At 48.6% G+C, this 131,920-nt stretch overlaps 17 protein-coding genes across 30 annotated transcripts in view; 10 read left to right on the top strand and 7 right to left on the bottom strand.

Moving 5' to 3' along the window:
• The window catches only part of Tgm1 (transglutaminase 1), a 13,361-nt gene extending 3,766 nt beyond the window's left edge, over positions 1-9,595 (top strand). Inside the window, exons 7-15 of the mRNA XM_055616390.1 lie at positions 1-119; positions 486-624; positions 752-855; positions 3,219-3,307; positions 3,764-3,917; positions 4,022-4,303; positions 4,655-4,815; positions 5,138-5,274; positions 8,962-9,595. The exon at positions 1-119 is cut by the window's left edge and continues 56 nt beyond it. Coding sequence (XP_055472365.1) covers positions 1-119; positions 486-624; positions 752-855; positions 3,219-3,307; positions 3,764-3,917; positions 4,022-4,303; positions 4,655-4,815; positions 5,138-5,274; positions 8,962-9,187 — 1,411 coding nt within the window. The 3' untranslated portion in view covers positions 9,188-9,595. The remainder of the gene's footprint in view (positions 120-485; positions 625-751; positions 856-3,218; positions 3,308-3,763; positions 3,918-4,021; positions 4,304-4,654; positions 4,816-5,137; positions 5,275-8,961) is intronic.
• Positions 9,596-17,683: 8,088 nt separating this feature from the next.
• Tinf2 (TERF1 interacting nuclear factor 2) lies at positions 17,684-23,431 on the top strand. 6 transcript variants are annotated; one of them, XM_055616313.1, is made up of 10 exons: positions 17,684-18,092; positions 18,209-18,307; positions 18,419-18,517; positions 18,602-18,709; positions 18,796-18,892; positions 19,037-19,478; positions 19,564-19,628; positions 19,947-20,038; positions 20,728-20,802; positions 23,230-23,431. In XM_055616313.1, exons 1-10 carry the CDS (start codon positions 17,901-17,903, stop codon positions 23,248-23,250), a joined length of 1,290 nt encoding a protein of 429 aa, XP_055472288.1. In that variant the 5' UTR covers positions 17,684-17,900; the 3' UTR covers positions 23,251-23,431. The 6 variants fall into 6 exon arrangements, with proteins under 6 accessions (XP_055472288.1, XP_055472279.1, XP_055472320.1 ...); XM_055616304.1 differs by lacking the exon at positions 23,230-23,431 and adding an exon at positions 21,487-21,649; XM_055616345.1 differs by lacking the exon at positions 20,728-20,802.
• Gmpr2 (guanosine monophosphate reductase 2) lies at positions 20,832-27,380 on the bottom strand. Of its 2 annotated transcripts, none has more exons than XM_055616378.1 (10): positions 27,228-27,380; positions 26,762-26,857; positions 26,513-26,632; positions 24,034-24,117; positions 23,710-23,883; positions 22,779-22,860; positions 22,589-22,695; positions 22,378-22,420; positions 21,584-21,737; positions 20,832-21,380 (listed from the first exon to the last, which is right to left on the bottom strand). In XM_055616378.1, the coding sequence occupies exons 2-10, from the start codon at positions 26,846-26,848 to the stop codon at positions 21,191-21,193; spliced, it is 1,041 nt and encodes a 346-aa protein (XP_055472353.1). In that variant the 5' UTR covers positions 26,849-26,857; positions 27,228-27,380; the 3' UTR covers positions 20,832-21,190. The 2 variants fall into 2 exon arrangements, with proteins under 2 accessions (XP_055472353.1, XP_055472343.1); XM_055616368.1 differs by having other exon boundaries at positions 21,584-21,743; positions 27,228-27,379.
• Positions 27,381-27,517: 137 nt separating this feature from the next.
• On the top strand, positions 27,518-35,019 carry Nedd8 (NEDD8 ubiquitin like modifier). 2 transcript variants are annotated; one of them, XM_055616290.1, is made up of 4 exons: positions 27,518-27,813; positions 33,504-33,551; positions 33,702-33,784; positions 34,658-35,019. In XM_055616290.1, the coding sequence occupies exons 1-4, from the start codon at positions 27,796-27,798 to the stop codon at positions 34,752-34,754; spliced, it is 246 nt and encodes an 81-aa protein (XP_055472265.1). In that variant the 5' UTR covers positions 27,518-27,795; the 3' UTR covers positions 34,755-35,019. The 2 variants fall into 2 exon arrangements, with proteins under 2 accessions (XP_055472265.1, XP_055472258.1); XM_055616283.1 differs by lacking the exon at positions 27,518-27,813 and adding an exon at positions 29,394-29,435.
• Positions 35,020-37,123: 2,104 nt separating this feature from the next.
• Positions 37,124-38,954, top strand: Mdp1 (magnesium dependent phosphatase 1). The gene is given in 7 exon segments (XM_055616274.1): positions 37,124-37,233; positions 37,341-37,401; positions 37,472-37,582; positions 38,331-38,347; positions 38,350-38,428; positions 38,518-38,603; positions 38,754-38,954. Coding segments are annotated over 7 exon segments (483 nt in total). The 5' UTR covers positions 37,124-37,196; the 3' UTR covers positions 38,846-38,954.
• Positions 38,955-39,990: 1,036 nt separating this feature from the next.
• On the top strand, positions 39,991-40,884 carry LOC129683552 (ferritin light chain-like). The gene has a single exon (XM_055616263.1). The coding sequence runs from the start codon at positions 40,188-40,190 to the stop codon at positions 40,710-40,712; it is 525 nt and encodes a 174-aa protein (XP_055472238.1). The 5' UTR covers positions 39,991-40,187; the 3' UTR covers positions 40,713-40,884.
• A 2,041-nt stretch (positions 40,885-42,925) lies between these two features.
• On the top strand, positions 42,926-44,866 carry Chmp4a (charged multivesicular body protein 4A). The gene is given in 5 exon segments (XM_055617493.1): positions 42,926-42,950; positions 43,033-43,201; positions 44,473-44,587; positions 44,724-44,793; positions 44,796-44,866. Coding segments are annotated over 5 exon segments (450 nt in total).
• A 2,043-nt stretch (positions 44,867-46,909) lies between these two features.
• Positions 46,910-49,546, bottom strand: Tssk4 (testis specific serine kinase 4). Its single transcript, XM_055616256.1, has 4 exons — positions 48,879-49,546; positions 48,327-48,541; positions 47,585-47,978; positions 46,910-47,178 (listed from the first exon to the last, which is right to left on the bottom strand). The coding sequence occupies exons 1-4, from the start codon at positions 49,101-49,103 to the stop codon at positions 46,996-46,998; spliced, it is 1,017 nt and encodes a 338-aa protein (XP_055472231.1). The 5' UTR covers positions 49,104-49,546; the 3' UTR covers positions 46,910-46,995.
• A 6,423-nt stretch (positions 49,547-55,969) lies between these two features.
• Positions 55,970-66,378, top strand: Tm9sf1 (transmembrane 9 superfamily member 1). Of its 3 annotated transcripts, none has more exons than XM_055616245.1 (6): positions 55,970-56,050; positions 56,713-57,074; positions 58,058-58,679; positions 58,923-59,108; positions 64,277-64,550; positions 65,712-66,378. In XM_055616245.1, the coding sequence occupies exons 2-6, from the start codon at positions 56,730-56,732 to the stop codon at positions 66,103-66,105; spliced, it is 1,821 nt and encodes a 606-aa protein (XP_055472220.1). In that variant the 5' UTR covers positions 55,970-56,050; positions 56,713-56,729; the 3' UTR covers positions 66,106-66,378. The 3 variants fall into 3 exon arrangements, with proteins under 3 accessions (XP_055472220.1, XP_055472213.1, XP_055472205.1); XM_055616238.1 differs by lacking the exon at positions 55,970-56,050 and adding an exon at positions 56,271-56,481; XM_055616230.1 differs by lacking the exon at positions 55,970-56,050 and adding an exon at positions 56,272-56,539.
• Positions 66,379-66,564: 186 nt separating this feature from the next.
• Ipo4 (importin 4) lies at positions 66,565-76,348 on the top strand. Its single transcript, XM_055616222.1, has 30 exons — positions 66,565-66,799; positions 66,879-66,965; positions 67,109-67,188; positions 67,275-67,316; positions 67,738-67,867; positions 67,970-68,149; positions 68,370-68,435; positions 68,533-68,634; positions 68,721-68,804; positions 69,011-69,175; positions 69,967-70,020; positions 70,179-70,288; positions 71,019-71,127; positions 71,298-71,427; positions 71,619-71,732; positions 71,831-71,944; positions 72,148-72,268; positions 72,432-72,543; positions 72,655-72,782; positions 73,061-73,138; positions 73,215-73,272; positions 73,361-73,466; positions 73,547-73,740; positions 73,895-73,948; positions 74,300-74,425; positions 74,528-74,736; positions 74,855-74,987; positions 75,072-75,176; positions 75,835-75,904; positions 76,024-76,348. Exons 1-30 carry the CDS (start codon positions 66,731-66,733, stop codon positions 76,152-76,154), a joined length of 3,261 nt encoding a protein of 1,086 aa, XP_055472197.1. The 5' UTR covers positions 66,565-66,730; the 3' UTR covers positions 76,155-76,348.
• Positions 76,349-76,644: 296 nt separating this feature from the next.
• On the bottom strand, positions 76,645-84,135 carry Rec8 (REC8 meiotic recombination protein). The gene is made up of 19 exons (XM_055616214.1): positions 83,765-84,135; positions 83,613-83,681; positions 83,386-83,528; positions 83,231-83,306; positions 82,858-82,978; positions 81,089-81,164; positions 79,855-79,934; positions 79,567-79,702; positions 79,406-79,478; positions 79,231-79,322; positions 78,892-78,941; positions 78,414-78,554; positions 78,049-78,115; positions 77,824-77,966; positions 77,651-77,699; positions 77,233-77,299; positions 77,035-77,154; positions 76,857-76,963; positions 76,645-76,765 (listed from the first exon to the last, which is right to left on the bottom strand). Exons 1-19 carry the CDS (start codon positions 83,818-83,820, stop codon positions 76,680-76,682), a joined length of 1,752 nt encoding a protein of 583 aa, XP_055472189.1. The 5' UTR covers positions 83,821-84,135; the 3' UTR covers positions 76,645-76,679.
• An 8,592-nt stretch (positions 84,136-92,727) lies between these two features.
• Positions 92,728-98,412, bottom strand: Irf9 (interferon regulatory factor 9). 4 transcript variants are annotated; one of them, XM_055616190.1, is made up of 9 exons: positions 97,935-98,412; positions 97,023-97,200; positions 96,533-96,716; positions 96,254-96,327; positions 95,954-96,101; positions 95,790-95,864; positions 94,732-95,073; positions 93,689-93,804; positions 92,728-93,563 (listed from the first exon to the last, which is right to left on the bottom strand). In XM_055616190.1, the coding sequence occupies exons 2-9, from the start codon at positions 97,197-97,199 to the stop codon at positions 93,453-93,455; spliced, it is 1,227 nt and encodes a 408-aa protein (XP_055472165.1). In that variant the 5' UTR covers position 97,200; positions 97,935-98,412; the 3' UTR covers positions 92,728-93,452. The 4 variants fall into 4 exon arrangements, with proteins under 4 accessions (XP_055472165.1, XP_055472187.1, XP_055472181.1 ...); XM_055616212.1 differs by having other exon boundaries at positions 95,790-95,861; XM_055616206.1 differs by having other exon boundaries at positions 97,887-97,936.
• A 73-nt stretch (positions 98,413-98,485) lies between these two features.
• Rnf31 (ring finger protein 31) lies at positions 98,486-110,617 on the bottom strand. The gene is made up of 21 exons (XM_055616178.1): positions 110,276-110,617; positions 110,032-110,178; positions 109,729-109,884; positions 109,466-109,525; positions 109,301-109,370; positions 108,164-108,341; positions 107,308-107,686; positions 106,825-107,115; positions 106,376-106,624; positions 106,095-106,280; positions 105,775-105,981; positions 103,340-103,513; positions 103,161-103,259; positions 102,980-103,069; positions 100,947-101,061; positions 100,722-100,840; positions 100,389-100,502; positions 100,183-100,240; positions 99,427-99,523; positions 98,725-98,893; positions 98,486-98,623 (listed from the first exon to the last, which is right to left on the bottom strand). Exons 1-21 carry the CDS (start codon positions 110,462-110,464, stop codon positions 98,570-98,572), a joined length of 3,201 nt encoding a protein of 1,066 aa, XP_055472153.1. The 5' UTR covers positions 110,465-110,617; the 3' UTR covers positions 98,486-98,569.
• A 154-nt stretch (positions 110,618-110,771) lies between these two features.
• On the top strand, positions 110,772-114,760 carry Psme2 (proteasome activator subunit 2). The gene is made up of 11 exons (XM_055616213.1): positions 110,772-111,479; positions 111,785-111,817; positions 112,222-112,284; positions 112,486-112,572; positions 112,672-112,702; positions 112,782-112,879; positions 113,697-113,765; positions 113,908-113,975; positions 114,130-114,184; positions 114,463-114,549; positions 114,638-114,760. The coding sequence occupies exons 1-11, from the start codon at positions 111,432-111,434 to the stop codon at positions 114,716-114,718; spliced, it is 720 nt and encodes a 239-aa protein (XP_055472188.1). The 5' UTR covers positions 110,772-111,431; the 3' UTR covers positions 114,719-114,760.
• Positions 114,761-116,643: 1,883 nt separating this feature from the next.
• Emc9 (ER membrane protein complex subunit 9) lies at positions 116,644-120,661 on the top strand. The gene is made up of 5 exons (XM_055616167.1): positions 116,644-117,057; positions 117,217-117,293; positions 119,908-119,977; positions 120,061-120,155; positions 120,437-120,661. The coding sequence occupies exons 1-5, from the start codon at positions 116,860-116,862 to the stop codon at positions 120,615-120,617; spliced, it is 621 nt and encodes a 206-aa protein (XP_055472142.1). The 5' UTR covers positions 116,644-116,859; the 3' UTR covers positions 120,618-120,661.
• Psme1 (proteasome activator subunit 1) lies at positions 120,652-123,911 on the bottom strand. Of its 2 annotated transcripts, none has more exons than XM_055616152.1 (12): positions 123,893-123,911; positions 123,291-123,364; positions 122,510-122,542; positions 122,328-122,390; positions 122,126-122,236; positions 122,008-122,053; positions 121,788-121,885; positions 121,517-121,585; positions 121,375-121,442; positions 121,212-121,266; positions 121,052-121,138; positions 120,652-120,877 (listed from the first exon to the last, which is right to left on the bottom strand). In XM_055616152.1, exons 2-12 carry the CDS (start codon positions 123,327-123,329, stop codon positions 120,797-120,799), a joined length of 750 nt encoding a protein of 249 aa, XP_055472127.1. In that variant the 5' UTR covers positions 123,330-123,364; positions 123,893-123,911; the 3' UTR covers positions 120,652-120,796. The 2 variants fall into 2 exon arrangements, with proteins under 2 accessions (XP_055472127.1, XP_055472120.1); XM_055616145.1 differs by lacking the exon at positions 123,893-123,911 and adding an exon at positions 123,666-123,716.
• Positions 123,912-125,896: 1,985 nt separating this feature from the next.
• Positions 125,897-127,116, bottom strand: Fitm1 (fat storage inducing transmembrane protein 1). Its single transcript, XM_055618013.1, has 2 exons — positions 126,851-127,116; positions 125,897-126,509 (listed from the first exon to the last, which is right to left on the bottom strand). The coding sequence occupies exons 1-2, from the start codon at positions 127,114-127,116 to the stop codon at positions 125,897-125,899; spliced, it is 879 nt and encodes a 292-aa protein (XP_055473988.1).
• Positions 127,117-131,920: the final 4,804 nt, after the last annotated feature.

Below are 131,920 nucleotides of genomic sequence, written 5' to 3'. Positions count from 1 at the left end.
TCGAGGCACCAACCCCTCAGCGTGGGTGGGCAGCGTGGAGATCCTGCTTAGCTACCTCCGAACCGGCTACTCCGTCCCCTACGGCCAGTGTTGGGTCTTTGCTGGTGTGACTACCACAGGTAGTAGAGGGAAGAGGTCAAGAAGAGCCTGGTCTCTAAGGAGGGAAGGGTTCTGTTTATGCCCAGCCCAGCTGTGGCTACAGGAGAGGTGCCACTAAGGGTGGATGATAGAATGGCCTTAATTATCATTAATTAGTGTTAACAACTGAGAGAGGCCTAAGGGAGAGAAAGAAGAGGCCAGAGTCAGGGCCTGGGCCAAGCAGGTAGCTTTGCAAACTGCTTTGCAGCCCAAAGGCCACCTGGGTTCCCTGACCCTAACTCTAGTGAGCCCTCCAAGCTTGGCAAACTCAGCTGCCCTTTTCTTCCTGCTGATGCCACACCTGCAGCCAACCTCTGCCCCAGCCCTTAACCCTGGCTCCTCCACAGTGCTACGATGTCTGGGCCTCGCTACCCGAACTGTTACCAACTTCAACTCTGCACACGACACAGACACATCCCTTACAATGGACATCTACTTTGACGAGAACATGAAGCCACTTGAGCATCTGAACCATGATTCTGTTTGGTGAGCACAGGGCGAGGGGTGGCCTGCCACGTGCCCTAAGTATCAGAGGTGTGCCTGCTGAGGCGTGGTATTGATGGGAGACCGGGAGGACCTGAATGGGAACCCCAGGCCCTCCATGCTCCTCCAGGAACTTCCATGTGTGGAACGACTGTTGGATGAAAAGGCCAGATCTGCCCTCAGGCTTTGATGGGTGGCAAGTTGTGGACGCCACACCTCAGGAGACCAGCAGTGGTAAGGCAGGCCTTGCCCGGACCCTATTGGGAACATCTCCAACTCCAGAGTGTTAGCCCAAGACTTGGCTGGAGAGCCAAACCCTTTATCCCTGTAGGTCTTCACACGGACTTATCACCTGAACTACCGTGCAGGGGTTAGCTTATTTTCCTCTCTTCAGCTACTTGACTTAATTTTATTATTTTATAATTTATAATGATTGTTCTACTGAGATGGTTCAAAAGTCAAGAGAGATTCAAGTATATTCAGTGAGCGATTTTCTTCCGATGATGAGCTTATTATTCTTACTTGCCTGTTTTTTTGTTTTTTTTGTTTTGTTTTGTTTTGTGTTCTGTTTAGTTTGGTTTGGTTTTTTGAGACAGTGTTTCTCTGTGTGGCCCTGGCTGTCCTGAAATCACTCTGTACACCAGACTGTCCTTGAACTCAGAGACTCACCTGCCTCTGCCTCCTCAGTGCTTTTAAACCTATCTATCCCAGGTGCAATTAATTAAAGGACATACAAAAAGTCATTTTTAGGGGACAATTCCCACCACAGACACACAAAAGAAGAAAAAATGTTATTAAGTAATGAATGAATACATGGAAGGGGAAAACAGTATAGAATTGAATAAGATAAAATGCAGAAGTTCCTTATTTTCTCTGAGATGTTTTTTTAAAGTAAATTTCTATTTTTGGGGGGTTCCTACTCCAAAATCCGACCATCAGAATTTCCAACAATAGGATCTGGTGGTATGTATCTGTTTCTTCCCAGTCCTGGCTTTGAACCTGGGGCCTTCAGCATGCTCAATATCCATTTTCTAATCTCTGCTGCAAAAGTACCCCTGGTGAGTTTTCAGGTCACCATGTCTGGGACCCATTCCATGCCAATTGGTAAATAGTGGCTCGTGGGGGTAGAATGACTTTGTCTGCATCGCCAGCAGAATGAGTCCTCGATCCCTTCCTTTTCATTCCCCCGTTCACTGCACTCATGCACAGTGTAGAGAAACCTGGCCTGGGACAGGTTTGAAGAAAACAGCTCTGTAACCCTGCCCTCAGACATGACCTAGGGTGACATGAGCTGGGGGCTGCTTGTCACTTCTCTGCACGCATGTACAGGTACAGAGAAGTGAGACCTGCTGTCTTCCCTGCCCTCACACACCTTCTCCCCCTGTGGCTCAGGGGCTACCTCCAGGCAACATGGCCTGGACAGCTGCTTCCTTCTCCCCTCCACCTTCCTAGAATCAGATGGCCTTGGCCCAACTTATGTTCTTCTGGCTATTTCCCAGACACCTCCCTGTCAATCCATCTATGTAAAAGGTGTCCTGGGTTGCATAACCAGCAACGCTTGCATGTGCTAGGAGACTTGAACTCTGGTCCGACTCTAAGAAGTAATGGGGGTAGGTGTCAGGCAGGGGCTCCAGACTCGATTTCTAGGGCCTGAGTCTACCACTCTTACTTTTTAAATGAGTGACATTAGTAAGAAAGTACCTTACACTTTTGTGTGTTATATTCTTGAATAGAATGGTGTGTGTGTGTGTGTGTGTGTGTGTGTGTGTGTGTGTGTGTGTACTACGATGTGGTATAGTTGGGAGAATTAAATGGACAATGTTTATCAAAAAGGACTAGAAGTGCTGGGCAATGGTGGCTCACACCTTTAATCCCAGCATTCAGGAGGCAGAGGCAGGCAGATCTCTGCGAGTTCGAGGCCACCGTGATCTACAGAGTTAGTTCCATGACAGCCAGGGCTGCACAGAGAAACCCTGTCTTGAAAAAGAAAAAAGAAAAAAAGTTCTAGTGGTATAGTATGCCTACAACATTACAGCTGCTCAGTAAGTAGGAGCCTTTTCTAGCTGTCTTATAAGATCCTGGCATCCACCCCCCTGGCCGAGCCTGTTTCCCCATCGGTAAAAGGAGGCCAGAGCATTAGGTGTTGAGATTCTTTCCTGTTGGATAGGCCACACTTCCTGTTTACACTTTCTGTCCCAGCTAGCCCACTTCAGCCAGCCCTCCTGGGAATAAGGACCCACCACCCTTCTCACTTCCCAATAAAGAGATCAGAGCGTGCTGCAAAGCTGAGGTATTTCTGCAATAGTGATGGTGGCACCAGTGCTCTCAGCCAGCCAGAACCATTATGGGCCCTGGACTGACTGTGAGGAAAGATTAGGGGAGGGTGTCCTGTCCTCTGAGAATCGTGCCCAGTGCAGCCAGCCAGCGCTGAGAATGTACTGACAACCTGGCTGTGGAGCCAGGCTGTCCACAGGCCCCTCCTACTCCCGCCATGCCTTCTGGGTGGGTGCTGTGGGAGCCTTGTGTGGCCTCTGACCAGAGTCCAAGGTCAAGCCCCCCTTGACCGCCTTAGGCACATCACCTGACTCACTTCCTAGGTATCTTCTGCTGTGGCCCCTGCTCTGTGGAGTCCATCAAGAATGGCTTAGTCTACATGAAGTATGACACGCCCTTCATTTTTGCTGAGGTGAGGGCTGGGCTCCAGGTGCCTCCTTCAGCAAACAGTCTGTGGTGTCCAGAGTCAGTCCTGAGTCCTCTGGTCCTGACTTCACCGCTCACTGATTAGCTGTGTAACCTTGGGCAAGTCACTCATTCTAGAGTCTTAGTTTCCTCAACTGTAAAAAGGAGATAATAATGGCTGCCTTGCTTCCTGTACTCAGGATCAAAAGGGATAATGGATATGGGGCTGCTTCATAAGTTGTAAAGCAAGCGAATAAGCATAAAGGATTACTGTTATTAATGCTGAAATGGGCTACAAGGGGCCTCCTAGACAAGCTTCTTCCGCACTCGGTGACTACGGCTGGCTCACTGTGGAAACTCTCCCAGTTGGGCCCTGCCTACAGCCCCTGAGGTCCGGGGAAGGAAGGGCAGTCAAGCCTATCCTCCCGGTATGTTCAACCCTGCTCTTCTTTGCTCACCACAGGTGAATAGTGATAAAGTATACTGGCAGCGACAGGATGATGGCAGCTTCAAGATTGTGTATGTGGAGGAAAAAGCCATTGGCACACTCATTGTAACGAAGGCAATCGGCTCCACCATGAGAGAGGACATCACCCACACCTACAAGCACCCAGAAGGTAACATTCTCCCAGTTCAGCCGGCCCCAGGCTGGGGAGTTCCCGCAGAGAGCATTTGCCTACCCCAGCCGGAGCTCAGATTCACCTTTGACCTCTACCCTCAGGCTCAGAAGCCGAGCGGAAGGCTGTGGAAAGGGCTGCTGCCCATGGCAGCAAACCTAACGTGTATGCCACCCGGGACTCTGCTGAGGATGTGGCCATGCAGGTGGAGGCACAGGACGCTGTGATGGGACAGGATCTGGCAGTCTCCGTGGTGCTGACCAATCGCGGCAGTAGCCGACGCACTGTGAAACTGCACCTCTACCTCTCTGTCACCTTCTACACTGGTGTCACTGGGCCTACCTTCAAGGAGACCAAGAAGGAAGTGACACTAGCCCCTGGAGCCTGTAAGTGTTCCTATCCCAGTCTTGCCCCAAGATGGTACTCCCTCCCCCTAGATGGTGCTCCCTCTCACCTCTGCCCTTAAATAGTGCCCCTAGGTGGTACTCCCTCTCTAGCCAAGTCCCTAGGTGGTGCTCCCTCCGTTGCTCTGCTCTGCCCTCCTCAGCCCGGCCCTCCTCAGATGGTGCTCCCTCCCTAGCCCTGCCCTTAGCTGGTGCTCTCTCCCCAGCCCTGCCCCTGAGTGTTCAAGCACCATGGCTCAGGAGGCCATGGAGGCCCTACAGCATTGGGGAACACTTCTGGGGAGGCCATATCTGAGGAAGAAGGCCTTTGATTGCCATGCATTTTCTTCCTAGCGAACTCCGTGACCATGCCTGTGGCCTACAAGGAATACAAGCCCCACCTTGTGGACCAGGGAGCAATGCTGCTCAACGTCTCAGGCCACGTCAAGGAGAGTGGGCAGGTACTAGCTAAGCAGCACACCTTCCGTCTGCGCACCCCCGACCTCTCTCTCACGGTGAGTACAGCTTCCTGGGACTCAAGGGGTGGATAGGGGGCAGGGAGCTGAGGCTAAGGAAAATCATGGGCGAGGGAAGAGCACTAAGCCTGAAACAAGTTAACCCTGGTGAGCCTTCTAGAAGGCCCAATTCTGTGGCAGCCACAAATTGTAGAATGGATAGAAGTTTCCTCCCTGGTCTTTGAGGTGGCTTCTCAGAGGGACAGAAATGTGGGACCTGGCCAGCTTTTGAGTCTAACACATTTCTTCCTTGGGTACAAAGTAGAGGCCCTGCATGTCTGGCCAGGGTCTCTGATGAGGGATGGGTCTCTGTTTCCCTCAGTTACTGGGAGGAGCAGTAGTCGGCCAGGAATGTGAAGTACAGATCGTGTTCAAGAATCCCCTGCCCGTCACCCTCACCAACGTCGTCTTCCGGCTCGAAGGTTCTGGGTTACAGAGGCCCAAGGTCCTCAATGTTGGGTGAGTCTGACTTCTCTAACTCTGCTGCCACCACCTCTTTTACCCAGGCTTCCCCAAGCCTCAGTTTTACTTTTCGTTTTGATCAGAACCCCACAGAGCAGTCTGGGGCCAGCTGGCAGTCTCGGGTAACTCAGGCCAGGTCAGCCCAGCCAGGGCTCAAGGCCTGCTGAGAGCCTCAAGTTGCACTGTGTCCCTGCCCTGCCTCACCTTTTAATTAGGGCACTGAAACTCGAATGGAAATCATTAGTAGCCTATCCCTGACATTTGCCAAATATAGACGTGTTGATCATGCACTTTCAGGAATAGTATCTCACTTGGAGATCATACAGGCCCTTTAAAGTACATTAGAGATTATCACATAATTAAAAGGAGAGCTACAGAACTCTAAAGACTTAGGTTGCAGCCCCTGGCCCCCTGCTCCTGCCTGGGGCTCCTTGGCCTGCTGCCAAGGCTAACCTTCGTGGGCTCACTTGTGCGGTGGAGATAACAAAGCCCCTGGGTTGTTTATTCCAGCCTGCGGTATAGTCAGTCAGTCTCCACTACTAGCCAGCTTTAAACTGTTGCCATCGTCACCCTCACCTTGGGAATGGGACAGCTAGTGGCCTCATCTCACCGCTCATCAGGGCAAGCCTTTCCTGCTCTGGAAAAGCACGGAGGGAAAGAGCAGGCAGAGGACCTTTTAAACCAGCTCTCTTGTGACGGGAGTGGGTGTCCTTTTCTAAGAAGGGGCTGTGAGAGGGCTGGGGTAGAGGACCCTAGCCTACCTTTCCGCTCGTATCTTCTGTTGGTAGCCACTATTGTTATCAGGCCAAAGATGAATTTACTGTCTTGTTCTTTGGCCTAGCTTGTGGCATGGGGGCTGTGATATCACAACGCAGCACAAAATATACCCTATGAGGAAGGGTGTCTCTAGCAGCTCAGATGACAGGGTGGAAGACGGGCCCTGGGACATCACTCAGCTGCATTCACACCACAGTGGAAGGCGTCCTCTGTCTTAGGCTCCCTAGAGGCACACACCCTTGCCAGGCTCACAGCTCTTGGGCTGCTCCCACTAGAAAGACAATAGCCCATCCCTGACATTTGCCAAATACAGAAGTGTTGACCATGCTCACTGCCAGGAAGAGCTGGCCTCTTTCTTGAGTGCATGGCTTGCGTAGTCTCTGTCCTGCCCCCATCGTCTCACTTGGGAGCTCCGGTACAAGAACTGGACAATGCCAGATCTGGCTTGCCTCCCTTGAACATTCGGCTGCTTCTTGGTTGCTATGGTTTTGGACCTGAGTCTCCAGGACAGTCGGTAGCCTCAACGGGACATATCAGATTCCAGGATGGGTGTTACTTTGCCTCTCATTTACACATCAAAGGCTGTGGTATGGAACCCAATTATGCCACAAGGTGTGCCACCCCAGCCTGGTGACTGGCCACTTAATAAACATTCCAGGACTCACTTCTCAGGTTGACTGTGTCACCGGGGAGGCTGCAAGCTCTTCTTGGGAATCTCCCCTAGGACCGGAATCTCGCTCTGTAAATCTTTAGTGGCCTGTATCTCTTCTTGAAAGGTGGGTTCAACTTTGGAGAAAAGGCTGAAGCCATTTAGAGTTAAGGTTAATCACCAAGGAAAGCAAATAACAAATAAATGTCTGTGTCATTTAGAAATTCTGCATGCCACAAAGGAGACATAGGTGTATGTACCTGCTTATGAGGGATAGAGAGGGATGGAGCAGGAGAGGGAAAGCAGGAGGAGGAAAGCAAGATCTGAGATACCTACTGCCAAGGACAGTTTCATTACCAACCAGCACTTAAAGTTCATCCCAGCTTTAGCAGCTGACTTGCTCTCAGCTTAAACTCAGAAACAGAGGTGTGACGAGGGCCTCACTAGGGCTATAAAAATGAGTCCAGGGAAGATTTTGACATTTCTACCTGGAAGCTAGATAGCAGGGTTTCGGGGAAGGGGGGGGGGGGAATGGAACTAATGTCAGTGGTTGTAATATAAAGGTTAACTTCCGAACTATTACATCTCAATTACAGTGGGCTTTTGAAGGCTATTGTAAGGCTAAGCAACTTTTAACCTTCCATCTATAGATGGAAACCATCTGACCCATGTCATTGCACTTTGCACACATTTCGGGCTTATGAACCAAAAAGTGAGGACCAAAGAAATAAGCTGTCTTAAGGCACACAGCTAACTAGTAGACCACTGGTCCAGGGAAACCTCAGAAGCAGCCTCCAAGCTGAGTGCTTTGCCCCAAGGAATGCTGTCTCATTCCCTTGGCAGACTACTGCGTAGGGCCTAGTGCCAAAAAGGAGCCCCAAGACAAGCTTGGGTTGGATTGGGGTCAGAAGTACAGCTTCCGACAACCGGGGGATGGAGATATTCCAACAGGCATGAATAGACTCCACATAAATGTAACCATGTATACTTAAAATGCAGTGTATCGGGTGGGATGTTAAGTCCCTGTAATTATAGTACTTGAGGCAGAGACTTGATAGTTGAAAAATCCAAGGCCAGGCTCAGCCACATAGTAAATCTGAGACTAGTCTGGGCTACATGAGACCCTCCCTAATAAGTAAAAGAGTAAAGTTTGTAGGCAGAAGGAAGAGCCCAGAAAAAGGAAAGATTCATCTTCTTGGGAACAGGAGGTACTCAGGGGGCCCTTGCTGAGTCAGTGGTGTGAGCTAGGACTTGGAGAAAAAGTAGGGATGAAGTTGGCAGAGCTAGGAGCTCAGGGCAGGCATGGTCAACACTGCAGAGCTTGATGGAAGTGAGTGTGAGCAAGGAGGGATCCTCGGTGGGGCTGGTCCCCGGGAAGAATGGTGGGGGTGAGGCAGCTGTGCCGGGGTGGGAGCTGAGTCAGAGTGAGCCTGTATGTCAGGTTAGGGAGTTGACTTCTCTTTCAGTAAGTGCCAGGGATGCCCAGCCCCTGAGGGATTTAGTTCACTTCCCAGTCATGAGCAGGCTAGGGGAAAGGTGAGATGGCCAGTGAGTCCGGGGAAACCCTGATTCCCAGAGGTGGTCCGGGAATAGATTTTCAGAGCTCACGGAGGAAAAAAAGGCACGGGTGTTTGTGTCACACACAGAGATACGAGAACACGTGTCATTTTTAGAATGCCAGTTGTCCATGCTTGAGACAACCTTTTTATTGTTTTTTTTTTTTTTTTTTTTTTTTTTTCTTATGTCGTTCCCCTTTTTTTTTTTTTTTTTTTTTTTTTTTTTTTCTGGATGACATCCCACTGTCAATTCAGTATGTGAAGCTGTCCCTTCTCTGTGGAGGACAAGCGTGGCAGATTTCTTTAGCTTGCTCTTCTGGCATTTGAGATCCCTGTTGGGCCTTCAGGTCTTGCTCTAGAATGCTGTGGGGCACTTCAGAGCAGGGGCAGGGGGAAGGAAAGCAGGTGAGAATGCTGTCTGTGGAGGCAGCAGTCTCTCTCCAGGTGCGAGCAGGAAGGGAGGAGGCTAGGTGTTGGGGAGATTTTTAGCGCAGGCAGCTGGGTGTGGAGGTGCCATGGGTTTGTGTGGAGGTGGCCTGGGGTGGAGGCTCTGCCTCAGTTGTGGGTGTAGATTCCAGCTGAACCCAGAAATGCCTGGATGACTCCACCTTCCGTGCTTCCTTCCTGGCCACTCCAAATCTGTCTTTGCTCTTGACTTTAACCCTTAGTTACTCAAGGCTCACGATACTGTCTCCTCTACAGGGACATCGGGGGTAATGAGACAGTCACGTTACGCCAGACATTTGTGCCTGTGCGACCAGGCCCCCGCCAGCTCATTGCCAGCTTGGACAGCCCACAGCTCTCCCAAGTACATGGTGTCATCCAAGTGGACGTGGCCCCAGCCTCTGGAGGCGGGGGTTTCTCAGATGCTGGAGGTGACAGTGGCTCCGGGGAGAACATACCTATGGCCTATCGAGGTGGAGCTTAGTCCTGCACCAGGAGCAGTGGGACTGGAGTCAGATGAACAAGGACATTGCCCCAGGATGGGGGCCCATCAAAAAGTAGCTCCCCAGGCTCAGGCAGGAAGGCTGGGGCCCCTGGGGAGGCAATCGGTCTTCACCTGTGCTGGTAATAAACTGTTTGGTTTTTTGTTTTTTTTTAAATGAAGATGCTGTTTAGTATACTGTCAACCTAGGCCAAGAGGTACAGAGTCACACTGTGCTGGAGATTTATATGGCATATCTTAAGGCCCTGGTTCTGAGAACTGTGGCTGGAAGGTAACAGTGCCATCTCAGCCACACTCGAGATAAAGCTTGCTCAGTTTCATGGCCTCCACACCTAGTCCTAACCGTATTTTCAAACAGTCTTGTCGAAATTGGGCCTGATAGCACAGGCTTGTGATACCAGTTCCTTGGGAATTAGGAGGATCTAAAGTTTAAACCTGAGTTACACAGTGGCTTCAAGGTCAGCCTGGCTAACTTAGGGAAACCCTGTCTTAAAATCAAAAGTAAAAAGGACACTGGGACTACAGCTCAAGGATACAGGCTCAGCATTTGCCTTGTATAGTTAAGGACCTGGCCTAAGGGCTTTGTGCTAGAAAAAAAAATTATCTTGAAGAATTTTTATAGAAGAAATTATGTTCAGTGTTTGAAGTCAGCAGACATAATAGGACCAGCAAGGTAAGTCTATAGATAGAGATGCTGTTACCAAGACTGACAACCTAAATTTAATCTCCAGGACCCACCCAGTAGAAGAGGGAGCCAGTTATGGGTCCCACAAGTGGCCCTCTGACCTCCACATAGGCACTGTGGCAGCATTCAGCAGGTTAAGGCAGGAGAATCATGAGGCTGAGGCCAGCCTGGGCTACACAGCAAGAACCTACCTCAAAACAAGCAAGAAGCCAGGCATGATGCCACACTCTCAATCCCAGTGTGCAAGGCAGAGGAAGGTGGATTTCTGAATTTGAGGCCAGCCTAGTCTACATAGCAAGTTGCAGAGCAGGTAAAGATATATAACAGATCCCTGTTTCAAAAACAAAACAAAAAGGAAAGAGAAGAAGCAGAAGAAGAAGAGGAGGAGGAGGAGGAGGAGGAGGAGGAGGAGGAGGAGGAGGAGGAGGAGGAGGAAGAAGAAGAAGAAGAAGAAGAAGAAGAAGAAGAAGAAGAAGAAGAAGAAGAAGAAGAAGAAGAAGAAAACAAGGTGATAGTTTTGCTTCCAAGCCACTTCCAGGTTCTCCTGAATCTCTGGCTGCAGCCTTCTCTCTGCTCAACCACGGGGTTCTAGATAAGTGACTCAGGGATCCTCAAAAGTGCTTTCTTATCCAGCTATGCCTTCCTGCACAATGTTAGTCATTCTCATGGTTTTAAGGACCACTAGCTCTCAGCTTGCTTCTTTACAACCTTCCTATACCTCTACCAGATGTCTGATGGACATGGAGTGTAATGTGACCAAAATTAAACTCCTAGCTCCCTCCTTCATAGTCCCCTGCAGCCACTCCTATCTTGGTAGATCTTGCACTCAAAATCTTTTTTTTTTTTTTTAAGATTTATTTATTTATTTTATGTATGGGTGCTCTATCTGCATGTATACCTGCACACCAGAAGAGGGCATTAGATTCCGATATGCATGGTTGTGAGCCACCATGTGGTTGACTGGGAATTGAACTCAGGACCTGTAGAAGAACAGACAGTGCTCTTAAGCACTGAGCCATCTCTCTAGCCTGCACTTGAACTCTTGAAGTTACCCTTGATTCTTTCCATTCTCCTGCATCCCACAAGCAGTTTGCGGGTAAATCTGATCTCTCTTTCTTTACACATGTACGCTCTGAAGCTGATTGTTCCCACTGCCTCTGCAGCTACCATCCACCAGAGATTCCTTCAGAGATTCTTTCCCTGGATCACTGCATTGAGCTTCCTGGTTATTCTCCCCACTTGCCCTTTCTTTGCTCATTGCTCACCCACCACCAGAACATGAATGATCACGCCAACCCTCCACTCCAAACCTAGCTTCCCTCAAAGCCTGGCTCTTATGACCTGTGACTTTAGCCAGCATCTTCTCCTCTACCACATGGAGAAGGCCAGGTCCTTGTCTGGCCTTCACCCTTTGGCTGTGCTTCTGTTTCAGGGACTCTGTGTGACTTCATCCTCTACTGGAGACGCCTTCCCCAAACACCTCAATGGCTTCCTCCTTCACCCCTTTTTAGTCTTGCCTGATCCACATTGGTGGGGCCCTCCTTCCCACTCCATTTAAAAAGTACATCTATGCTTCTTAGCTCCTTTTGTGCTTTTTCTCTGTAGCTCACAATATATATCCGATTCTCTGTATAACTGGCTTGGTCTCAGATTCTCTTTTCACAATCCCCCCTTCATAGTCCAAGCCTCAAACTTGCAATCCTCCTGACCCAGTCCCCCAAGTGCTGTTTAAAAGCTCACACATGTGGCTCAAATGCTGTTATCTTTTTCTTTTAGATTTATGTATGCGTGTGTTTTCTGCATGTGTGTGTACGCACCATGTATGCGTCTGGTACCCGTGGAGGTCAGAAGAGGTTGTCATATGCTCTAGAGCTATGAACCACCACGTGGTGCTGAGAACTGAACATCTGTCCTCTGCTAAAGCAACAAGTGCTCTCAGCCACTGAGCCATCTCTCCAGCCCTCATGTGTTTTTCATAGAATGTTATGTATTCATTGGCATCAGGCTTTTCATATTCTTTCAACTTGTAAGTGATTGGGAAAAAAAGAAATAAAAAAAAATAGGACAAGACTGCCCCTTGGTATGGTGGAGGAAAACATTTATTGTAGATATGAGGGAGAACACAGCCAGAGGCAGAGCCATCTGGGAGAGTCCAGAGTGAACATGAGCTGGGCCATGCGAGGAGAAGGGTGAAGAGAAGGGAGACGCAGGAGACCACTTGACCAAAAGGCCAGGAAGGCAAATTGGTAAAAAGGGTCAATGTAGCCAAAATGGCTGAATTATATAGGGGAGAGCCACTGGAGGGAGGGCAGCCCAGCCCCTGGGCTGGAAAGTTCAGGGTAGTGGTTGGAATATGCCAGTCCTACCCTGTAACTGGTAGGGACTGAGGGTGCTGGGAGAACCTGGCTGCTAGGTCCACTTTGATATGTAAAATAGGCACCTCAGTTAGCTGTTTGCCCTGGCTTTGAGACCTAAGGGCAAGCTTACTCTAAAAGTAATTGGTGTAGCTGGGTGTGGTGGTGCAGTCCTTTAAACCCAGCGCTCCAGAAGTAGAAACAGGAGGCTAACTCAGGCAGGGCTACATAGTGATACATGGGTTTGTTTTTTGGGTTTGGTTTGGTTTTTTGAGACAGGGTTTCTCTGTGTGGCATTGGCTGTCCTTTGTAGGCAGGCTGGCCTCGAACTCACAGAGATCCGCCTGCCTCTGCCTCCCTGAGGGCTGGGGTTACAGGTGTGCACCACAGTGCCCAGCTTTTTTTTTTTTTAGCAACTAATTTTTTAAAAAGTAATAGACTCGTTTTCTGATGCTTTTTTCCAATGCTAAGTACTCTTGAAATGTTCCAAAATATCCAGAAAGGCCAGCAAGATGGTAGATAAGGCACTTACTGCCAAGCCTAATAACTGAGTTTGATCCCCAGACCCTCCTATGGTGGAAGGAGAGAACTGACACCTGCAAGTTGTCCTCTGACCTTCACGTATGTACATGACCCTCACACATACTCACAAATAGAGAATTGTAAAGAAAAATGAAAGCATTCAGATTGGATGTATGGTGGCACATGCCTGTAATCCTAACATTTGGCAGGCAGAGGCAAGCAGATTTCAAGTTTGAGGTTGCCAAGGATACATAGCAAGTTCCAGCCAAGCCTGGACAACCTAAAGACCCTATCTCAGAAGATAAACAATAAAGTATACGGGATGATGAATGGTTATGTGCATATTCTGAGATTATTTTTAGTGTATGAATGCTTTGCCTACATGTATGTACCTGTACCATGTGTGCGCATGCCTGGGGCCCTTAGAGACCAGAGAGGGCACTGGGTTCCCTGGAACTGGAGTTACAGATGGTTGTGAGCCACCCCATGTGGGTGCTGGGAACCAAACCTGGGTCCTCTGCATTCGCTGTATGACTGGGTTATTAGCAAATTCTCCTTTCCCGATCTGTGCATCATAGTCCAAGCTTTAAGTGCTTAGTCACTGAGCCATCTCTCCAGCCCCCAACTACTGAGAGGTTTTTATATGATGGACTGGAGCAACGAAGGATGACTCAGATGTGTGTGGGGCTCCTGCTACAAGCCAGGCTCTGTCCCAAGCACTGTCCCATCACTGAGCCGGCTTACCAACCTCATGAAAAGAGCTCTACACGACAAGGACTGACTAGCCACGATGGTGAAGAGATGCACAGGGCGCTAAGAAGCCTAGGGAAGTCTTACCTTCCTTGTCTGACCAAGAGGGCTACATGGAGGCAGTTTTCAAAACAGGCCAGAGGTGTACCAAAACGGTAGAGTACTTTCACGGCATGTGTGACAAAAAGCAGGGAGGAGGCAACACTAGAAGCAGAGGACAGAGGAATCACCCAGCATGTGTAAAGAGACGTGAGAACACCGTAAATTTGGAAATGCAGTGTGGTGAAGATTGGCATGCAGGCACATGATTAGTGCTGAGACAAAGACTAAGCTCGAGGACCAGGTCATTCAAAGTTCTTTTTTCCAGACTCTTCTCTGTGGTAGAACGCTGGTGCAGCATGCGTCACGAGGCCCTGGGTCCAATCTCCAGCACTGCAAAAATTATCTTGTCATATTTTTAGGGATTTTGGCTTTTATTTTTATTTTTTGTCATTTTGAGAGGGATAGCATGTCACCCTGAAGCTCAAAGTGCTGGAATTACAGACCACAGACCACCATGCTTGGCTGGCCTTTTTTTTCCAATGTAAAGAGGACCTTTTAGTTAAGTTTATGTGATCAGTTTTTCAGTTCAGCAGATTTTGATGAAACCAACATGGTAAAGAAACTGGGAGAAAAAAAAAAATGGAAGAGTGGTTGGGCCGAATGTAGAGTGTCGTCACCTCAGGGCGAAAGACAGCAAACCTGAAATAGAAGAAGCAACGGAAAAGGGTGGGCTTGCTGGCTGTAGAACTGACTGGTGATGAGTTAGATTTGAAGAGGAGGAAGACAGAGTTGAGGGCACTGGCCAGGATGTGTGGCTCACAGTGCCGTGAAGAAAGATGGCGTGCACACTGCATAGTGCCCAGGAGGGGGCGCAGATCTAACAGGGAAGACGACCTGGCTTTCAGTTCATAGTGGAAGCAACTTAGAAGTTGCTGTGGGAGCAGCTGAAGTCGCGAGTGAATGTGTATTGCTTGCATGAGCAGGACTACACCTCAGACTCATGGGAATGGCACAGCTCAAGGAACTGACACAGACCTCCCCTGGTCCAGTGTGAAAGCTGAGCACCCTCCCCTGGGATGACTGCAGAACGAGACCGCTCCCAGAGAGAGAGCTCGATGGAGATTTGCTACACTCGTCTTTTGTTCAGCTGTATACAATAAATAAGCCGGCCTTCTGGATTCATGGAAGAAACACACTGGGCTTCTGAGTTGCTGCTCTTGTTGGTGCGACTCCATCAGAGCATGCTGCCGACCAGATTCCAGCTTTTCTGAACTGGTGTCGGTGTTTCTGTCCTTTCTTCATTTCATCACTGCCTGCCCCTACCAGGTCAATCCCTGAGCCATACAGTGTGCAGCAAACATCTTCACAAGAGGAAAAACACTGAAGGCTGGAGACAGCTCAGTAGGTAAAGTGCTCGCCACGCAGGACTGAGGAGCTGAGTTTAATTCCTAGAGCCCACAGGAGAAAGGAGAGAACCAATTACTAAAGGTGGCTTGACCGCCACAGACTCCATGGCATGTTCACGCATGTACCCAACACAGAAGAAACATACACACACACACACACACACGCACACACACACACAAACACACCTGTAGTCAAAATGCCCAGGAGACTGAGGTGGGAAAACTGACAAATTCAAGGCCAGCCTCGACTACAAGGGGAGTTCCTGGATAACTTGAGCTACAGAGTGAGACCTTATCAAGAAAGAAAGAAAGAAAGAAAGAAAGAAAGAAAGAAAGAAAGAAAGGAAGGAAGGAAGGAAGGAAGGAAGGAAGGAAGGAAGGAAGGAAGGAAGGAAGGAAGGAAGGAAGGAAGGAAGGAAGGAAGGGAAAAGAAAAAAGAAAGAAAGAAAGAAAGAAAGAAAGAAAGAAAGAAAGAAAGAAAGAAAGAAAGAAAGCGTGTGAGTACAAGGCAAACTGCTCTCCCCAACTGGAGAGACAAGCAGGAAGACATAGAATCACAACTTCTTAGTACCAAGAGTAGGACTTCTGTGAAAACCACACCAGGACTGTGCTGGAACACGTAAAATACAAGGGACAAATAGCTGGGCGCTTCATGTAAGTAAGTCTGAGTTATAATCTCATTTATAACTGGGTCCGTTTCTAGGAGGCTCTACTTTCAGAGCTTTGCCTCCGGAAGCTTCTCCAGCAATGAAAACTAGAGGAAATTCCCCTGGGCTTCTTGGCAAGGAGAGAAGAAAAATAGCATTTTGAAATATATCCCATTCTTTCTTTTTTCTTTTTGTTTATTTATTTTTGAGGCAGGGTCTCAGGATGCAGCCTGGAACTCCCTATGTAGATCAGGAGGGCCTGCAACTCACAGAAATTTGCCTGCCTTTGCCTCTGACGTAGCGGTTCTAGAGGTATACACCATCACTCACAGCTTCTTTCTACTCTTTTGTTTTTGTTGTTTGGTTTTGGAGACGGGGCTTCTGGCTTTCCTGGAACTCCCTTTGTAGACCAGGCTGGCCTTGATCTGCCTGCTTCTGCCCCCTGAGTGCTGGAACTAAAGGTGTGTGTCATCATCTCTGGCTTTAGGCTTCATTCTACTCTTAATGAGGCCTGCTCTCCAAAGAAACTATCTCTGCGGCTGGAGTGAGATTGTTCAGCGGTTAAGAGCAATGGGGCCTTTTCCAGAACACTAGGGTTCAGTTTTCTGCACAGTGGTGTCTCAGCCATTTGTAATTCCAGTTCAGGAGATCACACACCCTCTGCTGACTTCTGCATATGCTGGGCTCACACTTAGTGCCCATACACACGTGTAAACAAAGCACTCAGACACATAAATCTTATTTTTAAAAAAGATAGATAGATAGATAGATAGATAGATAGATAGATAGATAGATAGATAAATAGATACAGAATCTACCAACTCAGGTCATTAAAAGTCCAGTTAATCCCAGCTCTAGCTCCTCCTCCCCTGTATAAGGGAAACCCACCTCTAGCCTATTCTGGCTTTCCCATGTACTAATTTTTAAAAGGAAGTTAACTTCTCAGCCCACGAATCTACAATTGTATTCAGCGGAAACTACCATCCAAAAACGAAATACTTTCTGAAACAAAAATTAAGGAAATCTGTCACTAGTAGAGCTGCCTGCAAGATGTTGGAATTCTGAGGGATGGGGGTCGGGGTGGGGGGGGGGACGACTGTCTTGCTATTAGCATAAGCTAGTCTTCTGAACTCCTAGCAATCTGCCTGCCCTCATCTCCCTCGTGCTGGGATTGAAAGGTGTGCACCACCATACCCCTGAGAAAATTCTTTAGAAAAAATGAAAAAGGCCGGGCATGATGGCCCATGCCTTTAACGGAGGCAGAGGCAGGCAGATCTTCGTGAGTTCGAGACCAGCCTGGTCTACAAAGTGAGTCCTGGACAGTCAGGGCTATTACACGGAGAAACGCTGTCTCGAAAAACCAAAAAAAAAAAAAAAAAAAAAAAAAAAGATATACGTCAGAAATTCAGATTTGCATAAAAATGACAGAAAATAATGAACAAGATCAACTACAACTTCAACATCCAATGAGGTACTTTGGTACTAGGTCTGGAAAGGTTCGGACGACTGATCTAGAGGATGGAGGCAAAGTGTGAGCCTTGGGTCTGGGAACGGAAAAATCCACCCGAAGAATGGGCAGGTTTCATGAAATGCCTGGAAGGTGGGCAAGGCAGGCAATTAGTTCAATCAACAAAGCAACAGTGTATACACAATGCGTCGGGTTCTGTCCCCTGGGATGGCTTTAAGAGGCACCAGGTATGACTGGGAGACAGACAAGTTAACAGTCAATTCACTAAAAGACTCAAAAGTAACTTGGAGAAGGAAACTTTAACTATTCTAAACACGAAACAGCAAAGACATGGCCCAGAAAAGCACAGAGCGACTGTAATCCTACCGTCCAGGGAACCCCTGGCTAACGACGTGATATTTTAAGCTGCGTTTTCCTGTTTGGGCGCCCGCGAGTCAGGGCAGGACGGCGGAGCGACAGCCGGGCCCCGTCTGGGTTTGTTCTGAAAGCGAGCGCCCTCTTCCGCTCCGCGAGAGGAACGACAGAAGACTTCCTGGAAGCGGCTGGCGGCCGGGGCGGGGAGGGCCCGCGCTCTGTCGGAAGTGACGCAGCCCGGCGTTGCGCGCAGCGGCGGCGTTTCCAGCTCAGCGCTCTGCGCGGGTTCCGTACGGGAGGGTCATCGCTTGTGAGGAGGCTTCAGAATTCCTGCGGCTCCCCGGCCGGGTCCGAGCCAGTCCGCCGACCTTCCGGTGCAGGCGGGAGAGCCGCAGCTCCGCCTGCGCGGCCGGCCGGGGAGCCGGGGCCGAGCGAAAGGGGCGCGGGGGAGAGGGCGCCCGAGGGCCATGGCCACACCTCCAAGGCTGGGGCCCGCGTCCCTGCGCTTCGCCGCTGCAGCCAGCTGGCTGGTCGTCCGCCGGCGCCGCGTGGAGCACTTCCCGAGAGTGGTAGAGTTTCTGCAGTCCTTGCGTGCTGCCGCCCCCGGCTTGGTTTGCTTCCGGCATCATGAACGCCTGTGTATGGGCCTAAAGGCCAAGGTACTGGAAAGAGTAGAATCTGAAGGGGCGGGATGCGAGGACCTGAGGAAGGCCGACTGGTTGGGACTAAGCCCGGTTGGAGAAGGGCAGGAATTCTTGAGTTCATTACCGTGCAGGTGGTGGTGGAGTTGATCCTGCAGGAGCGACCCTGGGCACAGGTCCTGAATGCCCTCAACTATCATTTCAAAGAGTGCAGACCAGTGGAACCTACAGCTGTGAGTAATCCCTCGGACAGGCCAAACTCATTAGGCGTGATGCACCCGTTACGCCTGGGTCCTGGTGATACCCGTTTCCCCTAATTTTTCTGTCTTCCATACCCTCAACAGACAAAGCAAGATAGGAAGGTTTTGGAGGCACAGAAAAATTTTTGCCTGCTTGTGCAGCAGCTGTCAGAGGACCCTGACGACTTGACCTGGAGCCTGCGGGTGAGAGGGATTGGTTTGTAGGATGTTGTGTGATTCCTGGCTTTTCTGAAACTCACCTGACCTGCTTCTCTTTGCCACATCTAGGAACTCCAACAAGACTATGGGGAACCCTTTCTGGTTGCCATGGAAAAGCTGTTCTTTGAATACTTGTGTCAGCTGGAAAGAGCACTGCCTGCCGTCAAAGCACAGGAGGTTGTGGAGAGAAAACACTTTGAGGGCAGAGCGTGGGGTGGCTTTACCGAGAATAACGACCTTCATAACTGTCACCTTGCCCACAGCTCCAGGATGCTCTAAGTTGGATTCAGCCTGGCTGTTTAATCACTTCTTCCGTTGCTTTGCGCCAGTATGGTATGGACATGGGATGGCCATTTCCAGGTAAAAGAACCATCTGAGGTAACTAGCAATTTGAAGGTGTTTAGTGTGGAGTCAGCCGATTAGAAGTTATGTGGACCTGAGACACAAAAGCTGACTGAATTAACCTGTCTCTGATTTTATAGCGCATCTCATTTTGTCTTTTAGAGAGGGGTGCTTCTGACTCAGTGAATCTGACAGAACCCATGGAACAGAGTCTTCCTCAGCAAACCAAACCACTCCCCAGTCCTCCGCCTAAAGCTAAGCTTGACTTTCACCGAGCAGCATCACAGGAGCACCCAGAACATTTACCTGGATACCGCTTTAATCTGGCCCCTCTGGGAAAGCGGAAATTCCGGTCACAGTGGACATCTGCAAAGGGAAGCCAGAAAGAGCGTCCCACGGTCATGCTGTTCCCCTTTAGGAACATGGGCTTACCAGCCCAAGACATAGCTAACCCTAAAAGCAGGGAAGAGCATGGAATGGACAAAGCAAGCTCTGCGGGTACAGAAGCAGTGTGCACTGGGAAGTCTAAAAGTCCATCTCAAACCCTGGGGAAAAGGGCGCTAGAGGACAGCCCACCTGACTCGCCTGCTGCAGAGCAAAAGGAGTAAGAATTCCTTCTCCTTGCTTAGGAACACATTCCTTGCCCACTTCCCTTCTTCACCCTTACCCTTCCCATGTTTCCACCTCAGGAACTGTGTGAGTTGCTATGTGGATCCTCTAAGACTCTCATCATGTCCTAGAGTCAAGAAACCAGGTAAGCAGGCTGTCAGAACTGGACCAGACAGCCTTTCTTTGGGACTCTTCAGGGCCTGTGTTCACCTAAAAGAGTAGGTTTAGTGTGGGGTTTTTGTTGCTGTTTTGATTCTTCTGTTTCTTCCTTTATCTTCTTATTTTGTTTTTCAACATAGTTTCTCTGTTAGCCTTGGCTGTCCTGGAACTCACTTTGTAGACCAGGCTTGCCTTGAACTCACAGAGCTTCACCTGCCTCTGCCTCCCTGGGTGCTGGGATTACAGGTGTGTCCATCTCAGCTGGCTTAAAAGACTGGTTTTAATTGTGGCTTCTCTCCTGCAGTGCAGAGCCCATTCCTATGTGGCTCTGTTATTACCATAGGGGACTTGGTTTTGGACTCTGATGAGGAAGAAAATAACCAGAAGGAAGGAAAGGTGAGTAGGAAGAGGCAGAAAGCTGACACAGGATGGGTAGAGCAAGGCAGAAATCCATGTTCAGTGTTTCCAATTATAGGAATTATGCTTTCTTCTCTATAGGAGTCTCTGAGAAACTATCAGAAGACAAAGTATGACACCTTTATCCCCATGTTTACTGACTATATCCCATAGTGCATTGCCTATTCCTTCTGTTTACATAAGCAGTTTTGGCAAATGTCTGTGCTCAGTCCATCTACCCCCACAGTTTTGCATGCAGAAATGAGAAAACCCAGACCTGAGTTGTGCATGGCGATATTGCTAAAAGCTGTGTAACTCTTGAAAATTAAAACTTTGAATTGCTACACTGTCTTGCTGGGGAGAAGGGGAAGTGAGACTGCTGTAGTCTGCGTAGGTCATTCCTCAGAGACCTGACTGGCCTCTGGCCTCTCCAGAGCTGGTTGAGGCCCTTTTCACATTTACTTCTTTGTAAAGGGTTGTTCAGATTTGTCTAGAAGGGTTATCAGGGTTGAGAGAGCCTGGAAGGGAAATTGTTCTTAATGTTACTCTAATGACATTCCTTAATGCCAGAGTATACCTTGTAAATTTTCATGCTACCAAGTTACCTTGGGCTGGCATAGGTGCTTTGGGAGAATAACATTCATTGTTCTTGATCACACTGGATCAGGGTTAATCCCATCTTTGCCCAGGAGGAGCGTCTAGATGCCAACCTGTGCAGAAATCCCAGCATCTTTTTACCATCAATAGGATCTATCTTTATTAAGGTATTTCAAATATTTAAGAACTTCTAAGTTGTTTAGGTATCTGATAATCTCATTTAATGAAGCTGATTTACATGATTTCAAAAGCCTTCTCTTCCAGATCAAGGATAGCATTTATGTATCAATCAGAATCTTTTCCTTCTAATCTTCCGGGTGCTATCCCCAGATTCCCATTTGTCGATCACATCTTCTTCCTTGCCCCTTTCCATTGAGTGCCGTTAGCATTTTGTGTGTGCAGATACAGAAGCATATGTGACTGCAGGAGCACTCAGGAGTAAGAGGATAGGAACCAAATTAAGTAACACAGCCACAGTAGCAGGGATGGGTGAGAAGCCCTTCTGGGAGGCTCCAGTGGCCAAGTTGCTAGCTCAGGAAAGTAGACCTCTTAGGTCTATCGGGAATCGCTGAAGATTGGATTCACTTGCTGGGTGACTCGGATAAAAGTAGTTCTCCGGCTTAATTCCTTCAGTTTAGCAGCCCCTACGTATGTGCATGTAGACCGGATGCCTCCTAGGATGTCACGAATAGTATGTTCCACATCCCCTTTAAAGGGAACTTCTACTGTTTTTCCCTCTGAGGCTCTTGGAAAAGAAAAGCTTTTATTAGCTACTTGTTCAGAATTCAGTCACTTTAAGCCCAATGACTCTGTCTCTCATTTATAACCCCCTCACCCTTTTTTCTCTCGAGAATGATACCCTACATTACCCAGGAGGAATGACACCATCTTCCATAGAGTCACATTCACCAAGAATACTCAGGTGCTAGCCCTCTGTTCTGTACATACCTATACTCAGCCACGCCTCCTGAATACTTCTTCATGGCCATTTCAGAACTCATTCCATAGAAGAGCTTGTATTTCTTGCCATCCCTCTCAATGAGTTCACCACCTGACTCACTGTGCCCAGCCAGCATGCCACCTAGCATCACAAAGTCAGCCCCTGCTCCTGCCGAAATTGAGAGGTTGGAAAAGGTGCATCTGGCCAAGGTACCCATATAGGCACCTTCAGAAACAACTCATATAAGTTTCATACTTATAAGCAAGTCAGCATCTTCTTGGGTCTGTTTGCATAGCTGATCCATACTTCCTTGGGGTTGCTCTGCCCTGGCCTCTGTTCCCCAGTGCGACTGACTTCCTCAAGATTTTTAAAGACCTGGAAATTCGCTGACTGGCTTCTGCTTTTCCTGTCTTCTGGTGATTTCATTTTACTCTTCCCAAGTATGACTTTGACCCAAGAGAATAATCTCCAATTTTAAGGATCATCTGGGAAACAGAAAAATGATTTGTAGTTCTGTTCCTCAGGGTGATTTTGTAGGTGGGAGGTAAGGCGCAGAAATCTGTATTACATTGTCCAGCAATCTAGGGGATATTATGGGTGGCCCTGGCTCACCCTTGGGAGAGTCAAAATCTCAGGACTTCTCTGCTAGCTTGTCCCAGGTAACACCTGAGGTTTCAGGGTCGCTGCATTATATTAGGAGTCTGGATGGCTTCCTGAGCTGCTTCTAGCCTGGCTCTAGGCCCTTAGAGTTGACTTATCTTCTCTATAGGATCCTCTTTTCATGCTCTCCCAGTCTCCTTACCAAAAGCCTTTGCCACATCCCCAGGACAGCTGCAGCCTCCATCCTATAAAGAAAGAAACTGAGAGATAGCTTGGAGTTCTCAAGACTTCTCAACTGCCCATGTCAAAATTGATAAGAACTCAAGTCCTGACCGGGACTGTACCAGAGCCACACACTGCAGAAAACACAGCTGCTAGGCAGCCTCAAACCCTCCCCAGCCCTTGAGTCTTACTGAAATTATATGGCCTTTGAGGCCATGAGCAGCGTCTGCACACTCCATCACTGCACTGAGCTGTGGGTAGCCGACTCCAGTTTTCTTGCGAGTTGTACAAACAGAGCCTGGGAAGAGAGCAACAGGAGTGAAGTGTGCTATTGATTGTTGCCACCAAAGGGTTAGATACGACCCCAAGGAACCAGCTTACCAGGACCAATTCCCACTTTGATGATGTCAGCCCCAGAGAGGATTAGCTCTTCTACCATCTCTCCTGTTACCACATTTCCTGCCTGAGACAATAATCAAAATAGAATCATTAGGGTCAGCAGTGGATAGCAGCCTTTGTGCTCTCATATAATACATGCCTTGACTATGACCTTATTACAGATAATGGGTACCTAGAGCCCCTCTATGGGACCATCCGCCAACTTCAAAGGACCTAGATTCCCAGTCATTCTTCCCCTCACCCCTACGTACATACTTCCACTTAGTGTAGAAGGTAAGGGGACTGGCCATTGTTGTCATTGAACTAGGGTTAAAACAAACAAAAAAAGGTCCAGAATGACCTTTAAGGTAGCAAGGTGTCCACAAGACATAAAGTGGCAATTGGTGAGTCAGAGAAACACTACTCAGATCTGACAGCGCCCTTTCACTACCAGGTGACTACTGCCCAGTCCTGAAGCTTTGTGCCTTCAGAAAAAATAAAAAAAAGGACAGATTGAAATGTGGGCTAAAACATCTCCCTGCCCAACTCTTCATGGACAGTGTGAACATCCCCCCTTCAGTGCTGTGAAGAAAATGAAGCCTTGTGGTTTGTCTCTAATAACCTTCTAAGCAATAAAACATGGTTTTATGTGATAATTTTTGTTGTTGTTTAAGACAGAATCTCCAGACTGGCCTTGAACTGATACAACAAAATGGAATGTCAGGAGAGAGTAGGAGACAAAAGTATCAGCAATAGCATAATGGAAACATACCTAGCAGATTGTGGTGGTGCACAAGCCTTTAATTCCAGCACTTGGGAGGCAGAGGCAGGCAGATATCTTAGTTTGAGGCCAACCTGGTCCACAGAGTAAGTTCTAGGGCAGCTAGAGATATAGAAAAACCTTGTCACAACAAAACAAAAAATAGAAACATACCATGATGGTGTGTTGGGGGAAACGCTTCCGTACATCCTTTACAAATTCAACAAAATGTTCCGAGTAGCCATTAGCCACATCCAGGCATATATATTTTATTTGGGGAATGGCTTCCAAGATTTGTTCCAGCTGCTCGAAGTCAGCAGAGCCTGTACCTGAGCTGGCAGCTAGATACTGTGGAAAAAGATCATTAGACATTGTATCAGAACATTGTATCAGAAGTGACCTAGTAAGTGGCCAAGAGGGACTAAAGGTGGGGGTTGATATCTAAGAAAAAAGGATTTCTGGAAAAGTGATCAGGGAGCAGGTTGGGCTCAGACTTACCTCTAGACAGTCAGGATTCTGGCTAGCAAACTCTTGCCACTGATGGGTGCTGTAGTGCTTATGGATGGCAGTGAAAAGGGAGAACTGGGGAGAAGAAAACCATCAAAAAGGACAAAAACTATTAGACTCTACATAAATCTTTATGCTGTCTGAGAGAGAAATGATGCATTCGAGAGAAAAGTAGTGTAAGAAAGTTGATGATTGAGCTGACTCAGCCACTCCTCATCCTGCACATCGCTGTACAGCCCTTATCCTGCATTAGGAACTTGTCCAGTATTCCTGCCGAAGCACCGTGTTCTGGGTTGGATTTAACTTACTAGCACATTCATTGCCCACAAACTAAACAGTGACAGGAACGTGCTTCTGTTACAATAAAACAGGTAGCGAACATGGAAGAACTACAAAGAGGTTACATGGAGTGTCTATGTTTAGCTCTAAGGTGATGCAGTACTAAAATCTATGTTTTTCTCTCTTCTGGTTACTTGTTGGCAGTAGGTCCAACAAGTCTAGACACACAAAGTTAAAGGCTTAAGACTAGAGGAACAACAACAAAAACAACAACAACAAAACGTAAGAAAAAAATACTATACCCACCATTCCTTGCTGGAAAAGAACAGATTTTCATGTTAGGAACATAAACATGCAAATGCAAAGATCAGTGCCCTCTATCGTAGGCAACTTCAAAAAGACAATAACTCCCAGGCCATGGTGGCACACAGGCCTTTAATCCCAGCACTAAGGAGGCAGAGACAAGCTGACCTCTTAAGTTCAAGGGCAGCCTGGCCTACAAAGCAAAGTTCCACAACAGCCAGGGCTACACAGAGAAGCCTCTCGGAAGAAAAACCAATCAATGAAATGACTTACCAGGCTTAAAAACCTCTGGCTCATGAAATTGCAAACAATATCCCAATACTCTGAGAAAGGCGTTCAGGAGACAATGCTAGTGTTTTTGTTTTCTGAACACAGACATGCAACCAAAGAGTCAATAGTTGTCAACAGCACAAATCTTGCAAGTGAGAAGAAACCCAAGGATCAGCCAGCAAAAGGAAGTTCTATGCATAAAAGCCAGTATTCTGCTTTCTCAGTAAAATTCAACTGTCAATGTATTTATAAACAAGCTCTAGATGGTCAGTGGGTCTTGGAGATATGTTGGCCTAATAAACACAGCACCCAATACATGCCAAGTCTAAGTTTGCTTGTATCTGATTTTTTTTTAAATTTATTTTTGTTTATGTGCATTGGTATTTTGCCTGCTTCACACATGTATGTCTATATGAAGGTGTCAGATCTTAGAGTTACAGTTGTGAACTGCCATGTTGGGGCTGGGAATTGAACACAGGTCGTCTGGAAGAGCATTCAATGATCTAAACCACTAGGCCATCTCTCTAGCCCTGTATCTAACTTTTTTTTTTAAATCAATTCTTGAGACTAGGCTTTATTTCCTAAAATTTGGTTTCTTTAGCACTTGTCCACAGTATTGCAATCCAATCCTCAGTAAGGTTCACATGTTACAGCATGTCTTTTAACAGACCTGCCATTCCCCAAATCTGTCTGTCAGAGAAGGCAGGTGAGGTATCTGCAGGATTCCTGGACAATTAATAAATAGCCACAGGGATAAAGTAATAAAACTCCATAATTACCAATCCCAGAGAAAGCACAACATTCCACAAAAAACAGAAAAATCAAAGTGTTTAAGGCTAACAGCCAGAAATAGAACCAATCAAGTAGGGCTACATGGGTTAACTAATAAAGTACATTATGTTCTCAAAAGCGCCAAGGCAACTATCTACCTTCTCAGCTACATGCATAGAGGCAAGTAATATTACTGGCAGGAACAGTGTCTTCCATTTTCAAAAGGAACAACCTGTATTTAAGGAAAAAAATTCCATTTGAGGTAGCTTGCAGAAATTCCCAGGAATCTAGGACTTAAAGAAGGGAAAATTAAAAGAATCATAGGCATACAAGAAAACTAATATACCCCTTTATGCTATTTCAGGTAGGAAAATGTAAATACTCAAAACAGTATTTAGTTCCCGAACTAAACGATGAGTGCTTAATGTTCAAAATGACTGACTCAAAAGATGCATGTGATTGGGTTGACCTGAGTGGGCTCTGAGAGAATTTGGTAAGGTATATAACTTATGGGATGGAAGCTATAAATCAGAAAGTGAAAATCTAATTTAGAATGTTACTAAGCCAGAGGTAGTGGCACAAGCCTGTAATCCCAGCACTTGTGGAGTCCAGCCTGGCCTACAAAACAAGTCCAGGACAGCCAAGGCTACACAGAAAAGCCGTGTCCCCGAAAAAAGAAAAAAAAGAATATAATTCAGATGTATCTTTGAACTGATCAAAGGGTCCTCGGTAATGGAAAAAAGAGAAAACCCAACGTTCTGTTAATTGCCAGAGAATGGGAGTCTAGATGCAAAGCCTCTGCAGCCAATTGGGAGAACATTTGGTAGGGGCATCAAGTTGGTCTCACCTTACAGAGAACCTTAGCCATTTCAAAAGTGCCCACTGTATCCATGTTGGCAGCGATGATGGGGATGCCACTGTACGTCTGCTTTGAGTTCCGGAATGAAAAGGACCTTGTGAGATCTACCTGTAAGCATTAACAGGATATTAAGTATTTCATCCGTCCAGAAAGTCTTACCACATTAGAAACGGGCAACTTTCTTAGTCCTGCTTCATTAGTAGTTTGAGGTCAAAAAAAGCAAGGAAGCTGGCTCACCTCGCTTCGAGACTTAAGGGTGCTGCGTTTGGGCCTCAACAGGACATCCTTGAAGTCTAGTTTCACGTCATTGTCAATATGAGGCATAATGCAGGGCTGGAGTTGGATAAAAAAATTGAAAGGTTATAAAACTGGGAAGTAAGACTATCTGAACCAAGTCCACTGTGGGCCTTACTGTCTTGATGACCTAGGACACGGGCCACCTATCACGCTTAAATTTCGTAGTGAGGTTAGGGTGTGGTCCTTGAAGTCTCGCTGGGGCCATTCAGTGTCTGGATTACCCTAATACATCAATCCCAGGTATGATTATTAGGAAGAACTGGGAAGAGATTATGATCTCTAAAGGGGCTTTCCTTAACCGTCAAGTCTTCCTTTTCCCTCCCCCGAAAAGGGCAATTTAGAATAAGAAGCTGACTAAGGGAGGAGAAAAGAGATTTCAACCCGCTTCCGGCATAGGGGTACTCACTTCCTGTTGCTTTGATTCAGGTGGCAGTTGACCAAAGATTCTTTTGCTTAGCAACTAGCCGCGTGCAGCCTCGATGAGCCTTCAGGGCACCACCAACAAGTTCCGCTAATTGCAAGTCCGACTACCCAAGAAATTCCAGCTTCGGGCGCTGTGCAAGGCCTTCTGGGTAACAGAGTCCACACACTGAGGTTGCCGTTGGGTGCGAGCGGCAGGAGGACTACATCTCCTAAGATGCAAAGGGCGGAGCTGCCTCCTGGCATGATGGGAAAAGTAGTTTCTTCTACTCCAGCTCGCCGCTAACCCCAGCTCTCTGGGTACGCGCGAGGCCTCAGGGCGTCGTCTGTGCTGTTCCTAAGCCGGCTTGCTTTTTCTCTACAACGCCACTGACACGAAACACGAGGGCATTCCCTAGCCTTTCGGGAACGGAGTTGGAAAGAAGAGAGGGTGGATCCGGAGAGTGACCCGGAAGCAGAAGTGTCCCTCGCCGTGGCGTGCTGGGAAGTGGCAGCGGCGACCACAGCGGGAGAATCAGCACTCTAGCCGCCTGCAGCCCCAACCTGGGAAGAAGATGCTAATTAAAGTGAAGGTGGGAGCGTTTCCAGGCTTGCCAAGACTCAGTAGTGCTGGGTCGGCCGCTGCAACTTAGGGGAGAGGCGGGTAGGGAAACCTTGCCTTTCCTGAACTTAAGAGGGCTGACACCCTCGGGCCCCTGCGCGAGGCGTGATGGGAACTAGAGGGACCCCGGGAGGCTTGGAGCGGTAGAGGCCTGTCCTGCCTGAAGATCTCGGGTGTTTGCCTTCCCTACTTCCCTGCCAGGTCTGTGCTGTGACATAGAAGGAGGCTGCGTGTGTCCTGGTCTCACTGTATTCGCGCCCTTGCAGTCATAAAAAAAAGGCCTGGCAGCGGCTTGGCTCCTCATCCCAGAAAAAGCTTTGTCCCCCATTCTTCATGCCTAGGTTGCATACTTCCCCCAAACCCTAACAAGGGCTGCCTCCAAAGCACAGCACGGAAGGATTAGTCTGGGGAAAGTAAGGGCCACTCAGCAGCTAGACTACGAGCTTTTGCTGGTGGTTGCCAAGGTTAGCACCTCACCCATCGTTCAGTAGCGAAGCTAGGAGTGACCACTTGGCACTTTCCTGTCAGAGCTGGACATTAAAAACCAGCCTCACTTCTTTGGTACTCTGTCTCCTTCAACTCCCTTAGTTCTTCATCAGTTTTAAACCCTCATCCGTCCTTTCTGCTGTTTTTATCGTTGTACGTTTAGACAGAGACGCAAATCTGACAATTCAACTTTTAATAGCTGTGTAAGTCTGTCTTCAGTTACTGTATATGTCAGGTGTTGTTAACCTTGTCTTCTCCAGTCCTTCCAGAAAACTATTTTAATTAAGAGTTGAAGCCAGCAGGTTGATTACAGTTTTTCAAACATTGGTAATCTATGAGTTAATACTAGGTCTTTGAGTCTTAAACATCGTTTTATTTATTCATTGTTTTTAGTGTATACAGTAATAGGTCTCATTGAGAGTTTTTTTTTAATGCATGTGTATCCTTGTGTTTTGCTAATACCCTTCATCATTTTCCTCTTTTATCTCCCACAAATGGCCTCTTTTCTCCTCCCAAATAGTCCCCCCCGCCTTCTGCAACCAGTTCAATAATAAAAATATTAGTGATGGGTGATATCTGAAGTTCCAGTGCTCAGGAGGCCGGGGCTGGAGGGGCTGAAGGGTGAGGCCAGTCTGGGCTACATCTAGAGACCCTGGCTCGAACAAGCAAAAACTAGGAAGGAAGGAAAAGAAAGGAGGGGAGTGGGGGGAAGCACGGATCTGAGGTAGACTGCTTTCCAGGCATATGTGAAATCTCCATTTGATTCTCAACACCACAAAATACAGAAATTAATAGCTTAAAAATTTTAAATGTCAGTATCTATGCTTATGTTCTGCAGGATGAAAGAGGGTGGGTGTACTGGTGGGTAAAGGTATTGTTTTGTGATGGTTTTCATTTTATGTGTATGTTACTAGTTCATCTCTTTTGGGGAGAGGAGACCTTTATTTTATCTATATAGGTGTTTTATTTACATGTATGTTGGTGTATTATGTGTGTTTAGTGCACCATGAAGCCAGAAGAGGGTGTTGGATCCCCTGGAACTACAGTTTCAAATGATTGTGAAACATGTGATTGTTGGGAATGGAACCTGAGTTCTTTGCAAGAGCAGTAAGTGCTCTTAACTTTCTTCAGCCCCATTACATATTTTCTAATGTGGCTACCTGTTAAAATTTTGAGACATGCAAGGTGTTTTTTGTTTTGTTTTGTTTTGTTTTGTTTTGTTTTGAGACGGGTTTGTGTGTGTGTGTGTGTGTGTGTGTAGCCTTGGCTGTCCTGGACTTGCTTTGTAGACCAGGCTGGTCTTGAACTCACATCCGATCCACCTGCCTCTGCCTCCTTGAGTGCTGGGATTAGCACACCGGGCCAAATTTTCAGCTTCTAATAGTGGTCTTTTAAAATTGCTTTTCAGCTGCTTCTCTATATTGCTGATTTCTTGCCTATCTTTCTCTACTACTTTCTCCTTCACAATTTATTCCTTTCTGGTTTTGTTTTGTTTGAAATAGGGTAGAGATGGGGCTGGTGTGGTGACTCAGCAGTTAAGAGCACTATCTGATCTTCCACTGGTCCTGAGTTTAATTCCCAGCAACCACATTGTGGATCATGACCACAATAAAAAGGGGATCTGGTGCCATCTTCTGGCGTGCAGGTGCACATGCAGACAGAACAGTCACATTAGGAAAGAAAGAAGGGTAGGACATTGTGGGGTTTTGTTTTCATTTGTTTTTGGTCTTTTGAGACAAGATTTCTCTCTGTAGCCTTGATTGTCCTGAACTCGCTTTGTAGACAGAGATCTGCCTGCCTCTGTCTCCCTGAGTGCTGGGATCACAGGCATGCACCATCATGCCCAGCCAGGTAGGGCATTGTGTATGCTAGCTACCACCCAGACCATTTCTGCACGAAAATCTCTGACACTAAAATAAAATGCGTTGTCTTCTATCATAAGTTATTTTTTCATTATCTTGATCAAATGTTAATCATGTTAGTCTGCCAGGTATCTGAAACACAATTCTTGAGTCAATTCTTTTTTTATAGGCCCATATAGGTCCTTATTTTTTGTATGAAAGCAATTTCTGCTTTACTTTCTTGCCCATTCCCATCTGGGGTTTTATTAACTTTCTCTGTGATACCTGCAAGTTTTCATACAATCATGCTTCCTCTAATGCAGCGGTTCTCAACCGTCCTAAGGCTGTGACCCTTTAATACAGTCCCTCAGGTTTTCTGACCCCAACCATACAATTGCTTTTGTTGCTAATTCATAACTGTAATTTTGTTACTGTTATGAATCAATGTTGATATCTGTGTCTTAGGTATATATATGGGTCTTAGGTGCTCATATCTATAATGACAGTCCTGAGGAAGGGGGAATGTGCATCCCACATTTTTAATACAAGAGTCTTTTTTGTGGACAAGTGTTTTCTTTTTTTTCTTTCTTTCTTTCTTTCTTTCTTTCTTTCTTTCTTTCTTTCTTTTTTTTGTTTGTTTTTGTTTTTTGAGACAGGGTTTCTGTGTAGTCTTGGCTGTCCTGGACCCACTTTGTAGACCAGGCTGGCCTCAGACTCACAGAGATCCACCTGCCTCTGCCTCCTGAGTACTGGAATTCCAGGCAAAGAGCTGTCAAACTGTCAGATTGTGTTTCAGGGAGCCTGTTACTTTACCTCCCATCCTGTAGTAGCTGACCTTTCTAGTTGCCTTGATTATATAGTGAGACCTTTTCTCAAAACACCAACAAACAAGCCAGGCGAGGAGACACACGCCTGTAATCCTAGCACTCTGGGAGGCAGAGGTAAGCAGATCTCTGTTAAGTTCTACAAATTGAATCTAGGACAACCAAGGCTACATAAATAAATCTTGCCTCGAAAAACAAAACAAAACAAAAAGGCAAGATACCATCTCAGACTAACCCTGACCTGTGTACCTAAGGATGATCTTGAACTTTTTATCTTCCTGTGTCTATCCGCCAAGGGCTGAGATTACAGGTCTGCACTGTTGTACCAAGCTTATCCAGTTTCTTATCAAACCCAGGCTGTCATGCATGATAGGCAATCACTCTACTGGCTGAGCTACATCTCCAGCCTTAGTGTTGTGCTTTTGAGATAGGATCTTGCTATGTGTCCTAGCAAGACAGCAAGACTGGCCTCAGTATCCAGGAATGCTGGGATAATAGATGTGTGCCACTATACCCAGCTGGGAAATCTAGTGGTGGGAGAGTCTGGAGTTAAAAGTAGTGATTGCCCTTTCAAAAGACCTAGCTTCTGATTCTCAGCACTCACATGACAGCTCATAATCATTCATGATGGTTCCAGGGGACCTGATGCCCTCTTCTGGCCTCCACAGGCACTGTATGCATGTGGCGCACAGACACACATGCAGGTAAAACATCTATACACATAAAATAAAAATAAAGGTTTAAAAAATAAATCAGTGGTAGTAGAACGCACCTCTATTTCTAATACTTGGAAAGTAGAGACAGGAGGATCTCAAGTTTGAGGCTGGCCTGAGCTACATTGTGAATCTGAGGTTAGCCTGAGTAAAAAAGGTGGTTATTGGTGTTAAAAGTGTTAATGACATTCACTGCAATAGATAAAGGCATTATAGAGAAGAAATTTAAAAATTACGTTTATGTGTTGTGTGTCTGTGAGTGTATTTGTATCAGTATGTGGAGGTCAGAAGACAACTTGTGGGAACTGGTCTTGTCTCTTACTATGTGGAACCCATGGATTGAACTTAGGTCACTGGGTGTGGTGACAAGTGCCTCCACTCATTGAGACATCTTGCTGGGAAATCGTATTAAAAGTCCTTGAAATTTGAAGGGATAAAGGAGGGTATTAAGGAAAATTGAAGCAAAAAACACCCCTGAACTAGGCCAATGTGGCTTTTGTGGTCAGGGTCACTGCTAGTTCTTCAGCTGTTTCTGCAAGGGCAGGTACAGGAGCCGTCAGGGTCACCTGTACCTGTTGTCCCCTTAGCTAGGGGGCATTTAAGTAAGAGCATTACACATCTGAGGTCAGCCGGAGACATGTGGTGAGCTCCAGGCCAGTGTGGGCTGCCTAGTCAAAGCAAACAAAAGAGCCAGGCTGGATGAGAGATTATATTGTATGAAACACAAGTGTCTAGTTTGTACACAAATATATTTTGTTATCTGGCTTTAGCCTGTGGAAATCAAGCAATTTGAGCTGTAGTTTAAGATTTAGACAGAATTTTGGAACACATAGGAAAGAATATAATATTGAACTCTAGCATTAAAAAACAAATAAAAAACCTAGCTGGCAGTGATTTCTTGCGTCCTTGCGAATTCTTTGCATTATCTAAGTGATTTCTGTCCTGAAATAAAGTTCTTACCTGAAGGACAGCTTTACTTAGATCACTTGTCGTGGCTGTCTCATCTGAAGCCCTGATAATCTTGCTGATTTTGAGAGGGGGTGAAGATCAGAAGATGACTTGCAGCTTTAAGGGAATCAAATGGTTCACAGAATCCTACATTCCCTGATGTCACTGCTATGGTGCAAGCTTTCTGATTCAAGGTAGTTTTGCTGATAATATACATCTCTCAAAAGAGAGAATCCTGAAGACCAAGATAAGATGTACTTAGATGTCTTGCCAGGTCGTGTTGGTAGGATGTACCCCTTTAATCTTAACACTCTCGAGGCAAAGGCAGGCAAATCTCTGAGTTCAAGGCCAGCCTGGTCTACAGAGTAGTTCTGGGGCAGCCAGGGCCATACAGAGAAACCCTGTCTTGAAAAGCCAAAAAAAAATAATAAAAAGAATAAGATGTCTTTTATATTGTTAAAAAAAAAAAAAAAAACCACCATGATAAAAAGAAAGCTTTTAATTTGGGACTTACAGTCTCAGAGGGTGTCCATGACTATGATGGCAGGGAGCATGGCAACAGGCAGGCAGGCATGGTGCTGGAACAGAAGCTAAAAGCTCAAGTCTCAATCCACAAGCATGAGGCCAAAAGAGAGCTGACTGGGAATGGCTTGGGCTTTTGAAACCTCAAAGCTCCTCTCAACCCCCAGTGACACACCTCCTTCAACAAGGCCACACCTCCTAATCCTTCCCAGACAGTTCCACCAACTATGGACCAAGTATTCAAACATGGCCTATTCTCATTCAGTCCACCGCAGAAGACAAGTTGATTTTGAGCTGCGGGATTTATGAAATCTTTGTCTGTTTTAGACGCTGACTGGAAAGGAGATTGAGATTGACATTGAACCCACAGACAAGGTGATGTATGCTTAGCATGTTTAACCTCCCTTCTTTGTTTCTTTGCTTGTGCTTATGACCTTGGGGCCTTTGTTCTCATGTTGTCTACACAGCCCTTGTTGTTAATATTTCTATAATTCTAAGCAGCCTCTGACCACTTGTTCTCCAAAGGTGGAGCGAATCAAGGAGCGTGTGGAAGAGAAAGAGGGAATTCCCCCACAACAGCAGCGGCTCATCTACAGTGGCAAACAGATGTGAGAGTTGGGATGGAAAGGGGGCTTAGCAGTCTTGTGTGAGGATGAATAAAGGGAAAGGCGACAAGGCTAGAGGGCCATCAGGCCTGCCACTACTTCAGGATGTCCCTGCCTTTAGGTCTAAAGCCAATATTGAAACAAATGTGTAGAATATATGCTTTATTAATATATTTGTAAAATTATGTTCAGTTATGTATATGTTTATAGATGTATGCACTTGAGTATATAAACATACTTGAGTGCAGGTGCTCTCAGAATTCAGGGCTGTCAGGTCCCCTTGGAGATTGTGAGCACCCTGAAGTGGGTGGGTACCAGGATCTGAACTCAGTCCTCTGCAAGAGCGATTTGAGCTTTAACTACCAAGCTATCTTTTCAGCTCTCTTTATTGATATCTTTTTATTTATTAATTAATTAATTTTTGAGACAGGGTTTCTCTGTGTAGCCCTGGCTGTCCTGGACTCGGTTTGTAGACCAGTCTGGCCTCGAACTCACAGAGATCCATCTGCCTCTGCCTCCCTGAGTGCTGGGATTATAGTCATCACCACTGTGTCCAGCTCTTTATTAATAGTTTATTGTAAGGTCTAATGATGGGTCTGATAACTTTTTTTCATCGTTATTGTTCTTTTTAAATTTTCAAGATACCTGCAAGCAGTCATAATGTAATGTAAAGATACGTAATTTCAATTGTGTAAGTTACCATACTGTTAACACTGTGGGTCTTTTTGTCTTTGTTCAAAATCAAATCCTAATTACAGTTAGAGGTTAGTAAAAGTAAAGTGTATTTTTCTTATCCAATTTCCCAAAGAGATCCACAAAATACTGGTTACAGATGAGTGTTGTAGATGGTATTTTTAATGCTTTTTTCCTCTGTAGGAATGATGAGAAGACGGCAGCTGATTACAAGATTCTAGGTGGTTCCGTCCTCCACCTGGTGTTGGCTCTTAGAGGAGGCGGTGGTCTCGGGCAATGATGAACCTTGGTTCCATTTTACATCCTCTCCCTGTCGCTCATAATGAAGCATCACGTATCCTCTCACTCTCTGGGACACCAGAACTACTGCCCCCTCCCTCGGATGCCCAATCTTGTGTGTCTACTGGTGGGAGAATGTGAGGCCCCCAGAGTGCAGTGTTCCTGGCCCAAATGGCCCTTGCTGGCTGTTGGGTTTTAGTTTGCAGTCCTGTGTGCTTCCCTCTCTTATGGCTGTGCCCTTGGTTGTCAATAAAATATTTCCTGGCCTTCTGGAATCTTTCTTTTTGCTACAAAGTACTGAGATTAAAATGGACACAGTGATAACCAGTAGAAATAGGACGGTGGAAGGGTGCTGCTTTTAGGGGCAGTCTCCAACTTTGTAGCTGGCCTAGAACATGCTTTGCAGACTGGCCTCAAAACTCACAAGGATCCACTTGTGAGTTTGTCTGCCCTAAGAGTGCTGGGGTCAAAGGCATGTGCCATCAGCCTGGATGATTCTTTATTTTGAAACAGGTTTTTGATAGGTATCCCAGGCTTGCTTTGAACTCTTGTTTGTTCTGAGACAAGAGTCTATATGTAGCACTGGCTGTCCTGAAACTCAATAAACCAGGCTGGTCTTGAACTCACAGAGATCTGTTTACCTCTGCCTCCTAAGTGTTGGGATTAAGTAGAGGGCCACCACACCCAGTGTGCTTTCAACTTTTGATCTTCATGCCTTAGCCTCCCTAGTGAGTGGGATTACAGACATGCCCCACCACTTGGCTCCAGCATAGCTTTTCAGTTGAAAAACATTTTACCCATTATCCCAAATGATCCTGGATGGGGATGTTGTCGTGTCTCGTGTATAGATGAACACACTGAGCCCAGAGGAAGTATTCAAAGTTGTAAATGTCAGTTTAGCCTGCTTTTGCACTCCACCTGAGAAACAAGCTCAGATAGTGTTTGGTCCTCATAACTAGAAGGATCATTAGCTAGGAAAGCCTACTCAGTGTTGTACTGCAGTCAGCTCTTACAAGCTCAGGAGTGCCAAGTTACTAGAGTGATGTTTTTCTGTGCTGTGTATTCAAATTCTGATTTGTGTGCCAGCAGCAGAGATCTGACTTGAGTATTGTCATTATGAAGCATCTCCTGTTTTAGTAATCTGTAAACATTGTTCTCCATCACCTTCTGATTGGTTAAAGAGCTGGACAGCCAATAGCTGGGCAGGAGAGAAAAAGGAGAGACTTCTGAACCTGGTGGGAGGCTTTCAGGTGGGTATGAGAGGAAAGTCAGCCATCAGGACATAGATGAAGGAGGTGCCTGGATGGAGGCTAAGATGGGAGGTGACAGGCCACATGGCTGGGAAGTAGGCCAGGCCAGTATTATCAGGTTAGAGTAGCTGAGTATCTGCCCAGCTATTAATAAGTATTAATAAGTAAAAACCTGAAGCGTTTAATAAGTATAAAGGTCTCCATGTCATTATTCAGAGCAAGGGCAGGCATAGAAAAACCATGCTTTTACATCAAGTGTTGTCACTTGCTGACTCCATGTTAAGTGGCTGTGTTGGTAACTTGAAATCAGCCATGGTAGCTAGGTGTGGTGGCTCAGTCCTGTAATTCCAGCACTGGAAACTGAGGCATGAGAATCAAGAATCCAGAGCAGTGTAAGCTAGGTGTATGGTGAGTTCAAGGCTATCCTTGCCTACACGGTGAGACCCTGTCTTGAGGAAGGAAGAAGGGGGAAAACAAACCCGCAGTTGTCTCTGGCAAGAATAGTTTCAGAGGCTGGCAAACACCACAAATTCCTTCCTACAAACTCACACATCTGCGAGCATGCTGTTGCCGAGTGTCGTGTAAACCAAGGGAAGAAATTCTCTTCCAGCGCAGCCCTGCTGGACCTTCACGCTGGCTTGGAGAAAGTCTCAGAGACCTTACAAACGCCCCCAACTCCCTTTAAGAGAGTAGATTTTCATTGTCGGTGCTGATCTCAATTCCTAGGTACAGTAACAGCCCCCCCCCCCCCCCAGGCCTCCTGTGTAGCTGTGGTTAAGGCACACGTGTCAGTGGTGCACACACTACATCCTTTGCTTTCACTGTCGTTGAAGGCTAGTTTTTATACTATCAAGACGCTGATGTGAAGACAAGATGAGCGCAGAGTAATAAACTGATAAGATGAGGTCTCAATTCCAAGGTAGAGGTGCGGCCAGAAAGCTTCCGCGGTTTCTGTAGCGGAGAGTGCTGAGTTGGGGGCTGCAGGAAGGGAAAGCCCGCGGCAGTGCCTGGAGAAAGGTGCGGTCGCCCGCAGCGGTAAGTCTTCCCGCAGAGCCTCCGAAGGCGCCCTTCCGCGGGCTGCGGAGGCGACGCTCTAGTCTCTGCTGCCGGTTCTCTGTGGCCCGCCCGCCGCCTGCTTGGCCACCATAGAGTTGGGGTTCGCTCAGCGCCAAGTTTGGGTTTGCGGGTGGACCATGACGCGGTTGCCAAAGCTAGTGGTCCTTGATCTGGGTGAGGAACGGCTGGGAGAATTTAGTAAGGCGCTTCCCTCTTCCGCTCCCCGCGGTAGTTAAGTGTCTGGGCGCCAGGTTGACCCTTCTCCCTCCTTCCTCTCGCAGATTACACGCTCTGGCCTTTCTGGGTTGATACACACGTAGACCCCCCATTCCACAAGAACAGGTGAGCCAATAGGGAGGTGTGTAGCCAGGGAGGACCTCGCGGGAGCTGAGCGTTATGTCACCCTCTCCAGGGATGGAACTATACGAGATAGGCGGGGCAAGAACATCCTACTGTACCCGGAGGTACCCCAGGTCTTGGAAAGATTGCAGAGCCTTGGAGTGCCAGTTGCCGCTGCTTCACGGTAAGAAAAGTGACAGACTGTCCTGCGACTCGTCACTAACATAAGGAAATTGCATGTACCAAAAGTCAGGTGCAAGTGTACAAATATTTTCATGGCTTCTCTCTCTCTTTTCCTCCTCCTTTCTTCCTAATCTTCCTATTCGTTCTTTCTTCCTCCTTCTTCTCCTCCTTCTCCTTTGTTGTTGTTATTGTTTTCCTGACAGGGTTTCTCTGTGCGGTCCTGGGTGTCCTGGAACTTGCTCTGTAGATCAGGCTGGCCTCAAACTCACAGAATCTTCCCGCCTCTGCCTCAAGTGCTGGGATTAAAGGCGTGCCACTGCCCGGCTTTCGTTGTTTTTCTCTTCTTTTTTTAAAGATTTATTTACTTTATTTACATATATGAGTGCTTTATCTGCATGTCACGTGCAGGCCAGAAGAGGGCATTAGATTCCAGTATAGATAGTTGTGAGGCACCATGTGGTTGCCAGGAATTGAACGCAGGACCTCTGGAAGAGCACACAGTGCTCTTAACCTCTGAGCCATCTCTCAGCCCTTTGTTGCTTTTTTATCATTTGCTTTCTAGCTTTCTGTACTTTTAAATTATTAAACATTGGCTCAGTGCCAGGGATGTCAGAATTTCTAGTATTGAATAACAGTGAGCCAATTTGTCCCCTTAACTCCTTGTACCTAACTTTGCTCACAACTCTGGCACTCATGTAGCTTTCTTTCTTATTCATTTTTTTTTATTATTATTATTATTCGTTTATTAGGACAGGCGAGATAGAAGGGAGCTGGAGCTCTTTGACCTTGTCAAGTACTTTGCTTATCGGGAAATCTATCCAGGCAGCAAAGTCACACACTTTGAGAGGTAGGCAGACAGCTAAGCGTGGGGGCAGGAGGAGTCCCAAAGAGGAGGTCAGCGTGGCAGCTGGCTTGCCCCTGCCCTTTCTTTCACAGGTTGCACCACATGACTGGATTCCCTTTCTCTCAGATGGTCTTCTTTGATGATGAGAAGCGGAACATCATCGATATTGGCAGACTTGGTACTGAGTCACCCCTGGGGGCGGGGGGTTGAGGAGAAAGGGTTCTTAGAAGGATGTCGGGAAACAAGTGTGGGATGGATAGTGTTTGGCAGATGAGAGTACTAGTAAGTCTTGAAAGCTTGGTAAAATGTGACTGCTTTTCTCTTCCAGGCGTTACCTGCATTCACACCAAGAACGGAATGAATCTTCAAGTGTTAACTCAAGGATTAGAGAAATTTGCAAAGACCCAAGTTGGACCCTGAGGTCTGACCCTGTGAATAAGCCTCTTCTGAGGTATAAAACTGAGAAGTCAAGAAAGCCTTGTCAGGTGCATTTGTAATTTATTCAAGTGCCCATGTGTGACAGTCAAAGTTTTACCCACAGTGTGTGTTGTTTTCACTTTTCTAACGTGTAAACTGGGGTTGCCTGCCCTAAAGTACCCTGGCCAGAGTGTAGGAGATTAGATTGCATCAGGTATCAGGTCGTACACTCACGTTGGGACCCATCCCGAGTCCTCTTCCAACTGCTTCTTCACATAATGGGGAGCTCTGAGGCTGTACGTTTTCTTCTAGGGAATAAAAGCTAATACCATTTGGGAGTTAAGTTGGGGCCAGCCATTTTGGAAGTAGGGAGTAATGCAGCCACTTTAAGAGGAGTGAGCCAACCCAACAGCCTGGTTCTGTGCCACCCTGGTTTGAACTGTGCCTGTTGATGATGTCACGGCTATGCCCTGGAGGGATTGGCCAAGGCCTGTCTCAGACTTATGATGAAGTTGGGCAATCACAGGGGCGGAGGTGGGAGAAGTGAAGCTGTCAAGAATGGGCTCTTTTGGAAGGATGAAATTACAGACACTGGGCTACTGGGACATGCTGGCCAGAAGGGAATGGGAACACCATGGCACGGGGCTGGAAGCCCAGTCCTCCACCAAGCCCAGCAACTCTCTGGTGCCAGGCGGCCAACTTTCTCCAGCTTCCTGCCTTGAACTGGAATGAGTGGGGATGTGAATGGAAGACGTGGTCACTGTTAGCTCCTGGGCACGGCTTACGGGGATTGGTTTCCAGTCTTTTCTAAAATATTGTAGCTTACTTGGTATGAATAAAAGAGGTCTAAAATGAAGAAGCAGGATGATCTTGTTTAAGCTCATATCTGGTGATATGGGTTGTCTAGAAAAGTCATTGCCAGTATAGTATGGCAACTAAGTGATGGAGATGATCCTAAAAAACCAAGACAGCATAGAAATAGGCGCTGGACACCATGTTCAAAAGGCTGTTTGCCAGGTGTAGCATTGAGGTAACTCTGGGAAGGAGCCTTCAAGAAACAAGCAGGAAAAACAAAGCAAACAAGCAGGAGAACAGTAATTTCACTCTTCTGGCCGTTTGTGGGATGTGGGGTATATAAAAAGGACAGGATGGGCCTTGGAGGTCCCGTGGATCTGCGTCTTGCTTCAACAGTGATTGGACGGAGCAGACCCGGGGACTCCCCTGAGCTTCCAGCTGCCCTCCCCCTGTCTCTGCAGCCGCAGCCTCCGGGACCATCTCCTCGCCGCCCTCGGCCCCCAGGATCAGCCAGCGCCGTCTCGCGCTCAGCTCCGTACCGCGATCAGCCATGACCTCCCAGGTTCGTCAGAATTACTCCACCGAGGTGGAAGCTGCCGTGAACCGCCTGGTCAACTTGCACTTGCGGGCGTCCTACACCTACCTCTCTCTGGGCTACTATTTTGATCGGGATGACGTGGCCCTGGAGGGCGTGAGCCACTTCTTCCGAGAACTGGCTGAGGAGAAGTGCGAGGGCGCCGAGCGGCTCAAGTTGCAGAACGATCGCGGGGGCCGCGCACTCTTCCAGGATGTGCAGAAGCCATCTCAAGATGAGTGGGGGAAAACCCAGGAGGCCATGGAAGCTGCCTTGGCCCTGGAGAAGAACTTGAACCAGGCCCTCCTGGATCTTCATTCCTTGGGTTCTGCCCGCACAGACCCTCATCTCTGTGACTTCTTGGAAAATCACTTCCTGAATGAGGAGGTGAAGCTCATCAAGAAGATGGGGGACCACCTGACCAACATTCGCAGGCTGGCTGGGCCACAGCCTTCTCCGGGCGAGTATCTCTTTGAGCGCCTCACTCTGAAGCACGACTAGGAGGCAGCCTCACCTTCCAAGGGGCTCCTCCTCTGCTCTGCACCAGCCAGCCCTAGGGACCTCCCTGAGTAAACCTCTCACGCCACTAGGCAGCTTTGTAACCGCCCTGAAGCCCCTCTCAAGTCTTGGACCAAGCAAAAATAAAGCTTTTTAAGACAGCAAAATAAATAAAGGACAGGATGTAGAAGAATTGATGGAGCGGTAAACAGATCATGAAGGATCTTGCATATTCCAGAAGCATTTTTGGATTTTTGCCTGTCACCAATTAAGAGAATATAGAAGGGTTTTAAGCAGGCAGAAGCCACCAGGTTTTTTTGTTCTGTTTTCGAGACAGGGTTTCTCTGTGTAGCTTTGGCTGTCCAGGACTCTCTTGGTAGATCAGGCTGGCCTGGAACTCAAAGAGATCTGCCTGCCTCTGCCTCTCTGCCTCTCCTCTGCCTTTCTGCCTGCCTCTCTGCCTCTGCCTCCCAGAGTGCTGGGATTACAGGCATGTGCCACCACACCTGGCTACCACCAGGCTTTTATTTGCAAAGGTTATCATTCAAATATAAAAGATAGAGGAAGAAATTGAAGTCACATTGTTTCCCCTGCACCCCAGTCCCTTAAACTTCCTTTAGTTTGATCATGTAGAGCAGGACCTTTGACATCTCCTAAAAGAGCAAGTGGGACAATGGTCATCAACTGTGACTTGAAATGAAGCATAGAAGAGAAAAAGAACATGGCCTTTTGAGTTTGCTTGCTTTTGTATGTTTGGTTTTGTTTTCTAAAGAGTCTTACTATATATAGTTTTGGCTGACCTCAACTCACATTCAGGCTGGCCTCAGACTTGCAACTATCCTCCTGCAGCAGCCTTCCAAGTGCTGGGTTATAGGTATGTGCCTCCATGCCCAGCACAATGTTTGACTACTCTTAATCTACTGAGCCTACTAGTTATGACTTCAGACAGAAACATTTACATCTTTGTGCTTATTCTTACATCTGTCGAGTGACACCAATACATTCATTGTAGACAATCATTTAGAGAGGAGCAGTGACAGAAATACCTAGCATATACTGTGTACTCAGTGATTGGTGACTAATACTTTTGAAAGGGTCAGACTAACTTTGTAACCTGTATGTCTTCTAAAGCCTATAGTTTTGAGTTTTAGGTCCAAGTTAAGCTAAAGCCTCTTAGTACCTTTCCAGAGAATGGAGGAATGTGACCCTATCTGTTCGAACAGATATAAAAAAAATGAGCAAGCAAGCAATGACCTTCATTCAGCAAAAAGAACGACCAGACCCTTGTCTTCAAGATAGTGTTTCTTAGCAACCAACCCAGACGGCCTCAATCCTTCTTCTGAGTAGCCCCTGACCTCCAGCCAAATCTTCAAGGATGAGCTAACCACCCCACCTTCAATTGCAGCTGCATCCACACTTGGCAGGACTGGCCAAGCTTGAGCACCTAAGACTAACCAATAATCTTACTTTATAGCTTCCTCATCCAATCCTGAATTGCCAAGACTGCAACCTCAAAATTTCCGTGCCTTGTCTTTTAAAAACCCAAGGCCTTTGTCTCCCGGGGCCACTCTTTGCTGACCGGCAGGGGTGACCCCATTGTGCAATGGTTAAAATAAACCTCTTGCGATTTTGCATCCATGAGATCTGGTCTCCTGAGTTCTCTTCATCCTTTCTGAAAATTTAGGCTCATGGTGGGCCTAACACTTTTCTTCCACACAATATGAGTTTGTTTCCTTGGACTCTTTTGTGTGCTTTTTTGAGACGGGTTTTCTCTGCAGTCCTGGCCATTCTGGAACTCTCTCTGTAGACCAGTTTGACCTCAAACTCAGAGAGAGAAACCTGCCTCTGCCTTCTGAGCACTGGGATTAAAGGCATGTGCCACCACTGCCCTGCTCCATTGGACTTTTGAGAGAAAAAAAAAAAATCTAACTCCTGAAGAAGGAATACAGGAACTGAAGGAGACAGAAGAGATATTTATTAAGAAATAGGAATTTCGTCAGACGGGTGTGGTGGCACACGCCTGTAATCCTAGTGCTCAGGGAGGCAGAGACAGGTGGATCTCTGTGAGTTCCAGGCAATTCTGGTTTACAGAGCTAGTCCGGGGCAGCCAAGGCTATACAGAGAAACCCTGTCTCGAAAAACAAACAAGAAGGAGGAGGAAATAGGAATTTCTGGAGCAGAAGGTTCAACAAGAGCTACAAAACAGCCAAAAAAGCATGAGACCCAAGAAAAAGCATACTTGTAAGGGAAAGGGCTGCTGGGGAGGGGTCGTGGGGCAAGCAGGTGCTTCTGCCTCTGACATTTAGGGTGTGGGCTGGATTAGCCGCTCTGCAGGCTTTGCAGAGAAAGAAAGTTGGAACAGCAGCTGTACAAACCGATGGGATGTTATTCACCCTGGAGGTTCAGCCAGAGGCCATTGAGAATGTCACCCCCAATGCAGAAGTCCACTGTACCATGGGTCTTGCTCCCCAAGGCACTGGAGAGGGTGACGTGTATCAACACTTTAAAATGTTATTTACCTTTATTTTATGTGCACTGGTGTTTTGCCTGCCCATATGTCTATGTGTGTTTATGTGAGATTGTCAGATCTTTGAGTTACAGTTGTGAGCTGCCATGTGGGTGCTGGGATTTGAACCCAGGTCCTCAGGAAGAACAGTCAGTGCCCTTAACCACTTGAGCCATTTCTCCAGCCCCACTTTGAACTTACTTTTAAGATTATATACATATTCACTGTGGGCTGGGGAGGTATGTGCACATGAGTGCAGGTGCCTGCAGAGGCCAGAAGAGGGTATTGGATGCCCGGAACTAGAGTTGAGGTGGTTGTGGGTTGTCTGCTGTGAGTGCTGGGAACCACCGGGTCTGCTGCAAGACTCTTTTCTTGTTGGCTTTGTTGTTGTTTTGAGTGTGTTTTGTTTCATTTTCTGAGATAGACTGTGTAGCCCCATTTGTTCTAGAACTTCCTACATGGACCAGGCTGGCCTCAAACGGAGATCTGCCAGAGTCACTGTCTTCTGAGATTTTATGTTTGTTTTTAGATTTCTTTTTATTTATGTGTATATCTACGTATTTATGCCATGAGTGTGTGGGTATCTCCAGAAATCAGAGGAGGGTTATTGGATCCCCTGGAGTTGGAGTTAACAATATGAGCTGCCTGATGTGGGTGCTGGGAACTGAACTTGTGTCTTCTGGAAAAAGCAAGTGTTCCTAACCACTGAGCTGTCTCTCTAGCCTTTTTTTTTTTTCAAGACAGGGTTTCTCTGTGTAGCCTTGGCTGTCCTGGACTCCCTTTGTAGACCAGGCTGGCCTAGAACTCATAGAGATACACCTGCCTCTGCCTCCCGAGTGCTGGGATTAAAGGCGTGTACCACTATCACAGGCCTTCTTTGAATTTCTAAAGCTTGTATAAGTCATGCTTTTGATGATTAGAAATCTTGCTTTCTTCATGAAAGATCCTTTTGCTGGTCAGGGCATTCTAGAAAAATTCTTTGTGTGTGTGTATATGTGTGTGTGTGGCTGGAGACCAAACTCTTATATTTTTGATTGTGAGCCTAGCCTTTAATGGCTGAGCCATCTCTCCAGCCAAATTCATTCATTTTTAAGGCTTCTTTAGGGAAGGAAGTGTAAAGTCCAGTGTGAGGCCATATAATGGAAACGCTTCATCTGGGCAAGCTGAGAAAGCCGATGGTGGTGGCTAGGTGCTTGGGGGAGGGGAGACAGAAGGAAGGGTGCTGATTCCTTCCTTGGCTGTGTGTCTTGTTCTCAGTGACATTGACAAGGCGGAGGAACTGATAGCTAACATCACAGAACAACAGGAGCTGGCCCAGCAGGTCTCAGATGCCATTTCTCACCATATGGGTTTTGGAGGTGACTGGGGTGAGGTACCAGAGAATATTGGAAAAAACCATGGGCCTGCTTGGAAGGAAACTAATTTGAAAGAGAACTTCAAAAGTGGGCTCTTTGGGGACTGGGTGGTTTTTTTCTTTGTCTTGACCAATCTTGTCATCCTGTATCCAGGATGAATTGCTGCCAGATCTAGAGGAGCTGGAGCTGTTAAGTGTAGGCAACAAGGAGGAAGAAACCCCAGTCGATTGCCTACTGTACCTTATACACAGCTGCATGCAGGGCCAGATATCCAGGGCTCTTTGTTAAAGACTTGAGAGGGTGAGAGGTATGAGGAAGGTCTTATTGTTACTATCTGTGTTATCTGGCTCATCGCAAAGGATCCAGAAGCTACTGCTACAGTTGTACAGGTTGCTGGCTATATAACAGCATCTGACTGGAGGGGAGTAGGGGTTGAAACCCGGAATCCAGCCTGGGCTCCACTCAGCAAGTGAAAGGCCTGTTTTGTTTGTTTTCCTTCTGGCACCTGGGGTGCTGTGGAATGAGCGTCACCAAGCCAGAGGAGTACAACTTTAGGCTTTTCACTGGAAAGAGACAATTCAGCAGGCTGTAGGTGTCAGAGCAGGTGCCAGCAGAAGTCTGAAGGCTTTAATTCTACATTCTTTTGGGGGGGGGGGTATTCTCATCCTCAGAGCTTCCAGAAAGGATGAAGACAAAGAGTCACTAAAGCATTTGGCAGGCTGGGTGTCCTGAGGGGGTTGGGTTGTCTTTCTACTGCTGTCCTTACTTGCCAAACACTGAGAGCTGAAGGAGGATAGGATAGCATTGGGACTTTCTGCTGAGGTGGCAGTGTGACTGAGAAGGACCCATTGTTCTCCCCATTTAGTTGAGCTTTGAAGACTGAACTTGCTACAGGAGCTGCCTCTGGGCTCCCCTCTTTTTGGTAGCAGAAGACTGTTTTTGTCCCCAGTAAAACTGGATGGGTGGATCCCTAGTGTCTATATGTCTTGTCTATACTTGGCCATTCTTCCTCTTAATTCTAAGAGCCCTGTTTTAAGAAGTGAAAATAATGAGTAATGAAGTGGGGTTGAAAAAACAAATGGCGCTGGGCAGTGGTGGCACATTCCTTTAATCCCAGCACTTGAGAGGCAGAGGCAGGCCAAGTTCCAGGACAGCCAGGGCTACACAAAGAAACTGTGTGTGCTGGGGTGGGAGTGGGGGTAGGGGGTGGGGAGAACAAAAAGGAAAAAAAAAAGAAAATGGCCATATCCTGTTCTGGGCAGTTTTACCTTTCAATTTGATTTGTCACAGAGTTGCCTAGTGCTAAGGTTAAGAAATTGCCATCAATATCAGCTGTGGTGGCACATGATTTTAATCACAGCACCCAAGGAGGCAGAGGCAGGCAGATCTCTGTGAGTTCAGACCAACTAGGGTTGTACAGCAGGGTGTACCATGTCTTTGTGTGTGTGTGTGTGTGTGTGTGTGTGTGTGTGTGTGTGTGTGTGTCTGAAGAAAGAAAGAAGAGGGGGAAATTATTTATTATATATCTTATAAACATGTTGATAGTCCAAATGATGGCACATGCCTGCCATCCCAGCATTGTGGAGGCTAAGCTAGGAGGATAGTGAGTTTCAGCCTAGTCTGAGCTACAGAGTGGGTTTTAGGATACTTGAAGGAAAGGTAAGGGGGAGGAGGAGAAAGGAAAGGGGAGGAGGGGAGAGAAGAGAGATCAGATCTCAAGAAGACAATATGAGTCTTTCTTATCACTTTAGTGTAGTCATGCAATCATGCAGGGGCAAGAAGCTTTCCTTATTTAGAATTCACAGTTTACTACAAGGCTTGGCTGGAACTCTGTTACTTCAGTATCTAGGAGCTATGGTTTACATTCTTCCAGTAATGGTTAATGTTATACTGGAGGGAAAAGGTGCTAGGTACTTAGTAAAGCCTCATATCTCTATGTGGAATTGTCGGCAGGCAGCCTGTGCATCCAAAAACCAGGCTTGTCCTGTTCCCTTTGGTTTTATCTCTTTCTAGGGAAAATGTCTACCCAAGTTGGGCACATACACAGACCAGAAAGAAGCATGCCATTGCTTTGCAGTGTAAATGGGAGAGCCAGAATCAAAAGAGAACAACCAAGCCCCCTGCACCCTCCCCGACACCTTGTCCCATAGGCTGCTAGAACATTAGAGAACAAAAATGTGAAATAAGAGCCTCGAACTTAACGGATATAGTAAGGCTTCCCCCAGTCAATTTCACTAACTTTCATTAGCCTGGCTACAGGCTCTGGGCAGAAATCCACCCCTCAGGAGGGTTCTCCATTAGGACTCTCTTGAGGAAAAAAATGTCTTTGACTCTACATGATGAAACTAATTAGATTTATTTTTATATAAAAGATTTTCCCCCAGACCCTACTGCATTTCTCCTTAACTTCCTGCCTCAGCCACTTTCAGGTTGTGATTTCCAGGGATTGGTGACGATTAGCAGTGCTGGCAGGCTGGCACATGGCCTCGAGCAGCTTGATTTCTTGCGAGGGTTGCTCAGGCTGGAACTTGAGCATCCAGGGGTCTTTGAGGACATCCAGGATGGTGGCACGCTTGGTAGCTTGGCGTAGCATCTGGAAGATCAGGTTCTAGGGCAGGGGAGAGAGAGGGCTTGGCTGAGCTCGATCCCCTTTGTGCCACACAGGCAGTGAGCAGCAGGACCTAAGAAAGAAGTGGGAGAGCCCATCACAGTACTCTGGTGAAAGGGGCTGGGGCCCTGGTTTTATGCTGGAGCCCTGCAAGAAAAGAGAAGAGCTCCTTGCATAACCCCTTTTGCCCTAAAGGGATCAATGCTTTAACCTAATGATCAAGCATATTTAAGGTTTGCAGCTCAGTGGCTGACACTCTTAAGTCCTCCCCACCATTTTGACTAGAAGCTAGATAAAGATATCTCTAGCATGAGAAAAGCCTCCCGACCCCCAGGTGGAAGGCCTAAATTTGGTATTTACTTCCCCTCCCCTCCTCAAGCCTCAGCCCTCCTGGGGGAGCCAGCACCTTGCACTCCTGGGAGATGGTGAGGTTAGCTGGGAAAGTGACCTCCTTCTGGGTCTCTCTCAGCAACTTCTTGAGATTGGTGTCATCAAAGGGCAGCTTTGCAACCACTAGAGTGTAGAGGATGACGCCCATGCTCCACGTGTCAGACAGGAAAGGGTTGTAGGGCAAGCCTAGCAAGATCTCCGGGCAGGCATAAGCAAAGCTGCCACAGTAGGTCTGGCTGAGGTTTGAAGGGTAGTTCATTTGGCGGTAAGAAGGGCTACTACGCACAGTCTGATTAGAAGACACCATCTTGGCGAAGCCAAAGTCCGATATCTTCACATTCTCCCGCTTGTCCAGCAACAGGTTCTCCAACTTTAAGTCCCTACCAGCAGCAGAAAGGCTGGGGGTCAGGCTGGGGAGAGGGCTTAGTGTTAGACCTGGAGCTGAAAGGAAAGGGGCCAGAGGCTAGAGATGAGGACAGGATAAGAGGGAGGGAGATGTTTATGAGGAGTAAAGTGGAAGCAAAGCCGTGGAGTTGTGGACAGAGCCCAAAGGAGAGATGGTACCTGAGGACCACTAGTTCACCATGGTGTATAAAGTGCTCTCACACAGTGAATACAAGTGTCCTTGACCAGGTGGTTACAATATGGTGAAAAATGGACCTAGATATTGAGAGAAGTCAAGAGAAAAGGGCAGAACATGGGCAGTATGCATAAAACCCCCTTGAGGTCCCAAAGCCCAGTCCGGTGACTGTCCTCACCGGTGCACGATGCCCTTGCTGTGCAGGTAGGCGATGCCTAAGGCCATCTGGGAGAACCATTTGCCAGCAATGGGCTCAGAGCAGGCCCCATAGCGTTGGATCCATTCGAGGACATCACCGCCCTGAGCCAGCTCCAAAATGATGTATACTCGGGATGTGGTCTCAATGGCCTGATAGAAGTTGATGAGGTACTTGTGCCGTAAGACTTTCATTACCTGATCCCAAAAGAGGGAGCCATCAAACCTGGCAAACTCTGGCTGTGCTGGCCTCTCTCTACTGTCCCATTGCTGCTTACAACTTTGCAACAGGATCAGCTGGTGTCTGCGTAAATCCCATTTTGCATTTTAACTTGGGGGTGGGGTGGATAGTGGGCTGAAATGTTTGTAGATAGGAAAGAGGACATGTATCTATAGATTACAGAATTTTCCTACTTAAGACATTCAGTTCTGGTCTGGAGTTTTCTGGATCTCTCCCTTTTTATAGTTATACCTCTAAGATACCTCAAGTAGCTTATTAATAAGCCTCAGTTTCCCCTTCAGCTCCCTTTCTGACCTGTATCTCACGTGGTAGGAACTTGTTAAGATAGTCATCAGATGCCTTCTTCTTTGAGATGATCTTGACAGCCACCATAATCTTCTGCTTTGTGTAGTAAGCCTCATATACAGTTCCATAGGAGCCATGGCCAATGACCTTGCCCACCTCATAACCATACTCCTCCATGACAGAGCGATAGGCATTAGCCGATGCTGTTTCCGAGGTGGTGTCTCCCTTCCCCATGGTGCTGGGCTTGTGCAGGGGGAAGCTTTGATACTTAGAAGCCTCTGTCTACCGAGAAGCCACCTTGAGCCACTGATGGGAGGGTACCAAAGTGAAGTTTCCTAATGCTTACCTAGTCACAAAAGTCCGGGATGCTGGGCCCAGCCCTTTACGTAGAACTTGGAAGGGGAAAGAAAGGAACATTCTTTTTGTCTTGGCTGGCTGTTGTTACTTCCATGTCTTAGTTACAGAACTTCCAAGGTCCCAAGTTCCATACGCCTTTATTCACCATTGGCCACAAAGATTGAAACGAAGTGCAGTTTAGAACACATTCACTACAAAAGGCACCTCACAGTCTAGTGCACCTCCCCTGTGGTCCCTTCACTTTACTGAGTATCTACTGTGTGCTGTGTAATATGCAGAATATACTAGTGAACAAGGCAAACAGAGTGCCTGTGCTACTGGATTTTGCAGTCCAGCATGAGAAACATGTAAGATTGCATACAGGACTGCAAGGCATTGAAGCATATTCTACGAAGTGAAGTCAACCTTGACCTGCATTCTTGCTTTGCAGATCTGGAATAGTCTTGTTTTCTTCCCATCCTTTTAGTCATTCTTCCACTGGAACATCATCACTTTCCAGCTTTTATTTTTGTTTTGTTTTGACTGCAAATTAAACCTAGGGCCCTTTGTGTGCTAGGCCAGCACGCTACCATCAACCCACTTTCCCCCAGGGCCACCATCTATTTATCCCTTTGTCACATACTCAAAATTCTGTGACAAGTGTGATTTTCTCAGACCTTCACATCCTCCCTTATGAGCTCACATTCTCAAGGCTTCCGTTATCACATTTATTCTGATGGCTCTTGTCACTTCCACCCCACATACTTACGGGAGTTCAAGATCCTGCCTATATGTTCACTGAATATTATAGGAACATGTCTGAAGTGGAAGTTTCTGGTTTCTTTGGAAACTCTGTTGTGTCATGTAAATACATTTTTTTGCTGTTGTTGTTTTGGTCCCAAGTGTGGTATGTGAGGATGTTTCCCCCCTTGGAAACAGCCCCTGTGAAAAGGCACTTGTTTGTCAGCTGAAAATTACCTCACCTGAGAGGCATGGCTTTTGTGAGCTAGAAAATTTCCTTGTGTGGACTCTGAGAAGGGATAAATAGAAGCCCACAGATGATGAGACAATGTTTTTGCATTGTTATGCTTTGCAATGGTTTGGACCCTTCACACTCCAGAGAAACACTCCAGAGAATTGCTTATGGTGCTTTGGTGGAGTTTTGCCGCTTTTTTTGGACTTGAGCCATTTGGGCAGAGTCCAGCTTGAATCGTTCTGCTTCTGCTGACTTGTGTAGCGGCTGCTGCTTTGCTGTCTGACTAGACCGCTGGTATTCTGACTGAGTTAGGTAATCCTCAAAGAACCCCTCTCAGAAGGAAGTAGATAAAGCAGGTCTACATCCCCTTTCCCTACTAATCTACTTCAGGTGGTGGGGGAAGTTCGTTGGAAGGAAGGTAAAGGCATTTAAGAACTTAAAATAGGTATTTGAAAAATCTAAGCCTACACGTTTTTCTCTGCACCTCAAATTCATATCCAAAACAGAACTATTTCCTGCTTTTAGACTCCCATGTTGAAGGGTGTAGAGAGATCACTCAGCAGCTAAGAGCTCTTGCTGTACACACACAAAGACTGGAGTTCAGTCCCAGCACTGCGTAAGGTGAACACCAGAGGATTTCTGGGGTTTGCCAAATTCTGGACTACTGCAGAAATGCAAACTCCAGGTTCAGTAAGACCCTGACTCAAATAAACAGTGTAAAGAGTGATATATGACAGTGTAAAGACTGATGTTCTCCTCTGGCTTCCATACAAACCCAGGTGCACGTTCTTGTACACACAATCGCCCATACACCACAAATACTCAACAGCTCTGTGTCCACTGCTGTCCTTGTGTAGCACAACCCTCTATCAACTAACTGGTCTCCGGAAAGCCTGCTGCTCCCCTCCAGTTGAAGCCTTTGTGTGTGGACATGTGTGCCCATGCATGCAGAGGCTAAAGCAGGACACTGGGTGTCTTGTCACACTTCCTTAGGGCCTTGAGACAATCCACTTATTAACTGGAAGCTTACCATTTGGCTAGTGTGGCTGGCCAGTGAGCTCTCGGGATCCACTTACCTCTACCAACAGTTCTGGGGTTACAAGCATAAGCAGCCGTGCTTAGCCACTGGGGTTTTGAACTTAGATTTTCATGCTGGCAGAGGAGCCCATCCTACTCATTGAGCCCTCTTCCTAATCTCACAAATCTGATTTTTACTTCCACTTAAGACAGTTGAGGCTAGATACGTGGCTTCCACTTAAGACAGTTGAGGCTAGATACGTGGCTCAGTGATTAAGACTGCTGACTGCTCTGAAGCAAGGTTTGGTTCCCAGCACCTGCAGGGTGGCTCACAGGCCACTCAGTTCCAGGGGATCCAGCACCCTCTTCTGGCCTCTATGGACTCTTGTACAAATGTGGTGCTCCTAAACTCAAACAGCACATGCCTTTGGGAAGGACTTGGGAAGAAGAGACAGGAGAATCTCTGTGAGTCCAATGCCAGCCTGGTTTACAAAGAGAGTTCCAAGACAGCCAAGGCTATTACACACAGAAACTCTGTCTCAAAAAAAACAGAATAAACTCAAGCAGACACACAGATACACATATAAATCCAAAACAATTTATTGTCTACTAACTCTCAGAATCAAGTTACGATCTTTAATTCAGCCCTATGATAAACTTTGTCTCTCCAATTTTGCCTTTTGTTTTGTTCTTTTAATATGGGATCTGGGGTTTCAATAAATATCCTAGGTTTGCCTCAAAATTGAAATCCATTTTCAAATGCTGTTACAGCTATGTGCTTTCTGTTTGGTCTTGCTTTTTTTTTTTTTTTTTTTTTTTTTTTTTTTCCAGAAAGAGTATCCCTCTGTGTCCCATGCTGACCTTGAGTTTTGAGTTTCAGATCTTCCTGCCTCAGCCTCCCCAGTACCCTTCTTAAATGCCAGGGGTTGAATCTACAGCCTCTCACATGCCAAGCAAATAAAAGTCCTACTACTAAAGTTGGTATATACCAACTTTTTTCTTTTGACAGTTTCACTAAGTTGACTAGGCAGGCACCAAGCCTGCAATAAGGGGAATGTCTGGGCCTTCATAGCAGTGAGCATTACAGGCTTGTACCACCAGGTCCAGTTTCGGCCAACTTAGCAGCCACATGTTCCAGCCAAAGAGAAATACTTATCCATTTTCTTTTCCTTCCGGCAAATCCCTACTTTCCCTTCAGAACTCAGGATCTCTTGGTTTTGAAGGTCTCCTTTAGTCTTGGCTGGCCTCAAACTCATCATTATAGTGCTTTAGCCTCCCAAGTACCGGGATTATATGCACAACCACAACTGGCTGTAACTGTTCACCTTACATCACCTGCCCTATAGGCTGCACAGAGCACTCAGTGATGACAGATGTTTGAGAAGATGGGGCTGGAGAAAGCCTCATCAATAAAGTACTTGCATAAGCATCAAGCTCTGAGTTAAATTCCTAGCACCCATGTAAGAAGCTGGAGGCTACTGCACACTTAGGACTGCCGGGCTAGCAGAGCACAAGCAAGGAAACCCCTGGCCAAACAGCCTAGCCACATCAGAGAGCTCCTAGTTCCAGTGAGACAGCATGTTTGACCTTTGTGTACACTCGTGTATACACATGCATACATACATACACACTCACAGACTTTTAATCCCAGCACTTTGGAGGCATAGGCAGATGATCTCAGTGAATTCAAGGCTATCCTGGTCTATACATACTGAGCTCCAGACCACTTTGAGAGCCTGCCTCAGAACAAAACAAAGACCTCAGCTAAGAATGTGGCTGAAATGATGGAATGTATGGAGAAGCTAGAAACAAACTAGAGACTGGGAGATGGGCTGCAAGTCTCACTTGAAAGGAAGAACCAGTTTAGGGGAATGACAAAATGAGAAGGGCAGTGTCTTAGGGTTTCTATTGCTGTGATAAAATACCACAGCAACAACAAGGAAATTGGAAAGGATTTATTTTATTTTACAGCCAAGGCTATTACACACAGAAACCCTGTGTAGTTCGCAACTCAGGGCAGAAACTCAAGGGAGAAAACTAGTTTTTCCCTGCTGCAGAGGCCATGAAAGAATGCTGCCTACGAGCTTGATACCTGTGGCTTGTTCAGCTTGCTTTCTTATAGCACCCAAGACCATCAGCCTAGCACCTGCACGGCCCACAGTGAGTGGGCCCTCCCACATCAATCATGAAGCAAAGAAAATGCACCACAGGTTTGTCCACAGGCCCATCTGGTGGGAACATCTTCTCACCCTAGGCTCCTTTCTCCCAAATGACTCTAGCTTGTGTCAAGTTTACATAAAACAAGCCAGCACAGGCAGGAAGGTATGTTCACAGCTCTTTCAAGATTTTTGTTGAGCAGCTGGGCAAGGAGCCGCATACCTGCAATCCCAGCACTCGGGGAGGCAGAGGCAGGTAAATCTCTGTGAGCTTGAGGCCAGCCTGGTCTACAAAGTGAGTCTAGGACAGCCAAGGCTACACATACAGAAACCCTGCCTCAAAAAACAAACAAAAAAGATCTTGTGGAGCAAACGTGGGCATGACTGGTACATCCCTAGAATCCCAGCACTCAGGAGGCAAAGGCTTTTCCCTCCAGGTAAAGGTAAGTTTATTCTTCATGTGTGTTAAGTATCTACACATACATGTGAGGGTTCACATACATGTGGAGGTCAGAGGATGACGTTGGATGACTTCCACCTTTGTATTGATTTTCTATTGCTGTGATAAAACAAGAGACCAAGGCAACTTACAAAACAGTTTATTTGCACGTACAGTTTCCGGAGGGTCATGTCTTGAACCACAAGCAAGAAGCTGAGCAGACTCTTAAACCCTGCCCCCAGCCCCATTAGTGCCACTCTCCAACAAGAGCACACCTAAACCTCCCCAAATACTGCCACCAATTAGGAACCAAAAACTTGAGTGCCTGAGACACTGTGCAGCATTTCATTCAAACCACCACAACCTTTTGTGTGTTTTTTTGTTTGAGACAAAACCTGAACATCTTTCAAAATTACACCATAGGTAACCCTGCTGGCAGCACAGTTCCAAGTTATATTGGAACCCAGTTGTACAACTGGATTGTAGCACTAGTATGGTTAAAGAGTGCACAGAGTACAGCACAGTAAGGAGCTACCGCTGGTACTGCCCATCCACGTGCATGAACTGGCCCCGGGTAGCTAGTCTGGTAGCAAACTCTCATCAGAAATATAAGCTATACCTGTTTGTCCAAGGAACATGTTTTACACTGCCCAGCACATACAAGAACCCTGCTAAGTTCTGAAGATAAAAAGGGATAAATTAGTCTTCTTGAAAGGAATGAGATGAAGTGCTATAAACAAAAGGAAGAGGTACAGAAAAGACTTACATGAAAACTGTTATCTGCACTGTTTAGAATGGAGTTATCTAGTCAGATAAGTAGGGAATGACAGAGAGCCTACACAGGGAGAATACGAAGAACGGTGGTTCACAGTGGTTCACAGTTATAATCCTGCTGAGGCATGCGGATCACTGTAGGTCTGAGGCCAGATGAGGCTGCAGAGATCCTGTCTCAATAAAACCTCTAATTAACCAACCACAAACCTGATGCTCAGCACCTTCTCTTCCCGAGGTACTGCGTTTTCGACAATCCTTCCAGGAGCAGTTTGAAATATGGCTCCAGGGGAAGGTAGATCCACAAAAGGAGATGGGGTCTCTATACCAAGAAAATGAAGAAGGGCAAATATGCAAAGATAATCAGGAGACAAATTTAAAAAAGCTTGCTATCTGAGGGGTACTAACAGAAGCTTTGATTTCCAGCTTCCCTGGGTAGGTCATTAGCTGAAGATGACTCCAGAGCATCATAAGCTACTCCTAACTCTCCTAAACTCTCAGGCCTGCCCCATCAAGGCAAGCCGTGCACACTTGCAGTCCCAGCTTTTCACGCAGCTGAGGCAGGAATATTGCTTCAACTGGAGTTCAAGGCCAGACTGGGCCTGTCTCGAGGAGGGCAAAAAGGACACAACAAAAGAAGTTATGTCTGACTCAACCACAACTTCCTAGAATCTCACGACTTCAAGACGATGGGTGGGTCAGGAAAAGGGCAGTCGTACGAGTGGGTAAAAGAATGGCTCCTTGTGATTTCCCTCAGTACTTGCTCCCTCCCCCATAGAAAAACTCTGGTCAGCTTCCTCCAATTTGCTCCCACGTTGCCAAGTGAAAGTCATTGCTCAGAGGGAATCCTTGAGGGCAGAGCCCTTCAGAATGGCTGAGCCCGACAAAAGCGTACGTTTTCAAAGTAACCTGCAATGAATGTTAGAGAGAAACCCCAAACGTCCCACACAGACATACATGGGAACAAAACGATGGAAGCGAGTACGGCGGTGCGTACCTGTGAGCTCTGAAACTGTGACGGCGGTGACAGAAAGACCCCGAGGTCAGTAGGGATTCCAGGTTTAAAAACCAAAACCCAAATCAAAAAAACAACCTACTTCCGATTCAAAGCAGCGCTGTCCACCCGACCATCCTGCGGGGTGAAACGTCAAACTGTAGGTGCACCCCACCCAGCTCCCGCATGCCAGCTGCTCACACTGACCGGTCGGAAGGACACCTTTACCAAGGTGTTTGGGGCCTCAGGCCCCTGGCGTGGGGGCGCGGCCGTCAGCCCCGCCCCGTCCGCGTTCGGGGCACCTTTGGGCGTCAGGGACTCGGCAGCCGGGGGCGGGCCCAGCCTTCGGCCGCCCGCGCTCCCACTTCCCGGCCACCTCTCTCCAGCCTGGGGAGCGCGGCCCGGCCGCGAGCAGCACCGAGTTCCTCGGCTCAGGACAGCAGCCTCGCCGCCTTCCCGGAGCTGAGGCCCCCGTCGGCGAGGGCGGAAGTGGTAAGACTGACGTGTCCGGGCCGCGGTGCCGTTCGCCGGCGAGACCGCCTGCATGGTTCGGTGCCTCCGGGAGCGCGCTTCGTGCAGTCCGTAGCCGGGCCGCATCTCTGGCGACGCTGAGCTCTGCGGGGAGCCTTTGAGAGAGCCGAGCGTGGACGCCGGCGGCGCGGCCGCAGCCGCGGCGATCAGGCGCAGCGGCAGACAGCCCCGAGGAGCTCGGTCGTCGGGTCCTCGCCAAGCCTGCCGCTCCGGCGCCGCTCTCTGGAAGACCCGGGCAAAAGCCCAAGGGCAGCTACGGGGGCCTGTGAGGCTGCGGCTGGCGCCTCTTTGGCCAGCCGGTTCCTCGCAGTGAGGACCCCGGAGCTGCGGCGAGTGCCTCTGCCGTGCCTCTGCCGGAGCAGCGAGCCCGCCGGGCGTTGCTATAGAAACGGGTTGGCACGCGCAGCGCAGGCCCCGGGTGGGGGAGGCCTGGAGAGGCGTGAACCTCAGGTTTGGACCCCTATCGAGGACACGCTGAGTCCCGTCTTTGGGGAAGAAGTTGTGTGGCATGGGGATCGGGAGGCCAGTGGGAGGAAGTGGAGCCAGTGGGCTCTTGAGAGACCAGATCCGGGGCGTCAGGATTTGATTCCTGGTTTCTGTAACCACGGGATTCCCCCCAACAGGTTCTGCTGCCTTAAGGATGACAGTCCTAGGGCACCCTCGAAGTTGGAGCTGCCAGTGTTTGCCAATCCTGATATTGTTGCTGGGCACAGGCCATGGGCCAGGGGTGGAAGGTGTGACACACTACAAGCCCGGCGACCCTGTCATTCTATATGTCAACAAAGTGGGACCCTACCATAACCCTCAGGAAACTTACCACTACTATCAGCTTCCAGTCTGCTGCCCTGAGAAGATCCGTCACAAAAGTCTTAGTTTGGGTGAAGTACTGGATGGGGACCGAATGGCCGAATCTTTGTACGAGATCCGCTTCCGGGAGAATGTGGAGAAGAGAATTCTGTGCCACATGCAGCTCAGTTCTGCACAGGTCAGCCCTCCACAGTAGTTAGCACTTAGCGCTCCTTGCCAGGGGCTGGCAGTGCCTTGCATTTATGGTGCTTTTATGGAAATTATCTGTTTGGACGCTAACCACAACCCAGTGTACTTGCTTAGCTGTTCAAAACTCACTGTTCAAGATTACATGGATACTGAGATGCACAACTGATGGTAGAGCCCAGGGCTCCTCACTCTGTCAGAAATAGGTCCCACTTAAGACGCCTGTCGTAATTCTCTTTCCTTCAGCACACACCTTTGGCTCTTTCTTGGCTCCGTCACTTCCTAGCCTTTCCTGTTATTTTTTTTCTTCTTCAGCAAATCCTGCCACTTCTTAATCAATTCCGGTCTTTTTATATTTTGCTCCACTTATTTTCTAAGACTATCCTATCAAAGTCATACTTCCTTTTTTTTTGGATTAATCTACCAGAATCAGTCAGGGAGTTTTGTTCCCTTCTTGGCAATGTATAGAGACATTTTGTTTGTTTGGCTTGCGGTCTATTCTTGTTTTGCTTGACTGTTGAAATAAGGTCTTACTGTGCAGCCCAGGCTGACCTCAAACTCAGTATTAACCTCCAAAGTGCTGGAATAAAAGGGATGTTCTATAGCAGATCCCACCCATCCTACCTGACCAAGAGACAGGGTTTCTCTGTGTAACAACATCCCTGGCTGTCCTGGAACTTACTCTGCAGACCAGACTGTCCTCAAACTCACAGAGATCCGCCTGCCTCTGCCTCCTGAGTGCTGGCATTAAAGGCGTACACCATTACAGGGAGGCTTGGAAATATTTTTGATTGTCACTATTTAATGGTACTATTGGTGTGTAGTGTTTAGAGAGCAAGGATGCTGAATCCTGCAGTGCACAGATCAGCATCTCCCTACAATGCAGGATTATCCAGCCCTGAAGTAAGAGTACTGCTGAATTTGAGAAATACTTTTAACCCAGAGAGGCTTTGTGTAACTGCCTTGTTCTCATAGGTGGAGCAGCTGCGCCAGGCCATTGAGGAATTGTATTACTTTGAATTTGTGGTAGATGACTTGCCAATCCGTGGTTTTGTGGGCTACATGGAAGAGAGTGGCTTCCTGCCACATAGCCACAAGATAGGCCTCTGGACACACTTGGACTTCCACCTCGAGTTCCATGGGGATCGGATTATTTCTGCCAATGTGTCAGTCCGAGATGTCAAGCCCCACAGCTTGGATGGGTTACGGTCTGATGAACTCCTGGGCCTCACTCACACTTACAGTGTGCGCTGGTCTGAGACTTCTGTGGAGCAGCGGAGCGATCGGCGCCGCGGTGATGATGGTGGTTTCTTTCCCCGAACACTGGAAATCCATTGGTTGTCTATCATCAACTCCATGGTGCTTGTGTTTCTGCTGGTGGGTTTTGTGGCTGTTATTCTAATGCGTGTGCTTCGAAATGACCTGGCTCGGTACAACCTGGATGAAGAGACCAGCTCTGGAGGCTCTAGTGATGACTTTGACCAGGGTGATAATGGCTGGAAGATTATCCATACAGATGTCTTCCGCTTCCCTCCACACCGTGGTCTGCTCTGTGCTGTGCTTGGTGTGGGCGCCCAGTTCCTGGCACTTGGCACTGGTGAGGGGATACGAATTGCTCTCAAAGGGTAGCAGTGAGGGTATTAGAAAAGTTCAGTAGACTCTCTCTTCTAGTCAAGGTGAGAGAAAAGGGGATAAGTAGCTCTGGCGAGGATGTGAGTGGGTTTTCCTGTCAGTAGAACTAGGAAGATGTTACCTTCTGAGATGCTGGGTTAAAGGGGATGATCTCTCCAATGCTGAGATGTAGCCAAGACCTAACGAGCTTTCCACTGCTCCCTTGTAGGCATAATTGTCATGGCGTTGCTGGGGATGTTCAACGTGCACCGCCATGGAGCCATTAACTCAGCAGCCATCTTGTTGTATGCTCTGACCTGCTGTGTGTCTGGCTACGTGTCGAGCCACTTCTACCGGCAGATTGGAGGCGAGCGTTGGGTGTGGAACATCATTCTCACCACCAGTCTCTTCTCTGGTGAGAACGTCCCCTTTTATTGTGGGTCTGCCTAGATTTAGGAACCAACAACACATCATGGGTTCTGGAATAGGGTCACAGTACAGGGAATATGGGAGAATTTTTTAATACTTGTGTTTATGAGTGTTTTACGTGTAGGTATGTATGTGTAACACATGCATACAGTGCCTATGGAGGCCAAAAACAGATGTCTGATACCCTGGAACTGGAGTTACAGATGCTTGTGGGCAGCGGAAAGCCACCTGATGCTGTCTTTCTTTTTATTAGTATTATTCTATTTTATTTGGGGTGTTTAGGCCTCCACCTCCCTTCCACCAACCCTCCAACCTTAAGTAGGGGAGAGAAAAGGTTAGTGGGTAGAGGGCCCCAGACTCCTTTACTTCCCCCAGCTATTTAGGTCAAGGGGTTCTTTTAGGGCTTTATGCCAATCTCCGTCAACTGCAGACACAGCCAGCAGCCTCCTCCACACCGCTGCTCTCCAAAGTGTTTCTCTCCATCTGTCTGCTCCAATCCACCACACCGTCTTTGGTCTCTGGTCTCTCCAAACTGCTCCATGCCCCATGCCAACACCGAACAGGCTCTCAGAATGCCACCCCTTCTCTTTTTTGTTTTCTCTCATATTTATACTCTTGAGTCTTAGACCACGCTCCTCTCCATGTGGCACATGGAAGGCTGTCACCAGCTGGCAAAGATCATGCCCCACAAGTGACAATTAACAGGTGTGGACAAACTATAACCCAACTAAAATCCCACACTTGGGATTAAAACAAAAGCATATTTACATAACATTCAAATAAACCAAAACATATCCTCCTTATTGTTTAAAAAAAATGGCTCTTCCTCTAACATTAATAAACTATATACAATAAGAATAATTATGAGAATTATCAAGTAAGAATTACATTTACAATGTCCCATCCATTCATATTTGACATCCTTGGAAAAAGTGTTCCATTATCTATCCTGTTCTGGTGAGTCCAAAGTTCTGTACCTAAATCACTTTCTTACCAAGCTGAAAATATTTATCTAGACCTTAAAACATTCTTTTAGACCTAAAACATTGTCTTCATTCCTAAACAACTAAACTTAACTGTAGTGAGACTATGATTGTCTAGTCTTCAACCCCATCAGAGACTTTAGAAGGAAATAATATTACCTAAGTATGTAGGAAGCACAGAGCAAACAGCTTCCAGAACGATAGAAATGACAGAGACAGTTGACTGCCTGGACAGTCACCAGAGGTTTTTCGGTGCTATTGGGGCATCCAATCTTCAGCTTACTGGCCCAGAATATCTGACAGGCTTTTCTGTGACAGGAATTTTGAAGGACTGATCACTTAGTCTCTGCAAAGTAGGACAGTCAATTTTCCAGTGTCCTGCTTGTTCACAGCTTGCTCAGACAGCCTTCTATCAGCAGGTGAAGGACAGTTTTCCCCCCAGTGTCTATCTTGCCACAGTTTTTTTTTCCTTGATGCCCATCATTTTCTTTGAAATAGATTAGAGGTGCTGCCAGGAACAGATGTGTCTCCCTGTCACATCTTTTATTAAAGTATCTTTAAATGCCATGTTCTGTAGATCTCTAAAGTGTTTGAGACCATCTACTATATCTGTAGAGCAGCATTGCTTCTAGCTATTAGTATCATCTTAACCTTGAAAACATATACAAGAGACCAATTAAAGCTTATTTCTGTAATTAAACTAGTATCTAACAAGACTACAAGTAAGATTATTTATAGGTGACTAACTACTAATTTGCATCTCCAGTCATCCTGAAAAGTTTGTAATAGTTAGCTTTCATAAAACTAGAACTTTACATCATATTTTCAAGTAAGTTGTATATGTACAATACATTAAGTAAAAGTTGATCAAAAGAACCTTAAATTTCTATCAATATAAAATAATCCATACCAGTACATAATATTTGACACTAGGAGATTCAGTAATCTTCCTTTTATACTATAATCCTTTATTCCCCCCTTTTTTTCTTTTATCATTTCCTTTTTCCCTCCTTTAGAGGAGAGATAAATAAGAGAAAAAGGACAGAGGGGAGAGAGAGATCCCTGATTCCAACCTTTACCTTGTTTTCCCCCTTATCATGTCCAATTCATAATCCACAAAATGACCAGAACACTGTATCATGTTCTTAAAATTATTTCTTGCTCTCTGGGGGTAAAAAATCCCTTTGGGTACCTTTAAAAAATTAGGATATTAGCCAAGTGCTAGAAAAGCTAGCTGTGTCTTTTCCTGTCCAGTCTCTGCTTTCTGTCCAATCTCTGAGTTTTCTCTGGTCTGTGTGTTTTCTGTCCTGTCTTGGTGGGTTTTTTGTCTAGTCTCATTTGGGCTATCTCTTTTGAATCTCAACTGTTTGAAGATTCTTGAGGAAACAGTAATTAAGGTAGTCTGTGAGGCTGAATCACCTGGGCTACTTTATCTTCATTGTTATCTGGTCTTTTGCTCTGAAAATAAACAAACTTTTTTTTTAATATTTATTTATTTTATGAGTGCTCTGTCTGCATGTACACCTGCATGCCAGAGAGGACAGCAGATCACAATATAGATGGTTGTGGTGCTGGGAATTGAACTCAGGACCTCTGGAAAAGCAGCCTGTGCTCTTCACCGCTGAGCCATCTCTCCAGCCCCCAATAAACAAACTTTTAAATGTAATATTATGGGTATATTTCTGCATCAGTTGTGAGTCACGTGGGTGTTGGGAACTGAACCCAGGTTCCTCTAAGAAGAGCAAGTGCTTTTAACCACTAAGCTTTCTCTCCAGCCCCTGGGTGGGGAGGGTCATAAGAAAATCCATCAAAAAGAATCTATTTCTTTATCTTAAAAAAAAAAAAAAATTAAAGACAGGGTCTTGTCCTATGTAGCCCAGGCTGTGTTTGAATTTGAATTCATGGTCCTCTAGCTTTAGCCTCTTTGAGTACTGCAACCATAACCCATAAAAAATGTATTTCTTTCTGAATAGTTAAAAATGGCTAGACACTGTGATTATCATTCAGTATGTCCTTTCTTATTTAATCTTCACAGTAGCCATGTGACATAGGTAATATAGTCCTCATCACAAGATAAGGAAACTAAACTATAACAGGATCTCACTGTGGAGCCCATGTGAACCATTAACTCGGTTACAGTCCGGTTGCCTTAGCCTTCCGGGTTCTAGGGTTCTAGTGTACATCACTTTGCCTAGCTTCAACCATTTGTGTGTGTGCTCAAGTGCTTGCGCACATGTGCACTTGTGTGTGCAGAAACCAGAGGGCAACCTCAGATGTAACTCCTCCTCAGGCACTGTCTACCTCTTTTGAGAAAAGATCTCGCATTAACCTAGAAATTGCCCAGTAGGCAAGACTAGATTGGTTGGCTAAGAAACTCCAGCAACATCCTCTGCCCCAATGCCGAGATGACAAGTATAAGAGCCAGATGTGGTGGCACACACCTTTATCCTAGCACTCCAGAGGCAAGCGTATCTCTGTGAGTTCCAGGCCACCCTGGTCTGCATCTAGGAGTTCTAGGACAATCAGGACTACATAGACCCTGTCTCAAAAAATAAACATAAAAACATGAGCCACTTTACCTAGCTTTTTTACGTGTGGGATCTGGGGATTGAACGTAGGCCCTTACTAAGCCAAGCACTTTACCAGCCATCAGACCCTCAGACATTACGCTTTAATAACTTCGTCTGTGTGCATCTGTGTGTGCACTTGTGTGGGTGCTGTGTGCTCGTGTAGGAGGCAGAGATCAAGATCAGGTGCCTTCCTCAGTAGCTCCCCTTACTTTTTGAGGCAGAGTCTCTCACTGAAGTTGAAGCTCACTGAATGACTAGACTGGATGGCCGGCAAGCCCCTGGGATCCTCTTGTCTTGCCTTCCTTATACTGGGATCATGAGCTCTGGCCACTACATCAGACTTGTTTTTGTCTGTCTTTAATGTGGATGCTGGGGAACTAATTTGGGCCCTCATGCTTTCTGGGGGTAAAGGGCTTTACTGACTGATCCATTGACTTAACCCCCTTAAAAAGCATTCTTGAATTAATTTATCTATCTATCTATCTATCTATCTATCTATCTATCTATCTATCTGTCTGTCTGTCTATATTTTCTGAGACAGGGTTTCTCTGTGTAACAGCCCCGGCTGTCCTGGAACTCACTCTGTTGACCAGGCTGGCCTCAAACTCACAGAGATCTGCCTGTCTCTGCCTCCCCAAGTGCTGGGATTACAGGTATGTGCCACTGCGCCTGGCTTTGAATTTATTTTTCTTTATTATTACAGTTTATTCACTTTGTATCCCAGCTGTAGCCCCCTCCCTCATCTCTTCCCAGTCCCACCTTCTTACATCCCTTCCCTAGTCCACTGATAGGGGAGGTCCTCCTCCCCGACTGTTTGACCCTAGCTTATCAAGTCTCATTAGGACTGTCTGGATCCTCTTTCTCTGTGGCCTAGTAAGGCCACATCACCAGGGGGAGGTGATCAAAGAGCAGGCAACTGAGTTCATGCCAGTGACTACCCCTGCTCCCCTTACTAGGGAACCACATGGAGACTGAGCTGCCCATGTGCTACGTCTGAGAAGGGGGTCTAGGTCCTCCCCATGCATGGTCCTTGGTTGATTCATCAGTCTCTGCAGGCCCCCCCGGGCCCAGCGAATTTATTTTTTGGTACTCCTTTTATTTTGGAGGTAGGTTGATTCTAACCCTTCAAACCAGATTGCCTTTTCAATGACACTTGTAGTCTATATTCTGAACCTTGTTATTTCCAACTTGATGTATTTAATTTATATCCTATCACATTTATATTTGAAGCAATTGCTTTCTGAGTATAGGTCATTAACCCAAATGACTGTTTCATGTTAAAATTTATCAATGCTGTGGCAAGACAGGTTTTTGTAGGCAGGTGGATTTGTATCACTCTCAGACCACAATGAAGCGACTGTCTTAATTTTTTATGGCAGTGGGTGAGAGAAGATGGTGTTCAAAAAACAAAGAACAGGAAACAATAAGTTATAAAAGGGTCACAGTGAATTCAGTTAACTCTGGGATTATAGGTGGGCCCTATCTGGGAGCATAGGTGGGCCCTGTAAGTGTCAGGCTACTTCATCCCTCTCCCCTTTAGGTCCAGTCAGAGTGGGGTGTCACAGGGATGTTGCTCCTACTGCTGACCCTCCTTCCTGCAGTGCCTTTCTTCCTGACGTGGAGCGTGGTGAACTCAGTGCACTGGGCCAATGGTTCGACACAGGCTCTGCCAGCCACTACCATCCTGCTGCTTCTGACAGTGTGGCTACTGGTAGGCTTTCCTCTTACTGTCATTGGAGGCATCTTTGGGAAGAACAACGCTAGTGCCTTTGACGCACCTTGCCGCACCAAGAATATCGCACGGGAGATCCCGCCCCAACCCTGGTACAAGTCTACTGTTATCCACATGACTGTTGGTGGCTTCTTGCCTTTCAGGTATCCTCACTTCCTACCATGGCCATCACTCTCAGGGGGGTTTGGTTTGATTTGGTTTGGTTTGGTTTGGTTTTGGACACTAGAGGATTTTGTTTGCTTTGCTTTATTTATTCATTTCTTTTGAGACAGTCTCATAAGGCTGGCTTAAAATTCACTGGGCGGTAGTGGTACACACCTTTGATCCCAGCACTCAGGAGGCAGAGGCAAGCAGATCTCTGTGAGTTTGAGGCCAGCCTGGTCTACAGAGTGAGTTCCAGGACAGCCAAGGCTACACAGAGAAAAACCAAAAGGGAAAACAAACAAACAAAAAACCTTAGAATTCTCCTGCTTTGGGTGCTTGAATTACAGATGTGTGTTACCACACCTTGCCAGTGTCAGTTTTTGATTCAGCTTTTTGTTTCCCCACCTTCTCGACCTGGTAATAAACCGCAGTTCAGCAAAAGATCATCAAATGGTTCTTCCTATATCTGATCAAGATTGAGCTTCAGCTAGTTCAGATATGAGTATTTCACTGTGAAGCTCTCTTACTCAGCAAACTGAAAGAGTAATCCCTTGGGCCTGAAGATTATCAATACCTATAGAACCTGCTTTCTGTTTAATGTTTACAGGCATGTAGAGCTTAAGGCCTGCTTGTCTACTCATCCAGTTTATTATGTACTTTTTAAATAGTACCGAAGACGATAGACAGAATACAGCATCTGCTTTTTTCTCTGCTTTCTTTCTTACCCCCTTTCTGTGGTACTGCAGTACTGAGGGGCTCATGCATTCCTTGGCAAGCACTCTACTGAGCTACATCCCAGTCCTTTTTTATCTTTCATTTTGGGAAGTCTCATTAAGTTTTCCAGGCTGGCCAGGCTAAACTTGCTCTGTAGCACAGATTGGCTTTGAATTTAGCAATCCTCTGGCCTCAAACACTCCCCCCCTGCACCCCCCCACACACGCTGCCCACAAACAAACATAGTAGTATTGTGGATGTATGCCATCTGGTCTACAATCAGCTGGTCAGGGAAGATGGTCACAAAATGAGAGCAACTAGTCATAGGCAAAAGACTCCCACTGACCCTGATTTCCACGCAATACAGGAAGGTGTGGGTGAATTTGGCGCAGCATGGTGTGGCTGCGCACAGCGCTTTAATGCCGTGTTGTCTCTTCCGTTCACAGTGCCATCTCTGTGGAGCTGTACTACATCTTTGCCACAGTGTGGGGTCGAGAGCAGTACACTCTATACGGCATCCTCTTCTTCGTCTTCGCCATCCTGCTGAGTGTGGGGGCTTGCATCTCCATCGCACTCACCTACTTCCAGTTGTCTGGGGAAGACTACCGCTGGTGGTGGCGATCTGTGCTAAGTGTCGGCTCCACTGGCCTCTTCATCTTCCTGTACTCCGTTTTCTACTACGCCCGGCGGTCCAACATGTCCGGGGCCGTACAGACAGTGGAGTTCTTTGGCTACTCTTTACTGACTGGTTATGTCTTCTTCCTGATGCTGGGCACCATCTCCTTTTTTTCTTCCTTAAAGTTCATCCGTTATATCTATGTTAACCTCAAGATGGACTGAGTTCTGAGTGACAGAACTATTGCTCTCCTCATACTTTCATCATGCCCCATTGATTTTACTTGATAGCTTCTCTTCTGACTGAATTGTGTGATGGCATTGTCGCCTTCTTTCCCCCTCTGCCCCTTGGACCTCCCTTCTTTAGAGAGGACCTGGAAATTCAAATCTCTGTTATATAAGGAATATATATATTTGAACTTTTTAAGTTGCCTTACGTTTTGGTCCTAATTTTTTTCTTTTTACAATTATTAAAATAAAATTTATTAAGAAAAAGGACCCTGTAGTTGGACATTTTGGTCTGCTTATAGAACCCCGAGGCTTGCTGTCAATGCACAGTTCATTTGAAAACCGAGTCCGCTGCTGCCGCACAAATTCTGGACTCTTGGGAACTGTCGGCGCAGGGAACCCACGGCGCGGGGGCTCTGTTTCTGTGGTTTAGCTAGACGGAAGCCGAGACTGACACCAGCTTCCAGCAGGAGTTTTTCAAGGGAAGCAAGCTGAATCACCCAGGCGACTGGAGAGACAGAGTAACGCCCTTTCCGCCGGAAGTTGGTGTCCGAGTCTCCACGTGCCGTTCCTCCCCCTCCCCACCCGGCCCTGTAGCGGCGGCGGCTCCTCGGCTGCTGCCATGGAGCCTGCGGAACTGGAACAGATCCTAAAGGAGCTACTGCTGCCGGACACCGAGCGCATCCGCCGAGTATGGCCGTGCCGGACCGGGTCAGGGGAAGGGGGAGGCTGTGGGAAAGGCCCGGTTTTGACCCCCAGCCTTTCACCAGGCTACGGAGCGGCTCCAGCTCGCCCTTCGGGACCCTTCTGCCTTGCCTGCGCTCTGCGACCTGTTGGCCTCAGCGACCGACCCTCAGGTTAGTTATCTGCTTCTCCTTGCCGAAATAGTGTGCCCCTGGTCCCGCCCCAGCTCCGTCCCCTGCGGTCTTAGTCTGTTCATCTTCCCCATCTTCCCTCTGCCTACGTTTCTCACTTGGCTGGCTACCTCTTCTCACCCTAGATCCGCCAGTTTGCAGCGGTTCTGACCCGCAGAAGGCTGAGCACCCGCTGGCGACGCTTGCCACCTGAGCAACGGGAGAGGTGGGCTAGGTCTGGGATGGGAGGGGCCAGGCCTAGTCGCCTTTTTGACAGGCCCGGGTACCACGCATTTGCCACCTGTCTTCCAGCCTCAAGTCCCTGGTCCTGACAGCCCTGCAGAAAGAGACAGAGTAAGTGCGTAGCTCCCTCTCTTGGGCGTGCTGACTGATTTTGGACTGAGGTCCTCCCTGGGCCTTTGCCTTTTTCAGCCCCAGGCTAGGACTTAGGGCGCAGAGACTTCTTCAGTTCTAGAAGGTGGAGCCTGGGCAAACTAAAGCTTCTGAGAATGGGAGAAAATGATCTGCCAAACTCAAATCAGAAAACATGACCAAACCTCAACACGTCCAGTGGAGCCGAGAGCCAGCCCGCCCTACAGTACCACCCTCCTTCACCCCCCCTCCCCCCCCCGCTGTTGTTTTTCGGGGTCTGTCTTAGGAAAGACTGTGCTCACACCTGAGCGCTTCTCTTTTGGCAGCGCGTTGAGCCTGGGCCGCTGTTTGCAGGGGAGGGTAGCTAAGGGTGATTATGGATGGGGGAACCTCCTCTCCGCAGGCATTATGTGAGTGTCAGCTTGGCCCAGCTCTCAGCCACCATTTTTCGAAAGGAAGGCCTGGAAGCCTGGCCTCAGTTCATGCGCCTTCTCCAGCACAGTACTCACAGTACCCACAGCCCGGAGAAAGAGGTACTGGGCTTGCATCCTGCCAGGAAGGCGGGGCCGAGGGCCGGGGCAGACTGTGAGGCCTCTCTCCTCTCCCCCTACCCCCCACTCCCCTCACCCCGACAGGTGGGACTTCTGCTGCTGAGTGTGGTAGTATCTTCCCAGCCTGAGGCATTCCACCCCCACCAGCGGGAGCTTCTTCAGCTTCTGCTCGAGACTCTTGGTGAAGGAGGCTTTCCCGGGGTGCTCTTCTACTCCCTGCGCACTCTGACTGCCTTGGCCCCCTACCTCAGGACTGATGACGTGGTGAGACCTCACACCCTAACCCCCGTCACTGCCAGCCCTGTGGCTCTTTTCTCTGTGCCCAAGCTGCTGTAGAGTTCTATTCCGCCTTCCATTCTTGCTAACAGTTCAGGAGGTACTGTAGGTGACTGTGCCTGGCTGCTGTCAGGAAACTGCCAGTTTCCGGGGTCTGGGATTAGGCTGCATGTGCTCTAGGTGATTAAGCTCATCCTCTGTCCTCCAGCCTCTTGCACGGATGTTGGTGCCCAAAGTCATTATGGCGGTGAGGACTCTGATCCCCGTAGATGAGGTGAGGACAGGTGGGAGGGATGTCTTGGAAAGAAAATGGAGGAACATCAACCTGGTCCTGGAGAGGAAGAGTATCCTGTGGCTTTTGTATCTGTCAGGTAAAGGCTTGTGAGGCCCTGGAGGCCCTGGATGAACTGCTGGAGTCAGAGTTGCCTATCATCACTCCCCACCTCTCTGAGGTCCTCACATTCTGCCTGGAGGTCAGCCTGGGCTGGGTGCTGCCCCTGCTACTTGATTTGCTCCAAGTTTTCTTGCTTGTTCCTGATTTTTGTTAGTGTCTGTATAGGTGGCTAAGAATGTGGCCCTTGGCGATACACTTCGTGTTCGTATTCTCTGCTGCCTGACTTTCTTGGTCAAAGTCAAAAGTAAGGTAAGTACCCTCTAGGGGATGTCGTCCCATCCAGGTGTCTCCAGCCTCGGTCATATTAATAGTCTTGGCCCTTCCCAAACCCTGGCCTGGCATGCTGTCCCCACCTAGGAGACCGGGATTCTCTGGCAGGGCGCCTTGCAGTTGGCAGGATGGAATTTTTCTCATGAGCCTGTTCTGAGGAGATGCTCACAGTCCTCCTCTCTTAGGCCTTGCTGAAGAACCGCCTCCTGCCTCCCCTGCTGCATGACCTTTTCCCTATTATGGCTGCTGAGCCACCTATAGGCCAGCTGGACCCTGAAGACCAAGATTCCGATGATGATGACTTGGAGATTGGGCTGATGGGGGAAACTCCCAAGCACTTTGCTGTGCAGGTGATACATTTGTCTTATCATCACAGTGACCAAATACCTAAGAGAAATGCCTTAAGAGGAGGAAGTGTTTTCATGGCTTCAAAGATTGACATTTACTGCAGTGGGAAAGGAACAACCAGACAAAGTGGTTCAAGTCACGTCAAAAGAAGCAGAGCAGAACAGTTTACATTATAGACAGGAAGCAGAGAAGGGAAATGCAGAAAGGAGCCAGGGCAAGATCGCTCCCATGAGGAAATGATATCCCAACTAGGCCCTACTTTCTGCCTTTTGCTGCTGGTGGTGATGGCATTAATTACTAGTCTATCAAGTGATTAACTCTTTAGTTCAGAGCCTTCCTGATTTAATTTGCTCTGAAAATGCCATCACAATCTCCTAAGCGTTTCCCAGTCCAGTGAAGTTGATTATTAAAATCAACCATCACGCTGAGAGAGAGAGAGAGAGCTCGCCTTTAATCCCAGTACTTGGGAGGCAGAGGCAAGCAGGTCTCTGAGTTTGAAGCCATCCTGGTCTACAGAGCAAGTTCCAAGACAGCCAGGGCTACACAGAGAAACCCTCTCTCGAGAAACCAAACCAAACAAACAAAAAAGCCGTCACAGTTAGTTGAGATGGTAGATACCTAAAATCTCAGCTCCCCGCACTTTGGGGCCGGGGGCAGAATTGTAAGCTTCAGGCCAGTCTGAACCATCCTGTCTCCACAAACAGAAGCAGTCACTACAGGTGGGTTATGGGACAGATGTTAAGAGACTGTAGGAGGTTAGAGATGGAGTTGCAGTCTCCCTGAATTTTCTCAGGTTGTGGACATGCTGTCACTACACCTTCCTCCGGAGAAGCTCTGTCCCCATGTGGTAAGTGTGATTCTCTTGGTCTTATTAACTCTGGGTAGCTATAGTTCCCTAAAGCCAAGGATATTTGGGTACAGATAGTTGTGATAGTTGGGGCCTATTGTGAAAGCAGCAGGCAAGCTCTCGCTGGGCCTTCAGAAATGTGCCATGTCCTCCCTTAGATGCCCATGCTGGAAGAAGCCTTTCAGAGTGAGGCCCCATACCAGCGCAAAGCAGCATTCCTGGTGTTGGCTGTCCTATCTGATGGTGCTGGTGACCACATCAGGCAAAGGTACTGGACTCAGTTCCTGCCCCGGGGTGAGGTGAACCACCCCGAGGGTGCCTGTACATCTGCTGGCAGCCTAATACCCTGGCTTCAGGGTCTTACTATGTAGCCTTGGCTGGACTTGGAGCTCAGATCTGCCTGTAGCTGCCTCCCCAGTGCCTCACCATACCTGGCCCAGCTTAGTTGTTTTTTGTTGGTTTGTTTGTTTGTTTTGAGACAGGGTTTCTCTGTGTAGCCCTGGCTGTCCTGGAACTCACTCTGTAGCCTAGGCTGTCCTCAAACTCAGGCCCACGTGCCTCTGCCTCCAAAGTGCTGGGACTAAAGGTGTGTGCCACCACTGTCCGGCTTAATTGTTAAAACTATTAATTAGCCATATTAATTGCCTTCCAAAAGTGTCCTGGTTTGGAAGAGAAATGAGAGAAATGACTACCATTACATTTCCCATCATCCAGTGCCAGAGAGACTTGGTCATTTTCAGGAGGAATAAAGAGAATGATTGAGACTAGGGTTCTTTTTGTGTATTTCCCCTAGTCCCCCCAGACAAGGTTTCTCTGTGTAGCCTTGGCTGTCTCAGAACTCCCCCTATAGACCAGGCTGACCTTGAATGCAGAGAAGCACCTGGCCCTGCCTCCCAAGTGCTAGGATTAAAAGCATGCACCACCACTACCACTGGGCTGAGACTAGGGTTCTTAGGTTCTGCCCCTCAGACTTTGTTCTTCTGTCCTGCCCCATTCAGACTGCTATCCCCACTGCTGCAGATCGTGTGCAAGGGCCTGGATGACCCCTCACAGGTTGTTCGAAATGCTGCTTTGTTTGCCCTGGGGCAGTTTTCAGAGAACTTACAGGTCAGCAAAGCTAAATGCAGACGGCTACCCCATGAGAGAACCCCCACCCCACCCCAAGGCTGGGGACCCTTGTCCCTTAAACTTTCATCTCTTCAGACATTGTTGCTGCCATTGGCACTCAAGGATGTATTCAGTGAGCCTGACCAGGCTTCTGCTTGCTTCTTCCCCAGCCCCATATCAGCAGCTATTCAGAGGAGGTAATGCCATTGCTCCTTGCCTACCTGAAGTCAGTGCCTATGGGGCACACACACCACCTGGCCAAGGCCTGCTATGCCCTGGAGAACTTTGTGGAGAACCTAGGTAGTGATGGCAGTGGACAGCACAGGGGAGGAGGGGAGCAAAATCCTGGCTAAAGGAGGCACAGCATGCATCTTCCTGAATTGCTACCTGGTGGGAAAGAGGTGTGAAAGGGTCAGCCACACTGTCAAGCTAAAGGAGGTGGGTTAAAAGGTCAGAGGCCTGGGTTGATTGGTAAAGAAAGTTTCCCACAGGGCCCAAAGTGCAGCCCTACATTCCGGAGCTTATGGATTGTATGCTGCAACCTCTGAGGAACCCCAGCAAACCCCGGACCAAGGAGCTAGCCGTGAGCGCCATCGGGGCCATTGGTGAGCAAAAGGACCAAGGAGGCAAAGGTGTAACTCCACCCAGAGTCTATGTTAGGCACTGTCCACTCCCTGCCACCCGATTCTGTTCTGTCCTGCAGCCACAGCTGCCCAAGACTCCTTGCTGCCCTACTTCCCCACCATCATGGAGCATATCCGGGAATTTCTGTTGACGGGCCACGAAGACCATCAGCTTGTGCAGATCCAGAGCCTGGGTGAGTGAGACTTCTACACAGGGCTCCGTCCCAAAAAGGCCAGCGTTTACCTCATCTCTCCCAGAGCAGTTGGGTGTCTCCCTTTGATGAGAAGGTGTTCTCCCTGTTGTACCCAAGAGTAGGGTAGAATTCTGGATGCCTTCTGCTTGCTGCTCTTGTGTCTTCCTCTGCTCTCAGTGCTGGCTGAGCTCTTGCTCCCACAGAGACCCTGGGAGTGCTGGCCCGAGCTCTGGGAGAAGCCATGAAGCCCCTGGCTGAGGAATGCTGTCAGCTAGGGCTGGGGTTATGCAGCCATATAGATGACCCTGACTTGCGGCGCTGCACGTGAGTGGCCCTTCATGCTGCGCCTGCCTCTCCCACCCACCCAGCAGATTGACAGTCCCCATCCAGATACCTTTGGTTTGGGACACAGCCAAGTTTTCTGGACTCTCCCATTTTGTCTGTTTATAGCAGGCAGCATCATACAGATTCTCTCTGCCTTTATCAGGTACAGCCTGTTTGCAGCCTTATCAGGGTTAATGGGAGAGAACCTGGGACCCTACCTGTCTCAAATTACCACGCTCATGCTGTTGTCACTGCGTTCCACCGAGGGCATTGTGGTAAGCAGAGGGTTGGGTGTACTGGGCCAGTTAGGCCAGGCTAGCCCTGTGATGTGATTTATGTCCTGGACCCACCTGAGCCAAAGTTCCCAATCTGCTTTCTTCATCTAGCCCCAGTATGATGGCATCAACTCCTTCCTTCTATTTGACGATGACAGCGAAGCAGAAGAGGAGGAGGATCTCATGGATGAGGATATGGAAGAGGAAGAGGAGGAGGAAGAGGACTCTGAGATCTCGGGGTAGGAAGAGTGGTCCTAACCTTAAGAATGTCGATTCTGAGCCAGAGGGGATTGCTCACTCCTTTAGTCCCAGTGCTAGGGAGGCCAGAGGCAGTTATGGATCTCTGAATTTGAGGCCAGCCTAATTTACATAGCGAGTTCCAGGCCAGCCAGAGCTACACAGAGAAACCCTGTCTCGGAAAACAAAACAAAACTATGTAGACTTGATTCAGGACCCAGCCCCAGTGCTGGCTCTGTACCTGCTGGCACCCATCTTTCCTGCCTCCCACCGTTCCTAGGTACAGTGTGGAGAATGCCTTCTTTGATGAGAAAGAAGATACTTGCACTGCCCTGGGGGAGATCTCTTTGAACACCAGGTGAGCACCAGCCCTTCCATGGTGCTGGGAACCACACCCAGGATCTCTTTCCCCACTGCTGTGTATCTCTCCGTAGTGTGGCCTTCCTTCCATACATGGATTCTGTCTTTGATGAAGTGTTCAAACTGCTGGAGGTAAGTTAGTGAGTGGGGTCCTTAAGCTCCAGTCAGGATTGCCTTCACCTTGCACATGCCAGGCATTTGCCTGCCCTCTTGGTTCCAGTGTCCTCATCTGAATGTGCGGAAAGCAGCTCATGAAGCTCTGGGACAGTTCTGCTGTGCGCTGCATCAGGCCTGTCAGAGAAGCCCTTCAGAACCCAACAATGCTGGTGAGAAGGAGATGCTAGCAGGCTGGGAGCCCTGGGGAGTGGCAGGGCCTGACCAAGGCTCCCGCCAATTGTGTCTCCAGCTCTGCAGCGTTCCTTGGCTCGATTGCTACCGTCTTACATACAGGCTGTGAAAACAGAAAGGGAACGGCCAGTGGTGATGGCAGTGCTGGAGGCCCTGACGAAGGTGCTGTGCACCTGTGGGGCTCTTGCGCTGCAGCCACCTGGGCGCCTCAGCGAGCTCTGCGCCATGCTCAAGACTGTGCTGCAGAAGAAGGTGAGTGGGAAGGGAGTGCCATGGGAAGAGGTGTCAGGCCCAGAAGAGTGGATTGTCAGAGGAGTTAACCTGGCTCTGCCCACTCTCCTTCCACTTCCACTGCGGAAGGAGAAGGCAGGAAGGCCCACACTCAGCCAGACTACATCTTCCACAGACAGCCTGTCAGAACTCTGAGGAGGATGATGATGATGATGACGACGACGAACAGGTGAGAGCTGCAGATGAAAGGGGGCAAGACAGTCTGGGTAGTCCCACAGGGCCAGCAGTGGACAGTGCACTCAGCTTAGCCTGCAGGAGCCAGGGCTGCTAGAAGAATTTGGTAATTGCCAACATGGCGCCACCCTCATCCCAGTAAGTCAGTCAAGAGTTCAGAGGAGAATGGCATGCACTGGGACAGGACTGGGCGTGAGTGGAGGGCCTAGGCTGTAAGAAAGCCGTTGCGGACACCAGTCAGTCCTTGAAGCAAGGGCAGCCTCAGAACCTGCACCAGTGACGTAGCAGGGCTGGAGATGAAGTCATAGAGCTGTCCAGTACTCTAGCCCCTCCCCTGGCTCCACAGGCAGAGTATGATGCCATGTTACTCGAGCATGCTGGAGAGGCCATCCCTGCCCTGGCAGCTGCAGCTGGAGGACATGCCTTTGCTCCGTTCTTTGCCAATTTCTTGCCGTTGTTACTGTGTAAGACGGTGAGTGCTCTGCCCTGTAGCCTGACATTGTAGTCCACCTGTGCCTGCACCCTCCCCACCCTATCTCCATGCCAATTTGTATTCCTTCCACCTCCCCTATAGAAACAGAGCTGTACAGTGGCAGAGAAGTCCTTTGCAGTAGGAACACTGGCAGAGTCCATACAGGGTCTGGGTTCTGCCTCAGCCCAGTTTGTGTCTCGGCTATTCCCTGTGCTGTTAAATACTTCCCGGGAAGCAGACCCTGAGGTGCGGAGCAATGCTATCTTTGGGCTGGGCTTACTGGCAGAGCATGGGGGCTGCCCTGCTCAGGAGTATCCTATGCTTCCAGGAGGGAAAGGTGGGGTGGGGAGTGAGCCCAGGGATCGGGTGAGGTGCTGCTGCAGGGTGAAGTCTGCGCACGTGTGTGTGTATTCCTTAACTGTGGACCAGTCACTTCCCTAAGCTCCTGGGCCTCCTTTTGCCCCTGCTGGCAAGGGAGCGACATGATCGAGTCCGTGATAATATCTGTGGGGCGCTTGCCCGTCTGCTGATGGCCAGTCCAGCAAGAAAGGCTGAGCCCCAGGTAAAGGAAGGGGCATTGGGCCAGGGTGGAGGCCAAGGATGGTGGAGCAGACAGGACATGTGCCTGAGACATCTGTGTATCCAGGTGCTGGCTACCCTGCTACATGCCCTGCCACTGAAGGAAGACATGGAGGAGTGGATCACGATAGGTCGTCTCTTCAGCTTCCTGCACCAGAACAGCCCTGAGCAGGTAACCCTGCTACTGGAGCTCTCACGAGGCGGTTGTAGGCTCCAGTCTAACGGACAGGCAGAGGAGATGCCTTGTAACTGATGCATGGTGAATTTCAGGTGCTCTTAGACGCTATGTAAGCTATGTAAGCCCTGGCTGGCCTGGAACTCATTCTGTAGGCTGGCCTCAAACTCCCAGAGATCCGCCTCCCTCTGCCTCCCTGAGTGCTGGGATCACAGGCGTGTGCCACACCCAGCTGACACTCTTTACTCTTGTGTTTTCATCTTCTCTTGAGACAGGGTCTTCTGCACCCCTGACTGGCCCCAGCTTGTTACATAGCTAAGGATGGCCTCCTGCCGCCATCCTCTACCTCCCAAGTGTGGGCATTACAGGCATGCACTACTTTACCTAGTTTTAGCTGTGTGTGTTGGGGAGGATTTGGATGCTGGCTTTCACTTAGTCTTGAAGCTATGACTGTAATCTTTGATCATGCATCTTAACCTCTAAAAAGAGCTTGTCACCATGTTTCCTTATTCCTTCTTGAGTTCACAGTAGTGTTGGGTCTCAGCTCAAACAACCTCATAGGCTGCTGCTTCTCTCCCTGGTTTCATCCACCGACTGTAAGCCCTGGGCCCCAAGGCTGTTATTGCCGATACTGCTGTTCTGTCCTTTTCTGTAGGTTGTTGATGTGGCTCCGGAGCTCCTGCGCATCTGCAGCCTGATTCTGGCAGACAACAGGATCCCGCCAGGTGAGGGTGACAGTCATAGCTAAGGGCAAGGGGAAATGGAGGCAGCAGGGCTCAAAGAGCTTGGGGCAATATGGGTGTAGGTACTCAGTCCTTCATCTCCCTCTCTCCACTCTACCCAGACACCAAGGCGGCACTGCTGCTGCTCCTGACGTTCCTGGCCAAACAGCACACCGACAGCTTCCATGCAGCCCTGGGCTCGCTGCCTGCTGATAAAGCTCAGGAACTTCAGTCCATGATGGGCCTCACTTAGACTATAGGCCACAGCTGGGCCAGAGGGCCCAAAGAGTACCAGTCAGTCCAGGTACAGCTGCCCTTACCAAAGACTCTGTCCACTGGAAATCAACCATGCTTGCTGTCTTAACAGGGGTGTCTCTGGGGCTGGATCTGTTACAAGCAGAGCTGTGACATCATACTGTAATAAAGGCAGCTTGTTTTCTGCTTGGACACTAGCTCTGAGAGCATGAAGGCTAGAGGTATGCGTTCAGAAACAAGGTGGGCAAGGGGCTGGAGGGACACAGCGCTGAAGAGGGCATACTGTTCCTGCAGAAGACGCAAGTTTAGTTCTAGCACCCACACTGGACGGCTCAAAACTGCCTTGAACTCCAGCTCCAAAGGGTTTCATTCCCTCTTCCGGCCTTCCCAGGCCACTGCACTTCCTTGCACATTCTGGCACAGACACATACACACAAAATTTAAAATTAAAAATCTTAAAAAAAAAAAAAAAAAAAAAGACAGGCAAAGTCCAGTGATACAGGATTTGGTGTAATGAACTTGCTCAGTGGAATTTGGGTCCAGGGTGAATCAGGAGACGCCCATATGGCTTCTCTTGTTTCACAAGAAGGATCTTCTGTGTGGACAGCACTGGTCAGAAAAAAAGGCAGGTCACAGTCACTATAGTGTGCTATAGCAGCCTCTGGCCTGTCTTCCCCCTCTTTCTTGTACCCACACTCACCCAAGAGCAAATAGAAGACCCGAGAAGCCAACTTCCGGGGGCTGAGAGGGGGCACCAGGCTGTCAAAGTCAGTCTCTCTATTGGCCTGTAGCTCCAGTGCTATTGCCCTGCAGGGACAGAAGGCCATCAGCTCGGGTAACAGCCCAGTCCTACTTGTGGAGGGACTCCTCCCTGGTACCTTAGCACAGCCTCTGAAGAGAGGAGTTCAGGCACTGGGGGCATCTCCATGGGCACTTCGGGGAGTTCAGGCAGCATGGGCAGTGCAGGGGCCTCTGGCTGCCCTTCCTCCATCCAGGCCCTAGGAGACCAAAGGAGTCATGCAGTGACCACAGGCAGGACCACTATGGGTTTGAGTCTGCACCGCTTAGATACCTACCACCGTTCCTCTGGGGGGATGAGGCTAATGAGAGACTTTTCCTCTTCAGCTGCTTCTAGGGAGAGCTCTGTTGAAGGAGAGAGCTCTCAGGGAGTCTGCTTGGCTCTTAAGGAATTGGGACCTTGTAGCCAAGCTGGGGGACTCGGGGCAGGGGGTGGGGTAGTTCAGTGGTGAGACATTTGCCTGACAAGTACAAGGCCTTAGGTTCAATCCCCAGGCCTACAAAGCTCCCACCTCACAGTCTGGAGCTTAGTATAGACTTGAGCAAAGTGGAGTGGGAGCATGGAGAATCAAATCTGTGATTCCTTATTGTTCTGCAAGCTCCCTGTTAGAAGCAGCCTCAGTATCTGGGGTGCTAAGCTTCCTGAGACTAGATAGAAAAATGGTCTTCATCCTCCTGCCTTGTGTAAGCACTTACCTGAAGAGAGCATAAGGGGACCACTGGGCTCCTGGGCTTCCCTCAGAACCTGCAGGAGGGAGAGCAAGAACAGACCTAAGCACCTCAGTGTCAGGGTCTCCATCTGGTGAGGAGACAGTCTGCTAGAGCTCACCAGGGCTGAGGGGCTCACAGGGTGCCCCGGAGGTGGTTACCTCAATCTCACTCAGAGCTTCAGTCCTTCTTCTTTCCTCAGACACCTCTTCCATCTCTGGCTGTGGTCTTTGTCTGAGCATTCTTGGAGGCACCTGGGCACAGCGGGTCCATAAAGCTAGTAGTTCTGGGGATAACCAGCCAGCTGACAATGGAAAAGGTTTAATCATAAGTCCGAGGATTCCAGATTCTGAAGGTCCCCCTGCCCTGATTTCCACCATCCTTACAGAGAGTTGGAGTTTGGAAGAGCTCTGCTGGGCTTCTGGTCATCCTCTTGGGAAGCTGGATCACCGGCTGCAAGATGGTGAAAGGCCAGTGCTCCTTTATGAGAGCCATTTCTTACTGCCTCTCCTCTGCAGCACATTGTTCTCAGGGCCTGTTTCCAGGCTCATGGCCTGGCCTAAAGTGCTTGTGGCAAAAAGGGTAGATCATAACCCGGTGTTTGTGTATATGTTGGGTACGTGTATCCCACACACGTGCACCTTCTAGGAAATGGGGCCTTTTGTCAGATTCCCAGTGTTCCTCAGAGTTCAGAAGTCCAGTCAGACCTGCGTCCCTCTTCTCCCCTAGGGAGCACCTGAGCTGCACTCACATACTCCCAGCAGTGAGCCCTGGTCTGCAGTTGTTGCTCAAATTTCTCCCGGGAGATCTGAGTCTCTTTGTCCCAGAATAGTAACTGGCGACGGCGTCGGCGTCGGCGGCCAGGTGGGCTCCGAGGAGATGGGGGCCTCTTCTGAAGTAGGAGGGGAGGCAACAGTCGGGCTGAACATCTCCCCCTTTCCAGTGTACTATTTCCCAGTGCTCCCACTTTATTCAAATCTGTACTGGGCTCCAGAACAGGAGTAGGGGAGCTCTGTAGTCCTGGGAAGCCAACCCAAGGCCTGTGCATGTCAGGCCCCACACTGCCCGGTCAGCTGTCTGGGAAGGCAGCTTTGGTAAGGTGCAATTCATGGCATACAGGAAGGTACCTCCTGGAAAGTGAGGCCACACCATGAGGTCTGGAAAGGGGCATCACTGTAAGCTAGCAATGGCCCAGGGCTTAAGGATGTAGGAGGGAAGAACCTACTCACCTCTGCACTGGGTGGGGCAGGCAAGTGCAGCTCCTCAGGGGGAGTCACCTCTGTAACAATACCCATTAGACCCCTCGCTGTTTTTTGCCTTTTTTTTTTTTTTTAAAGACAAGGTCTGGGGTAACCCAAGCTGGCTTCAAAGTTCTGGCAATCCTGCCCCAAGCCCAGCTTTGGAGTGACTGAGCTACAGATATGCTCTCCACACCTGACTAGCCCCTTCACTCTTACAGTCACCAGCACAAGAAGCTATCCAGTGTCTCTCAAAAGGTGGGGGTAAAAGCTTTTGTCTCTGCAACTGTGCAAGTGTTCCCAAGGAAGCACCCAGTGATGGACACTTACCAGTGAGTAGGGCCCCAGGCTCCAGGCCTGTCAACTTCAGTACTTCAGGGGTGAAGACCTGGCTTGGAAGTGGTTCTCTTATCCCTTCAACCCTGGGCGGAAGCAGGCAGAGTAGGAAACCCTCCCCAGCAATGACCCCTTACCCCCTTACCCGGTACAGGATCCCTGCCCTTACTGTGCAGGAGCTGGAGGCGAGAGTGAGGGGACCATACCATCACCTTCCAGGGCCCGGGGTTCTTCCTTGGATTCTGGAGAGAGAGAGAGAGAATCAGAACACTCAGTAGACAGAAGTATGGGGCACTGTCCATACCCAGGTTGGCTGTGCTGGAATCTGACCATCCAGTGCTGGGGAAGCTCTCCGGCGCCGGAGGAGCCTGCCTCTCTGACGTTCCTCTAACAATATGGCATCATCTTCCTCTGCGATCAACAGGTCCAAGTCCCCTCGGCTGATCTCCGGGAGATCCTGCTCCCCCTATATAGAGAGAAAACAAGTGGATTTTTGAGGCTGAGCGCAGAGAAGCCCTGTGGGTCTAAAGGAACAGTGTGGGGAAATAGAGACAGAAGGCAGAACCACAGGGATGTGTTGGGGCCTGACTAGAACCCTGTGTTTAAGGGGAAACTCACCTCAATGCGCAGCATGCGAATGGGCTCTGCTTCCTGTAGCGTGATGACCTCAGGATACTGTACTGTGGCTAAGGTCCTGTCTGGAAGAGCAGGGGAGTCACACCAACCCTACTACTTCTTCCCAAGTTGTTGGGACAGAAACATGGACTTTGAAGACTGAGGGCCAGACACAGGCTAGTTACCAGCTAATAATTCCAAGCGCATCTCTCTTTGTTTAGCTATCTGTCTGTTTGGTTTTTTGAGACAAGGTCTCACTGTGTAGCAGGCTGGCCCTGAACTAAGATCTACCTGCCTCTGCCACTGAGATTAAAAAGGTATGTAACTATCACACTTGGAAGCCTCCAAGTTCATTTCTTTACCGTTGTGAGCCTCGCTTTCCTTATCCTTTAAATGGAAATAGTAATTCTGACCTCATTTGAACTCTTTTTGAGAATTTAATTGTGGGGCCTGAGAGATGGCTCAGAGGTTAAGAGTGCTGGCTGTGCTTCCAAAGGTCCTGAGTTCTATCCCCAGCAACCACATGGTGGCTCACAACCGTCTATAATTAGATCTGGTGCCCTCTTCTGGCCTGCAGGCACACATGCAGGCAGAATACTATATAAATAAATAATAAATCTTAAAAAAAAAAAAAAGAATTTAATAATTAATTGTTACTTATGCCCATGTCTGTGCCAGATTTCTCTGGAGGCAGACTTACACATGGTTATGAGCCACTTGGTGGATATTTGGGAGCTGAACTTGGGTCCTTTGTATAAGCAGCCAGTGCTCTTAACCACTGCACCACCTTGCCAGCCCCTGGCTTCAAACTCTTGGTATTTCTGCCTCCACCTTTTTTTGTTTTGTTTTGTCTTGGTTTTCATGGCAGGATTTTCCTGTGTAGCTTTGGATGTCTTGGCCTCACTTTGTAGACCAGGCTGGCCTCCAACTCATAATGATCCACCTGCTTCTGCCTCCCAGAGTACTGAGATCAAAGGTGTGCACCACCACGCCCGGCAACTTTTTTTTTTTTAAGTAAATGTTGAAATAGTTTCCTTAACCAGTCTAGGCTAGCTTTGAACTCTGTATATAACCCAGACAGGTGTTGAACTTGCATTTTTCCTGTCTCAGCCTCCCAAGGAAATGGGATTACAGGAGTGGGTCACTGGCCCCACTGGGCCTGGCTCTTTTTAAACGAGGTGTGTCTTCAGCCCTTGGGGATCCTGTGCCTTTCATCAGAAAGGTTCTCTCTGCTGACCTGGCTTCCCTGGCTCTTGAGGAAGTGGCTCCTTATGGACTTTCTCCGGGGTTGCAGCCTCTAAAAGGTGTCGAATCTTTGGGAAGAAATTGGGAACAAAAGATAGGTCTCAGCTTCAGTCCTCTCTGTCCTCTCTCAAACATCCAGTGCATACTGGATACTAATCTGGCAGTCTCTCTTCATATATTTTAGTCTGGAATTTTAGCTTTCTTCAGTTATTTGTTTGTTTTTGAGACAAGTCTCGCTGCATAGCCCAGGTTGGCCTAAAAAAAATTTTTTTTAAAGATTTTATTTATGTGTGTTTGCACGAATGCTTAGAGGCCAGAAGAGGGCGTTGGATGTTGGATCCCAAGAAAGAGCTGGAGTTAAGGTGGCTGGAGGCTGGTAGTGAAGTCCTGTCTTCTGCAGAGCAGGACACACTTGAAACCACTGAGCCATGACTCTAGTCCTGTCCTGCTTAAACTTTTGGCACCCCTCGTCAAGACTCTTGAGTTCTTAAATTAGCGTACATTATCACTTCCCATGTGTATGTGTGTTGTAAGTATGTGTGTGTGTGGTGTGTCTGTGTGCAAGTGTTTGTGTCTGTATGTGTGATGTGTGAGTGTGTGTATGTATGTACGTGTGTGTGTTTGCCTTCAGAACTGGGAATCTGGGGCCTTGCTTATGTTAAGCAAGTGCTCTACCAGTAGGCTACACTTTCAGCTCTAAACCAAATTTTTATGCCATTTGACATCAGTAAGTCAGAGGCCACCACCACCTAGTGTGTCTCCTGTCCCTGTCCTAACCTCACCCCAAATTTACCTTGTCAAATCGTTTTTGTTTGGTTTTGGTTTTGGCTTGTTTGTTTTTGAGACAAGGTTTCTCTGTGTAGCCTTGGCTGTCCTGGAACTTCCTCTGTAGAATAAGCTAGCCTCAAACCCACAGAGATGCACTAGCCTCTGCCTCCTGAGTGCTGGGATGAAAGGCTTACGCCACTTACCGCCTGACCATCTTGTCAGTTTGTGCAGTTTTGTGTTGTGGACAGAGATAAATAGAAAAGACTCTTGAAAAGCTGTGGTGGGGTCAAGTTTGTGTTTCCAATAGAGTCAATGATGAGGATAAAGCAGGCTCAGTAAAGTGCTCAGATTCTAAACAACGTTTGCTTTTGGCTTCAGGTGGACAATTTCGATGGGAAAGGATGGCGTCTGAGCCAAGTCTGGAAGGCTAAGTAGGATCTGCCCAGCAGAGAACGAAGGGCCACTCTTAAAGGGTTGGGAAACATTTTCACAAGCAAAGAAGTAAATGTGGCGCCTTCGGGACATGGGCTGGTGTTTTCGAGCTAAGGATGCTTAGAGAAGAAGAAGAGAAGATTTGGGATGGGTACCTCTAAATCCAGGGATCAAGGCTCCCCGGATGCTGATACTGTATGCATTCAGGACCAACTGCTTGAGTAGGAAAACGAGACTAGAGTAACATCTAAGCTGTGAGGATGATGGGAGAAGACAGGAAGAAAAACCAACATATCTAGGTGAAGCCCAAGATTAGGGTTTCAGTGGTGGGAGCAGTGGAGATAGGCCTCTTGTGGGAAAACCATCCTACCAGGTTGTCCCCAGGTAAGCAAGATCTGGGGCTTTGCTTGTTTACACCGACCAATCCCTTGTTCCAGGGCCTGTTAAGGAAGCCTGTGGCAGGGTCCATCCCGAAAGCTCAGTTTGACAGGGACACTGGCCAACTCCTTCTTCCTCACTCATCTTGTGATTTCTAATAGGTTCCAGGGGAATGAGCCCTACCTGAGGAATATCAAAAGGACTAGGAAGTCTAGGATCCACAGACATCGTCCCAAAAAAGGGTTCTGGGGCATCTTCCAGCATCTCCATCATGGCCAGGCAGTTAGGAAGAAGCAAGCTAGGTCTGGGAGAAAATTTGCGGTGTCAAGGACAGAGTGAGATGGCCTTGAAGGTAAAGGCGCTGCCACCAAACCCAATGTCCTGAATTTGAACCTACCTAATGAAGAGAACCCATTTCTCATTGTCCTCTGACCTCCACATGCTTACAACGGTTTCTCTCAAGCTCACACACACGTTAGAGAGAGAGAGAGAAAGGGAGGGAGGGAGGCAGAGGCCAAGCAGCTCAGTCTGGATGGCCTCAGGTCCAGGGACTCACAGGTCAGTCTCCTCCATATCAATGCGAATCTGTAGCTGGGCCCGGTGCAGGTGCTCTAGGATATGCTGGATGTCCTCTGTGGGCAAGCGCATAAAATAACCAGCCTAGCCATGGGTCCTTCTGCCCTCGCCCACCCTTAGCGTTCCCAGCCTCACCAACAAGGTACTGGCACTGTTGAAAGTAGACCCTGACCACACCGATCTGCAGCTGGGCGGAGAGATAGAGGGAGAAGCGGGGGCGGGGCAGCCCAGGCACTGGAGGTTGCGCTCGGACCAGCACATAATTGAGGATTTCCTCGCTGGGAGAACAACAGGCCCCATCAGTGGCCCACTCATGACAGCCCCCAAACTGGAGACTCCTCCCTCTCTCTTCTGGGTCTTACCAGGTCTTAACTACATTCACTTTTAGGTATTCACGCTTCACCAACCGGCTGCCTCGGGTTGCTGCCAGCCTAGAGGAGTGGCAACAGGTATGGCTTGTGAAGGTGAGATCCCACTGCTTGGCTCCTGGCACAGCCATCAGCCCTGCGCTTACCAGATAGTGGAGAAGCAGCCTGTGTGGCGCTGAAGCACGTTGGGATAGTAGAACATCTTTGCCCTGGGTTTCACGCTCGGCACCAGTCCCGTTTGGATCCTAATTTGAATTCTTTAGGCTTTCCAGCACCATTGGAGAGGAGTAGGAATTTGGACAGGGGCCATGGTTGATGTGGATGCAAAAAGCCCAATTAATAAGATGACCAACTACTTATTGGTAATTGAATTGGAAATAACCAAACAGAAACTCAGCCGCTGGGCACGCCTCATTCTGCCATCCTGGGAAGGCCTGCATTTCCCGTGGGTACGTAGGACTTACCTTCACGATTGCGGAGATGCGGAGCTCCAAGGGAGGCCCGGCAGAGACACAGAACAGGTCTTCACAGGGAAGACTGGGTTCTCTCTTCGTCAAGAGGCCTTCTTCGTCCTCAAGCTCGACACAGACGTCGTCGTCTTGCTGTAGAGTGGGCGTCGGCAAGCTTCTGGAACTTGCTCAAGCTCCCGTCCGCCCTCCAGCGGGGCTAGGGGCACGCTCTCCCAGGCTTTGCGCAAGGACAGCCAATGGGGAACCGCGACAGAGGGAGCTCGGACTCCTGGTGTCAGGAAGCAAAACTCGGTTCCAGGCCATAGGCTCTAGGAGATCAGTTGCGAGCCAATCGCGAGCATCCTGAGCGCTACAGTGACACTGTGAGGTGTCCTGGCCAATGGGCTCTCGTTCTGTGGTTCTCTCGGGTAGTAACAAGGACTTCTCCAAGAAGCTAGCCACAGTGACCAATAAACGGGAGAAAACCCAGGCTCTCCCTGGCGACAGCTTGCTAACAAGGTATCCACTAGGAGACGGGGTCATGTAAAGGGCAGATGCCTTGGCGCTGCTTAGGATACAGAGATGCAAGGGGAGGCCCCTTGCCTGTGCTTAGGCCCTATCCTACTCCCAAATAAGTAAATTAATAATACATAAAACAGATAGATAGATAGATAGATAGATAGATAGATAGATAGATAGATAGATAGATAGATGGATGGATGGATGGATGGATGGATGGATGGATGGATGGATGGATGGATAGATAGATAGATAGATAGATAGATAGATAGATAGATAGATGGATAGATAAGATTTTAAAAAACAGGTGTGGAGATATAGCTCAGTAGTAGAGAGCTGCCTGGCATATATGTGCAAGGCCCTAGGCTTAACTCAGTACTGAAAAAAAAAAAAAAGGGAAAGAAAATAGCCTTTGATCCAAACACTCAGGAGGCAGTCAGGCAAATCTCATGAGTCTGAGGCCATGATGTTCTATGAGTTTCAGGCTAGCCAGAGCTACTTAATGAGACCCTGTCTCAAAATCAAACCCTGTTACACAGAGCCCTGGCTATTCTGGACTCACTTTGTAGACCAGGCTGACCTCAAACTCACAGAGGTCCTCCTGCCTCTGCTCCCTGAGTGCTGGGATTATAGGCTTGTGCCTCTGCGCCCAGCTTCATAGTGAATTTAACACCAATATGGACTATCATGAGGCCTAGCTCAAAAACGTACAAATTAAAAGCACACATTCTCTTTCATTCTTTTTCTCTCTCCCTCCCTCCATTCTTTCTTTGCTTGTTTGTTTTTTTGTTTGTTGAGACAGGATTCCTCTGTGTAGCCTGGCTATCCAGGAACTTGCTCTGTAAAACAGGCTGGCCTCAAACTCGAAGATCTGCTGCCTCTGCATCTGCCTCTTGAGTGCTGGGATTAAAGATGTCCACCTCCACTGCCTGGCAACATCCTTAACCTATAAATAGTCATTTGTTTCAAATAATTCTTTGAAACTGGAAATTTAATTTTTTCATATTTATTCATGTGTGTGTGTGTGTGTGTGTGTGTGTGTGTGTGTGTGTGTGTGAGTGAGTGCGTGTGCTCGCACGTTGGCACGCTGGTGGCAGGTGCTTTTACCTATGAGCCATATTGCCAGCCCTTCAAATAACTTTTTATATAAATTAAGCATATGGTTTCTATAGTATCAAAGTTATAAATATGTTTTGCTCTGGTGTCTCTGCTTTTACAAAGCCATTTCTCTGGCTTAGAGGTAGGCTCTGGCTCCAGGGTGGGCTCTTATTTTAAGACTTAGTTAAAAAAAAACAAAAACAACTTAGTTCTGTGGCAGTTGAACTGACCCTGTATCTCCATTCCTTCAGTCTGGAGCTCTGGAGAATAGGGTAGAATTTGTCCAGTGTATCTGGCTTCTAGCTAAGTAAGTACAGTGTTTGTCAAGGATGTTCAGTTACCCTATATTTACCATTCACGGTCATAGCTAAAAGTGATTGAGGGGCTGAGTATAATAGTGACTCAGACATATAATCCCAGCACTGAGGGGGAAGCTGAGGTAGGAAGACTGCCAGAGCTCAAGGCCTGTGCTGTACAGTGATTTCAGCTTGGGTTAGTGGAACATTTGACTCAAAAAACCGAAAATAAAGCAGGGCATGGTGGCAAACCCTTTAATCTCAGCACTAGGGAGGCAGAGTAGGCAGATCTCTGTAAATTCAAGGCCAGCCTGGTCTACCTAGTGACTTCCAAGACAGCCCAAGCTACATAGGGAGACCCTATCTAAAAATAACAAACGAAACAAACAAACAAACAAACAAAACCCAAAACAACAACGAGGAAAAAACAGAAACCCAGGCGAGAGATGGCTCAGTTGTTAAGAGTGCTCGCTCCTTTGTAGGGGATCCATATTCAATTTCTACAAGGCATCTCCCCACCTTCTGTAACTCTAGTTGGGAAGGATCTGGTGCCCTTTTCCGATTTTCTCAGGCTCTTGCTTGAATGTGCTACACAAAATATACTCCAGTACACACACATACACTTAAAATAAATAAGTAACACAGGGATTGAGGAATCTGGCCCAAGCTCCACCTTTTTTGTTTGTTTTGTTTTTCAAGACAGGGTTTTTCTGTGTAGCCCTGTAGTGCTGGGATTAAAGCCACTGCCTGGCTCCCAAAACGTATCCTTACAAGTGGGGAAATCACCAGCCCACACTGTTTCTTGTAGAGCACACAGCTCCCCGGAGCCTGGCTTGGAATCTTGCTGTCTTGAATTCTAGTGTACCCAGTCCCTGTCCTGCTGTGTTCGCCTACACTGGTTTCTACACATGGCAAGTTATTTCAGCCACTGAACCGTTGGTGACTTCAAGTGTCACTTTATCACTTTGGTGCTCAAAGACCAAGTGTGGGCCCTGACCAGAAGATAGACAGCATTCCACAGCTACTTTTAGGTTCAGGAGACACTTAAAGAACATAGGGTAATTTGGCCATCGTTCATCTGCACAGAAGCATGCCTCTAAACCACTGGGGATAGACAGGTTTAGTATGCTGTTCCCTGTTCTCAGGGGGTGGGGAAAGAGATGAGAAGTCAATAAAAGTGTGTGAGATGACGGCACTCTGATGTTTTAGCTTTAGTGTGTGAGTATGGAGAAGAGAGATGGCTTAGTGGTTAAGAGCATGCACCGCTCTTCCGAAGAATCCAAGTTCAATTCCCAGCACCCACATCAGGCAGCTCACGGCCATCAAGTATTTGTATCTCCAGCTCAAGGAGGATTCAACTCCTATGGCCTCTGTGTACTCAAGTGTGTGCACACACAGAGAGAAATCATTATTATTTGTCTTTTTTTTTTTTTGTCTTTTTTTTTTTTTCAGAGCTGAGGACCGACCCAGGGCCTTGCACTTGCTAGGCAAGCACTCTACCATTGAGCTAAATCCCTAATCCCTATTATTCATATTTTTGAGGGTTTCTCTATGTAGCCCTTGCTGGCCTGGAATTTGTTCTGTAGACCAGGCTGGCCTCAAACTCATAGTTCCTTCCTCTGCCTCCAGTGTTGGGATTAAAGGCCTGCACCACCAGCCGGCAAGAAACAGTATTATAGACAAAAGGACAAACAAATGACATTCTGAGGTAGCAATGTTTAATGGGTTCAAGGAGCCTGGAACAAAGTAGCATGTGGAGGAAGGATGAAAGAAGAGGCTGGGAAGGAGGTTGGAGGTCATTTTCAGGATCTTGGTTGTTACCTTGAAGGAGTTGGTAGCCGAGTTAAGAGGGTCTCTGTGTACTATGTTGAGAATCGGCTAACGGCACATGAGAGCGGGAACAAAGACAATGAAAAGCCAAAAGAAGAGATTTGTGATTCTGATGATTTCAGTGTGGAAATGGAGCTGATACAGGGTTTTGAGAACAATAGGACCTTTCTTGACCCACTTATTCTTGGCCCAAGTTCCTAAGGTATCAGACATGCAAAGATCACCGACGTCAACCTGAGACAATGGCAGACTCTTGTAGGAAAACACAAAGGAGAAGCAAGCTCATTAGAATTACAGAAAAGGGGCTGGAGAGATGGCTCAGAGGTTAAGAGCGATGGCTGCCCTTCTAGAGCCCGAGTTCAATTCCCAGCAACCACATGGTGGCTCACAACTACCTATAATGAGATCTGGTGCCCTCTTCCGGCATGCAGGCCCACATGCATACAGAATACTGTATAAATAATAAGTGAATAAATCTTTAAAGACAGAAAAGTGAGGATGGAGAGGAGAAGAGCATGTTGCTCCTCTAGAGGACCTGCATGACGGCTCACAACTGTCTGTAATTCCAGTCCCAAATGATCTGGTGTCCTCTTCCTGCCTCCATTCGCCTCCATACACCTGTATGTATACAGATACATGCAGGCAAAAACACCTGTGTACATAATAAAATTAAAATGAAAAGAATTTTAAAGTTAGAGAAAAGTGAGAAATTGGGGCTGGAGAGATGGCTCAGTGGTTAAGAGCACTGTCTGTTCTTCCAAAGGTCCCCGAGTTCAATTCCCAGCAACCACATGGTGGCTCACAACCATCTATAATGAGATCTGGTGCCCTCTTCTGCCTCTGCAGGCACACATGCAGGCAGAATGCTGTATAAATAATAAAGAAATCTTTAAAAAAAAAAAGTGAGAAATTAAGGAAAAGTGAGAGATACTCCCACGAGTGGACAGGGGTCCTAAGGGAGGAGAAGGCCACTGAATTTCCTTGTCTAGGATTTTTTTATAGGGCTGTAGCAGAAACCAGACAAAAGATGAAGTAATTGCTTGAGATTGCTTAGCTCTCAGGGATATCACTGGGCTGGCCACAAAGAAACAAGCATGCTCTGCGCATGTCTGTTGGACCCACCCAGGGAGATAATAAGGGGTTTCCCAGCCAGTCAAGAGTCACAGAAGCCCCTCTCTGTGTGTCTGACTTGTCCTTGGTTCGTTGTTGACCCCGGCTGTCCGCTGCTGTTTGTCATTTGGCCAGCGCTACTACCCGCCAACCCTTGTGTCAAGTGCTGTTGAAGTCCACTAGCGCTCTGTTGGCTTACAGGATCTGATCTGTACTCTGATCAGGATCTCACACCTTGGTCATTGACAGGATCAGCTTGTAGCTGGTGACACGGTGCCATGGCAGAGTCACCTCTACACAGCCACGAAGGTACAGCCCTGGTCTTTCTTGGTTAGCCATATTTAGCAACTTGTCTTAGGAGTGACCTGAGGTGGGCTCCTAGGCAGAAGCTTGTGCCATGAAATCTAATTTCCTTGTGATTACGGATATTAGAAATAGCTGCCTCAGAAGCAAAACTCCAGGAGCTTTACATATGGTCCTCAAGGGCTGTGGGGAGGAGCAGCTGGCCTGCCATCACTGTCCAGAACCCAGTCCCTCCTCTTACTGGTTATGCTTGGCTATTTCACACAGTTAATAAGTCCTCTAGTTCATCCTCCTCGGTCTTCCAGGCTGCCATTTTAGCCCTAGTTTCTGTTCTCACTGCAACACACACACACACACACACACACACACACACACACACTTATATTTTTATGTATTCTGCACTTTATTTCTTTGCGGGGTGCACATGTATGAAGGTATGAGGACGACTCTCATGGAGATTGAGTCTCTCTGCTTGCCATGTAGATCCAGGGATCAGACTCTCCAATCTACAGCAGTGGCAGCAGATGCCTTTACTCGCCAAGCTATCTCACTATCACCACCACCTCTTAATTCTCTCTCTCTCTCTCTCTCTCTCTCTCTCTCTCTCTCTCTCGGCAGGGTCTTACTTTGTATGAACCTCAGGCTGGTCTGGTACTCAGAGATCCATCTGCCTCTGCCTCCTGAGTGCTGGGACTAAAGGTTTGCATCACCATGCCCAGCCCCTCAGAGGATCATTTGAAGGAAGAATGATGTTTGCCCTTTTGGCTTAGAAGTAAGCTACAGGGGAAAAATACAAAGAAGTTTCGGGGGAGATTTCAGGGACCTGAGGGCACAGAAGCAGCATCTCCCTTTGCTGATGCAGTAGCCTCTTTACTCTTGGCTTCCCAGAGGGCTAAGGGAGAGGCCAGAGGAAGAAAGAGGTCCAAGGAGGCAGAAACGTACAAAGCGATCTGGGAGATGGGCAGGGCCCTGGAAGGATGTAAGCCTCTAGAACTGATCACGTGGGTGATCCTCTGGAGGCTTCTGCTATGGCAAGAAAGTAAATCCTGTGTTATGTACAGGAACGGGGGCACTGAAGGTGGCGGCAGTCAGGTGACAATGGAACTAATCTGGTGGAAGTGGTGAGAGCAGGTGTTAAACGGGCTTTGTGAAGGAAAGACTTCCCCACTGGGTGACGAAAAGAAATGGAATAGAGTGTCAGTCAATAACAAGCTGGAACGGAGGGACATCTTTATTCCCAGTGCTCAGGAGGCAGAGGCAGGCAGATCTCTGTGAGTTCCAGGCCAGCCAGGGTCAGAGAAACCCTGCTCTAAAAACAAAACAAAACAAAACAAAACAAAACAAAACAAAACAAAAAAAACTAACAAAAGCAAGGGAGCACCCAGGTGTCAGTGAGCAGGGTGAGAGAGCCCACCGTGGCTCTCTCAGTCACTCTTAGTTATCTTTTTTGTTTTTAAGACAGGGTCAAGCCAGCCTGGCGGCAGGAGCAGGGGGATTGTGAGTTCCAGGTCAGTCTGCTCTACAGAGAGGTCCAGGACTGCCAGGGCTACATTGTGAAACCCTGTCTCAAAACAAAAGCAAGCAAACAACAACGACAAACAAAAGATAAACAAAAATAGATAGGGTCCCATGTCATCCAGATAGGCCTCAAACTTCCTATCTTCCTGCCTCAAGTTGCCAAGTACTGGGATTATAGGCATGAACCACTGCTGGAGAACTCTGCTGTTTGAGGTCAGTCTCCTTCTTTGTCTCTGCTTGACCTCATCTGGAGAGTGTCTTTAGGCACAGACGCCTCTAACAATGTCTGGAATAGGACCTTTGACACAGCTCCCTGCTAACACATTCCCCGCTGCTGCCCACAGGAAAATTAAGTACTATGTTCGGGCTCATGATAGGACCGTGTTGTGCTGCCAAATGCACATAGAGTATCCCTGACACTTCAAGCCCCAGTCATCAGTGTACACCTCCCCTGGAACCCTTCTATCCACAACCCCAGAGCTGTAGAGCCTTTGTCCACCCTGAGTAAAGTTGAGCAGACTCACCGAAGCTGGTCCAGAAAGCTATTCCATTGTATTCACCAGCCTTCTGAACCCCCGGATACTTCTGCTCCCTTTGTCCCTGGGAGACGGGTGGCCAGTGATAGGGGTGGGGGGGACAGAGGGAGCTTCAGAAAGCACCACGCCTGGCCGAAGCCAGGTGGCCTTTTGTAGGGCAGGTACAGAGGAATCCAGTTCTGGACTACCCTTCAAGCAGGTGGGGGTGCGTTTACCAAGCACGGCCCCACAATGTCTGCAGCAGTTTAAATTTGGACCACGTTTTCAGTGTCCCCTTTCGGTTGAGACTTCTAATCTAGGGATCATCCTGAGGCAGGCACATTGTTGAAACTTCTGACAATGAACTATGGAGCCAAGATTTTCCCACATCAAGTTGGTGGCTCTCTTAGTTACTTTTTTAATGCTCTAATAGACACCTTGACCAAGGTAACTTATAAAACATTTATTTTGGGGCTCAGAGAATGGCACCGGAGCATTGGCTGATTGTTTACATCTGATTCACAAGTATGAATGAGACTGGGAATGGCATGGGTATCTTGAAATCTCAAAGCCCAGTGACACAACTCATTCAACAAGACCAGACCTTCTAATCATTCCCAAATGGTTCTACTAGTTGAGGAACAAATATTCAATATATGAGCTGATGGAGGCTATTGTCATTCCAACTGTGACAGTGGCTCTAGTGCCTCTCTGAGATCGAATCCAATCCTTTCCCCAATCTTGGTTGCCTAAAACTTGGGTGCAGGCACCCGGCCCTGGAAGTACTGGGTCAAATCTGAAGAAAAATATAAAAATAAAAAAGGAGGTTGGGGTGGGGGTGAGATCAAGGATTGGCAGGAAGTGAGAAGGCATGGTGGTATATGCCTGTGAACGTAGCACTTAGGAGCCTGGGACACTGTGGGTTAGACTAGGTTCTGAATCTAGAGTCCAGATGGCATTCCAACTAGTTCTATGGACAGAGGAGAGCTAAGATGAAAACATCAGGAAGAGAACCCCGATGCCAGGTACCCAATTCCCCTGTTAATTCCCCTCTCCCAACAAATCTGATAACCATCTCTCTCTTAGTAAGCTTTTATTTATTTTTTGGAGACAGGGTCACAATATGGCAGGCTGGCCTTGAATTCACAATCTTCCCACCTCTGCTTCAAATGTGCCAAGTGTGTGCTACCCCACCCACCTACATTTTATTTAAAATTATGCTAAGGACCTAGGAAGAAAATATAAAGTGCCTGGACTTAGACTTTAGGGACTGAGAGGAGAGAAAAATTCCCCTCGAGATCACAGCATTTGGAACTTTCCTGTTCCTTAGAGATGAAAGAGGGTGTGTGTGTGTATATACAGTAAAGTCTCTTAGGCTGTTCTTTTTTTATTAAAATTTTTTATATTAATTACAGTTTATTCACTTTGTATCCCAGCCCCCTCCCTCATTCCATCCCAATCCCACCCTCCCTCCCTCATCTCCTCCCATGCCCCTTTCCAAGTCCACTGATGGGGGGGCCCTTCCATCTGACCCAAGCCTATCAGGTCTCATCAGGCTTGTCTGCATTGTCTTCCTCTGTGGCCTGGTAAGGCTATTCCCCCGTCAGGTGGAGTTGATCAAAGAGTCTGCCACTGAGTTCATGTCAGAGACAGTCAGTCCCTGTTCCCCTTACTAGGGAACCCACTTGGACACTGCCATGGGCTACATCTGAGCAGGGGTTCTAGGTTATCTCTATGAATGGTCCTTGGTTGGAATATCTGCCTCAGAAAAGACCCCCGGGCCCAGATTTTTTGGTCCTGTTGCTCTCCTTTAGATTGTTCTTGAAACTCATAATCACTTGGTCTATCTCTCAAGTGCTGAGTTTACAAATATTCACCAACAAGCCTGGCTCTCAAAATAATTTTTTTTCCTGTTTGTTTTTTGAGACAGGGTTTCTCTGTGTAGCCTTAACTGTCCTGGACTTTGTAGACCAGGCTGGCCTCAAACTCACAGTGATCCACCTGCTTCTGCTTCCCAGAATGCTGGGATTACAGGTATGCGCCACTGTGCCTGGCTCAAAATATTTTTTTAAGGATAAAAATTATACTTGTGCTTTCTATCAGCCATCTTGTATAACCCACAGTGATAAAATCCATCACAAAAACAGGCAGACTGACGGTGTGGAGAACAAGTCTGTTTCCGTGGAGACCCGAATATCAGAGTGCTAACGCACCAAGTGGCTGTGCTGGGTTCTGTACCAGGAACAAGGTGGCTCTCTGCTCCTCTGGAATCTTCTCCAGTAAAGGTCGGGCAAAGGCCTGCTCCATCTATACCAGAAGAAATGAGGAACAGCCTTGACTGAGCGTTGAAGGGACAGCTTGCTACCCTTCCCCTCAGAGAATTCTTCCGATAGACAAATCAACATCAAGCTTCCTACTGGAGCTGAACTCACCTGCACTGTGATGAGATTTTCTTGGGTCTGGCTGGAGCCAGGGCTCTGCTCCCAGAAATGCAGTGTTGCCTGGAACTTGGGGGGTGGGCCCTGGCCCTGGAAGTACTGGGCCAAGTCTGAAAGGAAAGGGGTCAAGGATGGGAGGAAAGAAGAGGGGAGGCAGGGTGGCAGCATGGCCAGGCCTGGCTGTACATGCCTGTCACCCCAGCACGCAGCCTGGGGCAGGAGAGTCACTGCGTGTTTGAAGCAGCCTACTTAGTGGGATAAGTAAGGCCATCAGATTTGCCTCAAAAGCAAAACCAAAAAAATATAATAGCGGAGCATGAGGGAAGTGGAACTGTCTGGGAAGCCAGATGCAGGAAAAATTGGGAACGGGGTAACATGGACGCCCAGCCAGAGCAGAAGTTGTAGTTAGAGTGGCTAGGAACTGAACCGCTCTCCCCGACGCTGCTGGAAAGGGCGCCCCCTGTAGGTTACAACAGCACATGCTCCTGCTCAGAGGCTCGGGAGTCCTCAGAAGCAGCAGCTCCTTGCTGCTGTGTACCCTTTCAACACTAGGACACTGTGGTCCCGGGGACACCCACACTCTGCGCTCCTCACTCCGTGGCCCTACACTCATATTTAGAGACTGTAACTAGACTCTCAAGAGTGGGCAGAAGGAAGGGGGCAGTCTTGGGAGATGCCTACAGTGTGGCAGAGACGGGCAAGTGTATGCAAGATGTCTTGGCTCTCTGGCAGAGCTGTGTGTTCCGATGTGTGAGGAGACGGTCATGAGGCTGAAGATCTGTGTTAACTCTTTGTACACCTTCGTATAACCATGTCTCAGTGTGACAATGTTTCCCCAGAATTCATCGCTCTTGTGCTGAACTCCAGCTGAACCTCAGGTATCACAACCTTGGCTAGGGAAACACTTCCAGAGTGGACCATGTGACTGCTGCACGGCGTCACACAGTGCAGGCGTGCTATGCGGTGAGGGCCTGTGGTGGGTGGGGGAGGGGCCAGCGGGTGCTGAGGAAAGGAAAGGTGCTAAGGGACAGGCTTACCTCTACAGAAGGAAGTGGTCTTGAAGAGTACCACACACTTATTGTTGGGCAGCAGGTGAGGCCCAGGCCCAGGCGGGGCCTCTGGTGCATTCCAGGAGATGGGGATGGGGCAAAGGCGTTGAACAAAGAGGCCCCTGGAATTGCTGGCCACCAGGAGGCCTCTCTCAAGCTGACTGAGCAGGTGCTGGGTGGGCTCTGGTGGGTCAGGTTTGGGGAACAGCACCTGCAGCATGGTTCTGTCCGAGAATGAGGGATCAGCCACCAGCCGGCAGTCTAGGCTGTTCACCTGGACCTCGCTCACCACACGCCCACTGTAGATGAAGGTAAGCCGCAGCGAGAAGTCTGTGGGAGGAAAAGCTCAGCTGCCCTAGGTGTGGGAGGAGCCTGAAGGCTGGCGAGAAGCCTCTCCCCAAGGGGCACCCTCAGCCCAAGGCTTTAGAAGAAGGAAGTTCAGTGTGGGCAAACTGAAGTCCAGAGCAGGAATCCAAACAAACACTGGGAAAGACAGGGTTTCAGGGCTAAGGCAGCTCGAGTTAGAGAAGGTGCCTTTGGGCTCATAATGTGACTCAGTTCAAAGAATGGTTGCCTACCATGCACAAAGCCCAGGCAGGGTTCAATCCCTGGGCCCGGCATGGTGGCACACATCTGTAATCCCAGCACTCAGGAGGATCAGGTCATCTTTGGATACAAAGTGAGTCTGAGGTCAGTCTAGGCAATACAAGACTGTCTTAGGGAAAGATAAAAGGCGCCCTCCTCCTCCTTATGCATGCTTTAGCTTCTTTGTCACTCAGGACTCAGTCCTATCATGGCGTAATGATCACGGTTGTGCAGTTTACAAGAACGTCTCACAGACCAGACTTTTAAATGTCTCCATTTGGCTGTGTAAGGTGCGTTTTTTCCTGAGGGAGAAACATGATCAGCTACATGACTATTCAGTTCCTAGAAGTGGTTCCTCCGAGATAGAGTGTTGTAGGGCTTAGCTGGGCAGACAAAGCAGGCAAGGCCGGAGGAAGCAGAGCTGGGAGGAGGGGAACGGGAGGGCGAGAAAGGCCACACACCTGGGTTCTCAGAAAGCTGCTGCTCCATGAACACCGAGTCATCCTGCATGGTGTCTTCAGTTGTGCGGGCACCTGCTAGGGAGGCCAAGGCAGCAATCATTCAGAATGGGGCCCAAGAGCTGAAGGGAGAGGGTGCCAGAGACACACAGGCAAGAGAAAGGTACCTTCCTCCAGCTCAGGGCTAGTGCCGCTGCTGCTGCTGCCGAAGCTGCTGCTGCAGCTGTTTCCGCTGCCGCCGCCGGCATCGCAGCAGCTACTGCTGCTGCTGTCACTGTCTGAGTGGCTCACAGTCCCATTGGTTCTCCCCTTCTCCTAACAGATACAATAGCTCTCATTGGCAGACCTCCCCCTCTGATTCCGCCCCGCTCTTTGGCCTGCCTTTTCCCTTCCCCAGCACTCACATTGGCTAGGGCGTCCTGAAGACAGGGATGACTGAGTGCCACATTAATCCTGCCCTTCCTTACCTTGCCCTCTTCCCTCTCAGGTGACTCAGAACTGAGATGTCGCTTTGATGATGATTTCTGGGTTCTTGGCTGGGCTGTGGAAATGGTGCAGGTAGAGGAAAGTTGAGGTCTTTTTTTTTTTAAACAGACAAAGATGGTGGGGAAAAGAGCCGAAGCAACCAAAATCTGGGCAGGGTCAGCAAGCTCAGGAAGGGCCTGTCAGCGAACAGAAGACTCTCATCTCCATCCTTCCTTGCCAACCTGCTCATTGCAGCAGCAGCTGGGCAAAGGGACACTCACCAGGGAGGGTTCCTGGTGGCAGTATCCGATAGACTTTGTAGGGTTCGGCAACATCCATGCGGCCTCTGAGGGGAACCTCCTCAAATTCAGGACTCTTGTTGAGTGCACAGCGCAGACGAGTCTTCCAGACGGCGGGGTTGCCTATGTCCCCCCCCTTGTGCCTCTGCTTAAACTCTGCCCAAGCCTAGCAAGAGATGAAAAGAAGAAAAGACAAAGGATTGCATTCTCCTGAGGTCCCTCCAGATGACTGGCTGCCCAGGTATGTGGCCTGAGCAAGCACGGGGCTTGAGACCAGAGGAGCCTGGATTCTGTTCTTGCCAGCTTGAAGTCCTTAGAAAGTCTCAACTGTGGCCCTGCAAATGACAAAGCTCGTTCTATTTTCTAGTATTTCCTTTATCCAAAACTCAGACAGAAAAAAGTACTTGATGATAAACAAACACAAAAGGGTAGGCGCCAGCCTTTTCTTGAGATGGTGGCTTCAGGCCCTCACCTTGAATATGGCAGCGTCCTCCTCTCGGAAGTCTTGCTTGCCTGCGTGCTTCCAGGGAATCCGGAACATGGTCTTGGCTTCATCGTCCCAGCACACCCCTGGGAACTGCCCGCTCTCCACCTGCGCCACTATCCAGCTCCGGAGCTTTCGGGTACAGCGTGCTTTGCCCGAGGCCATTCTAGAAAGAGGAAGCAGGATACATAGAACTACTCCTAAGTTTTGAGACAGGACTTCACTGTGACATCCTGGCTGGCCTAGGACTTCCTAGATAGACCAGGCTGGGCTTTTGAAGTGCCGCCATGCCGAGTGAAGCCACAAGTTTGGAAGTACCTGCTAAACCCTGACCACTGGGGCCAGCTTCCTGCAACCACCCAGAGTTCTCTGAAGACCCTTCCACGTTCTTGTCTCTCTCTTGAAACATTCTGCGAGGTAGAAACTATTTCTTTACTTTTCTTTTTGACCTTCCAAGTTGCTCACAATGGAAGGAAGCCTTGGACATTGGTCTTAGTAAGTTGAGGTATTACTTGGGAAGACCCCCTGAGTGATCTGCTCCTGGCGACCAACTGTGTATATCTCAAGCAACCACTGAGGCAACACTTTCTTTTAAGGCATCTACCCAACCTATTCCTCAGTCCTTCTCTTTGCTAGAGGGACAGGTGGGGCAGTAGCTGGGGGCAAGGGTGGAGCCAAAGCAGTAGGCAGGGCCAGAGGCAAGAAAACAAAGGTCAGCAGAAGCCTAGCTAAGGGCCATCCCCAACAGATAAGCTGGCAGCAAGTCCCCGTATACACAGATCAAACCTATTTTCTGATCACAAGCCTCTGACTTTCTCTAGTATAGGGAGGGTCCTGGGAGCCCTCACCAACCTGGACTCATTGCTCTTCCAGCCGATTCCCCTCCCGAGTTAATCTTACCTGGGCGACGAGAGTTTGTCCCAGGCTCAGCTTGTTCTAGGCAGTTTCTGATCTCTCCTCCCCTTTCTGTACTCCCCACCCTAGGTTTCAGTTCTCCTCCGAGGAAGCGCGTTTCCTAGAAATCACGTGGTCCGAGCTGCAGGGCAAGCGGCAACCACCAGAGGGCAGCAGCATGTGAGGCTGGCAGCATCAACACCTTTCCAGGCCTGTGATTCTGGTGGACTCCTGCTTCCTCCCAGAACCGTTCCCTGTCTCAGATCTGACCTGGAGACTGATTTGTGCTCCCCAACAATGTCTGCCTGGTATACTTTAGGTGATGTCACATAGCAGCCGAGTTAAATGAAGTGAAAAAAAGCAGAGCCTACAGCAGGTGGTTAGATGTGGAGGGTCTCTTGTTCATCCGTGGTGTTTCATCTTCCTGGCCAGGAGTCCGGGCGGTTGGCTGGAAGGCTGCAGAGGGCCCTTTCAAGAAGACTCTGTTTGCTCACCCCCACCCTTTCCCTCATGCCCCTAGATCACGGTGAGGCCAGGAAGAAGGACTACCAAAAGCGTAGGCCATAAGATGCCTCTTTATTGGTGCTGGAGCTGTTGCGCAGGGCAGGGTCATGAAGCCCCATCAGGACCCGTGCCCTCAGCTACTTCCTTCTGCGGGGAATACTCTGTCCCAAGGGTACTTCTTCTGTCAGCTTCTGCAAAGGAGAGGGGACAATGATATGGAGACCTGAAGAGGCTGAGAGAGGTGGCTGTGAAGGTAAGGACGGAGTTGGAAGGCTGGGGGTGACTGCATCACCTGTAACAACCGGGCCTGGTAGGCAGGAAGATCCTCTCCGTCCATCGGCTGGGGCGGGACATGCAGGTAGCGCCTAGTGGCTGTCTCCAGCTCCTCCACTTCATACAGGGTGGCTGGGTCCAGCGAGTGGGCATTGATGAGGCTCACAAGGTACTCTTTGTAGTGTGCCCTGGGGAGATGAGGGAGCAGAAGAGTTATTCTTCTGTTTACTATTAGCTACATGAGCCTGATACCTAATGCCAACTGGGATTTTTTTTTTTAAAGATTTATTTATTATATATACAATGTTCTATCTGTGTGTATACCTGCATGCCAGAAGAGGGCACAAGATTTCATTATAGATGGTTGTGAGCCACCCTGTGGTTGCTGCGAATTGAACTCATGACCTCTGGAAGAGCAACCAGTGCTTTTAACCTCTGAACCATCTCTCCAGCCCCCACTGGGATTTTTATTTATTTATTTTCCATACTTGTCACAGTGAACATATATGCAGGTTGGATGACAACTTATGAGTTGGTTTTCTCCTTTCACCATGTGGACTTAGGAGACAGAATTCTACTACCCATTCCTGTTCTTGCCCAGCAGGACCCCTCCCTCCCGCCCTCCTGCTCTTTGAAAAATCGGCCAGCCCCAGAGGTCTTACTGCCTGGGCAATCTAGTCCTCATCCCAAAGCCATGCTCCATGCTCTGGCAAGCACTCACTGACAGAGGCCGGCATAGCCAGGTGGAGTTTCCTTGCCACAAGCTTCGTCCCTGAACCCATTGGGAACCTCTTTTTGCTCCATCACTCGGCAGCCACCTAAGAGTAAAGAAGGAAGGAGCATACGTTGGGAGGGGGCCAATGAGCCCAGGAAATCCTGCCTGACCAGTAGTGGTTATGTTGTACTTTTGGAGATGGATTCAGAGGCACAGTGACTCAGAAACGGGGTGAAGACCTTTCCATCTTTTTCACCAAAGTGGCTTATGGTCCATAATCCTATGTTCTTTTGTGTGTGTGTATCTATGTAGCTTTGGCCGGCCTGTCACATGCTCTTAAAACTGCTGTCCTGGTTGTTATTTAGCTGCTGCACAGCCAACGTAGTCCCTGAAAGTCTTATCTCTACCTAGAAGCAGAGTAGGGTCCATTAGAACCTTATTCAACATTTCTTGTTCTCAGTACAGAACCTAAAACAGTAGCCTAAAACCTAAAGCAACTGGCAGGTATCATTAATTACCCAGAGTTAATTAACGAATCTTAACCATTAGAGAGCATGAGACACTTGAGGGCCAGATGCTCTAATGATACCTTATGTCGCACAGCTTAGCCATTATGGATATTACCCTCATTTCACAGGAGAGGCTAATTGTCTTGCCAAAAGGCACATAAATGACCCCAGATCCAAGCCTCCCCACTTCTTTACCCATCATAGTGAGAGCCCAGGATACTGTCTGCACTTCGGAAGTTCGTCAGATGCTTACCTCCAGGGACTGCCCGGGTCCCAGCTGGGGGCTCTGTATTGAACATGACGTTATTGTCCTAGGGAGAAGTAGACACATATGGGCATTATTTCCCTTGATCCAGCCACTCTCCCGCTTCCTGGCTTCCAGCCTTTTCCACTCTTGCTTTTCCTGCACCCTTCTCCTTTTAGCACTCTGCACACCCAGCCAGGCTGGCCACCTCTGACCTGCAGCAGTTTCTGGAGCCGGGCAGCAGTCCAATCCCGTAGATAGAAGAGGCAGTCTCGAGGGTGGTGGCCATGAAGGGATTTTTTCACCTTGCAATCAGGGTCTGGACATTTCTGGTAAAAATCCATAGGAGAAGGAAGTTTGAAACAGTTGGGGTCCTGAACTCTCAAGAACGCTTGTGCAAGGGGACATGGGACTGAGATCAAGACATTAATGGGTCTGGAGCAAGGAATGGGGGCAAGAGGGCAGAGGGATGCTCTCTAGCCTGCTAACCTGGCCCCTGCCCTTCACGCCTCCCGCACCTCTCCCCTTTCCTCACCCTCTGAACTCACGTTTTTGGCATAAAAGGCATTGTAGCAGCCGCTGCAGAACTGGTGACGGCACTGGGTGCAGTGGAAGTGCATGCAGCCTCCTCGGGCCAGTGCGTACGAGAACTTGCACTTAGGGCAGTCTGTAAGGAGCAGTAGTCAGGGTGAGGGCAGCACTGCAACCCAGGCCCTTAAAGAGGAGGCTCCCGCCAAGACTATGAGCAGAGAGGCTAAGCAGGGTAGCCTTACCGATGCCATTTTCCTGAAGATACATTGCGAGGCCTTGCGCCTGGTATTCTGGGTCATTGGTTCGTTTCCAGTTCTGGAAATCCTCACAGCTCCGCCCTCGGTGCTGTTCCTCCCACTGCCAGGATGAAAGAAGGCTGTGCATGGAGGCTCTGTCCTGCTGTCCAACTACTCACACCCAGTGGTGCCAGCTTAGTTATATCACCCACCTTGGCTGTCCCATCCAAGCCTACACCGCTTTAGTCCAGTAAATTTTGGTTCAAATACTAGCTTGGGTTACTACACCCTGCTTCCTCTACCTCATTCTCTACCTTCAAAGCAACGCCAGGGAGCTCCCATAGTGCTACTAGCAAGCTAACTCTGAGGTCTGGTGGCTGGAACACAGTATTCACTTTGTTATATTCTATGACACCGACACAAGGCTTTTGGTATCAAAGCAATCCTTTAAAGGACGATGATAGTGGCACTTTGTGCTTGGTCTCAAAATGAATGCTGAACACCTGTATTCCTCAGCCTCAAGGGCTGCCCAACCCCATCACCTGATAGTCTCACTCTTCCTCTCGTTCTCATTTTGGCCTTTCTATGGATTGCTCTTTGCTCCAAATACTTTCTGCATGGCTGGCTTCTTAAGTTTTGGACCCAAGCTTAAACAGTTCTCAGGAGACATGCTGGGTGTGGTGGTCCACACTGGAACCTCAGCTCTTGGGAGTCTTAGAGCAGTTTTGGCCACATAGTAGCCTTCTGCCAGAAAACCAACAGGAAGCCCTTTGTTCTCTGTGCATGTACGTGCGTGTGCACCTGAACATGCATGTAAGTGGAGGTCAGAGTATAAAGCCCTGTCTCATTTCTTTTTGAGACAGGGTATCTCATGGCCTGGTTCTCAAATAGGATATGGTGGCTGGCCAGCAGGCCCCAGGGATCCACCTGTCAATACAAGTGCTGGAATTACAAGTGTATACCACCAGACTGCACATTTTTCTCTTAAAAAGTAATTAATTAAGTCGGGCGGTGGTGGTACGCACCTTCAATCCCAGCATTTGGGAGGCAGAGGAAGGTGGATCTCTGAGTTCGAGGCCAGCCTGGTCTACAGAGTGAGTTCCAGGGCTACAGAGTGAAAAACTGTCAGAAAAGAAAAGAAAAGAAGAGAAGAGAAGAGAAGAGAAGAGAAGAGAAGAGAAGAGAAGAGAAGAGAAGAGAAGAGAAGAAGAAAAGAAAAGAAAAGAAAAGAAAAGAAAAGAAAAGAAAAGAAAAGAAAAGAAAGGGAAAGGGAAAGGGAAAGGAAGGGAAGGGAGGAAGGAAGGAAGGGAAGGAAAAAGGAAAGGAAAGGAAAGGAAAGGAAAGGAAAGGAAAGGAAAGGAAAGGAAAGGAAAGGAAAGGAAAGGAAAGGAAGAAAGAAACCCCAAAACAGAATCAATCAATTAACTGTGAAAGCCAGTCCTCTCCTTCTACAACAAGTGAAAGCCAGTGAAAGCCAGTGAACAAGTGAAAGCCAGTCCTCTCCTTCTACAGTGTGGGTCCTGGGGATAGAACTCAGGGTGTCAGGTGTGGTGATGATACCTTAACCCACTGAGCCAGTTTGCTGGCTCTAACAGAGCTTTCAAAATTTTTGTTTGTTTAATGTGTATGGGTGTTTTGCCTGCATGTCTGTTCACCACATTGTGTGCCTGGTGCCCAAGAAGATCGGAAGAGGGTGTGAGACCCCCCTGGAGCTGGAGTCAGACAGGTGTGAGCTACCATGTGGGTGCTGGGAACTGAACCCAGGTCTGCTGGAAGAACAGCCAGTGCTCCCAACCTCTGACGGTCTCTCCCGCCCCGACCCAGTTTTTTGTTTTTGTTTGTTTTTAAACAGGTCCTGGGGATTGCACTCAGCTCATGACTGCCTCAAGCACCTTAGAGACTGTGTCATCTCTCTAGGTCCTCAGTAAGCCCTTTAGGCTTACAGAGCATGACTGCTTTGTCTTCTAATATGCTCCGAGTCTAATACAGTATCTGGCAATAGCTCAGCCAACACTTCTGAAAGGATAGGTGTGACTCACCTGGCGCTTGCAGCGCACACAGAAGGTCTGGTGACACTGGGGACATGTCGCCTCCAGCTGTTCACGCTCATATATGAAGCCAAAGGAACACTGTGAGTACAAGAGCACAAAGCTATTTAAGACCTGAGCCGGTAGCATCTCCTGGGCCCCCACAGTTAGTTCTTTCTGCCAGGCTGCTTACCTGGGCACACCACAAGAACTTGGGGTCTCGCATGAGCACACCCTCGGTCAGCTTCTTGTGAAACAGGGCATATGCATCCGGGTCTAGGCTCTCTCTGAGCTGGGGGCAAGATCAGAGGTGGGACACGGGCAGAAACTTGTTCAAAGCCCAGTCCACCTAAACCATAGAGGCTGTAGTACCTGGATGTCAAGGGTGGAGAAGTAGCTGAGCAGCTGCGTGTCGTCAGTGAGGTCAGGGCGGCCACAGGCCGGGCACACCATATCTGTGATGTGTTTCTCCTTCACAGCAATGGTGAAGTGTTGGCGGAAGCAGTCAGGGCATATGGTGCACTCACAGGAAATCAGGGCCTGCATCTACAGTGGGAGGGGGAGAAGAGATAAAGGGGAATCTGCTGTCAGCCCTGGGAAGGGTCAGTAGTCTTGGTGGTACACAGTAACTACATAATTCAGGAATACACTGAAAAACTAAGGTCTAATTAAGTGGGCAAAGACAGCAAGCTCAAGTGCCTACAGGTCACGGGCAGGCAACCCATGTCTGAAGACAGCTGGATGGAGCCCAGCTGACAATAGTGAAACCTGAAGTAAAACAAACCTATCTCTAAAGGCATTTTCATTTAATTAAAAGTGAAAGGCCCAGAACTAATTTACAATTATATACACTGCATACATATTATGTGTGTGTGTGTGTGTGTATATATATATATATATATATATATATATATGTACCAAAAAATAAAAAAAATCAAAACTCATAGTCAGACTAAGATAGATTGTATTCACCTGAGGAACTGCTACTCTTTGACCTAGACTAGGTGGAGCTCAGAATAGAATAAAGACCTGTTATCTCTCACCTAGATACTGTGATATCAAAGAATTACTACGCTGGATATAAAACACGCATGAAGGCCTTTATCCCCCAGTGCTTTGTGATATGATGACACATGCCTGTAGTCTTAGCACTGTGAATATGGAGACTGGATCAGCTCATGTAAGATTACCTCTAACCAAATGGTTGACTGGATACATGAGACCCCACCCTGAATTAAGAAGAACCATGCTGGGCTGGAGAGACGACTTAGCCAGCAAGTGTTTGATGTTCTTCCAGAAGACTCAAGTTTGGTACCCAGGATATTGGCTCACACCTATACCTGTGATTTATGTTCCAAGGGATTGAATTTTTTTTTCTTCTTTCCGAGACAGGGTTTCTCTGTGTAGCCACTATCACCTGGCTCAGGGTATATGATATCTTCTGACCTCCATGGGTATCCACATATATGTGACATATATACTAATTCACAAACATGATAAATAAAAAATAAATCTTAGGCCAGGTGTGGTGGCGCAATCTCAGGAGGCAGAGGCAGGCAGATCGCTGTGAGTTCAAAGACAGCCTGGTCTACAAAGGGAGTCCAGGACAGCCAAGGTTACTCAGAGAAAGCCTGTCTCAAAACAATAAAAATCTTAAAAAAATAGTTGCTTCTTTCTGATTTTTTGTGTTTATATTTTCAAATGACATTTACCTACTGAAATAACTACAGATAAAACAATGTGACACTTGATATGTGCTTCAAAATAACCCTCTGTGTATATACACAAATGAAGATTAGGCATGGAGAGGAGAGGGCTGTAAAGGGAGAGGAGCAGGGAAGTTTAGTATGATTTTTGCTTTTGGTTTTTTGAGAAAGGATTTCTCTGTGTGACCTTGACTGTCCTGGATTTGCTTTGTAGAGCAGGCTGGCCCCAAACTCACAGAGATTCGCCTGCCTTTGTCTCCCTAAGTGCTGGATTACAGGTGTACATCACCATGCCCAGCTATATGATTTTTTTTTTATACTACTGTTTGCTATAGTTTAGATTCTCTCTCTCTTTAAAGACAGTCTCATTATGTAGCTCTGGCTAGCCTGTAATTCTCTACATAGAACAGAATGGCCTCAATGCACAGACATCTGTTTGCCTCTGTCTCCTGAGAGCTGGGCTTAAAGGTGTGCAGCATACATCCAGCAAAAGTGGGGTGCTTAGAGGCAGGGCCGAGGTCTTCTGGTCACTATGCCCTAGCAGAAGACTACGGCACCCTCGCCTCTCACTTTCTGGCTTCCTAGCCACAAGCTTAGTGGTTTTGCTGCCACATATTCCTACCCGACGCGCCAGCAAACGCCAAAAACAATGGAGCCAGCAGACGAAAAACTAAACCCTTGGCTCAGCAGTTAAGAGCAACGGCTCTTCTTTCAGAGGGACTGAGTTCAGCTCCCAGCACAGTAGCTCATAACCATTTATAATGGGATCTGATGCCCTCTTCTGGCATGCATGTGACATGCAGATAGATGCATTCACATAGGTAAAATAAATAATAATAATAAAAAATGAAACATCAACTAAAACCTCAAAAACCGCAGGACAAAACAAGCCTTTTCTCCTTGTAAGTTGGTTATTTCAGGTCTTTGTTGTAGCAAAAGAAAGTTAAGACAATGTCTGAAGGTCCCAACATTTTACAAAGGGGTGTTCCTGCTTTTCCCTTATCAGAGGCCTTCAGTGGTGTACTGACAACAGCAGAAGACAAGGCCATCTGGGGTGAGGAGCAGCCACTCTGCGTCCAGATACAGCAGGAAGGGGCTTACCCGGTTGCGGGGGAGGGCCCACCCGCACACAGCACATTCCTGGGCAAGCAGTCGGCGCAGAAAGGCCCGGTCATGGCTGTGCTTCACAGCCTCCACCACGTCTGATAGCTCGTAGTTCCTGGGTGTCTCCTGCAGCAGCGCCAGTGCCAGCTCAGCTCGACCCCAACTGGGGAGTGCGTAGACTGCCAGAAGGCGTCTGACCAGGCTCTGCAACGTGATTCAGGAGGAGACACAGTGGCTGTCAGACCCCTGGGATCTTCACCCCTGGTCTTCTCTTGCTCCTTTAAGTGGGACATGGGGGCCTTGCCTACTCCCAGCACCTGTTTATCCAGCCCATCCCAGCAGGGAGTGGGTTCAGGGCCTTTGTCCCATAGGCGCTGATGGAATGGCTCTAGGCGCTGGCGCTGTAACTCAGTCAGGGCCCGTGCCACATCACCCCCATGCTGGAACAATGCTTGGAGGGACCCTTCTTTAGGCCCAAAGCCCAGGGACTGGAGCTCCTGCACCTGCATTTGAAAGCAGGAAGAAGATGTTAAGAGGAAAAAGTAAGCAAGAAAGACTCTGATGTTGTCAACCCATACCACCTCCAGCAAAATGGTACCTTCCTCCTCCTGGCCCTCACACACTCCTCTACAGCTTCATCAAGGTTGCCATGACGATCAAGCCAGGCTTTCCGGGCTTCCTGACAGGAAAAGGCACCCAGCCCTGGATCCTGTTGTCCAGCCATCTCAGCCACCATCTCCAGGACGTAGGATAGCTCTGAACGCAGCCACTGCAGGGGCACCTCAGTGCCTGAGTACTGTAAGGCTGAGAAGATCTCTTCTGGACTGGCACCTGCAGCTTCCCCTTCCTGGAGAGCAGTCGTACCCAGACAAGAAGAGGCACATCAGGAGGGGAATTCCACCCAGCCTCAGCCTGAGCGACCACGGCTCGGCCAGGAGCTGAGTGTGTGACCAGTGCACAGCACGCCATTGATCAGAGTACTAATTGGCAAACCATGGCGTCTCCTTTTCCCAACAGCCCATGTCTCAGCCCAGGCCCAGTCCTCACCTGGATCATGCTCACTAGCTGGAGACTCTCCTTTCGCAGCTTATCCTGGCGCTGTTTCTCTGGGTCTCCGCAGGAAGCAGGCAGGGGTCCACTGAGGTGCAGTGGGGACCCAGGCTTTGGAAGTCCCTTTTCCAAAGCACTGGGATAGGGCTGAAGGGCATGCTGTCCTGGGATGGGGTTGCGGGTTCGGTTGCAAATAGCACAAACCCAGACAGAGCCTGAGTTGCAGAAGGTACAGTGATCACAGTACCACACTTGAGGCTGGACAGAGGAGAGCAAAACATCCCCCTGCTGGAAAGGTAGAGAGAATTATCCTATCGATTGTGTGACTAAGGTTTACATGAAGGTGACTAAAGTCTGAGGGCTGTGACAGAAATACAGAGAACTAGGGGGACCAAAGGAAGCCAGGGGGTGTGAATTAAAAGAGTAACTTGAGGCGAAGAGGTGTAAGCAGAAAGCTGGGGAAGGCCAGGGATGGATTACCTTAAGGGACTGGTGGCAAACACCACCATCGTGGGAGTCCACCACCAAGCTGGGGGGCTGGGCCAGCCGAGGTCGCTCACATATGGCACACAGCACAGCTGCAGCCTCATTCTCAAAGGTACAGCTCTGGCAGGCCCACTGGTCACGTGCAGGCTCAGGTTCTAGGGGCCCAGTTCCTTGGGAACTCTCTATCCCCAGCACCTTACAGCCTCTGGCCCGACCACAGGCTGCACAGAGCACCGCCCAAGGCTCGTTTAGTGTGACACAGGCAGGACAGTGCCAGGGCAGACAAGCATTTGCAGGACTGGGGGAAGGAAGAGAGCTATTTCCCAGAGCCAGGGAGGATGAGCAGGGCTGTGGTTGGGATGAGGCAGGTAAACTGTAAAAGAAAAGCAGACATGGCCAGCTGAGGTGGAAGTCAGAACCCGAGTCCCCTTACCCCTGTGAATCTCCCATTGCCTAGGTTATGACATGAGGCTCTGGCCTCTGTGACTGCTGTTCTGTCTGAATACACTCATCCTCATAGATGATTCAATATTTTAAAAAATGTATTGTAGCTAACTTCTTCCAGCAATCTCTCAACATAGCACCTTAATCAGATCATGCTAGATGTTTAAAATACTGATGAGGTGCTCCCTAGCAAGACTGTATCCATATACTACCAATCAGTGCATCACAACACTGTGCGTTATCACGGCTACCACCTGCTCAGTGTTTGTGCCTGTAATGACCTTGAGGGGTGGACCAGCTGTTCACTCTGAAACGGTCTTTAATAGAGAGCCTGGCAGGTAACAGATACTCAAGTAATCTTCAGTTTTTTAAATTTCATTCTCACCAAGAAGAGAAAGCCTCTCACCTAGAGCTTAGGTCGGTGGTCTGATGAGCCCCAGGCAGAGCTTGGCGAACGTGATGGGCGCGGGATGGATGCCCATGGAACAAAATGTCACAAGCTGGGCATGAAGCTTGGTTACAGGATGGACAATGCAGTATGCCCGGAGCAGAACCACAGAGAAAGCAGGGACTAGGAGTGGAGCCTGGAAAAACAACATCGAAAGGATAAAACTCAGCAAACATATACACTACAGGCAAGATACAGGCAAGAGTCGCACTATGTGCCTATCAACAGAAAAGGAGGAGAAATGTTTACACACACACACACACACACACACACACACACACTAGAGTATTAGCCACAAAGAACAAAATCTTACTTGTGAGTAAATGCATGAAATTGGAAGATACCACATTGAGCAAAACAAGTCAGACACAGAAAGAGAAACGTCACCTTTATCCCTCCCTCACCACAGTGTAGCTCTGGCTGGCTTGCAACTCACTTTGTAGCCCAGGCTGGCCTCAAACTCACAGAGATCTGTCTGCCTCTGCCTCCCCAGAGCTGGGATTAAAGACCATGCCTGCCTTCTCTCTCTCTCTTTCTCTTCTCCAACCCCCAGAGTAACTTTCTTTAAAATACTACGTTAATTAGGAGGGGCTGAGGGAAAGGGCTATAGCTGGGATACAAAATGAATAAACTGTAATTAATAAAAATGAATTAATTAAAAAAAAGAAATATTGAAATTAACTGGGCAGACTGTAGAGGAAGGAGAGAATAAAGCAGAGAAGAGAACCAAAACAACAACAACAAAAACAGGTTACACAGTTGGAGAGATGGGTAAATAGTAAGACCAAGCACTTCTCTTGCCTAAAGGCCTAAGTCTGATTCCCTGCACTCGTGCTGAGCACCTCACCGCTGTCTGGAACTCCAGCTGGGGGTGGTGGGGATCACTAAAAGTTTCAGAAAAGATTATGCTACACTAACATTTGTTATGGGCTAGGACAAGTTACAAACTGTTCTTTACAACATCTGAATCTTGGGGGATGGGGGGTAGGGGAAGAGATGTGACTTTAAACTCCTGAAACAAAACACAAGAAGGTAAAAGAAAATCCTAAATTCGCATCAATCTAATACTCTCTCCCATACAGGACCACACAATACCTGGGGCAGAGGGGAGAGGACCAGGAACAATTTCTCTCAAAAGGGGGTGAAACTCTGAAAGCTTCAGCATCTGAGGAAGAAAGCAGAGAATGGACAAGCGTTGGGGGCACAGAACCCCATAAATTCAGTTCCCTTTGTTTAACGGCACCTTTCTGCCTTCCTTACATCATCTTCAGCGTTGTCTCTTAGCAGCTGCTCCAGTGCCTTCTGTCTCGGATGAGTATCCTGCAAACAAAATTAAAAGAACTCCCACTTTGAGCAAAGGTCTCCTTGTAAGCCCGGACCCCCTAACATTCAGAGGGAGAAAGCCTAGCAGAAGCTTCCAGACTGCTGCAGCAGCAGAATTCACCAGCATGGGGTTTTCAAAATGCCTAGGTTGGGCTCCCAGGCTAGTACTTCAAGACCTTAGACTCAGAACACCATCTCACCTGCAACAGCAAGCTGAGCTCCGTGCGAAGCAGGAGGACTTCTAGTGTGACTATGGCAACCTGGTGTTCATCTGGCTCCTCCTGCCCTTCAGGGAAACTCAGTCCATCTGGGCGCTCCTCAGTATAGCCGTACAACCGCAGCACATCCCGGCCCCCCTGGCACACATTCAGGACGGGGTCACCATCTAGCAGGTTTCCTAGGCAATACAACTGGCCCCCCGATGCAGCACACCCTCAGGCCCTTTCTGGTCAACCCCCAGAATAAGTCTAGTCTCCTTCTCGGATAAGGCACAAGGGTTTCACCTGGACAGCATCCACCGTGCTGCGAAAGACAGGGTTATTAAACTTCACTGAGCGCCAGTACCGAGGACGCTGTGGGCTAAGGAGGTTGCGACCGTATTTTTCCAGGATGTTCAGGGCGGTAGATAGCGTGTTGAGGTAGTTTCGAGGCTGGGGGCAGTCAGAAAAACGAGAGTTGCGAGCCTGGCCCACCTGGACTCTGGGCCCAAGTCCCCTTGCCAGGGCGCGCCAGGCGGGCTGGCCTCACCTCGCCACGGGCGTTGCAGCGGACCAGGCGTCCGGCGTCCAGCTGCAGGTAGCGGGCGGCTGGCGGCAGGGAGGCGGCCAGGAGCGGCGTGAGCTGCTCCGGGGGAAACACCTGCGCGGAATCCCGCCGCAGGGCGCTCGCCAGCTCCTCGCGGGCTGCCAGGAAGGCTCGTTCCTCGTCCCCCGGCATCCCGAGACCGCAGCCGGGCTCCGCGACGCCGCCCTCCCGGAGCGGGCGCGCGGCGCAGGTGCGCGCGGCGCCGCAGCAGCCGGGGTCACTCAGGCCACCGCCCCGCTCGGCCCCCGCCGCGGCCAGGGTTGCCGGGAACAGGAAGTGCTGGCGGAGAGGGCGGGACTGTGCACCACTCTGGAGGAATAGGCGGGTTCAGAGTGACTGAAAAGATAGGATCAGGAAGCGGCCGGGTCGCCGCCAATGAGGAAGCCGCCACCCTGGCTCCTCCCCCAGGGCGACGGAACCTTTTCCTCCGAGTTAAGCGCTCTTCTTCGCCCTCCTTGAGGCCATCTCCTCCCCTTCCGGAGGGACCCCCACTCCCCTGCCAGTCTCTGTAGCCCGAAGCTTCCCTTCTGTGTTTCCACAATGTTGCCCAGTTCCAGTCCCCAGCGGGGAAGCCCCACTTTACCAGGGACCCGACTCAGGCGAGTCCCACCCTCCTCCAGGCTGTCCTGAAGGCAAGGCAGTCCCGCTCCCCCTGCTCCCTTCCATCCTGCCAGACTTTCCCTCCTCCTACCCTTCCTACTCTCTCACATCCCACTCAGTCCCCTCCTCAAAGTCTAACCTAAGGGAGCCCCACCCCTGGGTACCCCTTTGGCTATTGTCCCAGTCCAGGACTTCCCCTGGACGGCCCTTGTCGTAAGCTCCGCCCTCTTCGAGAGTAGCAATCTCTGTTCCAGTCTTCTCTGTCCCACGCTTCCCGGGCCCCTCCCCTGGACAACCCCTGGGCTTGATCCAGCCGACACCGCCCTTCCTAGTGGCCACTGGCTGGGAATGGCTGAAGGGCTACAACTTACTGTTGGTGCTCTGCCAGGAGGAGGAGAAAAGAGGGAAGGGGGCGTGGCCGAGGGGGGTGGGTCTGGGCCCGGAGAGTGAAAGCGAAAGCTGGGGCGCCTAGCCCCGAGACTCAGGAGACTGGAGAAGCATGGCCAAGCCTTGTGGGGTTCGCCAGAGTGGAGAAGCCCGTAAACAGGTAAATGGGAGCCGGAGGCCAGGAAGGGGTGAGGAGTCCTAACGGAGATAAAGCCCGGAGCTCCTGGGCACCAAGGCCTTGCGTGAGAACTCCTCCAATCTCCCTTTCTTTGGGGCTTTCACTTCTGCTCAGAGATTACCTCAGGCCCTGTCTTCTAGCCAGTCTGCACTGAGCAGGATATTTCAGGGAAAACTGGTTTTGTGGGACAGGCTCGAGCTACAGTTGGAGGGCACCTAGGTCGGGGATGGGCACTTATTCTTTACAACCGAAACCCCTAATCAACATCTGGCTACTGCTCTGTGCAGGTGGATGTCTTCAGACAAAATCTTTTCCAGGAGGTAAGTCTCTGAATTTAAGCGATTTGATTCAGAACCTTAGCACAGTACTCCAGGGCTACAAACTCTGAGTAACCCTCCGATTCACCCTAATTTTGGTCTCCTAATCTTCATACTTACCAAAGTGAAGGCTAATGATTGGTTTCTACTTGCAATCTGATCACTCTTAGAACCCTAACTGCTTTAGCTACTTCCCCACCCTCTTTGGATGGAAAGGGAAAGATGGCGTCCAAAGGGAGAACCCCACAGTCCTACTTCTGCTGTCAGTCTGATGGGGCAAGTCCCTTTATTTCCAGGACTATGGTTTCCTCATATGTGAGCCTTGGGCCCACTCATTTCCAAGGGCCTGCTTCTCATACGTCTCATCGGACATCTTGTGTGATTATTTTTGTAATGTGACTTTACAGGCTGATGACTTCCTCTGCACGTTCTTGCCACGGAAGATCCTGTCCCTGAGTCAGCTCCTGCAGGTGAGTAATACAGACCCCTCTGCCCCACCTCCTTGCATCTCTCTCACTGCCAGTTCCCTGACATCTGGTGTCGGCATGCAGGGAACTTAGTGAGGCTTGTGTAAAGCTTGAGCCTAGGTTGGGAGGGAGAGAGTAGACAGACTGAGGAGGCAGTGGAGGGAAGGGAGGAGGTTGGGCAGTGTCTGAGAGTAAATTCCGCAGGAGGACTCCCTGAATGTGGCTGACCTCTCCTCCCTCCGGGCTCCTCTGGACATCCCCATCCCAGATCCCCCACCTAAGGACGATGAGGTAAGGCATTCAGTGTGCAGAGCCTGAGCTCTGAGCCAGCTCAGACTCCCCTGGAGCCTCCCTGAGTTTCCTAAAGCTGCTTTTCCCCTTCTGCCTTAGATGGAAACAGACAAGCAGGAGAAGAAAGAAGGTAACTGAGAATTGGGTGACTAGGAGGGAAAGTGCGCTTGCGCGTTGATGTGGGGTAACGGCTCCCGTCTCTTTCATAGTCCCTAAATGTGGCTTTCTCCCTGGGAATGAGAAGCTGCTGGCTCTGCTTGCTGTGGTTAAGCCGGAAGTCTGGACTCTCAAAGAGAAGTGCATTCTGGTAAGCTCGGGCACTGGAGGAGCTGGGGTGAATAGCACGGCAAAGCTAGGGTCAATTCAGAGTTGCAGATGTTTGACCCAGAGACCTAATCTTTAATAAGGAAACTTGCTTTTGTGTCTTGGATTTACTTGTATATGTTTAAATAGTGTGTTTGTGTGTGTGTGTGTGCACGCGCACACACACACATATACATACATAAGCATGTGCAGGTATGTTTTCCATTGCATGTATGTGCAGAGGCCAGAGGTCAACATCAGGAGGTTTTCTTTGGGGAGTCATGGCCTTACTAAACCTGTGGCTTGTTGTCTTGGCTATACTGGCTGGCCAGGGAGCCTCCTAGAATCTGACTGTTATCACCATCCTGCCCCCACTGCAAGCACTGGGGTAATAGTGTACTCCACTATGCCCAGCTTTTATGTGTTCAAGCCCTTATATGTGCATGTGCACACAGCGAGCGTTTTTACCCTCTGTCATCTCCCTTTGGGCTTAGATTGTCTCTGTTCTCGTTTTGTTTGATCTCTGTCTGGTATCACAGTGGTAGCTCCAAAAATGAGAGACTGTGTTACAGCTATCTCTCTCATCTCAGAACCTATCACATAGTAATTTAGAGAGTTGGTTTAGAAGCATCAGTCCAGCTGGGCATGGTGACACGGGCCTGTAATCCCAGCACTCGGGAGCAGAGGCAGGTGGATCTCTGTGAGTTCAAGGCCAGTCTGTTCTACAAAGCCAGTCCAAGACAGCCAAGACACAGAGAAACCCTGTCTCAGGGGGAAAAAAATCCAGTTGAGTCATTGAATGAGTACTCCTTTTAATGTAGGTAATCACATGGATCCAGCACCTCATCCCCAAGATTGAGGATGGAAATGATTTTGGGGTGGCGATTCAGGTAAGAGTTGGTGACTGAAGACCGAGTTGGAAGAGACTTGGGAATGAGGGATGGAAACGAGGCAGTAGCTAGGAGGTAGGAGGAAGAAGGAATAGTGAAGTGGGGAGGTGACGTGTTTTCTTTGCTTCTCGTGTCACTGTAGGAGAAGGTGCTGGAGAGAGTGAATGCTGTCAAGACCAAAGTAGAAGCTTTCCAGACAACGATTTCCAAGTGAGAGCAACTGCATGACTACAGGGACCCTACATGGACATTCTTACAGGATTTTCAAAGCTAGGCAGTTCTGTCAGAATGCTGGGGGACTCGGGTTGAAAGGTCTGTGTGGCTACCCATCTCCATTAACGCACACATTCCTTACTTCTTACAGGTACTTCTCAGAACGTGGGGATGCTGTGGCCAAGGCCTCCAAGGAAACCCACGTAGTGAGTGCACAGTCCAGCAGCCTTTCAGTTAAGGCTGGCCAGGGGTGGGACTGAGGTGGGAAGAAGGGGTCCTTCTCTAGTTTTTGACTTACATATGTGGAAAATACTATTCCAAAAAGCAAAACTGATTAGGCCTCCAACATCCCCATCCCTTTTCCTACTTCTGTGTTTGTTGGTACTAAGACGGGGCTAATCTTCTAGCTAATCTCTTCTCTGGATGAGAAAACCAAATGTTCCAGCCTCCCACAGTGCTGACTCAGTTTGCCTGTATTTCCCAGATGGATTACCGGGCCTTAGTACATGAGCGAGACGAAGCAGCCTACAGGGAGCTCAGGGCCATGGTGCTGGACCTGAGGGCCTTCTACGTGAGTGTGGAATAAGCTCCTGAGGGAAGTAGAGGGAAGGGTTGTGGGAAGCCAAGAACCTAACTTTATTCTTCTGGCCTTCCTCCAGGCTGAGCTTTACCATATCATCAGCAGCAACCTAGAGAAAATTGTCAACCCAAAGGGTGAAGAAAAGCCATCTATGTACTGAGCTAAGGATTAAAGGGAAAATAAATGACTTATACTTGATGTACATTACCTCTGTTCATTCACAGAGACTATTGAGGGCCTCCAGTGCCTATGCGCCAAAGGAAGGTGACTATGGTAATAAAAACGGGAGAGGGTTGGCTGGAGGGATGGCTCAGTGTTTATGAACACTAGCTCTTCTTCCAGCTTGACCCAGTACCCACAAGGTGGCTAATAACTGTCTGTAATTCCAGTTACAAGGGATCTGATACCCTCTGACCTCTGCAAGCACCAGATATGCACACATGGTACACAGACATAAATGCAAGCAAAATACCCATACACATAAAAGAAGAACAATTTTTTTACAAATCTGCGAGGGTGCCGGGAAGGGTGAGCTTGAGGTTCGTTGTGTTTTTAACAGATTCAAGAACGGGGTTACACCTTTGATCCCAGTACTCAGTAGGCAGGGGTAGGTGGATTTGAGTTCAGGGCCATCCTGATTTACACAGCAAGTTTGAGGCCATCCAGGGTTCTTTAAAACACACACACACACACACACAAGTTTGCATGCCTTGTCAGCCATGTTAGAATATCACAAAGGTATTTCCATCTGATGATATGAGGGCCTCCTGGTAAAGGCTACTTGGGCAAAGCCCTTGGAGGAGGAATCAGCCTTTGCATAGATGGGAAGCTTTGTGACCATGGTATGGGAATAAAGGAGAAACAGTTGTGGAGCTGAGAGCAAGCTTGGGGGACGGGGGGAAGAGAGGAAAAGTCTTTAAAAAGGCATCAAACTGGAACACATCACCCTGGGTGGACATTACTGAGATGAGGATTTGCCTTTTTAATCTCTTGCCCACTTTCCGAATCCATTTCTGTCTACATTTGTTGGGATTTGGATGTCTTTGGTTTTGTTTTTTTAATCTGTGTGTATGAGTGTGAACATATGCCTGTGTGCCTGAAAAGGCCTGAATGAGGTGCTGGATCTCCTGAGGCTGGGTTCACAGGTGGTTGGTTGTGAGCCACTTGATACGGGTGCTTTTAACAGAAACTGGATCTTGACTGCTGAGTCCTCTCTCCAGCCTTGTATTGAGCCTGTGTTCACAGGGTCTTTCATAGCCTAGGCTGGCCTTAAACTCACTGTGAAGCTGAGGCTAACTTTGAACTCTTGATCCTCCTGCCTCCCAACTTCTCAGTAGTGGGATTGCAGTTTAGGATTTATTTATGAGCAGGTGGTGGATGGAGACAATGGTTCCTCTGCCTTGTGGCAGGTTATAGACTCCAAGGGACTTTTTTATGGCGTGAGAATGTGCTGCATTCTTATCAGTTTGACGGTTTGGAATTCCGTGCTCATTATTTAATCCTTGAAGGGTCATGGACCTGTACTTTGCATTAAAGGTGCTGCACTACATTAAGGAAGCCAAAGGTCAAGAGTTTGCAGTTGGGAAGATTAGGCTGCGCATTCAATAGCAGGAGCAAGGCCAACAGCTTGGTCGCCAAATTTCTCCAGAACGCCCAGCTAGGAACCAGCCCTTCACCTACCACTCTTTGCCCGAATTCCGTATTGGCAGGAAGAGCAGATAAACAGGTGAAGCCAACCTGCACTAACCCGCACAAGTCGGAACTAGGTGGCACAGAGCCTGTAAATAGGGCTCTGACTTCAGAGATTGGGCATCTGTGAGTTTGAGGCCAGCCTGAGCTGGGACTTTGTATATCCTCCCTCGCTCAACAAAGCAAAATCCAAAGCATAAACCTGCTAATTTCGCTATCAAGCCTGTGGTTAATTTTCTTTCCTTTGCCCTAATGCCTTCTTTCCAGTTCGCTTTAGGCCAAGGCAAGGCAATTTTTAAATTTTTTTGATTGGACGAAATGAGGACGTCTTGCCCTACCAGAGAGCACCGAGGAGGCGGGACTCTTGGCTAGGGTTTGCTCCGGAGCTGGCCCGCAAGCTAGTGCGCCTGCCCGGCAGTGGTTAGAGGAGGCGGGGCTCAGCGCCGGGTTGCGTTGGCTCCGAATTCTGGACTGTGTTGGGGGGGCAGACTGTAGAGAGAGGTGCCCCGGGGTTAGGGGCGTCTTACACCCAAGCGTGAGGAGGAGGCACAGGGCAAGGCCAAGCTCGCACCGGTCGGGGTTCGGTCGGCGTGCCGGCAGGTCCTGCGCGATATGGGGGAGGTGGAAATCTCCGCCCGGGCCTACGGGAAGATGTGCCTGCACGCCTCTCGGTACCCACACGCCGCGGTCAACGGGCTGCTGCTGGCTCCCGCGACGCGGTCCGGAGAATGCCTCTGCCTCACCGACTGTGTGCCGCTCTTCCACAGCCACCTGGCCCTGTCCGTCATGCTGGAGGTCGCGCTCAACCAGGTACGGCCTGGAGAGCCCCGCCCCCGTCCCTCCCCGACCCTGGTAACGAACCCCTTTAGGGGCTGTCAGCCTGAATGCGTGCTCAGCCCCTTGGCCGCGGTACACACCCGCAGGGCCAGAGGCATGATTTAGTTACAGAGGGCTCCTTTCTCACAACAGGTGGACGTGTGGGGCGCACAGGCCGGTTTGGTGGTAGCTGGGTACTACCATGCCAATGCGGCTTTGGACGACCAGAGGTAAGTTGGGTAGCTAGGGAAGGGAGATGAGTGTGACTGGTGTGGGTGAGGTGCAGATGGACCAGCGTGGAAAAAATATATCTATATTTTTTATTTTTTTACCAAGTGCTTAGCAGTAGGGCTGTATAGCAGGTATTATACTAGGTACTGGGATATCAGAGGTGCGGTGGGGGTGGGGCGGACAGCCGACTTTCGACGAGAAACAGTGATCTCCACTGAGGGGTATCTCAGGTGCTGTAGGAACTGAGGACCGTGCAACCATCAGCTTAAAAAGCCCACCACTTTATAAGCGTATACTGTACACACCAAATGGCTTAGATCTGTGGTAATTTGCTTCTCTCTGAACTTAATACACTTGATGTCTTTTCCACCTCAAGATCTACCCCATCCTAACAGCCGTACAATGTGAATATGGACATTCCGTAATTTACTTCTGCAAATGCCGACTTCATCTCCAGTTTTTAAATTTCAGAGAAAGCCCTATTTTATAGTAAGTTCTTTAAAAAAAATGTAATATACTTGCTTTTGTTTTTGAGACAGGGTTTCTTTGTGTAGCTCTGGCTGTCCTGGAACTCGGGCCGAAGACCAGGCTGGCCTAGAACTCAGAGATCATCCGCCTCTGCCTCCAGAGTGCTGGGACTAAAGGTGTGCGCCACCACACCCAGCTAAAAAAAAAAAAAAAAAATTGTTTTTAATAGCAGAAAGAAGGAAAAGATATATTTAATATGGCCATACTGGAAAGAGGGACAAAGAGCTCCAGCGAGGCACGGCTGCTCTTCCCATGTCTGTCTTCTGGGTCAAGGGGAGAGATTAAAGTTTACATAGAGGGACAGTCAGTCAGGATCAAGGTGTGGTCCTGCCCCCCTTTGGCCCATCTTCTGCACTTCAGATTTGTCCTGCGAGGTCACCTGACAAGTTGCTAGGCCTGTGGGAAACCTCTTGGAGCTGTACACAGGAAATAAAAAGAAGTGGGAGGGTCTCTGCAGGCCCACCACCATAGCAGTGTCATGTGGGTCTGTTTTGATCACAGTGGCCAAATGACATGGGGAATCGGGCTCCCCTTCTGTGGATGTTTTAGTCTTATTAATAAAAGAACTTTAAAAACTCAAGGAAGGGGGCTGGAGCGATCAACAGTTAGCACTGGCTGCGCCTCCAGAGGACCTGGGTTCAACTTGAAGTACTCACACGGCAGCTCACAAATGTCTGTAACTCCTATTCCAGGGATCCAGGACCCTCATACGTATATACATGAATGCAAAATACCAAGGTACATAAAGTAAATAATGTAAGTAAGTTAAACAATAAAAAACCCCGAATGACAATTTTAGTTGACTTAAAAGGACCAGACCCAGAGCAGGCAAGCTGTGCTTTCCAGAAGAAAAAGGAGAGAAGAAAAAAAGTCATACCTTTTAAACCAGCATGGAGGTCAGGCTCTTTGCAGAAAAGCAGCGGAATATTGAACTTTAGACAGAGTAAAAGAGCACAAAGTAGGCTGGAGAGATGGCTCAGAGTTTAAAAACACTGGTTAGGTAGGTCCTGAGTTCAATTCCTAGCAACCACATGGTGGCTCATAGCCATCTATAGTGAGATCTGGTGCGCTCTTCTGGTGCTGTACATGAAGTACACATGGCACACATGAAGAATGATGTATAAATCAATCTTTAAAAAAAGAAAAAGAAAAAAAAGCACCAAGTATAAGAAAAAAGCATGTGTAGGTTCTGGCCAGCTCTGAAAGAAACAGGCCCCAGAAAGTTGGGCAGACCCAGCCAAAATCTCATGGTGGCTCCTAGAGATACATTAAGTTAGCATATGAAGTGTACTGTGGCATTTTCATACATATTTTTCTGTTGTTGTTGTTTGTTTTCTTTTCTTTCTTTCTTTTTTTTTTTTTTTTTTTTTTTTTTTTTTTTTTTTTTTTTTTTTTTTGAGACAAGGTTTCTCTGTATAGCTTTGTCTTTGGAACTTACTCTGTAGACCAGGCTGACCTTGAAATCAGAGATCTGCCTGCCTCTGCCTCCTGAGTTGTGGGATCAAATGCATTTGACACTATCACCCAGCTACATTCTTTATTCCTAATTGTCCCTCCCCTAATAACTTAACCTGTTCCTCTGCCCCACTTTTGCTGGTTCCTGCCTTCCCACCCAGTAAATTCTTTATAGTTTCGATTAAAAAAAAAAAAACTTTATTATTTTTGTGTTTTGCCTGTATTGTTTATCTGTCTACCACATTCATGCAATGCCCCTGGAGGCCAGATCCTCTGGGACTGGTTGTCAGCAGCTGTGTGGGTGCTGATTTGAACCCAGGTCCTCTGAAAGAGTAGTTAGTACTCTTCCACAGGGCCATTGCCCCAGCCCTATTTGTTTTAATTTGGATATTCAGGTAAATTACGTTCCCCAAAGCCTGCTTCAGATTTCATCTCTTGTCAGTAATATCTGAGCACCTGTTTTCCACAGCTTCGAAGCGTCAAGCAGTCCTGCACCAAGCATCAGACAGGCCCGACACTCCCAGGCCAGCTGCAGGGAAAGGCTGCAGCTTTGCACACATCGACAAGACCCGGGAGACCTGGGTCTGCCCTCAGTTGGCTCCTCACTCCTCTGATCTTCCCTCTACACAGCCCGGGGCTTCTGGCCTTGAAAATCGCTAGTCGAATTGCAGAATTCTTCCCTGGTGCAGTGCTTATTATGGTGAGACTGGGGCTTTACAGTGGGGAGGTGGAGAGCAGGTGGGGACAGCATCCTGAAGACTCTTCACCCCTTTTTGCATCCAGCTGGATAATAAGAAGTTGGTGGCTCGGCCCCGTGTACCTCCTGTCATCGTCCTGGAGAACCAAGGTCTTCGATGGGTGCCCAAGGACAAGAATTTGTGAGTGCCCCACTACTCTGTCTCTTCTTGGAGGCCCAAGACTCCCAGGCTGCCTTTGCTCTGCCCCATGGCTTCTCTAGGACAAAATCTTGTTTCCTTTTGTTTTTTGAAATACGGTTTTCCTGTATAGACCAGGCTGGCCTCAGACTCACAGAGATTTGTCCGCCTCTGCCTTCTGAGTGCTGAGATTAAAGGCATGTGCCACCACTGCCAAGCTCTAGACACAATCTTTTAAGTCTGTGTCTGGCCCCACTGTTTGACCTCCATGTTTGAAATTTCAGAGTGATGTGGAGAGACTGGGAGGAGTCCCGACAGATGGTGGGAGCACTGTTGGAGAGCCGGGCCCACCAGCACCTTGTGGACTTTGACTGTCACCTTGATGACATTCGGCAGGACTGGACCAACCAGCAGCTTAACTCTCAGATCACTCAGTGGGGTGGTCCCACCAATGGAAACGCCTGAGCCAGGAGGATCCTAATACAATAAAGACACGGGCTGGTGGGCAACTCTCTTATTTATTGTGTTTTGGGGCAGAGTGAGGGAGAAGCCCCCAGGAAGAAGATTGGGTACAGTCTAGAGTTCCCGGAGAAGGAAGAGCAGGAAGGTGTCCGCTGTGCCCATCATAGAACGAGAGGCGGGGCTCAGTAGATCATCCCCTTTGTTTCTCCACGGGGCTTCTTGAGCTTCTCGAAGTTCTTCAGGATGATGTCATACAACACAGCCTATAGGACCAGAGTAGTGGGGGTGAGCCACGAGCCCCCAGTAGTTCTGTACCCCATTTCTAGCTTTGGAAAGGCTGGTGCTTGTCACCGTCCACCCCAAGTCTGCGTGGTCAGAAACTAGAAGGCCCGGGAAAGGCGCTCCTGCCCACCGCCGCCCTCCTCTCCCTTCCTCACATAAGCATTGCGGATCTCCATGATCATCAGGCGGATGTCCTGGTACTCTGCCTCATCCAGCTCATGCACCAGCTGCCGATAATCACCCTGCAGAAACTCCGAGTTAGCCCCAACCCGAAATGTGCCTTCCCCGGCGCAGCCTAAACTGGGCCTCACCTACCACGTGGGGCTGCTTGGCTGCTTTGGCTACGGCGTCACCCCTCTCTGAGAAGTACCTGTGGGAAGTGGAGGACGGTGTGGAAGGAGAGAGTTAAGGAGGGGGCCAAGGCCTGTCCCCAAAGGTAGTGTGTGCTGGGGCTGCAGTGCCCAGGCAACTAACTCACTTAGAGATTTGTGTGTGGAAGCCGTCCAGCTTGGTATGAAGGCTGGTCATCAGCTCAAACACCTTTTCCTGAGAAAGAGAATGCGGAGTCAGATGGAAGCATGGGCTGACTACAGCTACAGGGGGTGAGGCAGGGCTCTTACCTGGACAGCCACTCCAAAATTATTCCCATCCTCTATCCGAGGTATCTGTAGCTGCAACCAAGTAGTGACCTGGGAGTAAAGGGATGGCATCGAGACTTTATCACCACATCCTCTCCCCTCCATATACATACCCTAATTCCCAGGATCCCGTTCTTCCCTTGCCTGCCCACAGTGGATGGAGGAATGCCAGGTCCACGCTGAGACCCAGGCTGGCTCGCCTGCTACGCCCTCTCCTAAGTGCCATGTAATAATTGGCAGGGGGTGAGCTCACCATATTGAGCTGTTCAATGACATCCTTGATCTCAGGCTTGAGGCGTTGCAGCAGGACCACAATCTTCTCATTGCAGTTCACTGGGCCACAGGGAGGACCTAGAGAGTGCGCAGTGGGTCGGTCAGCCACTGAGCTTGTGAGGGTTGGAACGGGGAAGAGTGGAAGACAACTTGGAAGCTCTGAGACACAGGCCTCCGCCCACCGCATCCCTTTCAAGTACCTTTGTCTTCATCTTCCCCTTTCTTCTTCTCATCCTTCTCTTCCTTCTGTAGGGAGGAAGGCGGGCCTGAGGCTGAGGTTCTTTATGGCTGGCCCACCTCCCAGCTCTCCCCGCTTGCCTCCTGTTGTTTCTTCCGCTCCTCCTTCTCCTTCTCCTTGACTGGATCAGGTACTGGGATGTCCAGTGGAGCCTTCAAATTGCTCAGGTTGGCTTCATTGAGGGCTGGCTCCTAGTGGTACAGCTGGAGATGAGGGTGTCCCGCTCATCTCACCACACTCCCATCCCCAGGCTCCTCCTGAGTCCTTGCTGGGCCCCAGTACCTTTAAGAATGCATCCAGCTCTGAGATCTTCTTAGGGAAATAGCTCCCAAGCAGGTTCTCGGTCTGTGTAAGGTGGTGGAGGAGAATGGGGTCAGAATCAAACGCCTCTTCCTAGGCAGTGAAGCAAGGGAGGGCAGAGTGGCTGCAGCGGGGTGGAGGTGGGTTGCCGAGGTAGCTCTTACCTTGCTACACAGGTCTTCACGAAACACATCCACCTGTGGGGTACAGGCAAACCTTCAGAAACCTAGCTTTAGGGCCAGTTCCCTTTGGGTCATGTAGGGCCTGACCTGGGGAACAGAGGAGCAGATCCCTCTAAGGCCACCCATGAAGAAAGCAAGATGAGTCCCCGTAGAGGGTGGCCTGAGGTGTTGATTTTCAGCACACCTGAATATGGGGAGAGTTCAGTGGATGCTGGGGGCTGGATTTGGGGAGGTGAACATTACTGGGGCCACCAGGGTTGTACAAGGAGAGGGAAGAAAGGCCCGTGGCCGGGTGTGGAACCGCAAGCCTTTAATCCCAGGTAAGAGCGGGTAGATCTCTGGGAGTTCGAGGCCAGCCCGATCTACATAGTGAATTCCAAGACAGCTAAAGCTTCGTAATGGAGAGACTCTGTCTCAAACAAAGCAAAACCCTCGGCCAATGGGCAGAGGCAGAGTGCAGGAGTGTGCCCTTTCTGTGTGAAAGATCCCGAGGTAGCCTGGGCAAGTCCCTCTCCCGGTCTGTGTGTAGCCCTGACTGGCCTTAGACCAGCAGACTTCACGCTAGCTTTCGGCTTCATTTCACCCCGCTGGACCACAGCCGCCTCACTTCCTCCCAGGGGATCAGTTGCTCCTGGCAGTAATCTGGGGCGCAGACCCCCCACGACTCAGGTGCGGGGCTGGGGACCGATGCCCACAGCTCCGGTCCGCTCGGAGCCACGCCTCTCTGACACTCGTCCTCCCCACTCGATCCCACAACGCTCACCTTGGCTTGGGCTTCAGGGTGGACCCTCAGGGTGGCCATGGCCAGAGCCGGGGACTGAGCGCCGCACGAGGAGCCTGGAGGGGGCAGCGGGAAGGGAAAGCGAAAGCAGAGCTCGCAACCCGCCCCGCCTTCCTGGGTTAGGGGAGAGGAGGGCCTGGTGGAGGCGGGGACAGCCTGCTGAGAGGCGGGGGCTCCCCCGGCAGCCCCGGCAGCGTTTCCGCCCCGGGAGCGGGGCTCTCCTCCCGACGGCCGAGCCTGCCTCCGAACGCCCGCCCGCCGGTGCCTGCACCCTGGTCCTTCCCACCTCCATCCCGCCCTCCGTTTCCCGGCGCCCCCTGCTCTCCCTGCTTTGGCCAGGGCAATAATACGCCTTACTTGGGGGGTTAAATCCTTTCTCATCTGCAGCAAGACCTGGTTTCTCTTCGTCTTGCCGTCGCGGTCCCCTGACTTCACCAACATACTCCCGCCCTATAAACCATCCCCCTCCCTCCTCCAGCAGGGACTTCAGGCCTCTGTGATAAAATCCAGAGACTTTCACAATCACCAGAGCCTTTCAAATCTATTGCTTTCCACACTCATTCATTACACAAGCAAATACTTGCATGCAGGTGTTTATTCCGGCTCCGAGGACTCTGCCCTTGAGACACCCTCAATGCCCTCACTCCGTTCTTAGCTTTGATGTCAGTTTTTCAGAGAGAATTTCCCGTCGTCATTCTTCAGAAAGTACCTTCCCCGCCCAGTTTAGTGCCTGTTGCAGTACTACCACAGCACCTGTGATTCTGATATTAGCCATTTTGTTGTTGTTTTGTTTTTGAGACAAGATAATAGAGTGCTTTCAACAGTGGCCAGGCGAACTTTTTGTAGGGCGTTAGTGACAGCTGTTTAGTTTTGGGAACGGTGCAGCAACTCAGCTCTGCTTCTCTGAGAAGAAAGGAGTCCACAAAATGAATTAGTGTGGGCGAGTTTCAGTAGAAGTTAACTTATGGACCAGAGATCTTGCGTTTTATGTAATTTTCACATGTCAAGAAATGCTTTTTCAACTTTGCTTTTTTGTTGGTTTTTTTTTCTTTTTTTAATAGGAATCTTAAAAAAAAAAAAGATTTATTTAATGTGTATGAATGCTGTTTTTGTGCACACCAGAAGAGGGAATCAGATCCCATTACAGATGGTTGTGAGCCAACCAGGTGGTTGTTTGGACTTGAACGCAGGACCCCTGAAAGGGCAGCCAGTGCTCTTAACTGCTCAGCCATCTCTCCAGCACATTGTTTGTGTTTTTCGAGACAGGGTTTTTCTGTATAGCCCTGGCTGTGCTGGAACTGTCCCTAACACCAGGTTAGCCTCAAACTCACAGAAATCTGCCTGCCTCCTGAGTGCTGGGACAAAATACCTGCACCACCATCCCTGGTTTTTGTTCAACATTACCAAGAAAAAAAAAATGTGGGAGATGGAGTGGTGGCTCAGTGGTTAAAAGAGTGGAAAAGAGCTCTGGCTGCTTTTCCAGAGGACCTCAGTTCAATTCTCAGCCCCCACCCTCAAGACAGCTAACAACTGCCTCTAAGTCCAGTTCCAGGGGATCCAATGCCCTCTTCTGGCCTTTACCAGTATTATATGTACATGGTGTACAGACACATGTAGCCAAAACACCATACACATAAAAAATAAAATAAAAATTTCACAACCGAGTAATATGAACACTGCTGAACTTATCTCATTGGTCTGTTGTGTGGGGATTAAATTTGTCTATGTGTGTATGTTTGTGAGAGAACCATGCACATACATGAGTCCAAGGAAACCAGAAGTGAGTAATGTCTTCCTCACTCTCTCCCCCAACTTATTCCTTAGGAAAAAAAAAAAAAAGTTCTTGTACTAAACCCATAGCTCAGCCATAGGCTAAACCACTTCAGGCAGCCATGCCCAGCGCATTAAACACTGGTCTTTATGTTTGCACAGCACATACTTTACCACCGAACCATCCCCCTGGCCTCCAAATGTATTAATTTGTATAAATAACACGCACACACTTAGGACACTGGCAGAAAGGAGCAAGCACTAGGCTTGCACATTTGCTATTTGTGTGTTTCTCTCTTGCTTCCTCAGGAACTCATCTGCAGCAGAAGCCTTGCTTGTCTTGTTCTCACACCTTGGCTAACAAACCTTTGCCAAGTGAATGTGCACATCATTCTTGTGAGATAGAGGTAGAAACAGTCCTGGCACAGGTTGCCCAGATAAGGAAAGCAGGAGATTCTGTGAAGAAGGCCGGAAGAACTAAGTAACTAGGTTGGAGATAAGGCATCTACTGAGAGAGGCTGACGCACATGCCTAAGAATGATTACCTGCTTTAGTAGTACCATCCCTTGACAGCACAGCTCTAGAAAGCTACAAGTCTACAGACCAGGAAACCAAAAGGATGGAGGTTGTGTACAGAAAAACACATTCAACATTAACTACTTCAAAAAAAAAAAAAAAAAACAAAAAACAAAAAACAAAAAAAAAAAAAAAAAAAAAAACGGTGAGGAAGGAACTTGGGCATCTTACCCTCCCCACCCTCCTAGGCTGGAAAAGAACAGGAGCCAGAGCCAGGCCCGCTATGCCTTTCTTTATTTCTTTCAGTTGTTTTTGCGGATTGAACGGGATCTCGGGAAGAGCCCGTGGCCCGGGATCCCAGGGGACCAGGGCTGATGATACCAGCTGCCATAGGTGAGGTACCAGGCAAACGTGCCTACTGCAGCACCCACCACCTTGTGGGTATATTGGTGGAAATAGATGACCGTGCAGAGCAGCAGGAAGTTCCAGAGGCCCAGCAACAGCACATTGAGGAGGAAAACAAGGCGCAGAGGGGCCCCAGCTGGTAGCCCGTGGGCCAGGTACTTGGCAAACACAGCTGCTTCCTCAGCCATGAGGAGGCAGCAGAAGGTGAGTAGGAAGGTGTGGGAGGAGACGGTGTAGCCCCGCCACTGGTGGCCGGCTGCCAGGCAGCTCCTGCGGTCAGGCAGCTCATGCAGCAGTAGGCCCTGCGGCAGAGGCTCGAAGCAGGAACCGGTTAGGTCCTCGATGAGGAGAAAGGCTCTTCCGGCCCCACGCCACACAGCTGCCCCCACCACCAGTCGGCTCAGGTGCCTGGCCGTCACCGCCACGCGTCGTGTAGCCAGGAACACCACCAGCAACACAAAGCCCCCAAGGAAGGTACATGTCCAGCCCCACGCTGAGTTCACAAATTTTCTGTGGGCAGGAAGATGGGAAGCTAGTTGAGACGCGTAAGTCCCATTCCTCCACACTGATCTGAGTTCCACATACGACCACCAGTTTTCTCTACAAGATCCTCCCACCCCCACCCCCATTTCAGCATTGTCCATCTCCTCAGAGGACCATCGGGCATTCTAGGGTCCACATTTCCTCTTCAGTCCTTTACTTGCCCGGCACCCCCAGGCTCTGTTTTCCCCCCTCCCCCATACCTCCCCTTGACCTCCTCAACCTCCTAGCCTATTTTTAGTATTCAGACTGGCAACAGAACAGAGAGGCCTGAACAGGGAGGCAGCTCCCACGGACTTCAGCGGACTCACATGTTGAAGAAGTTGCCGTGGCTAGCGAAGATCGTCCGCGAATTAACATGGAACTGCAGAAGGGGTCCGAAGATGACCACCGCTGCCAACCAAGCGTGGTAGAGGCGCCGTAAGCAGGGGCTGCCCAGGAGGCGGGCGGCTTGTTCACTTCCAAAGTATAGTAAGGCAGAAGCCAGCCAGAGCAGCACCTTGACCAGCCATCCTAGCAGTGCTCGGACTCGGGTCCCGGCCCCCAGCCCTGCCCCCACTATCTGCCCCCGCTCCATGTTCCCTCCCCTCCCCACTAACTGCCTGCTCTGCTGGGAGGCTGAGGAGGGGCTAATGCCCCCCCACACACCCCCAGACACGGATAGGCAGTGACAGGTGTGGTAGACACAGGGCAGAGCCCTGTTGGCAGCTGGCAGGCAGGGAAGGGGGGCCAGCAAGGGGCCATTTGAAGGCTGACAGTCAACATGGTCCTGGCCTTAGGGTGCAGGGAGGTGTGTCCTGGCCTAGCCTGTGTCCTTTTCTGTTAGCTTTGCTTCTTCAGCTCCAGCCACATTCTAGTTCTTGTCTCAGGGCAAGGCTTCATGTTCAGAGCTGTCCTTGCCCTGTCCATGGCCAGCTTGTGTCTGCTTGTCTTATTTGGGATAGTGGAAGCCCATCGACTCTCGCCTCGCTTCTACCATGTTTTTCCTCCACAGGAAAATCTCCGTCCTAAAACCAACTACACCTGGGACGCCTCTATCAGTCATCAGTTTCCAGAGGAGCAGAACAGATAGACTCAGGTCTGAAGGGGGCTTTATTACAGTGGCTTACAGGCTGTGGGCTGCCTGATTCCAGCAATAACCATCTCCCTACGGAAAAGCTAACAACCAGGTAGTTAGTTGTTCAGTCCACAAGGCTGGATGTCTCAGCTGGTCACTGGTCTGTGTTAGAGTCCCCAAGAAGTAGGTTCTAATGTCAGTGAACAATGCCTCAGCCACAGTATAGAGGAACTTGTCAGGGAGAGGGCAAGCAGGAAAAAGCAAAAGCTTCCTTTTTCTAGGTCCTTATTTTATTTTATTTTATTTTATTTTATTTTATTTTATTTTATTTTATTTTATTTTATTTTATTGTAATAATGTAAATTACATGCTGAGCAACAGGTTATGGTACAGGGAAGTTTACTATGGGGAAGGTGAGACAGAGACAGTGGGAGAGCTTAGAAGAGAAAGGAGAATACAGAGTGGGGAGGGAGACAGCGAATCAGAGGGACAGAGGGACAGGCAGAGAGAGAGAAGGGAGAAGGTAGGGGAGGGAGGTACCTCAGACACAGAGAGGGGGAGAGAAATCAAGGCAGGGAGAATTTGCAGTGATGGGTCTGTCCTTTCTATCTGGTGTGCACACACTTAGTGGGGGCATGTGATGATGTCAGGTTGCTAAGCAACCCAGGACTGGGCTAGTACATCAACTTGTGAACTAACAATTATTATTATTATTGGGTTTTTGAGACAGGGTTTCTCTGTGTAGCCTTGGCTGTCCTGGGCTGGCTTTGTAGACCAGGCTGGCCTCACAGAGCTCCAGCTGCCTCTGCCTCCCTAAGTGCTGGGGTTACAGGGGTGCCCCACCATGCCTGGATTTCTAGGTCCTTTAACTTGGGCTGCCACCAGGTATGGCCCTCACCGAATGTGGCTCTGACAGCAGTGAGGTGTGCACAAAGCATGGTGCCATGGGAAGGTGGTGAGAAGGGCATTTGCCGGGATAGTCACTGTAGTTATGGTGACTTCCCACCGCCGTTCAGGTGAGATCTCTAAGAGGCCAGAGTTCAGGGATGGCTGTGCACACTGGTGGAGGCAGAAGGAATGCACAGGGCACCACCGACTATGCTCCAGCAAGTGTTCATGATGAAAGGATTCAATAAGTAAAATTCAAGTCCCCTGAGAAAGGCAGCTTGTATAGGATGCTGGCGGCCATGGTTAGGAGCTCAGAGTCCTAGGGATCAGGTACTTTCAGGTGCTGAGGTGAAGATCCTAAAGAAAGCATATGCAGTCTGGTGTCCATCAAAACTTTAGGTCTGTTTTCTTGTCAGTTACGTTGGCCCCAAGTTTCACACAAACCAAGTCTGAGCACCAGAAGGACCTACCTAAGAAGTATCTGTTACTTGGTAGCTGTTTCAAGATCTATTGCCAGGCATGCATGGCGGCTCATGCTTTTTATCCAAGCAACTGGGAGGCAGAGGCAGGCGGATCTCTCTGAGTTCAAAGACCAGCCTGGTATACAAAGCCAGGACAGCTAGGGCTACACACAGAGACACCCTGTCTCGAAAAGAAGAAAAACAAACAAAAAGATCGGTTGCCATCTTCTTTCCTGATTTCTTAAAGATGGTGGTGGATTTCAGAGCAGTGGAAGTCCATAAAGTAGTGAAAGGAATGAACAATCTGGGACACCCAGGTTGTGGGCCCAGTTGTGACTGGGAAAACCTACCAGCCCCTTTTCTTTTCATGCTACTGGGGATCAAATGCAGGGCCCCAGGCATGTTGGTAAAGTATACTACCACTGAGCTATCCCCCCAGTATCTTCCCTCATTTTTCTTTCCTTCTCCTCTTTGAGACAGGGTCTCATGTTTCCTAGACCAGCCTCAAACCTTCTGCTTAGCCAAGCATGATCCGGAACTTCTGATCATCCTGCCTCCACCTCTTTCCTGAGTACCCGAGAGTTGGGATACAAGTATGTACCACCATTCACATTTAAAAAAGCATGTAATTTTTATTACTCTGTGTGTGTGAGACAGAGACACACATGGAGACAGAAAGACACAGAGACAGAGATAGAGATAGAGAGGCGGTGGGGAGGAAGGGACATATACACATGTAGGCCAGAGAACAACTTTTCAGAATCAGTTCTCTCCTTCCACTGTGAGTTTTGGGGATCAAACTCAGTTTTCAGGCTCACACAGCAAGCACTTTAACCCACTGGCTCCTGTCCAGCTTGATATAGTAACAGATGGGACCCACAGCAACTGAGCTGTGTCGCCAGCCCTTTTCTTTCTTCCTTTTTCTTTTCTTCTCATTTCTTTCTTTCTCTGAGACAGTCTTACTCTATAACCCTGGCTAGCATGAAATTGTGACAATCTTCCTACCTGGTCTCCCAAGTGCTGGGATTAACGGGTGTGCACCACTACACCCAGCCCAATAGGCTTTTTGTTTCAAAGTCTTTTCTTTATTGGTCATTTATAATATCTTTGTAAAAAAATAAAAACAAATTGAAAAAAAATTTTTAAAGATTTATTTTATTTATTTATTACATATATACCAGAAGAGGGCACCAGATCTCATCATGATGGGTTTGAGCCACCATGTGGTTGCTGGGAATTGAACTCAGGACCTCTGAAAGAGCAGCCAGTGCTCTTAACTGCTGAGCCATTTCTCCAGCCCCAAATCTTTTTTTTTTTTTTAAGATTTATTTATTTATTTTATGTATGGGTGCTCTATCTGCATGTATACCTGCACGCCAGAAGAGGGCATTAGATTCCGATATGCATGGTTGTGAGCCCCCATGTGGATGACTGGGAATTGAACTCAGGACCTAGAAGAACAGACAGTGCTCTTAACCACTGAACCATCTTTCCAGCCCCAAATTGAAAATTTAATTAAAAAAATTTAAAGCTGGATGGTGGTGGCTGGCACATACATTTGATTCCTGTACTCAGGAGGCAGAGGCAGGAGGATCTCTGATATCAAGGCCAACCTGGTCCACATAATGAGTTCCAGGACACAGAGAAACCCTGCCTCAAAAAAAATTTTTTTTGAGGCAAGAGAATTGATTCAAGTTCATTGCCAGCCTGATCTACCTAGTGAGTTTCAGGGCACCCTGGGCTCCAGTAAGGCTGTCTCAAACACAGACAACAAAACTCTAAAACAAAAACCAAAACCCCAATAAAACAAAACAAAAAAATCCCCTAACCAAAAAGCCAACAACAAATACTTCTATACATCATAAAACCCTAAGAGTTAATTTTTTTCCCTTTGGAAAAGGGATTAAAATTCTGTTATAATCATTAATAGTACCATTAATACTTTGTTGACAGGATTGTATGGTAATGTCAGAGAATGGATATTCTGTGGGGCCTTGAGAATATTAACAATTTTTTTCTCCAAATTTGGGACCCTAGAACACTGGATGAACTGGTATCTTAGGGATAAAATGGCAGAGTTATTATTAGAAAATAATAATAATAATAATAATAATAATAACTTTCCTTTTGTTTGTTTTTTTCTTCCCCCAAGACAGGGTGTCTCTGTGTAGCCTTGGCTGTCCTGGAACTCATTCTGTAAAACAGACTGGGTTTGAACTTAGAAATCTGCCTGCCTCTGCCTCCCATGTGCTGGAATTAAAGGTGTGTGCCACCCCCATCTGGCTTTAGTTGGTGTTTTCTTTTTTTATTAATTTATTTTTATTTCATATGCATTGGTGTTTTGCCTGCATTTATGTCTGTGTGAGGGTGTTAGATCCCTTAGAATTGGAGTTACAGACAGTTGTGAGCTGCTATGTAGGTGCTTGGAATTGAACTTGGGTCCTCTGCAAGACCAGCGAGCACTCTTAACTGTTGAACCATCTCTCAAACCCTCTAGTTTTCAAGTTCACACAGCCTAGAGCCATCAGAGAAAAACCTCAAGGAGGAATCCCTAGATCAGACTGTCTTGATGACTGATGTAAGAGGGTCCAGCTCCCTTTAGGTAGCACCATTCCCCATGCAAGTGGTCCTGGCTTATATATGAAAGACAGCGAAACACAAGCCAGAGAATGAGCCTGTGCTGTTCCTCCGTGATTCCTGTCGTCACTTCCCTCAGGGATGGACTGCTACCTGGAGTCCTGTAAGCCTCTTTTTGTTAATGTTTATTTTATGTATATTTTGCCTGCATGTACGTCTGAGTAGTACTTATGTGCCTGATGCCCCTGGAGGCCAGAAGGTTCATCTCCTAGGACAAGAGTTAAAGTGGTTGTGTGGGTGCTGAGAACTGAACCCAGATATTCCAGAAGAGCCACCTGTACACATAATCACTGGACCCTGGCCCAGAGTTTATCACACGAGACAGGCTCTCCTGTAGC

The sequence above is a fragment of the Psammomys obesus genome, unplaced genomic scaffold (assembly GCF_907164565.1).
Source record: "Psammomys obesus unplaced genomic scaffold, mPsaObe1.curated_primary_1811, whole genome shotgun sequence".
NCBI classification, from domain to species: Eukaryota; Metazoa; Chordata; class Mammalia; order Rodentia; family Muridae; genus Psammomys; species Psammomys obesus.
The sequence above is the reverse complement of the archived record's forward strand: the minus strand, read 5'-3'. Positions and strand labels throughout refer to the sequence as shown.

Coding starts and splice junctions, on each gene's coding strand:
- Psme1 (XM_055616152.1), bottom strand. CDS start 123,329: ATGGCCACCCTGAGGGTCCACCCTGAAGCCCAAGCCAAG. Junction 121,139..121,211: donor CAGCCAAGCAGCCCCACGTG/GTAGGTGAGGCC, acceptor GAGTTTCTGCAG/GGTGATTATCGGCAGCTGGT. Junction 120,878..121,051: donor TGGAGATCCGCAATGCTTAT/GTGAGGAAGGGA, acceptor CTGGTCCTATAG/GCTGTGTTGTATGACATCAT.
- Fitm1 (XM_055618013.1), bottom strand. CDS start 127,116: ATGGAGCGGGGGCAGATAGTGGGGGCAGGGCTGGGGGCCGGGACCCGA. Junction 126,510..126,850: donor CACGGCAACTTCTTCAACAT/GTGAGTCCGCTG, acceptor TCCTGCCCACAG/AAAATTTGTGAACTCAGCGT.
- Nedd8 (XM_055616283.1), top strand. CDS start 29,409: ATGGAACCTGAGTTCTTTGCAAGAGCA. Junction 29,436..33,503: donor CTGAGTTCTTTGCAAGAGCA/GTAAGTGCTCTT, acceptor TGTCTGTTTTAG/ACGCTGACTGGAAAGGAGAT. Junction 33,552..33,701: donor ACATTGAACCCACAGACAAG/GTGATGTATGCT, acceptor TGTTCTCCAAAG/GTGGAGCGAATCAAGGAGCG.
- Rnf31 (XM_055616178.1), bottom strand. CDS start 110,464: ATGCCGGGGGACGAGGAACGAGCCTTCCTGGCAGCCCGCGAGGAGCTG. Junction 103,260..103,339: donor TCTCCACCCTTGACATCCAG/GTACTACAGCCT, acceptor TCTTGCCCCCAG/CTCAGAGAGAGCCTAGACCC. Junction 99,524..100,182: donor GACCCGGGCAGTCCCTGGAG/GTAAGCATCTGA, acceptor CTTTACTCTTAG/GTGGCTGCCGAGTGATGGAG.
- LOC129683552 (XM_055616263.1), top strand. CDS start 40,188: ATGACCTCCCAGGTTCGTCAGAATTACTCCACCGAGGTGGAAGCTGCC.
- Psme2 (XM_055616213.1), top strand. CDS start 111,432: ATGGCCAAGCCTTGTGGGGTTCGCCAGAGTGGAGAAGCCCGTAAACAG. Junction 112,880..113,696: donor TCAAAGAGAAGTGCATTCTG/GTAAGCTCGGGC, acceptor CTTTTAATGTAG/GTAATCACATGGATCCAGCA. Junction 113,976..114,129: donor TTCCAGACAACGATTTCCAA/GTGAGAGCAACT, acceptor TACTTCTTACAG/GTACTTCTCAGAACGTGGGG.
- Tinf2 (XM_055616304.1), top strand. CDS start 17,901: ATGGCCACACCTCCAAGGCTGGGGCCCGCGTCCCTGCGCTTCGCCGCT. Junction 18,893..19,036: donor CATGGGATGGCCATTTCCAG/GTAAAAGAACCA, acceptor TTTGTCTTTTAG/AGAGGGGTGCTTCTGACTCA. Junction 20,039..20,727: donor ATAACCAGAAGGAAGGAAAG/GTGAGTAGGAAG, acceptor ATCTTTGCCCAG/GAGGAGCGTCTAGATGCCAA.
- Irf9 (XM_055616190.1), bottom strand. CDS start 97,199: ATGGCCTCGGGCAAAGCACGCTGTACCCGAAAGCTCCGGAGCTGGATA. Junction 93,805..94,731: donor GACCACTTCCTTCTGTAGAG/GTAAGCCTGTCC, acceptor CTTTCCTTTCAG/ACTTGGCCCAGTACTTCCAG. Junction 93,564..93,688: donor AAAATCTCATCACAGTGCAG/GTGAGTTCAGCT, acceptor CTTCTGGTATAG/ATGGAGCAGGCCTTTGCCCG.
- Gmpr2 (XM_055616368.1), bottom strand. CDS start 26,848: ATGCCTCATATTGACAATGACGTGAAACTAGACTTCAAGGATGTCCTG. Junction 23,884..24,033: donor AGAATCCTGACTGTCTAGAG/GTAAGTCTGAGC, acceptor CTTTTTCCACAG/TATCTAGCTGCCAGCTCAGG. Junction 22,696..22,778: donor CAAAGTGGGAATTGGTCCTG/GTAAGCTGGTTC, acceptor CTCTCTTCCCAG/GCTCTGTTTGTACAACTCGC.
- Ipo4 (XM_055616222.1), top strand. CDS start 66,731: ATGGAGCCTGCGGAACTGGAACAGATCCTAAAGGAGCTACTGCTGCCG. Junction 67,868..67,969: donor CCCACAGCCCGGAGAAAGAG/GTACTGGGCTTG, acceptor TCACCCCGACAG/GTGGGACTTCTGCTGCTGAG. Junction 75,905..76,023: donor AGACAACAGGATCCCGCCAG/GTGAGGGTGACA, acceptor CACTCTACCCAG/ACACCAAGGCGGCACTGCTG.
- Emc9 (XM_055616167.1), top strand. CDS start 116,860: ATGGGGGAGGTGGAAATCTCCGCCCGGGCCTACGGGAAGATGTGCCTG. Junction 117,058..117,216: donor TGGAGGTCGCGCTCAACCAG/GTACGGCCTGGA, acceptor TTCTCACAACAG/GTGGACGTGTGGGGCGCACA. Junction 120,156..120,436: donor GTGCCCAAGGACAAGAATTT/GTGAGTGCCCCA, acceptor TTGAAATTTCAG/AGTGATGTGGAGAGACTGGG.
- Rec8 (XM_055616214.1), bottom strand. CDS start 83,820: ATGTTCTACTATCCCAACGTGCTTCAGCGCCACACAGGCTGCTTCTCC. Junction 79,479..79,566: donor AGCTTCCCCAGCACTGGATG/GTCAGATTCCAG, acceptor CTCTCTCTCCAG/AATCCAAGGAAGAACCCCGG. Junction 78,942..79,230: donor GCCTGGGGCCCTACTCACTG/GTAAGTGTCCAT, acceptor GTATTGTTACAG/AGGTGACTCCCCCTGAGGAG.
- Tssk4 (XM_055616256.1), bottom strand. CDS start 49,103: ATGGGGAAGGGAGACACCACCTCGGAAACAGCATCGGCTAATGCCTAT. Junction 48,542..48,878: donor TCCTACCACGTGAGATACAG/GTCAGAAAGGGA, acceptor TTTTGGGATCAG/GTAATGAAAGTCTTACGGCA. Junction 47,179..47,584: donor CCATCTCCCAGGAGTGCAAG/GTGCTGGCTCCC, acceptor CCCCTGCCCTAG/AACCTGATCTTCCAGATGCT.
- Tm9sf1 (XM_055616245.1), top strand. CDS start 56,730: ATGACAGTCCTAGGGCACCCTCGAAGTTGGAGCTGCCAGTGTTTGCCA. Junction 57,075..58,057: donor TGCAGCTCAGTTCTGCACAG/GTCAGCCCTCCA, acceptor TTGTTCTCATAG/GTGGAGCAGCTGCGCCAGGC. Junction 59,109..64,276: donor CACCACCAGTCTCTTCTCTG/GTGAGAACGTCC, acceptor TCCTTCCTGCAG/TGCCTTTCTTCCTGACGTGG.